Below are 127202 nucleotides of genomic sequence, written 5' to 3'. Positions count from 1 at the left end.
TCATGGTTTGTGAGATCAAGCCCTGTGTTGGGCTCTGTGCTGACAGTGCAGAGCCTGCTTGGGATTCCCCCCACCCCCACCCCCACCCCTCTCTGCCTCTCCCCTACTTGCTTGCTCTCTCTCTCTCAAAAACAAAACAAAACAAAACAAAACAAAACAAAAACGCTTCCCTAATCTAAAGGCTTGAAGATGATCTCTTGCTTTTTTTCTTCTAAATAAGTTAAAATTTTAGATTTACATGTAAGTTTTGGGAGTGCCTGGGTGGCTTAGACAGATGAGGGTCTGACTTTTGATTTTGGCTCAGGTCGTGATCTCAAAGTTCATGAGATAGAGCCCCTCATCAGGCTCTTCACTGACAGCACAGACCCTGCTTGGGATTCTGTCTCTCCCTCTCTCTCTGCCTCTCTCTCAAAATAAATAAATATTTTAAAAAAGGATTTACACATAAGTTTTCTATGTAAGGAGTAAGGTGGGAATCCAGTTTTATTTTCTTTTTCCATTCTTTTTCCCTTGATTTTCAATGCTACCACTCTAATATATCAAGTATCTATAATGTGTAAGTCTGTTTGAGGGCTTTGTATTTTGTTCCATTGCTAAATTTGCATATCCCTGACCTAATATCACATTTTTGTCTTATTTTATAAAAAGTCTTGCTCTCTGGTAAGAAAAATTCCCTTGCAATATTTCTTTCTTTAAACGGTTCTTAACTAGTTTTAGGTCTTTGCTCTTTCATATATATTTTAGAAACAATTTGTCTATTCCTCAAAAAAAAAAAAAAAAGCAACCTCTAAAGATTTTCCATGGAATTACTTTGAATCTCTAAATTAATTTGAGGAGAATTGGCATCTTTAAGATACTGAGTCTTCCTATCTATGGATATGGTATATATCTTCATTTATTTAGGTCTTCTTTAATGTTGTTTAGTAAAATTTTATAATTTTCTCCATATATGACTTGCACATCTTATGTAAGATTATTCCTAGGTACATTGAATTTTTACTGTTGTAGATGATTATCATTCTTTTTCATCATTGTCAAATGGATAGAGAAAATACAAAACTCCTTTTAGTTTGCATTTCTTTGCTCATTAATATAGATGAACATTTTTTTCATGTTTCAATGCATATGATTTGCCCATTTTTCTAATATGATACATGACAGACATTCTGGTTGTCTACCTGACATCCATTTCTTTCTTCTTCTTTGTTAAAAGGCCTGATTTTCTTTGGTTTCTACCCACAGGGAAAGTGGTTTTAGCTTATGAGTAAATCCTGATTGGCCTAAGCCAATCATGGCAATTCCATTCTTTTTCTCTTTCTTTCTTTCTTTCTTTCTTTCTTTCTTTCTTTCTTTCTTTCTTTCTTTCCTTTCTTTCTTTCTTTCTTTCTTTCTTTCTTTCTTTCTTTCTTTCTTTCGGTTGGTGCTGGGTAACCCATTTTCTAGCCAGCAGAATATGAGGGAGATCTGTTTGGGACTCCCTGGAAAGGTTTCTTTGTTTTTAAGTAACGGAGAAGACTCCTTAGTCTCTTTAGTCTCTGATTGTCTGAAATATGATGCCTAGAATTACTGCAGCTATCTTAAATGACCATGAAGTCTCAAGAATGAGGATTAAGTTAACATGCCAAGATGTCAGAACAGAAAAACAGGAAGAACCTAAGGTCTTGAAAATATCAACACTTAATGGATAATTTACATATATAAACTCTTGTCATCCTTCAGCAGTCCTATGAGATAGATACTACTAATATAACCATTTCCAAAACAGGAATCTGAGGCATAAATAGGATAAGTAACTTGCTTAGTGTCACACACCCAGTAAGTGGAAGAGTTGAGATGTTAATCCAACAGTATAGCTTCAGTGCTTATCCTGTTAGTCTATGTACTATGGTGCCTTTTATTAAAGTTGTTGTGTGAAATCGACAAAGCCAGAAGTTGCCCTAACTTTAGACTTCTTATTATATGAAATGGTACATTTCTCTATAAAATTTTGAATGGAGTTTTCTGTCACTTACAGCCCAAAGCATCTTGATATTGGGTATTTAATCTTTTTCTGGTTAATTTGTAAGGTGTGTTTATATATTAAAGATTCCAATCATTTGTAATTTGTGTTGCAATATTAGTAGTTTTAAAAACTTTGCCCAATTCTCACATATTTCTGTGGGATTTTATTTTATTTAATTAATTAATTTATTTATTTATTTTTTAACATTTATTTATTTTTGAGACAGAGAGAGACAGTGCATGAATGAGAGAGGGTCAGAGAGAGAGAGGGAGACACAGAATCTGAAACAGGCTCTAGGCTCTGAGCAGTCAGCACAGAGCCCGACACGGGGCTCGAACTCACGGACTGCGAGATCATGACCTGAGCCAAAGTCAGACGCTTAACCGACTGAGCCACCCAGGCGCCCCTATTTCTGTGGGACTTTAAATTGAAACAGCTTTCAGTAGGACAATTTGGAGAAAAAAAAACCGTAGCAAAAGACTTTAAAATGTTCATTCATGCTTTTTAAATTGGTATGTTTAAGTCTAGAAATTTATCCTAGGGAGGTAATCAGAAATAGGCCCAAAGATTTATCCACAATAACACTTTTTACTTTATTATTTTTAACATAAAATCAGAAATATTCCTAAATAGCCAAAATTTAAAAATTGGTTTGGAAATTATGTATTGCCATACATGTTTTAGAAGAATATTTAATGACATAAGAAATACTTAATGATAAGAATTATTGACAACATATTGTTAAGTTTAAAAAGTAGGGTTCCTACAGTCACTCTGTTAGATAGTTTGGCAATTCCTTTCAAAACTAAAAATGGATTTATAATACAACCCAGCCATTGCACTCTTGGTCATTCATCCCAGAGAAATGAGCACTTGTATCTAAATAGCATGAATGTTCATAATAGCTTTATTCATAATAGCCAAAAACTAGAAACTTCCTAAATGTCCTTCCATTAGTTAGTGTTTAAACAAACTGGGGCAAATCCATAGCATGGGATATGGTTTGGCAATAAAAAGGAATAAACTATTGATATCTCCAACAACTTAAACGAAACTCAAGGAACTTATGCTGAGTGAAAAAAGCCAATCTCAAAAGTATACATAAAGCATAATTCCGTTTATGTAGCACTCGTGGAATAACCTATATAGAGAGATGAAGGATGGATTAGTAATTGCCAGGGGTTAGAGTTGGGTGGGGCATGGGATGGGGGGTAGCTATGAAGGAGTGACACAAAGGATAGTACAGTTGAGTCTCTTCATCTTGTGGGGATGATTATGCAAGGCTACACATGATAACATTTCATAGAGCTACACACACACACACACACACACACACGAGTGCGTGTGTAACTGGTGAAATCTAAAACTATGGATTATATCAATGTCAATATTTTGGTTTTGATCCAGTACCATAGTTGTGTGAGTTGTTACCATCAGAGGAGGCAGGGGGAAGGGTGCATGGGACTTTGGTGTACATTCCTTTCAGTCTCCTATGAAATCTCCAATTATCTTGAAATAAATAGTTTAACAAAAACTTTACACACCAGGATTTATAAAATAAAAATATCTGTTTAAAAGAAGATTATGGGGGCGCCTGGGTGGCTCAGTCGGTTAAGCGGCCGACTTCGGCTCAGGGCGTGATCTCACGGTCCGTGAGTTCGAGCCCCGCGTCGGGCTCTGTGCTGACAGCTCGGAGCCTGGAGCCTGCTTTGGATTCTGTGTCTCCCTCTCTCTCTGCCCCTTGCCCTGTTCGTGCTCTGTCTCTCTCTGCCTTTCAAAAATGAATAAATGTTAAAAAATTAAAAAAAAAAAAAGAAGATTATAATGGGGTTCTTGGGTGGCTCAGTCGGTTGAATGTCTGATTTCAGCTCAGGTTCATGATCTCCCCATTCGTGGGTTTGAGCCCCGCATCTGACTCTGTGCTGACAGCTCAGAGCCTGGAGCCTGCTTCAGATTCTGTGTCTCCCTCTCTCTCTCTCTCTCTCTCTCTGCCCCACCCCTGCTCACATTCTGTCTCTGTCTCTCTCAAAAATAAACATTAAAAAAGAATTTTTTTTAAGAAAATTATAATAATGGGGCACCTGGGTGGCTCAGTTGAGCATCCAACTCTTGATTTCAGTTCAGGTCATGATTTCACGGTTTGTGGGTGGGAGCTCCACATGGGGCTCCACGCTGACAGTGCAGGACCTGCTTGGGACTGGCTCACTCTCTCTCTCTCTCTCTCTCTCTCTCTCTCTCTTCCTCTGTCTCTGCCCCTCCCCTGCTCATGCTCCTCTCTCTTTCTGTCAAAATAAATAAATAAACTTAAAAAAAAGAAAAAATTATAATAAAAAATTATCAAAAACTAAATAAAAGTGGTGCCTGGCTGACTCATTTGGTACAGCATGTGACTCTTGATCTCAGGGTCGTAAGTTCAAGGCCCACATTGGGCATGGAGCCTATTTTAAGATAAATAAATAAAAATAAATTTGAAAAAAAAGAAAAGAAAATTATAAGGGCACCTGGCTGACTCAGTGGAGCACACGACTCTTCATCTTGGGGTTGTGAGTTCTAGCCCTACATTGGGTGTAGAGATTGTTTAAAAATAAAATCTTTAAAAGAAAATTATAATGGATTATGTTACGTTGCTCTAATTATTAAATGACTCAGTGCTAAAATATAATTTTTCAAAAAAAACAAGACGCAAAAGTAGTGTATTTGGTAGGCTCTCAATCTCACTTAAAAATATTTATATGTTAGGGGTGCCTGGGTGGCTGACCAGCTCAGGTCATGATCTCATGGTTCACGAGTTTGAGCCCCACAAGGCGCTCTGTGCTGACAGCTCAGAGCCTGGAGTTTGCTTCGGATTCTTTGTGTGTGTGTCTCTCTCTCTGCCCCTCCCCCGCTAGCGCTCTGTCTCTGTCTCTCTGTCTCTCAAAATTAATAACCGTTAAAAATTTTTTTAAATATTTGTATGTTATTCATATATATATATATATATATACACACACACATACACACATACGCACACCTATATTTACACACATATGTACATCATATATTTGTGTATATACTTGTATGTTTGTGTATACATACATACAGGTATGGGTGTGTGTGTGGATATATGTGTGACATATACCAAGATATTAACTGTGGCTCTCTCTGGATAGTATGACTACAGGTTTATTAGAGACCCCTAATTGCCTCACAAACCACCAATCTATAGTGTAGAGTTTTGGCTGTGCAAATAGCTACCCAGAATAAAAACTACATCTCCTAGTCTCCCCAGCAGGTAGATGCGGCCATGTGACCGCATTCTTACTGATGAGGGAGCATAAGGCAAGCTGAGGACAAAGCACAAGCTAAGAACACCCCCCACCCCCCACCCCAGGTGGGATACGTGTGATATTCCTCGGACACTCCCGGCTGCCCAATGAAAGGGAAAGAAAACCAATGGTTAACTGATAAAAGTCACAGTCATCCAGGACAGGAGTCTCCATCAGTTTACAAATATCTTAGTAAATTACAAAAAAAAACAAAAACAAAAACAAAAGGCAATCTTATCAATAGCCTAATCTCCAGAACTCCCTACTATCTTCATATTAATGCTTTGCTACTTTACTGGAGGGAAAAACAACTTCAGTTTGACAATAGCTAGGCCTTCAGTAATCTGTGAGTCTTCTTTAGCATATGAAAATCCCTTTAAGAAACTTTCCCTTGACTTTACCTCTCCTAACCCCATAGTATACAACCAGTCACTCTTTACAACCCCAGTGCAGCTCTTTCTGCCCACAGGTCCTGTCCCCACGCTTTAATAAGATCACCTTCTTGCACCAAAGACGTCTCCAAGAATTCTTTCTTGGCCATTGGCTCTGAACCCCACCATCACCCCCAAACCCGGTCATTACCGTGGGGCTGGTGGGGAAACGTTGTGTTGCTGCTTCTGAGAACCTTGCCTGGGACATAGCTGGCATGTGTCCCTTGGCCTCTTTATCCCTTTCTCTTTCTGGCTACTTTTCTGCTCGGTCAGCCTAGATAATGAGGATTCAGGCCACGCTGCAGGCATGGCAGAGTAGTGAGCTGGAAGGGGCCTGGGCACCCTGAGGCCTCTGTGGAGCAAAACTATCATACCAGCCTGGACTTTTGAACTTCATGTAGCAGCAAGCAAAATAAACTTCAGTCTTATTTGAGCCACTGTTATCTTGAGGTTTCCATCATTCGTAGTCACACCCAATCCTAACAAACACAAGAGTGGTTTTCATGTTCATTTGTGTTCTGTATTTTCCAAAATTTCTACAGTAAACACCTCCCATTTGTAATCAGAAAAAAAGTTATTTGTAAGAAAAATAAATCATCAGGCCCATTCTCTCAACCAGGAATATGATTGTGTTCACCAGATCTTCTAGATTTTCCCAAAGTGTCCCAATTTCAAATATTCTGGCTAATTGCCTACAGAATTATCAAATCATAGTTTCTGAGCTTAATTTGGAGAATAGGGTGATTATGATGATAATTCTCAACTGTAGGGAGGGAGGCTGACCAAAATATTTGTGTCTTTCTCCTGTTCTAAAGAATCTCCTTTAGGCCATCAGATCACTTCCTTTTCCTGAAGGGCTTTGACTCAACACTTCGGCATGCGAGTGCACTACTGTTTTTATCCTTTTCTGATTGTTCTGGTGGATAAGTCATGTCTCTACGCAACCTGAGAACAAGTGCTATTGTCAGGGGCACCTGTTGTTTTTGTCTGCCCTGCACCCCCTTTCCTTTGGGAACTCTCCCTCATCTCGTGTCATTCAGGTGGAACTGTCAATCTCAGGGCCTCCTGGCCGCAGAGAAGGCACACCACCCAGGTCTGTGCAGTCACCCCAATTCCATGTCGTCTATTTGCACAAAGCCGTTGAGCCCTTCCCTGTGATTTGCTATATGGACCCCAGAGGAAAGCAGGTTTCTGTCCTTTAGATCATCCGCTATGAGGAGATTGGCTGAGGACTGTTGGTGTCCAACTTTCCTGTTTCATGGAGGAGGACTGTCTGCAGGAGAAAGTCAGGCAACTGCTCCAAGAGAAGAAGTGAACAGAGGCAAGTCCTAGAGTGAGAGAGAAAGGGCAAAAGAGCTGACGATTTGAAATGAACCGATGGAGGCCCGTAGGCCTAGCCATGCTTTAAGGTAGAGCCATCCTTGGACTTCTCAGCGAGTCCCCCTTTGGTTTAACTTTTTGAGTTGCCGGAGGCTTGACTAAGCTTCTCTTTTGTTCTCCAAGGAGCCCAACCCAATTCTCAGACATTATTTGATTGATGCCGCTAAACTAGAAGCTGTTCTGGGTGTAAATGTAGATTTATATTTTAGTGGAATCCGGCTGTGTTCATGAGATTCCCTCCCACTTGAACTGGTCAGTTGCTAGGAATTTAGAGGAAAATTCTAATGACAAACACAGATAATGGTACCAGGACATGTGATTAGAAAAAAAATGGTACCCTATTGTTATTAGGACCGTGTATTAACACTTGGTCTTCATGGGGCAACATATACAGTATATGACGAATATTTGTTGAACATCTTTTCATACCAAACACCAGACTGCATATTGGAAGATAGCCCCTGTACTAGGGGAAACTCAATAATAAAACAGCATCATCCTTTAAACTTAGAGGATTGTGCCTTTTATTTATTTTTTTAAGTTTATTTATTTTGAGAGAGAGAGAGCGCGAGTGGGGAAGGGGCGGAGAGAGAAAGAATCCCAAGCAGGCTCTGTCCTGTGAGCTTGGTGCCAGATGTGGGACTCCATCCCATAAACAGTGAGATAATGATCTGAGCCAAAGACAAGAGTCAGACACTTAACTGAGTCACCCAGGCGCCCCAGAAGGAGGGTTTTGCCTGTTAAGATTTTCATATTCCTGGGGTACCTGGGTGGCTCAGTCGGTTAAGTGCCTGACTTCAGATCAAGTCATGATCTCAGGGTTCGTGGGTTCGAGCCCCGTGTCTGGCTCTGTGCTGTCAGCCCAGAGCCTGAAGCCTGCTTCAGATTCTGTGTCTCCTTCACTTTCTGCCCCCTCCCCTGCTCGTGCTCAAAATAAATAAACATTTTTAAAAATTTAAAGATTTTCGTACTCCTTCTCCCCTTTGGTCTCTAAAGAGCCCTGTGAAGTGAGCTGGTTCTGATCAAGCGACCAGTTATACCACAATCGATAGGTCCGTCATTAGTGAGAATAGTACCAAGCACATAGGTAGACAAAACAAATAGTCTGTGATTCCAGAAAAAAAATGTGGAGACTAATGCCCACTGGCTAGTTGTCCTTTCATGTTATGTTAAACCATTTAGAAGCTTGGGCTTGGGGACGCCTGGTGGCTCAGTTGGTTGAGCATCCAACTCTTGATTTTGGCTCAGGTCATGATCTCACAGTCATGAGATCGAACTCCAAGTTGGGCTCTGTGCTGGGTGTGGAATTTGCTTAAGATTCTCTCTCTCTCCCTCTCTCAGCTCTTCCCCCACCCTCCCTGAATGAATGAATGAATGAATGCATGCACATTTGGGCTTGGAAGTCATATGAATCTCAGTTCAGATCACAGGTCCGCCCCTCCCAAGCTGGGTTATCGTGTCTGTCAGTGGAGATGATAAGAACAATGACATCTGATGAATGGTAGTGATCTTAAAGATTTAGAGACACTTTGCCACTACTGATCTTTAAAGTAGTAGGTCTGAATTACCATTACCTAAAAATTTTGAGAGAATTTTTTAAAATCTCCCTAAAAGGTGATTCTAATGTACTTAATACAGATCTGGTTGTATTTTAAAGGCCAGATAATCCAAATAAAAATAACACCAGCTTTTATTTCTTTTTAAAAAAAAATTTTTTTTAATGTTTATTTATTTTTGAGACAGAGAGAGACAGAGCATGAACGAGGAAAGGGCAGAGAGAGAGGGAGACACAGAATCGGAAGCAGGCTCCAGGCTCTGAGCCATCAGCCCAGAGCCCAACGCGGGGCTCGAACTCACGGACCGTGAGATCGTGACCTGAGCTCAAGTCTGACACTTAACCGACTGAGCCACCCAGGCGCCCCGAACCAGCTTTTATTTCTATAACTCCTCTCTTTCAAGAGTAAATGAGTTATTGTAACTACCTGAGAGCATTTCAGAACAGCAACAGACCTTATATGAGGCTACATCCCAGTCAGGAAGCCTGGACCCTCAATCTGACAGCTTCCTGCCGCTTCTTGGTGCATAAGTGACACTCAGTGACTAACCTACAGACAGAGGATGCTGGTGGCTTTGAGAAGCCAGAGGCTCACCCTCTTCCATCTGGATCCTCCCTTGCCTGAAATAGTTTCTATCCCTGGTTTGATGCCTGTGGCCCACAACATCCTTAACAACAGACAGTCATTGTCTAACTTCAGAGGGTAGTTTGCTTAACTGGTTCCTAACCAGAGTGGAAAAAGAAAAGGGGACTCCTCAAGTGTGCCGTCTACGTTGGGCAGAGTGCCATGGGTCAGAAGAACTAAGTCGACCATTGAGATCAGAAAGTTCTTTCCAGTCTCAGCTAATTTCATTTTTGGGGGCTTGTGTATAGAGCATTACAGTGTCTTCCCCTTAATAAGCATTTACATTGTGCCAGAAACTATATATGTTGCATCTAAACCTTCCACCACTACAGTGGAGGAAGCCAAGGCTTGGAGAGGTTAAGGAACATGTCCAGTCATACAGCTAGTGGGACAGAGCTGAGGTTCTAGCCTGGGTTTATCTGTCTCTGGAGACCTCCCAGTGCTTCCTAATGCCACACCGTCCACACCCCTCATATTAGAGTGGCAGGAGTGGCCTTTAGGGGTCAAAAAGGCGCTGGGCTTCCGACAGCCTCTGAGGCCCCTTAGGTTCTTAGGGATATGAGCCCTGTGTCATTGCTCTGTCACGTGAGTAAGGAGCCAATGGATGAGGCTGGAGTGGGTGCTGAGAAAGCTGAGTAGCAGGCCCCTGAGAGCTGTACCCCAGCCTTGCTGGGGTGCCCAGCCCATACCTGAAAGAGCCCTGATAAGTTCCAGATATGCCCACCAGTCCCTCTGCCCTGAAGGGAAGACTGCATGGAAAACTCCCAGGGCTCCCAGTCCCTAGCCTGGGTGGATGGCTCCGTAGAGCCCAGTGGCCAGTTGTACCCCGTGGGAAAGCCTTGGCCCTGGCCTGCCTGGGAGCCACGGTGGTGCCGCCTCCTGCCCACGGCTTGGCTCGGCTTGGTTCAGCGGGTTCCCAAGTGGCTTGACTTCCTCCCCCCTACCTCTCCCCACCCCGCAGTCCCCAAGGAGCCAGGGAGGCCACTGGCAGAGTTGGCTCTCAGGCCCTCAGGCCTCCCCAAGCCCCTTCTCCTCACACCTGGGAGTCAGGTTTCCCCAGGGATCAGGAGGGGACCCTCCAACCTCCCGAGAGCACCCCTGCCCCAAGGTCTCTTTGGGACTGGCAGGCCCCATCCCCACTCCTTCCGCTGCACACTGAGGCTCCACTCTGGGCTGCAATAACAGGGCTTGGGGTATGGGCTGTTGTTTTTGCAGCTGGGCTGGGGCGGAGCGGCAGCGGGAAGGCGGCAAGGGTACTGACCGTCTGAGAAAGCCCCGAGCCCGAATTCCCACTAGAGCTGGGACGGCCCCTTCAGGCTAGTCAGTGCGCCATGCCTGAGGAGAGGCCCCGAGGCAAGGCTGGAGGGGTGGGGGTTGGGGGGGGGCGGGAGGCAGAGAATTAGGCCAGCCAGCAGGGGAGCGAGAACTTGGGCGGACCCCAAGCCTTCTCTGAGCCAGCCCTCCCCCCAGCACGCTGTGCTTCTCCCCTGTGTCCAGCTGCAGCTGGACCGAACCTCTCCCCCTCCCCACCCCCGCACATCTGGGAGATGCTGAAGCAAGCTTCCTTAAAACAAACAACAAACAAAACAAAATATCTCATTTACTAGGGGCAAATGTTGGAAACTAAAAAGAACAAAGGTCACCCATAATCCCTTCACTCAAAAATACTCATTAAGAACATTTGATGTATTTCTCTATGACCTCTTTTTTTTATTGTGATAAAATGTACATAACATAACATTTATCATTTTTATCATTTTTAAGTGTACAGTTCAGTAGTGTTAAGTACATTCTCATTCTTGCACAACCATCACCATGTCCAGAACTTTTTATCTTCCCAAACTGAAACTTTGTGCCCATTAAAAAATCACTGTCCATCCTCCCCAGGCCCTGGCAAGCACCCTTCTACTTTCTGTCTCTAGGTGTTTGACTCTTTTCTAGGGGCCTCATGTAAGGTGGAACCATACAATCTTTGTACATTTCTGTCTGGCATATTTCACTTAACATAATGTCTTCAGGGCTTGTCCATGTTGTAGCAGGTGCCAGAATTCATCCCTTTTTAAGGCAGCATAATATGCCCTTTTATATTATATATATATATAATTTATATATATATATATGTATAAGTAATTATTATATATTATACATATATATGTTATATATGTATATATATATCAAATTTTGTGTATGTACTCAGAACATATTTTTTCACATAATTAAGATTATACTTTGTCAGCAGTTAGATATCCTGATTTTTTTTACATAATTAAGATTATACTTTGTCAGCAGTTAGATATCCTGATTTTTTTTACTCAGATGTTGCCATGTCATTAAAAATTTTCCCTAAACCTAATCTTTAGTGCTTACTCTTTAATTCCCTGTGTGCATAGGTATAGCATAATAGATTTATCCAGTCTCCAACCATTGGCTACTGAAGTATCTTCTTTGTTTGTTTGCTATTATAAGTGACCCTGAGAGGGGTTCCTGGGTGTCTCAGTCAGTTGTAGGCGTCCAACTTCGGCTCAGGTCATGATCTCATGGTTCATGAGTTCGAGCCCCCTGTCAGTGTCTGTGCTGACAGCTGGGAGCATGGAGCCTGCTTTGGATTGTGTGTCTGTCTCTCTCTCTGCCGCTCACGCTGTCTCTGTCTCTCTCTCTCTCTCAAAAATAAGTGAACATTAAAAAAAAATCTAAAAGAATAAAAAATAAAAATAAATGACGCTGAGAAAAACCACCTCTGTAGAGATTTTTATAGACCCTCCTGCAGCTCTGAGTTCTGGCATTTCAGATTAGTTCCCAAGGGAGAGTCCCAGACGTGGAATTGCTCATCAAGGTGATCAACACTCCCCTGTCTTCTTGACAACTCTCACCCCAGACTTGTCAGAAAAACGCCTGTCGCTACTCCCACAAACAATGTAGGAAATCCAGAGCCTTTTCCTTCGTTCACCACACGTTCAGATTTCTGAGCGTTCTGGTACCTGGCACTGAGCAACCAAGATGCGTGTGCTATGCCTCCGTGTTCCCTGGGGAAAGGTGAGGACCTCCAAACAGGGGTTCTAGGTACCCAACCACCTTCAGATGCCTTCTGAGACTGCTCTGCCCTGGCAGGCTGGCCTGTGCCGTTGAGGCGGCAAGTTCTTGATGGCCACGGGCAGAGTGGCTCAGGAGAGAGCCAGCCTGGGCTTCAGTCTCCTCAGGGAGATGGTAGCACAGAACCAGCCTGGGAGCAAAGAAGTGACTAGTGGGGTAGGGGGGCAGAGTCTCTATCCTAGGTGTGGTCTAGGCTGGCCCTGGACAACTCTGCAGACTCCTGAGTGACTGCTCAGCCGACCCCATGCAGACAGATAGCTGCATTTATGGTCGCTTTACCGGGGCTTACTGCAGGCTAGCCCCAAAGGCCCTAGTAAGGTTCCAGTAAAGCTAGGTTCCTCTATTGTCGCCACTTTACTGGCAAGGCAACTGAGTTCCACAGCCATTTGGTACCTTGCTCGAGGCATACAGCTGTGTGTAGTAGAGCTGGGATTTGTAGTCGGACATCTCGAACCCTAGGCTATTCCTATTTCTTGCTTCTCCTTCCTCACAGGGGCTATGCTGGCATCCCAGGGCTGGGGAGGAGAAAGGAAAGAGCTGTAGACCAGTGACGGATGGTCTGTGGGGAGGGGTTTGGCTCCCCTCTCTGCTCAGCCTCGCTAAATCCTAAGCCAGAGACCCCTGGCCACTGGGATTGAGGAGTGCTTCATGCCCCCAAGGGGACCTGGCTGGGGCAGAGACGGGGGCAACCAGAGAGTGGGTGGCTGGAGACTGCACTGCACACAAAGAGCCTGATTGTGTTACAGACTCTGCTCTTTGGGAAAGTAAGTATCACGGAGTCGTCTTGTTTTGGACAATCTGGTGTCCCAGAAATCCGAGCCAAAGAAAACATGGACAGAGGAACAGGAGCCAGCAATGCCGAAGCCCACAGGTGAAGCCGGCCCTTCCGGGGTCGAGGACGGGAGCTCCCATGGGTTCCCAAGCTGGTGCCAATGTCTGGAGCAACCTCCTTGCTCATGGCTCCCTGGGGGCCAGGCCCTGGACTGGGGAAATTCTTCCACAGACAGATGGGAAGAAGAGATCAGGGGAGATCAGAGCCCCCTGCGGACCGTCAGGCTTGGGAGCCTGGATGCAGAGGCGCCTCACCACATCCAGGAAGCCCTGGGAGCCTCGGAGATCCACAAATTCTGTGGGCTCTGTGCCCGAGCCTGAGGAACATGCATTGAGATGAGCCAGGTTGGGGGCTGGCCAGGCCTCTGGTGTCAGAGCACCCTACAAGGCAAGGGAAGGCAGCTCAGTGGGAACCCAGGCAGGGAGGGGTGATCTTTTTTTTCCGGAACAGGATTCCCTGTGGGGCACAGAGCAGAAGTCTGTGGGCTGCAGAGTCTGGGACGTGCCTGTTGGACTGGGCTGGGGTCAAGAGGGCTGCCCACTGGCCTGGCCTCGTCAGCCAAAGCCAACACAGGAAATGCCAAGCAGACCTCAACGTCCGGGCACCTAATTTGCTCTGGCTGGCAGGGAGCGCCGCCTCCCCAGCTCGGGCCGCGCGGGCAGCACCGGCGGCGGGGAGGGAGCGGTGGCCTCGGGTGCTCAGGGGATGCGCTGTCCCCGCGCCGTCCTCGCCGGCCCTCGGCGGCGGCCGCGGGGCAAGAGGAGCCGGGCAAACACTCAGGAGGCCAGCCAGCAGCGCGAGGAGCCAGGCGTTACCCTGGACGGCGGCCACCGGCTTGTTGCTGGGATCCAGTTTCCCGCTCCTGCTCCTCCGAGAGGAGAGCTGCAAGGGGTCAGCCCCTCCGCCAAGCCCCAGGAAGGAGCCTGGTGGGCAGACGGTTGTTAACGCCGCCGCCGCCGCCCGGGTGATTAGCTGCTGTAATGGGCCCGCGGAGGAGCCGGGGAGGGAACAGCGTGTGCGGCAGCCGCTCGCCCTGATCCGATTAGTTGGTGAATTGACACTCAATCCTCCTTAGTGATTTCCTTTCTGCGCCCCCGCCGGCCAGGGCCAGAACCGTGGGGGTGGCGTGGGTGGTGGGCAGAGAGGAGACTCCGGCCTTCTCCAGACACCAGCTGGGGGTGGGGGTTGGGGGGGGGGCGGAGCGGAGGGTCTGCACTCCGGATGGATGCCGCCTGCGCGCCGCTAAGAACCACTCATCAGCCTCTCAGTGACTGATGGGCCAGCCTCGGGTGAAGGGATGGGCTCTGCTCTTGCCAGTAGGGACCCTCTCTCCCATATGCCCAGTGGCTCTGGTGCAGTGGAGCCTGGGAGGTGCAGTCTGTTCTCTGGGGCCCAGCATGGGGCCTGGCACAGAGCAGGTTCGCCAAGGAGATTGGCAGCGTGAGTGGATCAGTCTTCCCCAGTTGGCCTGACAGCCTTGTGGGAGAATCTCTGTGATTCCTTCCAAGGCCTGGGTGGCCCTTGTGGGAGCATTTTTCCAGACAGTCTCGGGAATGGCGAGCTCTCCAAAGGCCATCCGGTCCATTCCCCTGCCTCTAAGCCTTCTCCGAGGGGCAGCTGTGCTACACTTCGGCCAAGTTCCCCTTTTCGGCATTAGTGTGTGTGCATGCACGTGGGTGTGCACATGCATGCGTGTGCCCAGGTGTAAAGAACCCATGTCTGCCCAGAAGGAACACTAGATGTTTTCTTCCTTTGCCCATCCTCTGTGTTCTCTCAGCTTCCAGTGTTCCCTCCCTTGGAGGTCCCAGGCAGGGGGGAGGAAGGCTAGGTGTCTGGTGTGGAGGCTTCTGGGTCACAACATTTTCAGAGCTGGTCTTATTTATACTTCAGGCTGAGCCACAGGCTGGACTGGCCTCCCACCTGCCTGTCCCCTCAGCTGTCTTCCTAGAGGGTCCCTAAGCCCTGTGACTATGAGCCGGTTCTGGTTGCTCAGGGTCTGGGCTGCGGAAAGGGGTGCCTCCCTCCCTGCACTGGTGAACATGCTGGAATGGTAGCCGGTGGCAGCAGGGGAATATAGGATGGTAGTCCTGGAGGGAGAACACAGGCCTGTCTGGTCAGCATCAGCAGGCAGGGGCAGTGGCCAGCACCCACCAGTGGTGTTAGGCAAGAAATGCCCCTTGAGGCCAGGGGAGGAATGTGTCGCAGGCACTTTAGGGGCTGAAATGCCATCTTTCCTTCCCTCTTGATAGGTTTGGTTTGAAAACCCCTCCACTACCTGCTAACCAGCCCTGTCCAGCCCAGGCCTCTAGGGCCCCAGAGCCACAGAAGACCCCGAGGGATCCTGGGAGACACTGGAGGAGGGGTGCCACTGCATCCAAGCAGAGCCTGTGCCCACTCCTAGCCCACTGCTTCCTTCTCATTCCCAGGCTCTCTCTCCCACCCCAACCCTCACTTAGGGGTTTTCCAGCCTCTCTGCTCCATCATATCCACCCGCTGCAGGGAAGAGGCTGGAAGCTATGACAGAATGAGAACAAGGCCTGGCTCTGCAGTCTGGGACAGCCATTAAACCTTTCTGAACCTCAGTGTTCTCATCTTTAAAATGGGAGTGAGGAATACCCACATTCTACTTACTGCCTTGGAAGGATATCAATGATGCATTGTTGAGTGAAAACAGCAGGATGTGGTGCAGAATGCCGTGAAGATGGTCTGGAAGGAGATCCAATAAATTGTTGACAGAAGGTACCCCTGGAGTATGAGAGTAGCCAGGGAGAGGGCAGATAATGGGTGGGGGGGGGGGGGGAGAATTTTCACTTTTACTTAATATACTGTGATACCGCTTGAATCTTATTTCAGCAAGTGTGGGCCTCTTTTGTAATTAAAAAAAAAAACAAAGTAAGGGTTCTGTCTTAAAGGGCTATTGCCAGTTTTCAATGTGAATTTGTTGAGTGAGTGAATGAATGAATGAATGAATGAGTGTACATCTAGCTCAGGACATGCTTCTCTTTTCCCCTCTGAGCCGAGACTCAGGCTCTCCCTCCCCGCTTAGCCACGTTCTTACCCTGAAGGAGTTAAAACAGCAGCACTTCCAAAGCAGTGTAGAGGGGATCCAGAAGCCCCATGAGGCCTGGGTGGGATGTGCTGAGGGGAGGGAGGCAGCAACCCTTGCTCCTCCTCAGTCCCCAGCCCCCACAGGCCACTAGGGCCAGCCCACTCTGCTCGGCTCAGGACCTGCTTCCAATTACCCATGAAATCTGAGCTGGAAGAGACCTATTAAAGTCCCATTTAGTTTGATCCCTCTAGGGGCCAGGGATCTTTTCCGGCGACATTCCCCTCCTTGTCCGACTGGGACTCCAAGCCCTTTGGATGTTATCTCCTCCTGGGTCAGTATGTTGACAACTCCAGCTGTGACCCAGGCCACCCTGGAGCCTGAGCTGATCTAGGCCTGTTGTGGTTGAGGGGCCCCCAAACCCAGCTCTCTTCCTACCTTAGGGCCCTGTGAGATAGCAGGGCAGCACAGCAGGACCGGCCTACCTGCAGCCAGAGCCTGGGCCAGCCTGCACCCCTCTTTCCAGGCCGTTCTGCAGGTGGCCCTATGGCTCCTGGGCCTACCTGTTCAGCCCACAGGAAGCCCTTACTAGTAGGGCCATCTTTCACATGTTCCCAGTTGTGCCTGGTACAAGGTCCCATGTTTCATAACACGGGTTACATAAGAAACAATAAATAACGGTGATTAATGATCTCCTCCCCTCATCCCTGGGCTCGCCTTGGCCAGACCTCCCAGGGAAGGCACAGGAGCTCCAGGAGGAGGAGGAGGAGGGGAGCCCAGGGTGTGTCGGGGGGAGTCATTCACCCTCCCCGCCCCATTCTCCCTAAGCACCTCTACATGTCCTCTTCCATGACCACTCCCTGGGAGCCAGAGGAGGCCACCAGGAAAAGCAAGGCTGGGACCCCAAAGCCCCTGAAGAAGGGGGGCCTCCAGCCCTGAGGCAGCGGCCCCAGAGCTCCTCTGACCTCAGCCAGGGAACACTGTCACATCCAGTTGGCCTTGGCTCCCTGAGGACCACCCGGTGAGGGATCGTGCCCACCGAGGCCTGCTGTCTCCCTGCACCCACCTCAGCACCCCTCCCAGTTTGAGCCTCTAATTGCCTTTCCACTGGGTGGGAGGCCCAGGGCTGCACTCCAAAGACTGGGCGGGACTGGGCTGAGCCTTTGGGGGTGGTCTGCTGGGAGAATTCTGGAGCAGCAGGGAGGGAGTGAGGAAGCCACTTTGGGGCCAGGGCTGGGGCAGCCACTTGGAGGTGAGAGGAGAGCAGCAGGAAATGAGGGATAAGAAGGTTCCGGAGGAGGGAAGGATCTTGGGAGCAGTGCACGGAAGTACGCCTGACTAATTTGTCTCCCCAGATGCCCCTCTGGGCCCCCTCAGAGCTACAGAGGACAGAGCCACGACAGTGGGGAGGGGCACTTCTAAAGGTCATCCAGGCCAGTCTCTCACCTCTGACCCCCTCCACCAGCCCTGTGGGTGGATGTGGATCCTGTTGTGGGATCCATCTGTTTGAGGACACAGATTTTGTGGTCTTTGTCAGTGAAGGACACTCCTTCCTTGGGTCTAGCCTAAGCTTCCTCGCTGCACTTTAAGCCTTTATATCCTTGTTCGGTCTAAAGTGAGTTCACATTAACCTGTTGCTTTGTTTTTTCAAAGTTTAGTCCCCTGAGGAAGGAGGACCATAGACCTGGCATTCTGTGGGTACTCTGGCCTTGTCACCATCCCCTCTGCCAGGGCCCAGCGTAGGCAGCCCCTCACAGGCCTAGGGTGTAGGGTCTTGTTGCCTGGGGACCAGAACAGAACGATTATCTCTTGCTGGACACCTCCTGAGCCCTCCTAGTTCCGGTTACCAGCTCAGTGGGGGACAGGGGATACTGAGGCCTGGGGGCCAGGGGCCAGGTCACCACGGAGCCAGACCCCCGACACTCACAGCTGCTCACTGCCACAGCCTAGTGACCTTACAGGAATTCTGCATTTATCTCCGTCAAAAGTTAGGATGTCACATACAGCCCCTCCTCATGCCCCTGGAGGTTGGGAGGTGCATGGAAGGGAGACTGACCGGCCTTGGCCTTCCCCAGTAACCTGGGCTGGGCAGAAGAAAGTGTAGCAGGACACGTACACCCAGTGCACAGACAGATTTGCCTGCATGTGCAAGCACACACCTTCAACATACACAACCCCCCCGTATAGGTTCACGTGTGCTCACGTGCTTTGGCACACGGGGCCCATGTGCATTCACAAGTTCACTCAGACATGACGCACCTGCTCCCACACATGGAGAGGCACATTCGTTCCCACACATTTCTTAGCACACACACAGCTCCCTGTGCATATGCTTGCTGATATCTTCCCATGAACATACATGTATTCATCCACACACAATGACGTACTCATTTGCACTAACACAGACATTAATGGGAGGTTGTCAGCCGCTGCTTGGTTCAAATTATAGAACATATGATGCAGGTTGTTCAAAAGCCATTGGCTCTGGAGATCGGGGAGGGGCGGAAGACGAACCCTGGGCCCCCCTTATGCCCTTTCAAGAGCCACCAGCCTCCCAGGGCCATGAGACGCAAGGGTGGGTAGAATTTCAGTATGTGAGTGGTGGTGTGTGTTCTAAAGAAAGGAGATGGCCTGAGCAGGGGGAGTGGAGAGGGGCGGGTTCAGACCAAGTTTGGGGAAGGCTAGGGAACCACTTGACTAGAGTAGAGGGTTCTCTGGCACAGGCTAGGGGATTGATGAAGCCCAAAAGGGCAAAAGGCCTTTTCACAGTGGGGAGCCATGGAAAATGTTTGAGCAGGACACCATCAAGACCAGAAGCTTTTTTTTTTTTTTTTTTTTTCTTTCCTTTGGGAAGTGTCATTCACTCAGTGCTCTGTGCCTCATTAGCAGGAGACACAGGAAACAGTGATTCTGCCTGGAACAGATGGGGAGGAGCACGAGCTTCACATCTGACATGGGCCTCAAAGGATGGATAGGAATTGTTTAGACAAGGAGGGACAGAAAGAAGGACCAAAGCTGAACCTGGCAGCTAGGGGAAGGAGGACTGAGTTACTACTCACGTGTGCCCTGTCGAGCCGAACAAAGGTTGTCTCAAGGAGCTGAACACAGTGTCTATGCCAGAATCAGGAGCACAGGCAGCTATGACCAGGTCCACCAGGACGATCAAAAAGAGGCGAGCAAACAGTGCCAGATGCTTCCTGGGACGGGCTGACCTGACCCTGGCAAGCAGGGGACCTGGTCTGAAGAAGTGAGGGCCGTTAGGGTGAGGAGAAAGAAGGAAGTTTCAGAGTCAGCTGGCTGGCCTTCCAGAGGGACCCATGCAGGGCTCAGAGGCACCCAGATAAAGAAGGGGTGGAGGTATGGAGACCACCTGGCTCTAATCCCTGTCACATCCCCTTACTGGGAAACCTAACTAAAGACTGCCTGTCCAGCCTCCACCCACCCACGACCCCACCATCCTGCTGAGATTTGTCACTGAAGGACCCAGCATTCCAGATTCCAGCCCCGCCACGGTCCCATTGCCAACCTCCATCTCTTCGGAGCGGGAAACACCACATCCCAGCTGTCTGTCCCAAATCCACCTGGAGGCCAGCCAGCTTGGCTGAAGCCCAACTTAGGCCAGACCCTGGAGACGCTGCCGGGAAGAGGCCAGGACTAGAAGGAAGCGGCTGAGCCAAAGTCGGACCCCTTTCTGGGCCCTACCCTGTAGGATTCCCCCCGGCACACCCATGGGCTTGCCTATTGCCACATACTGAGTGACTGGTCGCCTGGACTGCAGACTCTAGGCCTTTCTGTGCAGTTCCGAAGAGGTACAGGTTGCCATGACAGCCAGTGGTTGGATTCCACCCTGATTGCCAAAGGCCTGGAGCCCTGGCTTTGGGCCCCACTCGGGATAGAAGTGAATCTGTTAAGAACCCAGAATCCTATCGTGCAGACTTGAAAGCTTGTCAACAGGCTTGCGCAGAGACCCTCACTCTGAAAACAACTTCCTCCTTCTTCCCCCACCCTCCCATCCTCAGCAGCCCAAGGCTACCAACAGCAGCAGCGGCTCTCAGTGCGGGGTTGGGGGGGGGGGCACCATCACCACTGCAGAAGAAGAAAGGTGTGGGGGGGGTCCCACGGCTGCTGCCCCCTCCCTGGTTCGCCCTCTCATCCTCCAGACACCAGCCCCACTGGCCCCCCAGCCTCCCAAACTGGCTCCTTTCTCCCTTCCCTTCTGCTTTATTCTCTACTCACTCAGCTCCCACCCAGAAGACACTTTTCTGCTGCCCATGGCAACTGGGTGCCACGATTTGTTTGCCACGTTCCATGCAAATTCCCTCTTTGTCCCTTTTGCGGACCAGAGAGAGGAGACAGAGAAACCCAGAGTCAGGGCAGGATAGAGAGAGTCAGAGGACACAGCATCTGAGAAACAGTCCCCAAGGACACCTGGGGGCTGGGGGCGGGATGGAGACACAGAAGAGGATGATGAGACAGAGGCCCAGGGGACTCTGAGCAGTGCCACACGAGGAACAGCTCAGGTGCTCCTGCAGGGACCGAGATCCTGGAAGGGTCACCTGGTAGGCCCTGTCAGGGGCGAGTTAAGGGTGTGATTTTGCAGTCAGAGACGTGGGGGTGCCTCTTACATGCTGTGTGACCTAAAGCAAGTGCCTTCACGTCTCTGTGTTTGGGTTTCCTCAGGGAAAATGGGCCTACGGCTGTACCTGCTATTCTTGTGAGACACAAATAAGAGCTCCTGGCACCTAATAAGCAAACTCTAGATTAGGCTATTATTACTCTTATTTTCAGAGCTTTGGTTTCCCTTTTTGTCAGAGGGAGATAATAATACAGATACACCCCAGCGGCGGTGGGGAGTGAGTGGTGCATTCGGTAGATATCGTCGACGAGGGGGTCCCACTCCTGGCTCGCCTGCCCCAGGCCGGGGTCCACCCCAGATCCCAGCCCTGCACCTCGCTGTGCCGCCGAGGCCCCTGGGGCAGGCCCCGTGCCCAATCAGGCAACAGGTGGCAGGGCCGGCAGAGCACAGGTGCAGCCTTGCAGGGGATGTGGGGGGGTGGTCCCGCCTGTTTCCTCCCCACGCACCGCTTCCCCCAGCTGCTGGCTGGGCAGGCCGTGCCTGGGAGGAAAGCTGGGTGGAGGGAGGTAGCAAACACAGCCACGTGCAGCCCTGCAGCCGGGGCTGAGTAAGCCTAGCTTCCTGCAGCCACCGTCAGCAGCTTTAGCAACAGTGGCCAGTGGGCGGCTCACAATGCCTGCTGGGGCAGGAGCTCTGCTACCGGGCAGGGTCACTTCCCTGAATTGTCCTCACCACCGGCTCCCCCCACCCCCAGCACATCTGGCCAGCCTGCCCGCTTGCCTGCTTGGGGAACCATGGAATGCCCAGCTGGAACCTGACTCCACCATCCTGGGTGGCAGCCAGCATCCAGGCCTCGCTAGGCCTGGTGGGGGGGCTTGGCCGGGCACTTGCTCTGGGGCTCGGACACAGCATGAGGCTGGGGCCCGCAGAAGAGCCAGGCTGGGTCCGAATTGGGCCCACGCCCACTGTACCCTCCAACAGGCAGCAAACATGAGTGTCCACCCTGTGCAGGGCTCTGCACAAGGACCGGGCTCAGGCCACCCTCTCTGCAGCCCTCAGTGGCAATGTCTCTCCCTATCTTGGTGGGAGTAACCCGCTGTATGACCTTGCGCAGGCCCTGCGACCCCTACCTGAGCTTTCTCAGCCAGCTGACGTCCAGCCGGCAGAAATGCAAATGGCCAGGACTCGTATGGAAAAATGTTCAAATTGACGGCCTAGTAACAAGGAAACATATCCGGAGCCAACCCTGAAATACTACTTTCACAGAACTGATGGCAGAGGTAAAAGACCGGTAATACGGAAGTTGCCAGGGGGTAGAGATCTCTTCACTCTTGGGCATTGCAGGGAACAGTGTGAGCTGGAACAGTCCTTCTGTAGGACAACTTGATGACAATAAGCATCAAAAGTCCTTGACCTAGAAATTCTACTCCTAGGAATTTAAGAGACCTGACCAACAGATATGTATAAAGATGCTCACTGTAGCATTGTTAATAACAGAGCAAACATTACATATAACCTAAATGCCCGATCATAGGTAGATTTGAAAAGAAAATTTTAGCCACGTGGTTGCATGGGGATACGATCATTAAAAATGACACCAAGTAGCAGCACTCTCAAACTTGACACATTTTTTTTTTTTTTTTTTGACAGAGAGAGAGTGTGAGCACACATGGGGAAGGGGCACAGGGGGAGAGAGAGAGAGGGAAAGACAGAGAGAGAGAGAGAGGGAGGGAGAAAGGGAATCCCAAGCAGGCTCCACGCTCAGTGCAGAGCCCCACAGGGGCCGGATCCCACAACCGTGAGATCATGACCTGAGCCAAAATCAAGAGTCAGACACTTAGCTGACGGAGCCACCCAGGTGTCCCCGGCACTCTCAAACTTTAAGAGACATAAGAATTGCCTGGGGATCTTGTTAAAATGAAGATTCTGATTCAACAAGTCTAACATCAGATCTAAAACCCCCCATTTCTAGCAAGCTCCCAGGTGATGCTAATGCTGCTGGACCCATAGAATTTTCACTGCTGATAGGAAAAGCCATCACTAAAATATGATAGAATGGAGAAAAGCATGCTACCAAACAATAAGATGCCATTTTTATAAGAAAAAAAGATATATGAGGGGCACCTGAGTGGTTCTGTCAGTTAAGTGTCCAACTTCAGCTCAGGTCATGATCTCAGTTTATGAGTTCGAGTCCCACATCAGGCTCTGTGCTGACAAGCGCAGGGCCTGCTTGGGATTCTGTCTCCCTCTCTCTCTGCCCTTCCCCCCACTTGTGCACACACATGCTCTCTCTCTCTCTCTCTCAAAATAAATAAACTTAAAATATGTGTGCCTTGAAAAAACCTAGAGGGATATACAACAAAATATTAATAGGGGTTTTTATGAATGATGAGGTTGGGTGATTTTTATTTTAATCTTTATGCTAATTCATACTTTCTACAATGAATTTATATTATTTAATGAAAACAAAGTGACTGTGCAGCTTAGGCCACACCCCGAACCTGAGAGGTGAGTCTCGCGGGAAGGGGAAGCATTGCTGAGACCAGTTAGAAGTGTTTCCCTTGGTGCAAGAACCAGCCCTGAACCGGAAAGGCCTGGCCAGGCAGCCTGGGAGAGGGAGTTCTTTGGACTCGGCCAGGAAGAGGGGGCAAAGTTAGGGGGACCCCAGGTGGTAGGCTAGCAGATGAGCCCTACATGTGGAAGCAGGCACAGGCCTGGAACCGAGGCCACCAGGACCCTGACACTGGAACACAAACGTCTCAGGCTCTTGCACTGACCAATTCCTGTTCCCTCGGTGTTTGTGGCCCTTTTGTCCTCCCTTCCTCGGAGCACCCGCTGGAACCAACAGGGTGGGAGCAGTGGGAGTCAGGAAGTGAGACACCCCAAGGGAAGGTGAACCTCGTTTCGAGGGCCGAAATCAGAATCCCAAGATGGCTCCTCAGAAGCTCTTCTCCCAGGACCAACCTCCACGGAACTGGGTTTTCTTTGATGGGGAACAGGTTTTCTGCACAAAGGATGCTGCATTCACCTATCGAGGGACGGAGAATGCTCTAGAGAGGACTGTTACGGGTCTGCTCAGTATTTTGTGCGGTAACCTGCTGGATGTGCTTAGGTAGGCCCTGCAACTTAGTCTACTGAGCTTTCTCAACCATAACAGAGAGGAAAGTTACCTGGGGTCTTGTGGGCCTCCCAAGACAGCAAGCTTCAAAGACTTAAAAAAAAAAAAAATTCTCTTTTCACGTTGTAAAAGGATATACCAAAGCTGAGAAGCCCACCTATCCTTTGTCCTCTTTTAGAGAGAAGATGACACAACCCTTCCGTATTGCCCCGTGGGGTCCACCCCCCCAGACATCATACCTGCCCCGACCACAGGCACTAGAAGTTTCGTTTTTCTATGCCACTAGTTCTTAAAGTATGAACAGCATATGAGATGACTTGGGCATGTTTTTTGTTTTTTTTTTAACTTTTCACGTATGTATTTATTTTGAGAGAGAGAGAGTGCGCGTGCAGGGGAGGGGCAGAGAGAGAAGGAGAGAGAGAATCCCAAGCAGGCTCCATGCTGCCAGCGCAGAGCCCGACACGGGGCTCGAACCCACGAACTGTGAGATCATGACCTGAGCCGACATCAAGAGTTGGACACCTAACCGACTGAGCCACCCAGGTGCCCCAATTTGGGGCATGTTTGTGATCATTTCGGCTAGTCTTTAATAACATTGAAATCATGGAGTGAGAAAACTATCTGCCTTCCAATCCTCTTTCCATCCTCCTGATGAGTCAAGGAGAAAGCCTCAGTTAGGGGCTAATGTGTCTCTCATACCTCATAAACAAAAAGAGAGCAGGCCCCAGGCTCAGAATCCTCACCGGCAACAACCACCTAGAGTTTAATTGATTTTTACAGTTACCTTCCTAAGGTAGGGCTATGACGTTTCCTTTAAAGTTAGTTCCTTTTTAAGATGAATCAGTATACACAAACAAATAAACAACAGTGTAGGTGATATTTGGATATGGCGAGCATCAGGAATGTGCCGTCTTCCCCCTGGAGAGAGGCGGGGAGGGGTCCCTCAGATGGACTCTTCTGAGGAACCCCCCAACCCCGACCCCCAGCTGCAACTTACATCAGCTCTGGGTCTCAGGGGCGACGCCTTAGCTTTTCTTCCTAATCTTGCTGGTTTTGAGTGTGTCAGGGGCCAAGCGTGTGCCTCAGGCCCCGGTACCCAGCAGGGGGCCTGGAACAGGGTAGGTGGCATTCAAAAAGTGCTGAAAGGCCTGAGGTCAGAGGTCAGGGCTGAGAAACCGAGTTTGGTCCAGGTCCCTTTCCAGCTGCGTGGCCCCAGACAGCTCAGTTCCATCTCCTCACTGGATGCCTCACAGGGGTGTTTTCAGCCCACTAAGTATATGAAAGGGGGTTGGAATCACCAAATCTCTATAAGGGATCCTGAATTTTATTACTGGTCGAAGTACAAATCCAGTGTCCCTGAAAACTGAGTGCAGACACTGAGAAGTGAAGACAAGGTAGGACGAAAAGAAGGGGCGGTGAGACGGGGTGGGACGCAGGGGAGCTGGGAGGCGGGATGCCCAGGACCATGCTCCTCCTTCACAAACTGATCTAGGTTTGGGAGGACCTGGAAACCACCCCCTGTGACTTCAGGCATAGCACCACGCCCCCTAGCCTGCCCCCGAGACTCCCCAGCAACGTCTAGCACAGAAAGCCTGGTCTTTGGAGTCACGTAACTAGTGTTCAAGTTCCAGCCCAGCCACTCGCTAGCTGGGTAACCTGAGATAAGTTAATCTGTTTGTGGCTTATCATTCTCCTCCACTAAAAAGGGGCCGGTGCTAACTCAGGGCTGTTGTGAGGATGGAATGAGGACAGACGTGTGCATGTGAGATTGCCACATAGTAACTGCTCAGTAAGTGTAGGTTCTCAGGCGCTCCTGCAGGTTCCCGGCAGAGAGATAAGCAAGTGATTCAAGGTATGTGAGGTCATCTTGGAGCATTTGATTAGCACTTGAGGAGAAGTGGACTCCCTGAAGGTTTCCTGACCTAAAGCTAGAGCTGGCAAGGTGGAGAGTGCAGTTGTAGATGTCTGCCTCTAGCCCAACTGCCCCTCTGCTCCTGCCCCTTACATTTTACCCAAGGCAGGAGGCAGTGCTGGCCCTTAGGGCCTCCAGGGCTATAGACTCAAAGCCCCTGTTCTTCTCCAAGACGAGGGGAGCTGGGGGCAGAGGAGGATCTTTGGAGAAGCAGCCAAATGTTCTTTGACTCACAGAAGAGCCTGGGGCCCAAAGGGCCAGCTGGAGGTCCACTGTCTGTCTGTTGAAGGCTCTGCTAGACTTTCTGTCTCCTCCACTCCTGGGAATCCAACCATAAGAGGAACTAATCTGGCTCCCCTCTGCACCCCTCGCCCCCAACAGTTTCCTTCCTGTGCTCTCTGGGGGAAGATGAGCGCTGGGAAGGGAGGGATGTGGCTGGTGAGGCGGGTCCAGCTCAGCTGGGCCACATCTGTATCCTTAACAGTGGCCTCCCCATTCCTGCTTCAAACTGCAGGGGAATAGGAGAGCCCCAGTTCTCCCCAGGAAACAGTGATATGACTCACTCCCCAGGATAAGCCATGGAAGAATGCAGCCTTTTTTCTATAAAACTCATGTAGAACTGTAGAACTCATTTTTTTCCCACCTTTATAAGGCAAACTGTGGAGCAGCACATATGTTAACAGAAAACTCCAAAAATAACTGTGACTTGAGTGAGACAGAAGTTTATTCACCTCTTTCATAAAATAATTCTGAATATAAGCAAGCCGGGGCTGGTATAGTGACCCTGAAAATTTTTAGGGATCCAGTGTCCTTCTAACTCATCTTCCTGGTCCAAGATGACTGCACATGCTCCTACCATCATAGTTGAGTCCCAGGCAAAAACTTGGCAGATAGAAATGCTTCTCTCTTTAAAGAGACTTCCCAGAGGTCAAACCCAATGCTTCCACTTATTCCCAGAACCCTAAGATGCCCTGAGGGGCAGAGATTGGCTAGAACTAAGTCATCAGGCCATAGCCTGCTGTAAAGAAAGCTTGGAAGTGAACTTTTATCTGGGTAGCACTGTCCTGTCCCATCTTCTCCCATAGCCACAACCCAGTTCAGGCTACTTTCCGTTCTGTGATGACCACAGACCTAGTCTTCCTGCCTCCAGGCCAAACCCACCACCTGCCCAGAGTTTTTCTATAAAACACACATCTGGCCATTTCACTCTCCTGCTCAAGAACCTTCAATGGCTCCCTGGAGCCCTTGGAATAAACTACGAACTCTGCCTTCAAAACACTTCACAATCTGATCTCAGTCTTCCCTTCCAGATCTTGCTGATCTCCAGACACAGTCCCTCCCCTCCCTTGCACACAGTCCAGCATCCCCCCCCCAGATTCCTCGATGGCCCTCAAATAGTTCATACCTCAGCAAATAATCCATACCTCCCCTTGACTGCAATGCTCCTTTGGCCTTTCGATTCCTGATAAATTTCCATCTATCCTGTAAGACGCTGAATAAGCATTACCTTCTCTATGCAAAGCCTTTCTTGCCCCTCTGTGGACCTCCTGGGAATTTTCTGGGACATTCTCTTTCAGAAGTCTGAAAGTCCTCGAGAGGATAGGCCATCTAAGATTTAGAGCTGCTCACCTGCCTATGACCGTGAGTCATGGCAGACACTTTGTAGGGTTTTGTTTGCACAGACTTGGTATGGTTTAAGACAACATTAAACCCTTCCTGCTGGATTAGAAGCCCCTCAAGGGCCACCACCTTGGTGGCCCCACCACTGAGCCCAGGGACTGGCACTGAGTAGGGCTGAATGCGCAAAGAACCCAAAGAAGACGCAGCTCCTTCTCTCCCCCGTCGTTAGCTTGAGTCCTGCTGCTTCACCGGCTGGCCCCCACGACAACCTGACCGGTGGCTAACACTCCCAGAGATGACATTACAAGGGAACAGATATGAGCCATCACAGGGATCCTCACCCACATCCACGCTGTTCCGATTATGAGACGTTTAGTCTGTACTGTCTCCCCTGGCCTTTTTTTTTTTTTTTTTAATTTTTTTTTTTAATGTTTCTTTATTTTTGAGACAGGGAGAGACAGCATGAACGGGGGAGGGTCAGAGAGAGAGGGAGACACAGAATCAGAAACAGGCTCCAGGCTCTGAGCTGTCAGCACAGAGCGTGATGCGGGGCTTGAACTCACGGACCGCGAGATCACGACCTGAGCTGAAGTCGGATGCTTAACCGACTGAGCCACCCAGGCGCCCCTCCCCTGGCCTTTTGACCCACAACAGAGACGGCGTGATTCCTGACAGAAACAGAACCGCTCCTCCACCCCGGGGTCCTCCGCATCAGTGTGAGCACCGAGCAGAGACTCCAGGCCTCTCGTCTCCCTGCCAGTTCTGGGATGTTGAGTGACAGCCTTCAGACCAGAACGGCTCTCTCCCTAGACTTGGCAGCCTCTGGACACGGTGTCATGAGGTTGAGGAGCTGGGGACGGGTCTTTGGGTTGCTGTTTTCCTCAACCTCCCCAGACACAGGTGCCCGGGGAAGTCCCTCAGTGACTACCTGGAAGGCAGGCTTTTTTTTTTTTTTTTTTTCCTTTGGGGGAGTGCCTACAGAACGTTGTCGTCGCACTGCCACCTTGAAGACACGCCTGGGGCATGAAGACCTTCTTCCCCAAGAAGCCCCAGGGCCCTGGTTCTAGGCTCCATATCCCTTCCCCTTTCACAGAACCTTCCAGTTTCCGGGGTGAATCCCCCAGTTCCCTGGGGGAAAGGATGGCCAGGATTCTCAGGCCAGGGAGATCCAATATTTATCTCGATTCTCCACCGCCAGCCCACACACACACCACACACGCCAGCATCGTCTTCCCCACCCTTTATGTTCCCAGAGCACTTTGCACCTTGATTCTGGTTTTTCAGATGCTCATTCATAATTATCTGTGATTGTCTATGAACGAGACTCACCTCCGCCTCCTAATATTAAGTGACACAGAGAAGGGGCCCGATGGTGGTGGATGCCCTCTTCTCTCCCATCCTCTCCCAGGATTCCCACTCAATGGAGAAGGAGGACCCTGAGGTTAGCTCCATCCCTTGGAGGGCAGAAGAATAATCTAGAAGACTTATCTCAATCTAGAAGAATAATCTAAAAGCCTCCTCTGGGAGGTTTTCCTGCTATCTATGGTGACCGTATCCTGGTGATCATGGTGAGGTCAGCTTGCAACTTGGTGGGGGGTGATCTGGCTTCCCTCTTTCCCCTTTCTGCAGGAAATGATCAGAGCTGAATTTGTTGAGCACATACGGTGTCCCAGGCCCTGTGCTACGTGACGGACTTCCACTTTCTCATTTAAACCACACAATCAGCCTTTGAGTTGGAGTTAGCAAGCTGAAAAGACTAGCCTAAGGTCACGTAGTGAGGGAGAAGCAGACTCTGTCCCCCGCACAACACCGCCTTCTTGGACAGCCTCAGCTGATCCTCGTCCATCCCTCTCCCTTCTGGGGCTTGCCTGCTGAAAGAATTCACTCTCTCAAAGTTCACGTCCTCGCCTGAAACGTGAGAGCCGCAATACTTCCCTCAAAGGTGCCTGTGAGATTCCCTTATATTCAGCATGTCAGGCACAGAGCCCGGTGCACAGGAGGTACCCCCACCCCCCCCCGCCCGCCATCGTCCCGCAGGCCTCTCCGTTGGGGTGGGGGAGGAGAAGGGTGACCCGCCATCGCCATCGCCAACCACCCAGCTGTCGCAGAGGCGGGACAGCCCCGAGCTGTCGGCTCCCTGAGCTCCTGTTCCACATCACAGCCGATTAGTTACAAATAGCTTCCTCTCCTCCCGTATCACTTACACAACAGAGAGAAAGAGGCGATTGTTCCTGAGGAGGAAGGTCTCCCAGGCTCCTCTCACCAGGGCAACTGAGAGACGCATGGTGGGGGGAAGAAGAGGGGCAGGAGGAGAAGCAGGGCGTAGTCACAGGAGAGGAGGACGTGGAGGGTCCCCGCAGTTGGGGAGGGACTGCTGGACATCTACCCTGGTGGACAGTGTGCAGGCAGGGGACCAAGGCTTAGCAAGGCTCCTGAGCTGGGAGGGCAGGCGAGGGAGGCAGCTCTGGCAGCCGCTCGTGAGCCCGATTCCTCGACATCAGCCTGCCCAGTGGCTCCAGTTGGGGAGGGGCTGCCCCCCTCGTTGGGTAGCCGCAGCACAGCAGGTGCCTGGCCTCTGGATTTCTCAAGAGCTTTGGACACCACCGGGATCTGAACAAATGCCCTCCCTCAAAGCAGCCGTGACTGGCCAGCCCTCCAGCCCCTCTGGTTTCAATAAAGCTCAATCTGGGACTCAGCGTCAGAGAGGCTGCTGAACACGAGGTGCTGGCTGTGGCCCCAGAGCCTCCCTTTGCCCTTGGTGGTCCTTGACTCTGCTGTCACCGCTAAGCTAGGTCCCTCCGTTAAAGGCGAAGGCCGAGCACGCACAGAGGACCCCTTTGTCATCCTCTTAGCGCAGCTGAGACCAGCTGGCATTTTCACAAAGGGCTTTACTAAATACTAAGGGAGAACAAAAGGGAAATAATTACAGAAAACACGAAAAACCCAGCCCTGGCTGCCAAGTGCCCAAAGTACAGGTTTCCGATCCTTTGGTGACGACGCGTCGCCCCAAAGGCCTGGGACGAGGCGGCGGGCACCTTGCCTGGCTTCCCTTGTTCGCAGCCCTCGTGGCGGGTGCCATCTTGTTTCCCACCCCTGGGAACCGCTGGATCACCCGTGGGCTCTGCTTTGGTCTCCTTTCCAACTTGACCCCACCCCAGGCCCCCCACTGGGTTCTGGTCTCTGGCCAGAAGCATGAGCCTTGTCCCCCGGGGGCTGGCGGGGCTGTGGTGACCAACCCAGGGCGTGATTACATAGTAATGGGAGGTTGTCCTCCCACACTTAACCCCTACAGAGAGGCCCACCCAAGTTGTATGGAGCATGGGGTCTCGGAGGGCTGCCTCTGAAGACTGAAGGACAATTGGGTAAGGAATGGGCAGACTTGGGACGTCTTCCCTGTAGGGAGAGGAGAGAGTGCTTGGAGGATTGATCCAACTCAACAAACATTACGTGTGCCAGGCACTGGACAAGGTGCTGGCAATCCAAGGGTGAACAGGTGTCTGCCTTCTCAGACCTACAGTCTGAGGGAAGACGGACAAGCAGCTGGGCAGTGATGAGACTATGAGCCGGGTGCTGTGATGGAGAGGCAATTCAAGGTGCTGGGGGGACCTGGATGAGGAGGGCCTCACCCAGTGGCCGGCAAGGCTATCAAGCCTGCCTGAAGAAGTTCATGGAGATGGGGTGCCTGGGTGGCTTAGTCAGTTAAGCATCTGACTCTTGGCTTCGGCTCGGGTCACGATCTCATGGTGCGTGAGTTCAAGCCCCACGCGGGGCTCCGTGCTGCTGATGCAGAGCCTGCTTGGGATTCTCTCTCCCTCTCTTTCTACCCCTCCCTCCCACTCTCTCTCTCTCTTAAAATAAATAAATAAACTTAAGAAGAAAAAGTGCATGGAGAGAAGGAAAGGGGCTCAGTGTTAAGGCTGAGGTGGGCCCACAGGAGACCCTAGCCCAGGGGGTAGGAGGAGAAGGCAGATGAAACTGACCAAGCAGCTTCCTGCTGGTGACCTTGGCTAGTTGGTGGCTACAGCTTGTCCGGCCTATAAAGTAGAAAGGCCCTCGGCCCAAGCTGTCGGCTGCTGCTGTCCCTGCCAGCCAGGAAAGGAGAGATTCTAGTCCTTGGAGATGCTACTTCTCACCCACCTATGCCACAGCCAGGTCTGGGGCTCAGGGACAAGGTCACAGGGAGTGTGCTTACCTCGTGCCACCTGAGACAGATGCTGAATTGTCATCAAGGGAGTAGGAAAAGTCACAGTTGGGAAATAGTTCAGAGGATCAACACAATGAAAAGGCTAGGCCAAAATGGGAAAATGAGTCAGGAAGCTGAAAGGCAGGAAATTGGGATGGGTCGAGGCAGGTGTTTTCAGGCTAAAACCATGACTAATGCAAGGTGTGGGAAGCCCGGTGTGCTGGGACGGCCTTGGGAGGAAGGGGCCTGCCTGGCAGCCTGGTGTGCAGGACTAGAACCCACAGCTTCTCAGGGTGACTATTGTCATGGCCCAGACCCTGTGTTTACCTATATTTGTCCGACTCCCTGCGACAGGGTCGGCTCCAGGCCTGGGTGAGGGCTGCTCCCTGCCACACATCGTCAACCTTGCAGAGTCTGTCAAGCACCCACTCTGCTCCAGCAAGGGGAAGCCTCCGAAAAACGTTCAAGACACGGGCCCTACCTTCTAGGTAGGTAATCTGGTTGGCACAGAAAGCTTATGCCCGCTGGACAGAACTTGGAGAAAGACTTAGGCTGACCCTCACCTTGCTGCTCTCTTAGTAGCTAAATGACTATGGGGAAATCACTTCGGCTCTCGCCTCTCCATCTTCCCATATTCTAAATGGGAATCACGAAAACGAGCTCCCAGTGTTATGGTGGCATTCAGCCGAGCTGAAGTGGCTCAAGCGCCAGGCACAGCGCTTGGCCCATAGTAAGTGCTCACTGAACACCATTTCTTTCCCGGCAACGACGCGTGATTGCGGTGATAACCAGTTCCCTGTGGAGTTTCGAGCATTGGTTCTGCCGGTGGATCTACTCAAAAGGCCTTGATGACAGCTGGGGCCCGATCGCCTGGATGGTGATGGGGAGAATACAGGGCACGGGAGGCGGAGGAAGGAGTGTGCACGCATTCACTCGGACAAGCCAGTCCCTCCATCGTCCTGCTCCTCTGCAATTGGCAGAAGCAGAAAATTCTTTATTTTCTATCTGTCTCATGTCCGTGATGGCAAAGACCCTGCCCTGTAACAGGAGTGTTTTTGTATCTCTAATAAGAATCCAAAGTTGAATCAGAAGTCAGGCTGTTAGTCCTGACTTGCGACAGGAGCATTATTCCCACTTGGGACGGAGGAGGCAGTGGGGGGGGGGGCGGGAGGGGGCTCTGAGAAGTACCAGAAGTCACTTTAGGTTATGCGGCTGGTAAGGACTGGGGCCATGATCCAGGGGAGCAGAGCCACCAGCACGCCCGCCTGGACTGGATGTGAGCAAGAGTGAGCTCCTGTCTAACCCATGAAAATGTTGGGTCTTGCTGCTTTCGGCCCCCAGCCTACCGTAGCTAATTCATCTCACAACCCAAGAAGCCAGGTTTAGAAGGGTGCAGTCCCCAGTTTAGTGACAAAAACAAAAAACAAAAAACAAAACACAGGCACACTTGTGGGAACCACAGACATGGTCCAGGCATTCCGTTCGCTCAAGAGTGTAGAAGGAGGGTACAGCATCCCCAGCTGTCTGTACCTGTCCCTCATGAACCGAAGCCTTGAGGGAACCCCTGCGCCACACCCCCAGCACCTGGGCCAGTGACTAAAGTATAGTAGGACTGAAGCAATATGGGTCAAATTAAAGAATGAATACAAACACATGCACATAAATAACATATGCATCCCTATACACACATTTACAGGCAAATATGCCCAATGCATAAGTGTTGAAAACATTCAGTTATAGACAGCCATATACAATACAGATATTTAAATAAACACACTCGTGCACAGCACATGCTTGTGCCCACGTACACAAATCCAAATCCAAAATAAGAAACACACATAAACACATGTGCTATGCCCACACAGACATTATGGACAAACATATATGATCCAGGCATGCAAGGATCTGCTCACCCCCATACACATGCATAGCAATGCCCAGACACCCTCCACCATGACCCTGGGCCCAGGAAGGAATCTGTCAGCTCCATGAGTCCTACCTAACATGCTGGAGCTCGTCAGAAAGTTCCTTGCAGCCCCCGCTTAGCTGGTGGATGACTGGCCCCTGGCTCTTGGACCTCCGGGCTTGGCCAGGCAGGGAGGCAATATCTCCGGCAGCCCCGCGTGGGTGGGCAGGCAGGCAATGGACACAGAGGTCACTGGGGTGAGAGCTGGGGCTGCCCTGGCCTCTCTGCTCCTGGCTGGAATGTGAGCAGTAGGGGCTGCCCCCCAGGCCTCTTCCCTCCCACAGTGCCCACCAGCCCCAGGCCCAGGCCAGTCCCTGAATCCCGTCGGGTTCTTGCAGCCAGGGAGCTGTGCATGGAGAGTGGTGGGGTGATGAACGCTCAAGGACCATGGCAGGGCCCACACAAATGCACAGAGATGCACAGTCATACACAGAAGCCGGTCTGGATATTTATCCACACGCAAAGACACAGGCAGGCATACAAATTCCCAATCCTACTGAAAGGCACATTCAGACGCTTCCAAACACACCTGGAGACACAGAAGAGACACGTACACACACGTAATCACTCAAGCATGCAGAGATATGAGAGACCAGACCCACATACAAGCCGCACTCGGACATACATACGGCAGACAGACGCACGCAGACCACATGGACCCAAAGCACATGTGGATCTCCACAGTCACGCACCAGTGCCCACGCGTGCACACACAGACGCACACAGATCCCTAGAGGCAGACCCCTGCTGAGTCGGAGATTTCCGTCTCCTGGGATCGGGAGGAAATGCTGCACTAGGCCACTCTCAAACCACATGTAGCGGCCTGAGAAAACTGCCTTCCCACAGGAGGAAACAGTGCTGGACCCTCAGCCAGGTGCCCGCAGCTGGGCGGCCCTACTGTCTGAGTGCCTGACCGGGAGGATGGTGCCTGGGGTGCAGACACAGTTCTGGAGTCACGTGGCTTGCATTTTGTTTCCGTCAATTCCTCAAAAACACACGCGCGCACACTTTTCAAGAGCGCATGTACATGCGCGACGTATACCGGCAGGGGCACTCTGGGAACCTCAGTTTCTTCATCTACAAAATGAAGTTAACAAGCCTTTCGCCCCAGGGGATTGTGGGGACGGCATAGGTGGCACTGTAAAAGGCCAGACCAAACTGCTGCCTTCCTAGGGGTCTGGAGTTGCAGTTTCTTCCGGGGCCGCGACAGTCAGGAGCCTCCCTGGCAAATGTTGCGCTCCACTACCTGGATGCCCGCACCCACGCCAGCCCAGAGGAGCGGGAGCGCAGCCGCCGGCCCCTCTCGGGGTCGGCCCTGGGTGCCGCCTGGGTCGCGGGCGTCCCGCGGGAAGCTGCGGGTTGGGCGGCGGCGGGGCGGGAGCGGCCGCCGCGGGGGCGCCCCTTCCGCGCACTGCGGGCCGGGCGCTCCCGGGTCCGCGCGGCCGCAGCGGCAGCCACCCGAGGGGGCCGCTCCCAGGCCTCGTCGACGGTGGGCGGGGCTGGCCTGTGGCCCCGCCCCCCTCACGGCCCTTGAAACCCAGTCGCCAACAGGCTGCAGTCCCAGAAGGGAGCTGCTGTCTGAGGAGGAGGCTGCCTCTCCACTGGCCTCCACGAGAGGCCCTGGGGTCGCGCTGGGCGCCCGAAGGGACCTCCCCAGGGACCCGCCTGCCCCACACCGCCCCGCCCCGCCCGGCGCTCCGCATCAGGTGCCCCAGCCCCAGCCCTACCTGCGGACTTCAGGCTCCCGGGGCTTCCAGAGGATGCTCGGGCCACCTGCGGTGACCTCGGAGCAGCAGTGAGGTCCTCTCCTCCTGTGCCAGGGGCTCCCCCAGGGGGCCGAGCATGGTGGTTTTCCCTTGGAACCTCCTGGCTTGGGACGTCTGAGAAGATGCCTGCCATGAGGCTGTTCACTTGCTTCCTGCAGCTCCTGGCTGGGCTGGCACTGCCCGCTGTGCCCCCCCAGGTAAGACCTATCCCAGCCCCGGCCTGCCCCCCCCCCCCCCCTTATCTTCCCAGCTGCCAGCACTGGGGGCAGGGGCTCTGAAATCACAGACCCACTCCTGGGAGCGGCACCTCCATGGATGTCCACACACTTCCCAGGAGCCAGGCTGGACCACATCTTCTGGGAGAAGACCTCAGGCTGGGCTGTCCCAGACTCAAGCTCCGGGGTCTGTCTTGGCGGGGGCAGGGAAGCCACAGGGAAGGGAGGGAGGTTTCCTGTCTGGCCCCTGGAGCCCTGGTGGCTTTGCTAAAAGCATCTCTCCACTAATCCCAGGCGGGTCCCTGGCCTTGTGGTCAGGGTCGAGGCCCCATGACCAGGCAGGCGCCCCCAGGACCTCTGACCTGGCCTGGTGGAGGGGAAGCCAGCGGAACAGGCCATTGGTGGGGAGGCTGGACCCTGCCCCCACCAGGGTTCTGGGTGAGCCCAGGGCTCCTGGGTGGGCTGAGGGTGAGACAAGAGGTCCTGCTGTGCCCTCTTTCCCGGGTGGGCAGTCAGAGTTCCTGAGTGCAGGGCCTGGGGAAGCGAACAGGGCCCTTTTCCCAGGAGCTGGGTGAGTCTGGCTGGGAGCCAGCTTGGGCAGTGAAATCCTGACAAAGCCAATGAGATCCCTTCCCACTGCACTGTCCTGCTGCCCCAGGAGTCCCCAGCCCCAACCCAGGAGTGGGTGGGCTGGGCAGTCCTGCAGGGGCGGAAGAGCCCCACTACCGGCCACTGCCTGCCTGCTGCAGGGCTGGCCAGAGGTGTAACGTTACCGGCAGCACCAGTTCATGGCGCCACCCGCTCCAGCCCCTCGGCTCCCACCAGCTGATCACCTCCTCCCGCCCCCCACCCCCACCCCGGGGTTTTGGCACCCAGCCAAGGCGGGCTGCACAGGGCCCAGCAGGGCTGGCCTGGGGCTGGGGAGAAGGGAGACCCCTAAGGGTTGCAGGATCTTTGAGACATAGAAGGCAAGGGTCTGCAAAAGCCTGTAGCCTTCCACCCTATCCAAATGAGGAAACTGAGGCCAGAGAAAAGGGTGGGATCCACTCAGGGTCCAGTGAGATCTTAGTTGCACTGGGAAAGAGGCGGCTCTGAGACAGGGCAGAGCGTGTGCAGCGGGTGGCAAGGAGCTTAGAGGGGCCTCTATGCTCTTGTCAATTCGGCCCCAGAGCACAGAAGCCCAAGGTGGACCCCTCATCTCTGCCCTTTTCTGTCCACAGCAGTGGGCCTTGTCTGCTGGGAATGGCTCATCAGAGGTGGAAGGTAAGCACGCTGGGCTGGGGGTACACGTGCTCACCAAGCCCGCCCCTCCCAGTCCTCTGCAGAGGATACTAAGGCGCTGGCATGAAGGATGGGTACAGGCTGGTATGAAGTTGGGGAGAGTCTGCAAGCTGGCTGACATCCTAGCTGACAAAGTGGGCAGGGCTTGAGAGATCCTCCTCTTGTGACCCAGGAGCCCAGGGAGGTGTATTCCTGGGCCAGGGTCACCCAGCACGCAGACAGTGAGGCTGGGGCCAGTATATCCAGGGTTTGTTCAGTTGGCTCGGAGCCCCTTCCCAATATAATGTAAGGAGGCAGATGGGGTCTTGGAGGGCAGTGTAGGCGGTGAGTGCCAGGAGCCATACTAGGGATCCAGGAGCTGGTTGCCGTGGGCAAGCCATCAAGAGGATTAGGGAGGGGTGAGGGGACCTTCCCAGAAGCCCAGCCCTGGCGGAGCTGCAGGGATCTGACCAGGCCTTTCCATTGATTACAAACAGACAGAACATGAGTCGTGCCCTCCCTGGCCCCTCCGCTCCTCACCCCCGGGGTTGCATCAAGAGGGAATGTTCAAAGGGTGTGTCTTTTGCCAAAGGGACATACGTGCAGAAAGCAGGAGGCCCATGCCAGGCCCCCTGTCTCGCTCCTCCCTCCCAGCCTCTCTGAGACGTGCAGCAAAGCCACACATCGCTACTGAGGCTTCCCCTCGTGCTGTGGGAGAGGGAGCGTGTAGGGACGTGCACACGCACACTCGTGGTAGCCTCTGAGAGCTGGGAACACCCTCCCCCTGGGCCCTGTCTGCCTGGTGGCCAGCCTCTCCTGGGCACTGAAAAGGTGGGGGGAGGTAGCAGCCCTTAACTTCACTGACACTCTCCCTGTCACCCCGCTGTGCCCGCTGGCTCTGGCACAATATTATTATTCTCTTGGGACTTGGGGAGGGACCCATCAGCCGTCTCCACCCCATGACCTTTTTGATGCTTTTAGTGTATTTCGGCAACAGGTACCAAAGAAGTCTGAATTTCCTTTTCCTCGTCTGTAAAATAGGAACATTAGATTACATGATATCCGACGTTCTTTTTCCCAGACTAATCAGCCTAATCAGCCAGGGAGCGTGGACTGTGGCCAGGTGAAACACCATGAGTTTTGGACCCCAGTTACCACAATCTGAAAATGCCATCCCTCTCCTGCTAACATCAGACAAGAGACAGAAGGGTCCGTACTTTGCAACTGTAGACGTTGATTTTTGCTACTACTATTCATGGCACTCGTGTTGGGCAGTCCCTCTAATTCTGCGCTGGCCACGGGCTGTGAACTGGGAAGGCATTCATTTTCTCCCCATTTTATAGATGGAGAACCTGAGGCTCAGAGAGGTCCTTGGGGCCACCTAAAGCCTCAGACGCGCCCCCGTAGATGTGGCAAAGTCGGGGTGCGTAGCATCGGCCTTCCCCGTGGCTCATGACCGTGCAGGCATGAGCAGCGTGTCCCTTTTCGGCAGGCTGGCTGTGTGCCCTGCCAGTGCCATGGAGAGGACACCTGCCGAATTCAGGCTGGTGGCTGGCGGCTCAGCCCAGCTCTGCGGCCCCTCCCCAGGAGCTTGCTGTCAGGATTAAACACTTCCCTTCCTGTGTCTCCTGCATCCCAGGTCATAGGCAGATGGAACCAGATTGGAGGCTTGCCGCCAGGGCTGGCGAGAGATCGCCGAGAGCCCAGTTGCGGCCCTGGCCGCAGCCTCATGGAACCGCCCAGCCCTGGCCAGGTGACTGACCGAGCCACAGCCTCGAGTTCCTCTCACCCCCACCCCGCCTCCGGAGCAGGTCAGGGGGCCAGAGGAAGTGCTCGCAGGAGCAGCTGAGCAGAGCTCTTTCCTGAGGGGCTCAGCCCACATCTGGGAGCGGTCACCACACACCTGGAGCCAGCCCCTCGCCCACCCCCCTCACATAGCCCCCTCTGTTTCTCCCACGTGCCCAGACAGTGGCCTCCAGGGACGAATTGCCCTTTTTCCTGGTGGCTGCCAGGTAAACCAGACAAAGCCCGCCTCCTTCTTAGCCACCGCCCCCCCCCCCCCCCCCCGCCCCTTCCCTTACACAGTCTGGTCATGTGGCCCGTGGAGCCTGGGTCCTGATGACGTAGTCTGCATGGTGGGGTGTGGGGGCGAGGAAAGGAAATCCCTTCTGCCGCCAAGGCCCAGGCAGCTCTGCTTAACCTGGCCGTGGCCCTGGCCGCCCGGCGGGGTGGGAGCCTGTTCGTAGAACGGTAGGGGCTGAGGTGCCCCTTCTCTGCTGCTGTCCCCCTCCCTGATGGCCGGTGCCAGAGCAGGAGACTGAGCTGTCTGTGGCGCTTTGGCAGCCGGCTGTCCCTCTGCTGTTATTTATGTTGTCCACGGCTGAGGTGAAACATTCAGAGTTACATAGTGCTCGTGGATTTTAGACTAAACATGTGCTCATGGAGTTACAATAGGGAGGTGCTCCTCTGACCTTGCACTGCAAAGGCTGGCGCTTACAGGGAGAGGGGCTTGTGTCCCACTTGTGTCCAGGGAGAGTATTCCCGTGGCTGGAGGGGTAGGATCAGGGCAGGCATCTGGTCCCCCTCCTATCCCCGGGCCCAGCCCCTAGTGCTCCCTAAGCAGACAGGGCAGAATGCAGCAACAGACGCCCAGATAAGCACGGTTTATTGCCTCTGTGGCCGCCTTGGCCAGCTCCACGTGGATACACTGCCTCGGGTATTTTCCACCAGCTTGCAGCCTTTCCCGAGGGCCCCTGCTAGGGCTGAAGTTTATTTTTCCTCTGAGATTACCCTGAGACTCACGGCCTTCCAGGCTCAGTGGAATGGACTTCGGCCCCTTCTGCCTCCTAGGAAAGGCCATGGAAGGAAGTGAGGGGCTGCTAGGAGCGGCCGTTGCTCTAGGGCAGAGGCTGCAGGGTCCCCCAGGTGATCCAGCTTCCCTGTCCTTCCCCATCAGCTGAGGACAACCATCAGGTATAGGGCAGGATGACCCAGAGTTAGAGATGTTTCTCTGCCCACAGTCTCAAGGCTGGGCTGGGTTGCAAGCACAGAATCCCAAACCATGTGTCAGAGCCGAGAGAGACCTTAGCAACCATCTATTCCCAGCCTTCTCATTTTTCCCCAGCTGAGGAAACTGATATACCCAGAAAGTTTAAGTGACCTCCCCCAGGTCACACAGCCAGTATAGGACCAGGACTAGAAGCCAGGTCTCCTAACTCTGGCTACTCACTTTCTGGGAGCCTCTGTTTGGGACCAGGCCCCAGGCCTTCGCCTGAAGGAGCATCTTTTGAGAGATTCCAGATGAGCTGACAAAAGATCCTGGTCACAACCACTAGGATGTGGTGGGGGTCAGGGATGTCCCTGATAATCCTCAGTGAACTGTCATCTAATCAATCAATAATTACCTAGCCTATTTTTACTGGGTGCTTGGGTCCCTGTCCTCATGGAGCCTCGACTTGGTTGTAAAGGAGATAAGAGCCACTAGTGGCCAAGATAAGGTAAAACCTCGGGGCCAAATTATGCTCAAAGGAGGAACATCTGTTCATACTGGGAAAGTTGGAGAAGGCTCCGGAGAGGAGGTGGGATAGTGGGCTTTATTTGGTTAGGAACAGGAAGGGGACAAAGAGCACATCCCAAAGGTGGGAATAATGGTGATACAGCCGAGCTTGATGTGAGGGCTGGTCCCACTGAAATGGAGAGTGATGTGGACAGCGCACGTTGCTGGCCGTGGCCTTGGCTGCCGAGTAGAGGAGCTGGCTCAGAGAGGGGCAGAAAATAAGGACTAAGGGGAGGCTAACCCTCCCTGTGGGACTCTACAAGCCAGTCATGCAGAACTGACTGTTCTCTGCAAATTCCCCAAGATCAAGGAAGCAGTCGATCAGGCCTGAGAAAGGCCCAGAGGGCCTGAGGAGCCCCCAAGACACACGCTCCTCAAAGTTCCAAGGGCGCCACGGCAGATGTGGGTGCCTGCGTTGAGAACAGAGCAGAGAGGCCAGACCCTGAGAAACTCCATTCCACTGTGGTTTCTGTCCAGCTAAGGGTCCAGCAGTCCTCCCAGAGGCATCATGTCAGGAGTTCAGAGCACAGAGCTCATACAGGCTGGGGGCTTCCTGGAGGAGGGAGTGCGGGCTGAACCTGGAAGGCCCAGCGGGGCTTGGGGAGCTGGCACTGGGCCTTTGAGGGGCAGGCTCCTCCTGATTTGACCCAGCTGTCTGTGCCTCCTTGTAGTGGTGCCCTTCCAGGAAGTGTGGGGCCGCAGCTACTGCCGGGCGCTAGAGAGGCTGGTGGACATCGTGTCGGAGTACCCCAGTGAGGTGCAGCACATGTTCAGCCCCTCCTGCATCTCCCTGCTGCGCTGCACCGGCTGCTGTGGTGATGAGAACCTGCACTGCGTGCCCGTAGAGACGGTCAATGTCACCATGCAGGTAGGGAGGGGAGGAGAGCAGGCCAAGGTCCCGGGACCGGAACTGACTCCGAGGCCCCGGCACTCCCCACCCCAGCACGGTGCTCCCCCCCTTCCCGAGCCCCGTCCCAGCTTGGAGCCCACTCCAAGGGCTCTAGCCTGGTCCTACCCCATGACCCAAGGACGTCTGGTGGAGCTTGGAAAGGAAACCTGTTCAGATGCAAGCAGTCCTCGTGTATACCAGGGGCATTCGGTGCCCTGAGCTTTGCGTGTGTGCACATGGGCACGCGTACACACACACACACACACACACACACACACACACACACCCCTTGTTAATTAAGCACTTGCTAGTAAGGCCAAGCCCTGTGCTAGGTGCTCCTAAATGTTACTTCTGTTACCTCAACACGTGATCCTTCAAGGCAAGTGTTATTTACATTTCACAGATGAAGGGCTTGAGGTTCAGAGCTGGCATTTCACTGGCTCAGCAGGTAGAAGAACCAAGACTGTACGTAGGTCGCTCCGACTCCACAGCAGAGTCTCCCTTCCTACACTATTGCCATGCTGGTGGCCCCGGGGAAGGAGGGACAGGGGCCTCCCTCAGATCCACATGCAGGCGGGAGGGCTGTTTGCCCCCGACTCAAAGCACAATGAGAGTATGTGATCCCAAGGCTGGTGGCAAACAAGGAGTCAGGTCCCGCTCCCGGGGAGGGGGTGGAGAGACTATTGGAAACCCAGGGGCCATCCTCCAATCCCGGCCTCAAACCTTTCTCTCCTGGAAGCTCCTGAAGATCCACTCTGAGGACCGGCCCTCCTACGTGGAGCTGACATTCTCTCAGCACGTCCGTTGCGAGTGCAGGTAGGTCCTCGGGGAGCGGCAGGGACAGGCCCTTCTCATTTGGGAGCCTCAGCCCAGTGGCTGCCCATCCCTCCCGCGCTGTCTTCCTGGCTGAGGGAGACGAAGGAAATAAGGGACCAGTGGCAGCTGCCTTCTATGCTCCACATCAGCCAGTTTTGCCCGGGGAAGTGGTCCCATCAGCTGGAACACAGTTGCCTGAGAAGCCACAGGGGCAGAGGAAGCCAGGGTCCATCCCAGACTTGGAGGGGCTGGGGGTGCGCTCTCCCCCTCCCTGAGGTGGGAGGGGGCCGCCACAGCCCTGGAAGAGGTGCCTGGGGCTAAGACATTGCTAGCCTGGACTTAGTCCTAGGCCAGGCTGGCGCCCAGGGAAGGGGCGACTGGACTGAGGGGCACAGAGAGGGATACGCTCTGGCAGGAGAAAAGTGGCAGAAAGAAGGAGTCAGTGGCTTTCTTTAAAGCCAACCTCCGCCTGGCAGAGCCTCTAACCAGCAGTCTTGCTGCCTTTGCCCAGAGCACCCTGAACATTAGTTACCAGGAGCAGCAGGCCTGGCACTTTAACCAGGCTCAGGGAGGAGAGAAATGGGCTGGAACCCATTCTCCTGGTGCCCTGGGCCATACATAGATGGAGGCACCAGACTAGAGGTCCCGAGCCCTGACCTGAGGCCAGAAGACAGGGGGAGAGGCACCATTTATTGTGTGCACCTCTTTTGTGCCCCACACTAGGCACTTGAATGTTTTCTCATTCATTCAACAAACATTTATTGAGTGCCTGCTGTATGCCAGGCACTGCCCTAGATGCTTGGGATACAGTGGTGAGCAAGACAGACAAGGTCCCTCCTCTCATAACAACCCTAGGAGGCAGGTACTATTGTCATCCCCATTTTACAAATGAGGTAAACTGAGTCTAGTCAGGGAACCCCAGCCTATATAATCCCTAAGCCTTCCATTTCTCATGCTGCCTCTCATGGCCATAACCACATTCTTCAGGAGCCTCACTGCTGCCCTGGGCTGGGCCCTGCCTCCTGTCCAGGACTCGGGCCACCCCTTTTGGACCAGAGCCCAGGCTCTAGGCCCTCTTCACTCTACCTCTATTGGAGGCCCTGCTTCAATCCATTTCCTCCTTTCCGTCCTGGCCAGGGCTTAGTCATGTAACAATAGCTCAGTAATGAACACTCCTGGGCACAGTGCCAGATGGTGACATTTCACCTTCTACGTCACCTCTGCCCTCACAGCCAATCTTTTGGGGCAGGCAGACCGAGGAGACGAAGGCTCACAGACCGTCTCTGACTGGCCCAAGATGGCAGAGACATGACCAGGCAGTCCCTGGTACCAAGATGCCCTGGTACCCTGCACTGGCTCCTAAGGACGACAGCCAGCCTGGGGCAGCATTGCCCTGGCCCCAAAGCCGACTGTTACCATACTGCCCACGCCCCCACCCCTGTTCCCAGGAAAGACGGAGGCCCTGTTCCCTTCCAATGGGTTGGGCAACAGGGACACCTTTCTTCTCACTTCTGGGCGAACAGCCACAGCCCTGGAGGCAGAACTAGGACATGCCTGGTGACTGTGGGGCTCGTGCTCACCTCCCTTCGCGTCACCCCCTCACGCACTCCCCCTGCTGTCGCCCGCAGTGTCATACATCCCCAGGGTGGGGGTGGCCGTTGTGCCCCAACAGGCATCCTGAGCTGGTGGCAACCATCCTCCAGTCCATGGCTTTGCCCCTCATTCGCTGTCCTTGCAGAAACTCCCAGCATGCACTCTGGGAGGAAGGGCAGGTACCAGGGAAGGAACTGAACAGAGAAAATCAGCAGAGAACAAACCCGCAAGTCCACAGACTTGATGCCAAGAGGCTGAAGAGTGCACAAGGCTGTGGGAAGGGGCCCCAAGAGGAGGTTCCTAATTCTAGCGGTGGGGTCACAAGAGCTTTGAGTGGAAGCTGAAGTCCAGAGACCTCTGGCCGTCCCTCCCTCACTGGCTCCATTCTGCCCCCTGGTGGTCTCAACACTAACTGCAGGACCAGGGCTGGATGTCTGAGAGGTGCCTGGGTGGCGGGGAGCCCCCTACTTACTGGCTTCCTGATTGTCCCCTGGTCTCTCTGTCTGTTTTCCCAGGCCTCTGCGGGAGAAGATGAAGCCAGAAAGGTAAGTGGCCTGGCTGGGGCTCCGGGCTATTCTCGGGCCTGCCAGCCTCTGTCCTAGCATGGGGGCCCCCAGCCACTTTGTCTTGACGCTTTTGGCTTATTGCAGGAGGAGACCCAAGGGCAGGGGGAAGAGGAAGAGAGAGAAGCAGAGACCCAGAGACTGCCACCTGTGAGTGCGCGGAGGGGGGGACCAGGGATGGCAAGGAGTCTGGGCCAGAGGGGGCCCCTGCCCTGCCAGCAGGGATCAGTGGTCGGGAAGGGGAAAGGCAAGGCCAGGGCAGTCTTGGGGCAGAACAGGCAAGTGTCTCCTAGGGAATCTAGCGCCCAGGAAGCATCAGGGGAACTTGGTTCTTCATCAGGCTTAGCCCTGAGTCTCTTCATGGCCTTTAGAGAGTCACGTGACGTCTCTGACCCTCATTTTCCTCTGTGTGTAGAAGGAGGGGAACATTCAGTCATTCTACACACATCTCCCAAGCACTTACTGTGTGCCAGGTACCTCCATGAACAAACCAACATGATTCTTGCTCCTGTAGTGCTTCCATTCTAGTGAAAAATATTCTCACAACTGAAAACACATCTGGGGCTACTTCCTAGTGGCCCTGTGAAGACAGGGGTGCTGGGGATGCCGGTCTCCTGAATGTGTGCAGCCCTCGCTTCCCCCTTGGGCCCAGGCATGGACTTGGGGAAAGAGCCGGCAGTGTGGTCCATGTGCACCACCCCTGCCCCCGGCCCCTGCCCGGCAGCCCCACATAGAAAGTGTCCCGTTCCTCCATCTGCCAGGACAGTGGTCCTCAAACATCTCATTTGGGAATCTCCTGAGAGAATTTCAAAAGCCCACGTGCTCCCTCACTTCTTTTTAAGTTGACATTGAACTTGAAAAATCAGAAGTTCATCAAAAGTATAAATAGGTACATAGGATATCGTTTCTGGCATGGTATAAATATTAATGTTTTAATAAAGTCATTATAGAAATCTTTGGGTACACCCTATAGAATCAGCCACCCTAAGAGTTCCCATCACGCACTTAAAAACAAATGTGAACGCTTTGCTTTAATAGCTGCATGTTTACGTTGCTTCTTTTTAACTTGAACCTGTGTTTCCATTCTGCTTCCCCCATAGAATTTCAGCCCAATTTTTTTGTTGTTGTTTTTTTGTTTTTTTAATGTTAATTTATTTTTGAGAGAGAGAGAAAGACAGAGTGTGAGCAGGGGAGGGGCAGAGAGAGAGGGAGACACAGAATCTGAAACAGGCTCCAGGCTCTGAGCTGTCAGCACAGAGCCCGACGCGGGGCTCGAACTCCCGGAGTGTGAGATCATGACCTGAGCCGAAGTCGGACGCTTAACCGACCGAGCCACCCAGGCGCCCCTAGTTTAATATTTTTTTTAATGTTCAAAAGTCCATTATGTGTCCCCTTGTCACATTTATCTGCCATAACAATGGTGTATAAATTTGAATTGTTTTCATTTTCCTGTGAACAGAAAACTCTAAACTAAGTCCTTTCCTGGAATAAGTTATCACGGTAATTATTAGTAGTACCAGTTGATCAAAACAGCACAGATATGTCATATTTTAATAAATGTTAAACATAAAAGTATAATCAATCTTACAGGGAATGCATCTCAATGAGATGATGGTGGCTACCTCTTTTTAATTAGTTAATGAATCCACTAACGAATGTTACCTCCTGCCAGACTGAGACAGGATTCAGCATTAATTCCATTTTCATTTTTTAATAGAGGGAAAGGTTGAGAAACCATGCTCCCAGAAAGAAGTAAATGGGACTAGATGTCATACAATCATTTGAACTCCTTCCAAGTTATTTGCCAAAAGCCTCAAGGTGATCTGCTAACAAAAATTACTTCTCTTGGCTTATGAGCTGACAGTTCGGTTAAATTGTTCAATTTTGTTGAAAGCGAAGACTTGGAAACCACTTGACTTGCGAAAGCCTTGGTTACCTGGTCATTGGCCATATCTCCTTTTTCAGCACCTACATGGATATCTCAGGTTGTTCTTTTGGTCACTGTCCCCACCCCACTAGTTTTACCCTGGGGCAAAGTACTGAGCTGGATTTGGAAAGGACAAGATGCTTCTTTCCTTCCTAAAGGGAGCGGGGCAGTTGTGACCAAGGTGGTGGGGAAACAGACCTCAGGCAATTTCTCATGCAGTTTTCAGGCAGAGGACGTGTGGAGGCTGAAAACTGATTCTCTTAACACTATCAATACTCACATACCCCTTGGACAATCTTCATGCACATCTAGGGTTGCCCGTACCCCCGTTAGAAGACTGTGGTCCTCGAGTAACCGGAGGCATTATTGCATGAAGCCAGGCTGGGTTCAAAGTTGGCTCTGTCACTGACTAGCTGTGTGACCTCGGGCAAGTTTCTTAACCTTTCTGGGCCTTAGTTGTTTTTTGTTTTTGTTTTGTCTTCTAAAGTGTCATGATAGCAGGGCCTTCCTCATGGGATGTTGTTAAAGGGCAATGAAAGAGGGCTTAGCACAGGGCTGGGCACGTGGGTAAGTGCTTGGTGAAGGGTAACTCCTAGCGTCTTGGCCTCGGTGCAAGCAGAGACCCAGGAGTGCTGCAATCTCCCTGTGCTCCCTGTCCAAGCTTTCCCTCCAGGCCTGTCCCCCCTCCCATAGGAGGGACCCTGCCCTCACAGGGTGCTGATACCCCCTTTCTGTGTTTGGTCTCTGGCAGGTGCGGCAATACTGTTCCCCGGAGGTAACCAGCCCCTCAGAAGAGAGACAACCCCCACCCGGCTCCTGTATTTATTACCGTCACACTCTCAGTTACCTCCCTGCTGACACCTGCCCTCTATTTATTAGCCAATTGTATCCCTGCTGAATGATTTGCTTCCTCCAGGATGAGGGGCAGGGAGGGACAGGACCCTCAGGAATTCAGTGCCTTAAACAGAACGTGAGAGAAAGAAAGAAGGCAGCCACGGACCCATGTGTGTTTCAGCTGCGGGAGAAGCGCGCAGACGCGGCTTTGTGAGGGGCACGCCAGGGCCCGGTGGGCTTCCCCGGAGCAGGAGACAGAATGGGACCTGCCTCCTGTTCCGACCCTGGACCGCGTGGACCAACAGCGCTGGCTTTGGGAGCCCCTCGCCCCCGCAGGAGCGGAGGAGCCTGTTCTGTCGCCCGGGCCCAGGCTGGAGGGGAAGGCACGCCGGGGATGGAGGGGTCCTTCTGCGTCCTCCTCCTCCTCCTCTGGGCAGCAGCTCCACACCCTGGAGATCCGCCGAGTTCAGCCCCAGAGAAGGATGCTTGCCTGGGGGCCTTTGCCACTCCTCGAGCCCTAGTCTGTCCTGACGTCTTGCACTGCTTCGTGCTGGGACATTGTTCTTTACGGTCAAGGCATCACCACCTGCCCCTCTCAGGGACACAAGCAAAGAGGCGGCCCTAGGCCGGATGTGGAGCAAGCCGCCCCTCGGTGGCTGTCCGGCTGCCAAGCCAGATTCTCTTGAATAAAGTATTCTAGTCTGGAGACAGCTTTCCCAGGGGAGTGTGTCTGCCGCAGCAGTGGGCCTCAACGGCAAAAACGTGGAAGCAGGACAGAAAGAGGGAGGCTGCGCTCAGGGCAGCCCTGGGGCCAGCTCCGGCCTCTCCTGCCGCACCCTGGAGTGTCTTCTCCCCCACTGCTTCAGGCAAAACCCTGGGGTCCACTCCTCCCGTCGCAACGGGTTCCCAAGATGTAATCTTGGCCTCAAAGTTGGGGGCCCTGGCCCCAGCCACCCCGAACACCCTCATCTTCAAGAGCACACTCCCTTTCCCCTTCCCCCAGGGCCGTCCCACTCTCAGTCCGGTGCTGGCCCCCTGGTCCCTGAGGAATGGGGTCTCCCAGTCTTCTCCCAGCCCTTTGGGACAGACGTCCCGGCTGCAGCATCCCAAGCCTGCTCGGGCTGCTGGCGCGGGCGGGGATTCCCAGATGCTGCCCGATTTCTTCTTCCTTTTACCTCCCATCTTCCTCTGCCTTCTCCTGAACACCTTGGCATGAAACGAGAAAAATTTTCTTTTTTCTTTTTTCAGTCCAAACCACGTACTACCAGATTCCCACCTGCCCGCGACCTGCAAGGCGTGTGTGTGTTTATGGTGTGTGGCGTTGTGGGAGGGGGAATTCCCCACTTCTGTCACTTGAGGCGGCTCAGGACAAAACCACAGGGACCCAGTGGGCAGGGGCCGGCCTCAGGCTTTGGAGGGAAGCCATGGACAGGCCGGTCGGGGTGGGGTGGGGTGGGGTGGAACAGCCCTGCTGAGGCAGCTGCCCTTGGCAGTGTGTTCCCTGAGGCCTGGGCCCCCCTGGAGGACAGTCTGGTCAGAATGTGCTTCTGGCATGGTCACGGGGAGGGGGCGGGGTGCGTTGTGGGCCAGCCTCAGGGGACACACTTTACAGGAGAGATGCACTTCTCTCCTACTTCTCCACTCTTGGGCTGCAGCCATCCTGAGCCACTGCCTTTGACAGACTGAAAACTCAGAAGAGCACCCCTTCCCCTCGGCCAGGCCTTTGGCTCCGCGCCAGGGACCCCCCACAGGGCCGCTCACGTGGAGTTCAGCTTCCCCACCCCAGTGACCCCTGTAGAGAGCCAGAGACCAGGGAAGCTCCCAGAGGCCGGAAGTGAAAATCTGCATCCGGGGCGGGAGGCTCAGGAACGAGTAGGAAAGGAAGTGGCTGGTCCATTTGACCATACTGGCAGCCCCACAGGTCTTAGAGGGCCCTCTTCATTCGCTCGTTACATGTTTGTAGAGCACCCCCTGTGCTCCTGACACGGTCCGTCCGAGGCACCAAGGATTCAGTGGGGACTAACGTGCAAGGACCTGCTCTCGCGGAGCTTATATTTGAGGGGAGAGACCGACTATATGTTGCAAAATATTGGATGGACTTTTCTGTTGCTCAAATTGATGACTAGACTCAGAGCTAAGGAAAAAGGGGTCTTGAGTACGTCACACTCTAAAACGAAGAGAAACAATTTGGGGCTGGACACATCTCCTACAGGATTTACTATGAGATGACTGGTGGCCCCAAACACCATCCAGCACCCCCTTCCTCAGTCTTCACAAGCAGAGGCCAGGGAAGGGGAGGGGGAGAGAGGAGGAGGCGAGGTCCCTGGAGACCTGGGTTGTCGACCCCTTTGCATCTTCTCCCCGGAGCTGGATTTGCTCTGTGCAGATTAGCCCACGTGCTATCTGGATGGCACCTCGGGGGAGTGGAGAACTGAAGGGTGACAGAGGAGAGAGAGGAGCATCCAGCAGGAATTTCCCATGGGCTGGGGGGACATGGTGGGAGGTGAATGGCCCTGAGCTGCCTTGCACATGTTCTCCTGAGAGGAAAAGCTGCAGGTAAGGAGACCCCATGGGCTGTGGGCTGTATGGGTGTGGGGTTGGGGCAAGCGCTGAGTGGGGGTGTCAGATATAGAGCTGGAAGGGGAATGCATCAGGGAACAGTGCTGTGGGGTGCCCTGCGGTGTGCCCCACAAGAGAGTTGGCCTCCAGATGCCCATCATGCCAGATGCATTCACCGCAGAGAAGACGCGGCCACAGCTAAGCATGCCTTTGCCCCAGTCACTCCTTCCTGACCGCGTGTAAAAGAGGAGAGAGGAGCTGTGGAGAGGGCAGGGCAGGTACAAGGGCAGACTGTGCCCATGACCTCCCCATTCCCTTGGGACAAATTCATACCCTGCCTGAGGGAGGAAAATGAGTTGGTCTTAAATTGGATAGACCAGCCTAGATGGGGCTGGGCCTTTCCTAAATTAAAGTGACAGGAACATTAGAAGATTTCCCTGGGGTGCCTGGGTGACTCAGTCGGTTAAGCGTCTGACTCTTGGTTTTGGCTCAGGTCATGATCTCATGGTTCGTGGGTTTGAGCCCCTCACTGGGCTCCACGCTGACCACACAGAGCCTGGTTGGAATTCTCTTTCTCTCCCTCTCTCTCTCTCTGCCCCTCCCCTGCTTGTGCTCTCTCTCTCTCTCAAAATAAATAAATAAACTTAAAAAAAAAAAAAAGATCTCCCCAAAATGCTATTAAGAGACAGGAAAAGGACGATCAACATAGTTCGTCTAGAAACAATGATAAGGGAAGGAAGCTAGTTTGTTTTATACCCACTGTTTGCTCAATAAGCAAGTTACACATGTAAACAAAAAAAATTAATAAGGAAATGTCTTCTTGCCAAAATGGGGTTCTGGCATATTAGAGATGGCCTTGAATTCTTTGACATTACTTCCCTCAAGAGGTGAGGTCTCTGTTCCCCACCCCCATGAATCTGAGTTGACCCGGGTCTTCTCCCTACGGCAGAAGGGACCCAAAATGTTTCCTTTTGAGCTAACTGGAAGCTTCTACTTTGGTCTCTTGGAAGACTGAGCTGCCACGTGAGAAGTCTAATTATCATGAGGCCACCATGCTGGAAGGAAGCCCAAGCCAGCCATATAAAGGGAGAGAGAGAGCACGGGAGCAAGAGTGAGAGAGCTCGATCAGTTTCCAGCTGTTCCAGCTCCCAGCCATTACAGCCATCGCCCCAGACCCATGGAGCAGAGATGAGAGGTACCCAGTGTCCACTGTTTGATTTCCTGGCCCTCAGAATTGTGAGATACATTCATAATTAATTGTTTGGGGCCAGTTTTGTCATGCAGCAATAGAGGCTAAGTAGAATATAAGGAAAATAAGGAAAGGTGATGAGATTGTGTTTGGAGGAAGCTACTTTATTTATTTATTTATTTATTTATTTATTTATGTATTTATTTATTTTAATGAAATTTATTGTCAGATTGGTTTCCATACAACACCCAGTGCTCATCCCAACAGGTGCCCTCAATACCTATCACCCACCCACCCCTCCCTCCCACCCCCCATAAACCCTCAGTTTGTTCTCAGTTTTTAGGAGTTTCTTATGTTTTGGCTCCCTCCCTCTCTAACCATTTTTTTTTCTTCCCCTCCCCCATGGTCTTCTGTTAAGTTTCTCAGGATCCACATAGGAGTGAAAACATATGGAATCTGTCCTTCTCTGTATGACTTATTTCACTTAGCATCACACTCTCCAGTTCCATCCATGTTGCTACAAAAGGCCATATTTCATTCTTTCTCATTGCCACGTAGTATTCCATTGTGTATATAAACCACAACTTCTTTATCCATTCATCAGTTGATGGAGGGGGAAGCTACTTTAGAACCAGGAGGTCATGGATGGCCTCTGTGGAGATGACATTTACGGTGAAATCTGAAGGACAAGAAGGAGTTGGTCACGTGAAGATCACAAGTAGGAGCACTCAACCAGAGGACACAGCGGTGCAAAGGCATGGAAGGAATCCCGTGACGAGCAAGGAAGGAAGGGTACAAGATGTGATGTCAGGTAGGCAGGGGTCGGGTTATGAAGGGCTTTACAAGATGGGGAGGAGGCGGAATTCTATTATAATGTGGAGGGAAACCATTGGAGGGTTTCAAGCAGGGGGGTGAAGTGATATTAGGTACATTTTTGAAAGATCCCTCTGCCTCCTGTGTGGAGAATGGACCCTAGGGACACCAGACCAGAGGTATTAGAGTTTGGTCCTAATTATGCGTGTGAACTGGCTATCCTGATCATTCATTCGTTCATTCATGAGCATTCTTTGAGGCTACCAGGAGCGGGCATTTTGTAGTAGATACGTGTGTGGGGGGCAAAATATATTACCAAGTGAAAACCTTCCCAGTTTCCTGCTTAATAAGGAAAATCCCACTCTGCAAGAAGTAAGGAGGATAAGGAGAGAGGCCTTAGCTGGAGAGGCTGTTGATCTACCTAAGAACTAAGAGAAAGGAGGGAAATAAAAGGGCTCAGGGCTAGATCTAGACAAAGAGCTCTAGATTTTGTTTTGTTGTAGAGCTCCTGATGACTTAAAGTAATTTGGGAATGAGGGAAGGGCTTGGGAGAGCGCTACAATATTTCCCTCATGTTGAAGGCCCTAATGTTCTTTGAGAGATGCTCACTCAGAGAGACACCAGGCAGAGATCGAGCCCCGTGGAACACCAGATTAGCCAGGGTTTCAGAGATGGGTAAGACATTGATCTTAAAAACTTAGTCAAAGGAATCAGACATGCGCTATGTGCAGGCAATTAGAATAAATGGAAAGAAGGCCCCGCGGCTTAAGCAAATGCAGATGAAGTGCTACCAAAGAAATCTGAGGTATCTGGGATGATTGGCACATGGGGGAAACCAGGGCCGGCTTTGCAAAGTTGGTGGCACTCGAGCCATGACTTGAGGAAAGGCAAGGTTGAGTGGGGGGAGGTGACCAGGGAAGGCGTTCTAGTGGGAGCGCCCTGCCCCCCTGCCATTAACAAAGAACCCAGAGGTGGACGACCCACCACTGTATAGGGATTTTCAAGTGGTTCAGTTTGGCTGATGCTTGAGGTCTGTCAAACAGAAGAGTGATGGAAAAGGCCAGAAGGTAGCCCGGGCCCTGGATGCCATCCTAGGGAGTCAGGGCTTTGCTAGACAGTGGGAAGCGCTGAAATTTTTTAAGCAGGAGAGTGACATGATTTGGGGATTCCAGGCCGAAAGAAAACTTACAAATAATCTACTTCTACCTTCACTTTTTGCAAATGAAGAAGCTGAAGCCTGGGCTTGTCCACAGCCATGAAAGTTAAGTGAGCCAGAATTTAAAAATTTATCAGTGAGTGGGATGGAGGAGAGAGGAAGAGGGGAGGAGAACTGTGTCTACTCCCAGCCTGAGAAGCAGGCCAGACATCTGCGAGGTGGGCTGGGTGGGTCGACGGAATAGGGCCCCTCCACAAACTCTGGTGGGAAATCAAGGCTCCAGACAGGGCAGTAACAGGACAGGGCCTTGGTGTGGAAAGATGGCTGTCTGTCAGCACCAGAGTCCAGCAGCTGTTTTCCAACAGAAGGCTGACCCTTCCCTTTCCTGAGGGAAGCGTGGAGTGCCCCTCCTCCCCCTGACATTGGCTGTGACGGAGGCAGATGAGGGCCTGGCCCCCGCTAGCCGTCTGTGGGCCCCACCTCAGAGGCCATGGGGCTCCGGGCCAAAAAGATGTATGTTTCTAGTCCCTGAGGTGACTTTGTTACCATGGAGACCACCAGGCAGGCCCGTCAGGCAGGGAGGTGGTTGGGAGCTTCCTCACAGAGTTGGCCACCCCCCCTCCCCGTTCCTCCCACCGAGAGGGTGTTACCTGGGTGATGGGGAAAGGGTGCCACCCTACTGACCTCTCATGGAGGCCCTCTGCGAATCAGGCCTGGTCTCGGTCAGACTCTCAGACCCCCATGCTGCAAGCCTTCCCCTTCTCCTCTCTCCTCTGGGGCCCCTGCCCCACCCACCCCTGCAAGTCGGCTGGGCCACCCATGTGGGCAACTCGGTAACAGGAGCCTCTGTGCTCACACAGCGCTGGTTGTTTACAGACATGTGACCGCCTGCCGCCCAGCTGGGGTCTGAGGTTTAGACTGTAATGGTGATATCCTCCCCTCGTTGAGCTCTTTATCCCTTTCAAAGCAGTCTCTGCCACCGTCCTCTTCCGAAGCCTGTGAAGTCTTCTCACTTGCCAGATGAGCTGGAAGGAAGTACTGAGAGGGTGAGAAATCTGCCCCAAGAATTTCAGCCCCGGGAGTCTCGGGAGGGTCAGGGGCTGACAGCTGGCTGCGGCTGGGCCACCTCACCTCAGGCTAGAGGCAGGAAAGGCAGAAGCTGAGGCCTCGCAGGCTCCGATTCACTGATTCACTTGTGGTCGCAGGGCCAGCCTTGTGGGGGTCGTGGAGGCCATCACCTGGTGGGGAGGGCTCAGTCAGAACCTGGGCCTGCATTCTGGAACTGTCCTCCCAGATCAACTGGAGCTACAGCTGCTCACCAGTCCCAGCCCTGGGGGAGGCCGAGGGGAGGGGGGGCCTCTTCTCTCACAGCCAAGTTCTGAGTCCAAATCCAGGAGGCTCCCGGTGTCTTTGGGATTCTCTAGAAACCAGTCCTAGCCAATCAAGATTAGCTCCAGCAACAAAGGCTCCACATGGTCTGTTTCACTGAGACCCATTCTCTGGAGAATCCTAATACACTATGATATAGTGATAATATGTGGTCTTGTTTTGTGTGGAGGTTTAAAAAATATAAATATAAAAGGCATCACGTTGGAGGCAGCATTTGGGAACTGTTTTTTACTCAACATGTTTTGAGATCTTTATGTAGGTGTAGACTTCCCTGCCATCCCCTCCCCTTTCCCCCAGAAGAAAACATTCCCATCCTCTTAGGAAAAGCCTAATTGTTCTGTGGCTATAACAAGCAACACTTAGAACCAGTTATAAACCCGGTTTATACGACCACTCGTTTCAGTAACCTAAAACCGTGCGCTTAACCAGTAATAAGCACACCCCGAAAATAACCGGTCAGCGACAGCCTCACTCCACTCACCATGCTTCTAGGGCCAGAGGTCAACCAATTCCCGTACACTCTGAAAGCTGACCCACCCCTGAACTCCATGGTCCCCTGGAACCGATAGGAAATTAACCTTGCTCAGACCCAGTGCCTTACAAGCACAGCTCTCCCTTGCTTAAGCAAGCAGTAAACTCAGCCTCTTGTTTCAGATTTTGAGTGGTTGCATCTTCCTTCAATACTTCCCCCAACCGAAGACTTTCTTGCGATCTAGCGCAGATTGAAATGAAGAGTTTCAGGGAAATGAATGTCTTGCAAAATCCAGAGAATGGACAATATATTTTTTTCCAGCTTTCGTTTAAATTTGCTCTAAGCTGAGGCCAGAAGCCCCTTCCTTCTTTTCCCTCTCCCCTCCTCCAATATCCCAGTTCGATCGTGGTGCATCCTACGTGGTGCATCTGCAAGACAAATAAACCTCTCTTTTTGTATTATGTCCTGTGATGTCAAAAGACCCCTTTTCCCACGTCAGACATGAAGACAGAGAGAAAGGAATAGCAAAGGAGTCATCCTGCTACAATACTTAATTTCTGATATCAAAATGAGATTGTAATATACTCGTTATTTTATAACTTGCTTTGTTTTAGGTTTATTTATTTTGAGAGAGAGAGAGAGAGAGAGAGCATGCGCGCAAATGGAGAAGGGGCAGAGAGGGAGAGAGAGAGAGAATCCCAAGCAGGCTCAGCACTGTCAGTGTAGAACCCACAGTGAGATCATGACCTGAGCCAAAGTCAGACACTTAGACAACTGAGCCACTCAGGCACCCAAACTTGCATTTTTAACTCAATATCTCATAGACACTTCCCCATGACATTAGATATTCTTCAACAATGTGAGTTTTTAAGGGCTGAATTGCACTGCATCATTTGGATATCCCATAATCTGATTCATTGATCTATTGCTAGATAGTTTCTCTTTTTCTGTTGTTGCTATAAGAAACAATGCTATGGTGAACATCCTGTGGGGTTGTCTTTGTGTGTAGATCTTTCTCATCGTAAAAATAAAAACAGCAGCAAAAATCAAACCCATCCTTCGATTGTGCATTCTGCTTCCAGGTGCCTCCCGATTCCGGCCTGTGCTTCAGATCCGCATGTTTGATAGTTGCCTACCCTTTCAGTCTCTCTCTTGGCATTTCCACTCCCTTCCATAACTCAGCCCTGAGAGAGTGACCCCAGGGATTTCCATGGTGTCAGTCAGCATTTCCGGTTTTTATCGTACTCAACAGCACATGTTGTTCTTAAACTCCCAGTCCTTTCCTCAGCCTGGAAGCCTCCATGAGATCTGGTATCTGCCCGCCTCTCGCTTTATCCCATGTGAGACGCTTCCCAAAGGTCCAACACACTTGTCTTTTCTTACTTCTTGGAATTTGTGGTGCCCCCTCAGGGCCTTTGCTCATGCTGTTTCCTCTGCCAGGAAATCCCTTCCCCCCCTCCCACACCCAACCTTGCTGACTAATACACATGCATCAACCATAGCTCAGCGCAAAGGCACTTCCTCAGGAAAGTCTCCCAAATACTCCTCCCCATCAAACTGGGTCTACTCCACCATCAGAGCTTTATGGAGCCCTGTCTACTTCCTTGCAGCACTAATCACTATATCCTGAAAAATAATTCTACAATTTCATGTGTCTATTTACTATATAATTTTAAAAATATTAATCTTGGGGCGCCTGGGTGGCTCAGTCGGTTAAGCGTCCGACTTCGGCTCGGGTCACGATCTCACAGTTCGTGAGTTCGAGCCCCGCGTCGGGCTCTGTGCTGACAGCTCGGAGCCTGGAGCCTGCTTCACATTCTGTGTCTCCCTCTCTCTCTGCCCCTTCCCTGCTCGTGCTCTGTCTCTCTCTGTCTCAAAAATAAATAAACATTAAAAAATATTTTTTTTTAAATATTAATCTTAACATCACAAATAATAAACCGATTTACTTTGTTCCTTAACAACAGAACATTACAGGTATTACAGAGGCTGCTTGCTCCCTCCCCCGAGTTCATCCCTGGCTCTACTTCCTGGATAACGGCACTGTCACTGTCGGGAGCTTAGTGTGATCAGCACAGGGGTCCAGGGCTTGGGCTCTGGAGCCAAACTGCTAAGGTTTGATTCCTACTGCTCCTACTTCCTAACTGTGTGAGCGTAAGCAAATCACCTAGCCGCTTGTTGCGTATTAAATTACTCAAATAAAAGCGCCTCAGTTTTATCATCTGTAGGGTGAAGATTAATGATAGTAGCTAATGGTGCTGTTTTAAAATTCATGTATGATGTTTTATGTTAGGTGATTAGAATAAGTGCCAGGCTCCTAGTGAGTGCTGAATAGATGTTAGCTCTCACTATTTGTAATCGCTAATTTTATGTGTCAACTTAACTGGTTCCTGGGGTGTCCCGAGATTCGGTGAAACATTATTTCTGGAGAAACAATGTCAGTGAGAGTCTCTCCAGATGAGATTAGCATCTGAATTGGTAGACTCAGTAAAGGGGATGAACTTCCCCGGTGTGGGCGGTCATCATCCAATCCACTGGGAGCTTGACCGGAACAAATCGGTAGAGGAAGGGAGAACAGCTCTCTGCTAACTGCGCTGGGACATTGATCTTCTCCTGCCCTTGGCCTGGGACTTCCACCATCGGTGCTCCTGGTTCCCAAGCTTTGGACTTGGACTGGAACTTATACTCTCGGGTCTCCTGGTTCTCAGGCCTTTTAGATTCAGACTGGAACTATGCCCCAGACATTTCTAGGTCTCTAGCTTGCAGAGGGCAGATTGTGTGTCTTCTCCGCCTCCATAATTGCGTGAATCAATTTCTTATAATAAGAAATCTATCCACCTGCCTATCTATCCTATTGGTTCTGTTTCTCCGGAGAATCCTAATACACATAATATATCGATAATATACAGTATTGTTTTGGGTGGGTGTTAAAATCATATAAATATAAAAGGCATCGCATTGGAGGCAGCATTTGGAACTGTTTCTACTCAATATGTTTTGAGATCTTGTATGTCCATACAAATGGATTTAGTTCTGGTTCATTCTTTTAAAAGGCTGAATAACAATAACAATAATAATAATTCGACATATGAAAAGTCACATTTATGAATTCATTTCTATATTGATATTCCATAAAATATTGACTTTGAAGTTTTTTCCCAATTTTTTGATAGTGCAAGCAATGCTGTAATGAATATTCATATACATCCTCATGCACATGGGCAAATGTTTTCCTGCGTTAAATATCTACAAGTGGAACTTATAGGTCACAGATTATGGTTATTTCTACTTCAAATGGCTCTGGTAAATCATCCTCCAAAACGTATAATTACATATCCCTCCCCACCAGGAATATTTAAAAGGCACTTTCTGCCCGAAGATCATGCTGACATTCTTTGATGCTTTCTTCTAAAAATTTGAGGTTGTTCTGGGTTTTTTTGATCTAGTGTTTTAAACTTGAATTTATTCATGTATTTTTTAAATATTTATTTATTTTTGAGAGTATGAGCAGGGTAGGAGCAGAGAAAGAAGGAGACACAGAATCTGAAGCGGGCTCCAGGCTCTGAGCGGTCAGCACAGAGCCTGATGCGGGGATCGAACTCACGAACTGCGAGATCATGACCTGAGCCAAAGTGGGATGCTTAGCTGACTGAGCCACTCAGGTGCCCCTAAACTTGGATTTATTTTTGTATGTGAATAGGAATTAATCATGTGATTATCTACCTGGAAAACCCAGAGCACCAATTGATGAGTTCAGCAAAGTGGCTGGACACCAGATCAATATTTACAAATCAATATATTAGTAATAATGATCTGAAAACATAATAATTTTAAAATCCCATTCACCATAGTAACAAAAACTACAAAATACTTATGAATAAACTAATTCGAAATATAGAAGACCTTCATGGAGAAAGCAATAAAATTGTATCGAAAGACACAAAAAAGACCCAGATAAATGGAGAGATGTGCTATGTTCAGTAATAAGATGACTACCACTATAAAGATGTTGATTCTCCTGGATTAGTTTAAAACTCCAATGCAATTCCAGTCAAAATGCCAAAAAGACTCTTTGTAGAACTTGAAAGGATGCTTCTAAAATTTGTATGTTTTTTTAAAAGAGTAATAAAATAAATCATAAGTTAATTCAGTTGTGCCAATACCTCTCATGAAGAATCCATCCTGTCCCACTGGTTTGAAATTGCTTCTTTATCCTAAGTCAGATCCCTCTAGATGCCTGAGTTGGGTTTCGGATTCTTCATTTCTCACTTACACCTCTCATCCAACACAAGTCATGGAGCAAGGAGGAGTTCCTTGTTGTTTCTCAAAGACTCAGGCTAAAAGAGGCCCTGTGCCTCCACAGACATGTGCTTTCAAGATCACTATGGTAGGAGGGAAGGGGCAGGGCGAATTACACACTGGCTTTTGAAACTTCCATCGTGAAGTAACATGTTCTGTCCTTTCGCACCTCAAAGCGAGTCCTGCGGCCCAGCATAACTTCCGAAGGGGCAGAGGAGTGTGATCTGACCACGTGCCAGAAGGACGACCGGACCGTGGGAATGCTTCTAATGTGCTACCATTACATATGGTGTTTGCTGTAAGTTTCTCGTAGATAACCCTTTATCGCGTTAAGAAATGCGTTCCTAAGTTTGTTTAGCGTTTAAGTAAAGAGTGTGTTCTTATCATGAATGAGAATTAAATTTTATCAAACGACTTTACGCCATTTGTTTGAGGTACACATGTTATTTCTCTCCCTTAATTTGTTAAGGCATTTATATACACTGTTTCCCTGCCCAGAACATTCTTCTCCGCTGCCTTCTCCAAACACTTTTTCTGGTTAATTCTTTCTCATCCTTCAGAGCTCATTCATTTATTCAGCAAGTATTTATTGAGCAATACTGTGTACCAGATATAGTTCTCGCCACTTGGGATAAGTCGGTGAACAAAGCAGATAATGGCCCTTGCCTGTGTGGATCGTATTGGGGGTAAGGGAAGAAAATAAACATAGAAGAATGAGTAAGTAAATGATATTGCAAGCTCACGGGGTTGAGTACAATGGAAAAGAAGCAGAGATGGGTAAGAGAGATGGGGTGTTAGGAGGGTGTAGTCAGAGCAGGTCTCTCAAGAAAGTGACCATCAGGGCAATGACTGGAAGCAAGTCTAGGGTTTACCAGCCAGATATCTAGAGGCCGACTATTCCAGGAAGAGGGCAGCTTCAAGGCGAAGTCTCCGGGATGGGAGCTGCCAGGGGTGTTCCAGAAGCAGTGAGGAAGCTTGAGTGGCTGGTATTGAGTGAGGCTGGAAGGAGGCGAAGCTGGAGAAAAAATGGAGAAGGGTGACCGTGAGAGCCTTGGAGGTCATGGTAGAGACTTTGAGTTTTTCTCAGTATACGGATGGGAGCCCTCGCAGACTTTTAAGCAGAAGAGGGACAGAATCTGACTTGTGCTTTGAAAGGAGCCCCTGACACAGAGATGGTAAGAACTGCCTTCAGGGTGGCAAAGGTAGAAACAGGAAGACAGGAGGCACCTCCAAGAGTAGATCAGGTATGAAATGAAGATGCCCCTACGGAAAGTCGTACGAGTGGAGGTGGAGGTGAGAAGTGGAGGGGGTGAGAAGAGCTCAGAGGCTGGATATATTTTATGGGAAACACCAGTATGATATTCTAGTGGATTGTATGTAGAGTGTGAGAAAATAGGAGAAGCCAGGATGGCTCCAAAATTTTTGGCCTGAGCATTTGGAAGGATGGAGCTGGAAGACACTTTAGATGGAGGTTTCAGGTTGGGGCGGATCAAGCGTTCAGGTTTTTTGTGTTGTTTTTTTTCCATGATAACTTTTTATTGAGATATAATTCACATACCATAAAATTCACCTCTTAAAATTTGGTTTTAACATTTATTTCTTTATTTACTTTTGAGAGAGAAAGAGAAAGAGAGCCTGCAGGAGCCAGTGCAAAAGAGGGAGGGGTAGAGAGAGAGCAAGAGAGAGAATCCCCAGCAGACACCGTCAGTATAGAGCCCGATGCAGAGTTGGAACCCAGGACCTGTGAGGTCATGACCTGAGCCGAACTCAAGAGTCAGACACTTAACCAACTGGGCCACTCTAAAATTCTCTTCTCTAAAATGTGAATTTGGCAGGTTTTAGTATATTTACAAGTTGTGCAACCATCACATTATCTAATTCCAGAACATTTGTTGATCCTGAAAAGAATCCATATTCTTTAGCTACTTCCCAATCCCCGTTCCCTGAACTGTGCCTTTGGATTTGCCTATTCCGGAAATTTATGCAAACGGAATCATATAATTTGTGGTCTTTTGGGCCTGCTTTCTTTTACTCAGTGTAATGTTTTCATGGTTCACCCACCTATCAGCACTTCATTATTTTTTATGGCTGAACAGTACTCCATTATATGGATATATCATGTTTTGTTTATTTATTCATCAGTTGATGGATGTTTGGATTATTTCCACTTTTTGCCTATTATGAACGATGCCACTATAAACATTCATGTGTAAATTTCCATGTGGTCATATGTGTTTAATTTTCTTGAGTATAGGTAGGTCTATGAGTAGATTGCTCAGTCATAGGGTAACTCTTTTTTTTTTTAATTTTTTTTTTTAACGTTTATTTACTTTTGAGACAGAGACAGAGCATGAATGGGGGAGGGGCAGAGAGAGAGGGAGACACAGAGTCGGAAGCAGGCTCCAGGCTCCGAGCCATCAGCCCAGAGCCCGACGCGGGGCTCGAACTCACAGACCGTGAGATCGTGACCTGAGCTGAAGTTGGACGCTTAACCGACTGAGCCACCCAGGCGCCCCAGGGTAACTCTTTTTAAAGAACTATCAAATTGCTTGCCATAGGAACTGCACTGCACTCTGACCAGCAATGTTATGATAGTTCCAACTTCCCCAGATCCTTGCCAACACTTGTTATCATCCATATTTTTTATTATAGCCATCCTTGTGGGTGTGAAATAGTATCTCACTGTGGTTTTAATTTGTATCCCCCTAATGGCTAATGATATTGAGGATCCTCTCAAGTGCTTACTGGCCGTTTGTATATCTTCTCTGAAGAAGAGTCTGCTCAAACCCTTTGTGCGTTTTAAATCGGATTATTTGTCTTTTTACTGTTGAAGAGTAAGCGTTCTTTATATATTCTGGATGCTAGACCCTTATCAAATAAATGATTTGCAAACGGTGTCTCCAAAATGTGGGCTCTGTTTTAAGGCTTTAGTTCTGGACTTGTTGAATTTGAGAGGTTTTATTAGACTATGAACTATGTAAGTCTGTTAGAAAGGTGAAGGCTAAGAGATACAGAAGAGATATACAGAATCATCAGCATGTGGAAGGATACTATTTAAAACCGTGAGACTAAGTGCAATCCTCATCAAGAGAGTAAGGATAGAGGGAAGGAAGACATTAAGGACTGAACCCTGGGCTGCTATAACATCAGAAGCTGGAGAGGAGGAGAAGAGCCATCAAAGGAGACTGGGAACTGAGACAGGAGCAACCAAGAGAGTGTGGGTCCAGAAGCCTGGGGAAAAAGGGATGATCACCTGGGTCAAGGAGCTCTGCTGCAAACCTGGGGTGGTAGATAGAGGGAGAAGTGAGGCCAAGAGTGGTTTTATTTTGTTGTGTTTTCTCACCTTGCTCTTAAAATGGGAGACTCAGCATTATGCTTGTATCCGATGGGAATGATTCAATGGGAGTCAAAAATTGATGCAGGACAGAGAGGGGAGCATTGCTGCAGCCGTGTCCTTGAGTAGGTGATGGGACAGGGTTGATCCCAGGGGGAAGGCTGGCTTTTGATAGGGCACAGACAGGTCATCTGTGGGAAGAGGTCGGGAGGCAGTATGTGGGTGCAGACCTGGCAGGTGGGCAGATAGCAAGCAAGAGAAGAGAACCCCAGTGTTTTCAAGGGAAGGAAGAAGCATGTCTCTGGCTGAGAGTGAGGATAGGGGAGGAGGTGTGGGGATTCAGGAAAGGGGAACTGTATGGTAAGGTATGTGGGGGAGAGCAAGTGCCCTAAGTAAGGACAGTATGAGTCCAGGCAGCATTGGGGTGCAGGCGAGGTCTGTATGCCCACTTCAGATATAACTTCCTCCAGAAAGCCTTCTCACCCCCAGACCAGGTTATTCCTCTTGTTATAAGTCTCATAGGCCCTGTGGTGCTTCTTTCATACAGCTCTGATCACAACTGGAATGAAATATCAACTGTATTCTTTAGTTCTTTAATCTGTGTCCCTCCCTAGACTGTAAATCCCTTGAAGACGTGAGCAGAGACTGACTATTCCAGCGCTGTATCTCAGCATCCCTTTCCTCCCGCATAGTAGTGGCTCAATACAAAAGTATCGAATAGTTGAATGAATGAAATCAAGAGAAAAGTCCCGGAAGTGGCATGCGCGTTTTCTAGCCCGCCTAGAGTTTTCAAGCAGGCCCTCCCACAACCCTGGGTGATTATGAACCCCCTCCCCCGCAACACTCTCTTAAATCGCCTCCCCGCCCCCCACCTCCGTCCCCTATCTTCACTCCCTCTCCCAGCGCCCCTCTTCACCAGACACTGGGGCTTTAAGAGCCGGCAGAAACGGAGCCAGGTGCTGATTGGTGGTTTATTCTAACACGCTAGAGGATGAGCTCATCTGCAGCCAATGGCCAGGCTGCACCCGGCCAGACCCCTGCACCTGGCTGGAGGGCGCAAGGCGGCCGCGGGTGGTTCACGGTCGCCCGCCGGAGTGAAGGGGCGGTGGCGGCAGGGCTAGGTCTGTCCGCGCGGACCGAGCTCCTGGCTCGGGCAGGTACGGGGTTTGTCCGGCTCCTCCTCCATCCCCCGGTCCTCCAGGCGACGGTGTCCCCTCCTCTCACTCCCCCGGCCCGCTTTCCTCTGCCCGACCGCGCGGCGCGGCGCACCTTGCGCGCCGGGACTCGCAGGCTGGGCGCGCCGCTTCCCGTGTCCAGGCGCGGCCCCGCACCCCTGCCCCGCAGGACAGAGCCCGGCAGGGTGGCCCCCTGAGGCCGGGGCCCGACTCGAGCAGCCCAGCCCATCGGCCTCGGTACCCCCGAAGACAGGCCTCAGGGCTGTATGTTCTCGGTGGCAGGGCGGAGCAAGGAGAGTGCGGCTTCCCTCCCTCCTTCTCTCCACCGCCCCCCTTCCCCCCCCCCCCCCCCCCCCCGGGGCTGCGGCCTGGCCTTGGTTCAGGCCCCTCTGGCTTGAGGGTGTGGGTTTCCCTCCCCGCCCCACTCCCCGTCCTGTTCTATCTGTTCCCTCACTCTACAGAGGCACAAGTGGCCTAGATTTGGAAGTGCAGGCCCTTCCCAATGGGCCCTGAGAGAGCACAGGTGCCGCTGAGGCTGCAGTAGGGGGCAGAGGCATCCCTGCTGGCTTCTCTCTGAGCCCTTTCCTTTCCTGAAGCCACTGCTCCTATCTCTTTGGCCACTCGTGTCACACACTGCTCAGGGAGGAGCTGCTGTCAGGTACTTGGAGGCCACGTGGCCTCCCTGTCCTACTCAGAGCCTGGAGGACAGGGCCACCCCCTCCCTAGGGCTGGGTTGATCCTATCCTCCTTCCTCTAACTCCATCCAGAATCTGCCACTCAGTCATTTCATTGGCCCACAGGCTTTAAGGCCAGGCCTTGTGCCTAACTCTGTGTGTGTGTAGGTGGGGAGTTTTCACTTGGCTGACCTTGGCACCAAAGGAAATAAATAAAGCGGGGGCCATTTATTCTGTTCAGAGAAGTGCCACCACCGAACCCTGAAGGATAAATGAGATTCCTGTAGGCGGAGTGTGAGCAGGAGAACAGGCAGGATGGAGGGAACAGTGTGAGGAACAGCCTCAGTGTGCGGCCATCATATGTTTACCGTGTAGTAGATGCTAGTTTGTCTGTGGAGACAACTCTGAGGGCAACTCTGGATCACAAGTGCCCTCAGTTCTCTCAGTCCTCAAAAAATATCTGCTGATCTGAATGTGAATGGAAAGGAAGAGCCCTGCGCAGGTTATTATTCTATTATTATTACCGTTTACAAAAGGTCTGGCTCGGTGGAGGGATGTTACCCACATTAGCTCTGATCCCTCCAGCCCTTAGTCGCCCAATTTTCAGTGGAGGAAATCAGGAGGCAGATGGGGTGTTGTTCCCAGCTGGGGCCTCCCTAAAGCATCTGTTTATTTCAGGTCACCGCTGCAGGACAACAGCCATGAGCCTGGTGGCCTGCGAGTGCCCTCCTGGCCCAGGCCTGGAGCCTGAGCCTTGCTCCCGCGCACGGTCCCAGGCCCGTGTGTACCTGGAGCAGATTCGCAGCCTGGTGGCTCCCGGGGCCCCGGACGTGACCAAACGTGACTACCTAGTAGATGCAGCCACGCAGATCCGGCTGGCCCTGGAGCGTGACGTCAGCGAGGACTACGAGGCCGCCTTCAACCACTACCAGAACGGCGTGGACGTCCTGCTGCGAGGCGTGCACGGTGAGGGCTGGGCTGGGCAGGGACGAGGGCCAGTGGGGAAGGGCCAGCCTAGGGCTTGCCCCGAGCTCTGTCCATCTGTGCTGAGTGAACAGGGCTCTAGGCTGGCCCTGCTGGGAAGGACAGTCTTTTTTTAAATTTTTTTTTTAACGTTTATTTATTTTTGAGAGAGAGAGAGAGAGACAGAACATGAACGGGGGAGGAGCAGAGAGAGAGGGAGACACAGAATCGGAAGCAGGCTCCAGGCTCTGAGCCATCAGCCCAGAGCCCGACGCGGGGCTTGAATCCACGGACCGCGAGATCGTGACCTGAGCCGAAGTTGGCCGCTCAACCGACTGAGCCACCCAGGCGCCCCAAGGGAAGGACAGTATTAACAGCTGGCGTTTATTGAGCAGTTCCTATATACCAGACACTGGTCTAAGGGCTTTCCCTGTATTAATTCATTTGAGCCTCACGGTAACAGAAATTACTATATATGTTGTTGTAGTTCCAAGTATATAGGAACTATTTTTTTTATTAATTAAAAAATATTTTTTAAAGTTTTGGGGCATCTGGGTGGCTCAGTTGGCTAAGCGGCCGACTTCAGCTCAGGTTATGATCTCACGGTTCGTGGGTTTGAGCCCCGAGTCGGGCTCTGTGCTGACAGCTCGCAGCCTGGAGCCTGCTTCGGATTCTGAGTCTCCCTCTCTCTCTGCCCCTCCCCTGCTCGCACTCTGTCTCTGTCTCAAAAATAAATAAACATTAAAAGAGAAAAACTTAAAATTTTTTGTTAAGGTTTCTTTTGTTTTGTTTTTTGAGAACGTGAGTGGAGGAGGGGCAGAGAGAGAGAGAGAGAGAGAGAGAGAGAGAGAGAGAGAGAGAGAATCCCAAGCAGGTCCTGCACTGTCAGTGCAGAGCCCAATGCGGGGCTCCAACTCAGGAACCATGAGATCATGACCTGAGCCAAAATCAAGGGTCGGATGCTTAACCGGCACCCCTATAGGAACTATTTTTATTCCTATTTTCTTTTTTTTTTAATTTTTTTTAAATGTTTACTTATTTTTGAGACAAGGAGAGACAGAGCATGAACAGGGGAGGGTCAGAGAGAGAGGGAGACACAGAATCCGAAGCAGGCTCCAGGCTCTGAGCTGTCAGCACAGAGCCCGACGCGGGGCTTGAACTCACAGACCGCGAGATCATGACCTGAGCCAAAGTCTGAAGCTCAACCGACCGAGCCCTCTTTCCTATTTTCCAGATGAGAAAACTGAGGCATCAGGCAGTGAAATAATTTGCCTAAGGTTCCATAGCTATCAAGTGGCAAGCTGAGGTTTGAAGAGTCTGGGCTCCAGAGGCTGGGTGCTTGACCCAGCGCCTGTCCCTGGAGTAGTGTCGGGCTCCTGCCCTCTGGGGGAGGAGGATACATATGACAATTAATAATTATGATCTCAGGTGGGAAAAGCAATGAGGAGGAAGTGAGGGGAGAGAAGAGAGAAATTGAGGCCAGGCTGGGCTAGCATAGGGTATTTTCTAGAAGTCAAAACTTTCATCTGAGCACTGAAGAACAGTAGGTATGTTGTCCAGCCGAACCCAGGTGGTCCTCCAGAGAGAGCAACCTGTTTGGGGCGAAGTGAGGCATTTTCAAGCCGGGGGGAGAGGCTGGCCCTGTGGCCAGGTTGAGATCCCTGAGGGTGGTCAGGCTGGGGGTGGGAGTCGGGCCCTGCTTCAGGCTTCCTACCCCGCCCCCTGCCAAAGAGACCCCCAGTTCCTGAGCTTCAGACTGCCCAGTGAATTAGTTTGTCCTCCAATCCCAGTCCCCACTCTGGCCTTTTCACACTGGGCACCAGAGGTGACAGAGGGACGTTCTCTGGGAGCTTCTGTCTCCTTTCTCTGAAAACGGATGCGGAAATCCCCAGTCTGTTCTTTCCGGGGGTGTGACAGCAGGCCAGCGAGGTGGTGGGTGCCAACTGTGAAGTGCAGTAGGCTGAGGGTGACCACGGTTCCCAGCCTCTCCCCCCATCTTCCGCTCCCCACCTGCCCGTCTCCCACCCGGACGAGGGCTGGGGAACAGTCTGCGGCCGGCCTCCCAAGTAGGCACTCTGTCCTGTGGAGGGCAGGGGGTGGGCAGAGGGAGCCAGAACCCCAGCCCTCCAAGGCCGGGGTGGGTCCCGGTGACCCCATTGTCCCACAGTCGACCCCAACAAGGAGCGACGCGAGGCTGTGAAGCTGAAAATTACCAAGTATCTGCGGCGGGCCGAGGAGATCTTCAACTGCCACCTGCAGAGGACTCTGGGAGGAGGAGCAAGCCCTGGCACGGTGAGGGGGACTGCTCCCCAAAGGCCTGAGGGCCCTGGAGAGAGAGAGCTGAGCCACGCCCCCGGCCCCCTCCGGCCAGGGCCAGATGGCTGTCACCTCACATCCCCGGCTGCAGGGCAGGGCAGGGCAGGTGGCTGTGCGTGCCAGGTTCTCCCCAGGCTTCCTCTGTCTCCCACACACTCCTAGCTCCCTTCAAACACTTAGTGAATCATCTCCAGGCCAGTCTCACCCCCACACGGGGTAAACACACACACACACACACACACACACACACACACACACACACACACACACTCAAAGTCTCCCACATCTGTTTGAGCTTGAACTGAGCTCTGTTTGAGCTGCAGTGAGTGCAGCTGACCCTTGAACGAAACAGGTTTGAACTGCGTGGGTCCACTTATATACTTGGATTTTCTTCGATAAATACACTGCAGTATTGTAAACGTATTTTCTCTTCTGCGTCTTATTCGGCTGCTTTTCCCCAGCGCAGGTGCCTGGGCCGCATGCCTTGGTCCTCGAGGCGTGTTCCCTGAGACCCACACGGTCCCAGGCTTTCTCCCCCTCCCTGGGAGCGCCTGCCTCCTATGGATGGGGCTTCCTTCCTACACAGGGTTTCTGAAGCCTGAGAACCCCCTGGGTCTTGGAGGAAGGCTGCCTGGGGGCCGAGTGTCGAGGATGGGGTGACCACCCTGGGCAGGTGTGGGCCTCTGCCAGTCGGGGCCGGCTTCTCCGCTCCCTGTGAGGTGGGCGGGGGGGGGGGGGGGACGCTGCTTGTACCCTGGTTCTGCCCCTTGTGCCCGCAGCTGTCCTGGCAGCTGGAGGAGGGCCTGGTGAGAAGGCAGTGCCTGAGGGGGGCTGGGCCCTGAGGCTGTGTGGTCTGTCTCCCTCCTCCGCAGGGTTTCAGCAGCCTGAGGCTCCGGCCCATCCGCACACTGAGCTCTGCCCTGGAGCAGCTGAGGGGCTGCAGGGTGGTCGGGGTCATCGAGAAGGTGAGTGAGGGGACAGCCACAGTGGGGTGCTGCGGGTGGGGAGGAGGCGGTGTATGCAGATGGGGGTGGTGGGTGGGGAGAGAGAACAGCTACCCCCACTCTTCCAGAAGGGGCCCGAAAGGGGTCAGAGGGTCCGAGGGGAGGAGAGCAGCTGTGTCCAGTGGTTCCCCACCCTTCTCCCACCCCGGCACACATCAGTCAGGTCCTGGAGAGAAAATTGGGAACAGAAGAGGCAGACAGTCCCTTTTCTACAGCCCTTGGCTCAGACTGAAAGCCACACCCTCAGAGATTCAAGACAGAAGCCCCAGGACAAGCAGCCGGCAGGGAGCCCTCCCAGCATGCACAGCCCTGCTCACTCCCCTTCCTCCTCACTCTGCGCCCCAGGCCGAGGCCAGGGTCTCCCCATCAGGGGTAGCTGAGGGGTTCCTGTGGTGGATGCACTCCAATCCAGAAGCCTGCCCTGCAGAGGGTCCCAGCTCCCAGAGGGGCCTCGGCAGCTCTGCCCTTTCCCTCCTGGAACCCCCCACCCTCGTGCTGACCCCATCTGAGGCCCTTTGCCTTAACTGGGAGGCAGGTAGGAAGGTAGGAGCTGACATCCCAGCCTGTACGCGGGACAGTCATTAGAGTGGGGGACTCGGAAGGACAGACAGTGGGGTCACATGAGATCTGAACCAATATTCAACTGCCCTCTGCCGGACCCAGGCAACACCTGAGTAGTTGCTAAAGGGCTTGTTCTCAACACCACCCTTCATCGGAATCACCTGAGAAGCTTCCTGAAAAGAGATGCCTGGGCCCCACCCCAAGCCTATTGAGTCAGAATCTCCAGGGTTGAGCCCAGGAATCTGGAGTTGAAATACTCCTCCGGGGATTTGGGGATTTTGCCGGGCCTGGGAGCCCACAAAGGACATCTGCTCAGTGCACGGCATGGCCACAGCGAACCCCTTCCCCTCCCGTTGGTTTCGTCATGTGTAAGTGGGGTAAGATTCCAGCCCTCAAGGGGGCATGTGGGAACTAAAATGAAATAATTTTTGGGAAAGGCCTGGCACACACTAAAATTTTTGATACGTGTTTGATGGCTGTAAATGCTAGTGACAAGAGCGAGGGGGATGGGGCGTGCAGGCTTCCCGTCCCCCAGCCGTCCCCCAGCTGCTCCTCCCAGGTCCCTGGAACAGGCCCCAGTCTGTCAGCCAAGGCCCGGCCAGCTTCCATATGCCTTCCCTCCAACAGCACTAGTCTGTGTGGCCCCAGCCAAGCACAGCCGCTCCCACAGAGGGGCTGGGAGGTGACTGCCACCACCTTTTCCCCCTGTGGGATCCTACTGAACTACAGGTGTTGTGGACAGAGGGGTTCCAGGTCAAACAAGTTAGTTTGGTTGTGAGTTAAAGTTACATGACTTTGTTTTTTTTTTGTTTTTTTTTTGTTTGTTTGTTTTTAATTTTAGGAGTTTGCAGAGCTTTTAGGATGCTAATGTGTATACCATGAGTTTCCAAGAAGGAGGTCTATGATAGAATTTCCCGAATTTGTTTAACCCCCGGACACGCATATGCAAAGCATTTTCAGAATCCAGTGTTCTGAGGCCCGTGTCTGGGTGGATGGAAAGCACAAACTAAGGCCAAGCCCAACCATTCTGCCTTGAGGCTGAGTTTCTTTCTTTTTTTTACCCTTTCTTGGGCACCTGGCTTACCTACTCCACCTCCCTCCTGAGATCCTGCTTCCTTTCCCGGTTTCATTTCCAAGTCAGGAACACCATCTTCCCCAAATTAGGAGAGATGTTAGGGCCACTGGGCCCAGGTCCCTGCAGCCGGGCCCGGATGTGCTATCAATGCGTTCCATTCTGCAACGCTGCCCAGGCACATCCGGGCGGGAGGGCAGCGCGGGCCAGCAGTCCACAGAGCCAGGGGGTGGCAAAGGGCTTGCTCACGAAGCCTGGAGGGCCAGTTGTTAGGTTAACTGGGCTGGGGGTCCCTAGGGACCCCTGGGGGCTAAAGAGGTACTGGCAGGGGTAGAGGGTTTGCTGGGAACGTCTAGGCAGGTGGGTCAGGGACTAGATAGGCCTCTGATAAGAATACCTGGGGGTTTGCTCTCAGGGAGCACGGGGGGCCTGAGAGACCTCACCACACAATTGCTGAGCCTCCACTAGGAGCCAGGGATGGGGAAGAAAAAGAAGGCCATCCAAGTCACTTCTTGTTTTTTTGGCTCAAACACAGGGGTGTTTTTTAGAGTTATCATTAGTTACCAACATTTAAAAATTGGCAGGTTTCGTATAGAAGTCCAGATTTCCTGCTTCTCCTGCAAAATTGGAAGATTTGGAAACGCTGGCTCACAATCTCGCGTGGCAGCCAGGAGTGGTGGGGGAGGCTGCCTGTGTTTGTTTTGTTTTGAGAGAGAGGAAGGAGCCATGAACGAGTGGGAGAGGGGGACAGAGGGAGAGGGAGAGAGAGAGAATCTTAGGCAGACTCCACGCCATCCTTCACGGAGCCCCATCTCACAACCGTGAGATCATGACCTGAGCCGAAATCAAGAGTCAGACGCTTAAGCGGCTGAGCCACCCAGGCGCCCCAGGGGCTGCCTCTTTGGGACACCAGTCCCCTGGTTTGCTCCTGTCCCTGCTCTGTCCCCTTGGTTCACAGGCCAGCCCCTGTGGGCCTTGGAGTTTGAGAATCTGCTTGAAACTTTTGGACTTGTTTGCCCCATGAGAGATTCTTCCTGGGATTTTGATACTTTGGGCATTTTGAAAAAAAGGGTTAATGTGTTTCACCAGAGCTTTAATTGTTCCAGGTCCCAAGAACTCCGTGGGTATCTGGAAAAAAAAAAAATTCTCTTTATAGAAAGGTGAAAAGGGCACCCAGAACTGCCCTCCACCTTCCAAATAGCAATAGTCGCCTGACATTAATTAGTACGGCACGTTCTTATTTGCAAAACTGTTGCGTTAAACCCCTTCAGTCACCCTGGGGGAAAAAAAGCACTATACTGGACAGCCTCATACAGTAGTCCTTAGCCACATAACACTATTTAAGTTAAAATTAAATATTCTCCTTCTTATTCATACCAACCACACCTCAAGGGCTTGATAGCCTTACATATGTTCACTGGTTTCTGTATTGGGCAGTGCAGATATATATTTCCTTCACGTTCTATTAGACGGTGCTGCCTTTTAATAATTGTCTTACAGGGGCACCTGGGTGGCTCAGTAGGTTAAGCGTCCGACTTCGACTCAGGCCATGACCTCACAGCTCGTGAGTTCGAGCCCCACGTTGGGCCCCCTGCTATCAGCACAGAGTCCACTTCGGATCCTCTGTCTCCTCTCTCTGCCCCTCCCCAGCTCATTCTGTTTCTCTCTCAAAATAAATAAATAAACTTAAAATAGTTGTCTTGCAATTATGAGAATGAAACAGAGGCTCGTAGAAGTCGAGCGACTAGTGCTCTGGTCCCCCTATAGCCCTGAGCACAAGAGGAAGGGGGTGTTTTTGTTTGCTGGCTTTAATGGGAAAATGCCCCTGCTACTTTTGAGCTATTTTATTTTATTTTATTATTTTTTTAAGTTGTTAATGTTTTTATTTATTTTTGAGACAGAGAGAGACAGAGCATGAGCAGGGGAGGGGCAGAGAGAGGGGGAGACACAGAATCCGAAGCAGGCTCCAGGCTTTGAACCGTCAGCACAGAGCCCGACGTGGGGCTCGAACTCACGAGCCGTGAGATCATGACCTGAGCCGAAGTCGGACGCTTAACTGACTGAGCCACCCAGGCGCCCCTGAGCTATTTTAAACTAAGGCAATATACGTATATATTCCTCATCATCCTGCCTAGCTCCGAGATAATTGCTATTAATATTTCGGTCTAATTCTTTCTAGATAGGTAGGTGTGTGTGTGTGTGTGTGTGTGTGTGTGTGTGTGTGCGTAATACATACATACATATATATGAGGGGCAGAGGGTAAGAGAGAGCGAAGCCCAAGTAGGCTCCGTGCTTGGCACAGAGCCTGATGCAGGGCTCAATCCCACGGCCCTGGGATCATGATCTGAGCCAAAGTCAAGAGTTGGACTCTCAACCGACTGAGCCCCCTAGGCGCCCCTGATCAAGTTTTATATCTGGCTTCCCCAGCCTTCACTGCTGCCTTTTTGGACTCTGTGTGAGAGGACCTTAGCCAGGACAAGGTGGTAGGGAATCCCACTTGGCAAGGGACGGTGGGGAATTATCCAGGGTGTCAGTACTTGTGGGAAACTCGATTCTCTAAATGACCCCAGGGTTTTCTTGCTTGCTTTTTCAAACACTGCACCAGTTTGGTTAAGGAGCTGGGGCCAGGCTGGGTTCCACCTCTGGCTGTTGGAGGAGAGACCTCTGGTGGTCAGAAAGCATGTGTCACTGCTGCCTCAGGAAGGGCACTGATGATGGGGGAGCTGAGGCCCAGAGGGGAGGGCAGGTGCCATGGTCATCTGGCTGTGCCCCATTGCAGTTAAGTCTCTGGGGCTCTGGGATCAGCCCTGCCTGCATTCAAATCCTGGCTCTACTACTGTTTAGCGGTGGGACTATAGGTAACAAAACCTCTCTGAACCTCAACTTGTTCATCAATAAACTGGGTCACTAATAACGCTGACCTGGTAGGACTGTGGAAATAAAATTAAATAACCTATAGAAAGCCCTTAGCACAGAAGAAGTGCTCTATAGCCAGTGTGGGGTTTCCCTACAACCTTATCAGTGACAATTACTACAGATTATTGAGGGCACGTTATGTGGCAGGTGCGGGCTGCCGTTATGCTTGAGTCGTCCCGCTGACTAAAGGAGGTACTTCTGAGGTTCAGCGAGGCAGGGTGATGTGGCAAATGTGCTAACTGGCATTCTCCTGGCTTTATATTCACAGAGGGCCTTTCTGTTTATGGCTTCGACCCACCAGGGATGAGGGAAGGCGGGCATTTGTAATTCCCTTTTGGTAGATGAGAAAATCAGTGTAGTTGCCCAGGATCTAAACCCACCCGGTCCTAGGCTGCGGCCTTTGTGACTGCCCAGTGGCCTGGCCTTCCTCGGGGTGGGGCTGGGGGACGCCCACCTGCCACCAGGGGGAGTGGCTGCCGGGCACAGACAGCCAAGGAGTCACAGCATCTGGGTACTGGTCTTACTCCCCTGTGCCCGTCATCCGGCTGTGTCTTCTGCCTTCCTGCTGTCTCCTCCGGCTGGGACCCACTCCTGCCCATCACAGAAATGAGTCAAGGGCCCAGCTCCAAACAAGACCTTGACCCAACAATTGACATATTACTGCCTAGACCAAAAGCAACAGAAGGAGAGGGCTGCTCTCCAAAGATAGCCTCCAGGGAAGGCTATCTTGAAGTTTCAAGGCTATTTTTTTTTTTTTTTGAGGGGAGTAGATTTTTAACAGTTTTTTTTTAATGTCTATTTATTTTTAAGAGAGAGAGAAAGCACGTGTGCCTGTACGCGGGGGAGGGGCCAAGAGAGAGGGGGACGGAAGATCCCCAGCAGGCTCAGCACTGACAGCAGAGAGCCAGACGTGGGGCTCGAACCCCCGAACCGCGAGATCATTACGCTGGCCACTTAACCGACTGAGCCACCCAGGCGCCCCGAGAAAGACTGTTTTTAAAAAGGGGACTGGGGGCAGGTGGGGGAAGGGACCCAAAGGAGCATGCCAAATATGCGTGCCCCCCCCCCCAACCCAGGTCCGGCTTGGCTCTTGGGTGACCTTGGGCTATGTTCTCGGCCTCAGCTGTTTCACCTGTAAAATAAGAGATCAGAAGAGGTGACTGGCTCTGAGGTCCTGCCCCGCTGTGACACCCTCAAGCCCTGCAGGACGGATCACTCCCTGTGCACGTGGGGGGTGCTTACCGTCCCCCTGCGCTGCGTAGGACTCTGGGCACACAGAGCCGGGCAGTGTGTGCTCCCTGCCCTCACGTTGCGCACAGCCCAGTGGGGAGACAGGAAATTAGACCCTGTTGATAGAGCTCCCTGAGGGTGGGCCCGGAGAGCTCTGGAGAGGAGATCCGGGGTCCCGGCCTGACCCGAGGGCTGGCACCTGGAGGAGGTGGCAGGTGCGTTAATGCCACAGGAAACAAAGGTGGAAAAGCAGGACAGGACTGATGTCCGCTTGGGGGTGGGGGCGTGGCCAGGAGCACACCCCACCACAAAAACCTACCTTCCCTGTCTGCCCTAGAGTGAGTCAGCCTTGGTGGAGGCACCTGGGAGGCTGGGGCTCGGGCCACGGAGCCCCAGGAACTACCATGTGCCTTGACCGGTGCCTCCTGGACTTTGGCAGGTGCAGCTGGTCCAGGACCCAGTGACTGGAGGGACCTTCGTGGTAAAGGCAGGTGCTCCTTTGGCCCCTGCTGTTCGGTATTCCCCTTGGGACTTCCTCACCTACCCTCTGGGGAGCCGCCTACCCAGAACCTGTATCTGAGGACCATGCTCCCTCCAAATCTACAAGCTGCTTGTTCTGTCCCTGAGCACGGCCCCCGCCTCCCAGACAAACACACATACTACCCCATCCTTGTTCCGGAGGGTGGAGGGCCTGGATTCCATGGTGGAGAGAGAGAGGGGTGAGGGCCGGGTCGGGAACTGGGGGGAGGCAGCTGCTACTCAGGGTGGCTCGTATCCCTTACGTGTTTGCCCCTGAAGCCAGGCTAGGATGTCCCCTAGCTGAGCACCCTCTGGTCTGTCCCTCGCCGACCTGCCTGCTCTCTCCCCAGAGCCTGTCCAGGTGTCCCGTGGCGAACCGGGAGCGGCTGACCATCATCCCGCACGGTGTGCCCTACATGACTAAGCTGCTTCGGTACTTTGTGAGTGAGGATTCCATCTTCCTGCACCTGGAGCATGTGCAAGGTGAGGGGGCCTGAGGGGTCCCCGTCAGCTGCCCAGGCCTTCGGCGTGGCCTCTTTATCCCCTTAAATTTTAACGTTTATTTATTTTTGAGACAGAGACACAGCATGAACGGGGGAGGGGCAGAGAGAGAGAGGGAGACACAGAATCGGAAGCAAGCTCCAGGCTCTGAGCCATCAGCCCAGAGCCCGACGCGGGGCTCGAACTCGCGGACCGCGAGATCGTGACCTGAGCTGAAGTCGGACGCTTAACCGACTGAGCCACTCAGGCGCCCCCCTCTTTATCCCCTTAAAACGCCAAGTACGAGAAGGGGGCGCCAAGCACCAGACGTGTGGCACAGACCACGGGTCCCAGCCTTCCCCGGGGGGAGGATGGCAGAATCAGGTTGTGGTGGGTCTGTGCGCGGTGCCAGGGGGACAGGGGATGGCTTGAGGAGGTCACATCCTGGGCGGGGAGAGGGCACTTATGCAGATGTCCCCTTTTGTCACCATTTCCTCCAGTCTTGGCCTCTTTTCATTTTTCTAGTCTGCGCCCATTCCTTTGGCGTGGCCACGTGGGAGGGTGGTTACTGAAGCTATAAGGACAGCAGTTGGTTCACGGAGCAGATATTTTTGGGTCACCTATTGCCGTGATGATTTTTTTTTTAATAAGGGACCCGGATGGGTCATGGCATGTAGTATAGCAGAGGGCATTCTGGGCAGAGGTGAGGGTGTGGAAGGCAGAGGGTTCATGCTGGATGCGGGGGGAGGCAGGAGTTGGGGACCTGGTGTCCACACTCTTCTTCTCCCCTGTCCCCGTGCTCGCTGCTCCTCTGCACGGCCCAGGAGGCACACTCTGGTCCCACTTGCTCTCCAAGGAGCATCCCCAACCGTCTGGGCTCAAGTCTGGCTCCGGCCCAGAGAGGATGAAGGCTTCGCTCAACTCGCCCCTCAGCCTCCAGACCCCAGCACTGCTCCCCCTGGGACCCGCCCGCCTGCAGGACAGAATCCTGCTGGAGCCTCCACGGACTTCTCAGAGCCTCCCCCAAGCCAGGGGGCCCCCAGCCATCGATCCCCAGAGAGAGGCTGCAGGTAGCCCTTCAGCCAGGACCCAAACTTTCTGCCCCCCGGACCTTCTGAGGGCCCCAAGTGGCCGCCTGCACCTCCAAGCCAGACGGGGACCCGGCCGGAGCTCGGACGCGAGGCCCTCGTGGGGGCTCCCTTGGGTTCATCAGGGAGCTGTCCGGGTGCTGGGGGCCTGCAGACGAGGCAAAAGTCCGAGCCACCCCTTAGCAGACAGGGCCCACCCCGGGTTCAGCAGGGGCGCCTGGCACGTGAACGAAGAGCAGGTGAGGCAGTGGGCCGCGGAGACACTGGTGGCTCTGGAGGCCCTGCACGAGCAAGGGGTGCTGTGCCGAGATCTCAATCCCCGGAACCTGCTTCTGGACCAGACAGGTAGGTGCCCGGCCTGGGGAGGAGGAGACCTACCCCGCCTCTCAGAGGGGGCCCCCGGAGCCTCCAGACAGAGAAGGGGAGTTCCCCAAAGTCGAGGGGACCTCAGAGGTTATCTGCTTCCTCTGCCTCCCCCTGGCCTTTTCACACAGGATTCTGACCGGGTCTGGTTGGCCGATGTTGAGCCTGGGAAACGAGCCCTCGCCCAACCCAGACTCCGGGGCGGCAGCTCCTAGGAGCACCTGGTTGTCTCTGGGCCTTCTGGGGCCAGGCCCTAGGGAGTCTCTGCCCAGGGCAGCCCCTGGCTCCTGCTTTGTGACTGGTGGGGGAAGCCCCGGAGTCCCCTCCCCCATGCCAACTGCTCAATGATGACTAACCACAATTTTTGTCCACCGTTATTCCTACGTGCACTGGACGAGAAGGTCACATCCGGCTCACGTATTTTGGCCAGTGGTCGGAGGTAGAGCCCCACTGCTGCAGGGAGGCTTTGGACAATCTCTACAGTGCGCCAGGCAAGAAGGGAGGGAGGGGCCGGGGGCCCTAGATCTCCGGTGCCTGTGCGGGTTGAGCCGGGGCGGCTGAGGATGAGAGGGAAGGGGCCGTGTCCGGGTAGGACACGAGCCGAGTGGGGACCGGCCCTTTAGGGTGAGGCTGGGACATGTGTGTTCTTATCCCCACAGAGGTGGGTGGGATTTCTGAGCCGACGGAAGCCTGTGACTGGTGGAGCTTTGGGTCTCTGCTGTATGAACTGCTGACTGGAACTGTGAGTAGCTACGCAGGGTGGGGAACCCTGGTGGGTGTCACTGAGCACAGGACGGGCTGGGCTTGGTCCAACGGGCCCTTGCTGGGGTGGAGGCCACCTGGTTCTCTAAGACCTGGCCCTTGGGTCAATGTCCTGCCCCCACAGGCCACGAGAGACCTAGGAAGTCACTCCCACCCAGGTCACAGACACACTGAGCACCCCTGCCACGCTAGTGGCTAGAAATAGACTGTCAACTTAGGCACATGAGGGTTGAGTTGGGATGGCCAGGGAAGGTTTCTGGAGAACGCCTGGGTGTAGGTCTGGAGGGAGGATAGGATTGGGCACAACTCTTTTTTCCTGGAGGGCTGCTGAATCATCCCCCCAGCTTCTCTGTTCCCCGCGGCCCATTCCCCCCACTTGCACCCTTCTGAGCTGTAATCCCCAGATCTTGGCTGAAGGACAGGAGAGCGGGCCCGCTTCGTCCAGGCCAGCAGCTGTCCTGTCCAGCCTGGGTCAGCCAGAGGCTCAGAGACCCCCCTGCAGGCGTCTTTGCTCAGGATGGCAGCCTCTGCCCTCCCCCATGAGCTCAGCATCACACTGGGGCTGGTTAGGGCAGGCAGCAAGGGAGCAGCCAGACCGCAGTTTGAGCAGGGAATGACAGGAGCGAATGGAGTGTGGCCTGAGGTCCATCCTGGTGCCCTCTTTTGTCCCACAGCCAGGGCCTCTGACTGTCCTGGCTGCAGGTATCCCCAGAGTGGGGTGGTCTCTGCCTGTCCTGGCTGCAGGTATCCCCAGAGTGGGGTGGTCTCTGCCTCCCGATGCTTCTCTAGCCCAGGGCCCCTGGCCTTCCTCCTGGTTGCTTCTTGCAGCAATTTCTGACCCCTGAAAGACCGCTCCGCTCTCCAGAGCCGCACCGTTCTGGAACGCAGAGAGGTCCTGCCTCGGCCCTGACGGCAGCATACCGTGGCCGGCTCTGGAGGTCTTTCTTCTGTAAGGAGACCGGTTCCAGTGCCGCTCCTGATAGAGTGCCTACCCTGAAGGCAACCCAGGATTGAGAACTTCTGGCAAGCTTGGTGCCAGAAGGAGCTGGGTTCAAAGCCTGAATCCAGCAGAAGTCCCTTCACCCCCCTGAGCCTGCTCCTTGTCTTTACAATGAGGATTCTAGTACTTACTTTGAAGGTTGCTGTAGAAATCGTGCATAAGGGATGTCCGGCATCTTCCGCAGCCTGGCACTGGGTAGCTCTAAAGCAGAAGGCGATCACTACCATCCCCATCCCCGTGGGACATGGCCCAGGGGAAAGTAAAATCCTGGCTGCCACCGGGATGTATAGACGTTCCTGGGGTCGTCTCCTCAGAGCGCCCCTCCCTGTGTCTTCCCAGGCACTGTCACAGAGCCACCCCTCGGGAATCCAGCCCCATACCCAGCTCCAGCTGCCTGAGTGGCTCAGTCGCCCAGCGGCCTCCTTGCTGACTGAGGTGAGCCACAGCCAGCCTAGAGGAGGCAGCTTCCTGGCCCCAGGGTGGGTGCTGGGAGGGCAGAGTCCTGGCATGACTGGTGGGTGTCTGATGTGGGTGCAGGAGGGTGAATGGGGACAACAAATTGGCGTATGCCGGTGGCCAGACACCGCTAGTGTCCCCGGGGTACCACTGGGGGTTCCGTGGGCCTGGCAGCTGGGAGTGGTGACCGACCACCTCACCCCCGCTGAGGTCAACCCATGCCTCAGCGACAAGGGTCTGCCAAGCCGGCTGGGCTTTCTCCGCAGCTGCTGCAGTTTGATCCTGCGCGACGCCTGGGCGCTGGAGGAGGCGGTGTCAACAGGCTCAAGGCCCACCCCTTCTTCAGTACTACCCAGTGGAGCAAACTGGTGGGGTAAGAGGGGCAGAGCGGGCCACGGAAGCTGCTGGACTGGTCTGGATCGCCTCCCTTTGCCTGTCACCTGGAGCTGGCCCACGTAATCAGCGGCCCCCGGGCAAAGAAGACAGGGCGGCTGCTTTTCCTGCATAAGCCCCTCTTGGGCACCAGAAGTGACCATCGCCACTGCCCAGATGGGCCTGGGCATCCCCCGGCCAGCCCCGGAGACACTTTCTGGTCATTACTGAAGGGGAAGGACAGGGAGCTCTCACCCCACCAGGCAGATCGGACCCCTCCACCCATCCACCGTCCAGCCTTCGGCAGACACCTGTACCTTGACTGCAGACCTGCAAAGGGTGTCTCCTGCCGCGTTAGCTCGGAGCCCCGATCACCTGCCGAACTGACCGCAAGGTCTTGGGACTATCTGCCATGTGCCCCTCTTGGGACGCCTCTGGAGACTCAGGATACTGGCTCGGTGGACCCAAACCAGGGCTGCCCTGCCTGGTCATCTTAGGCGTGCAACTAGTGGGCCTCTTCCCCCCTCCCAGGCTATTCCTGCAGGGTGTGGGGAGGCTGGGGAAGCAGGGAAAAGTCTGTAGTGGGCATGGAGTGAGGTGGGGGACAGAATGATCTGTGATTCCAGACTCTGGAGAACAGAAGGAAGGCGGGAGAGGAAAATAAGGATGAGCATAATAAAAGGGAGGAATGCACAGCTCTGCCACTTAAGAGTAATTCTGAAAGCAAAACAGAGCTCCCTACCCTAGCAAGCCCGCCCGGGTGCAAAAGGGAGCAGACTCCGTGGGTCTGAGCGGGGGTCACCGTGCAGCTGCCAGGCTGAAGCCACTACCACACATTGTACCCGTCAGGATTCCCTTCTTGGGCACTTGTCCTGTTTCCCAGTTTGCATTTTCATTGAGGGTCCGCTCAAGTCACCGCTCCCTGTGACTTCATCCCCTTTTGAGGTGAGAAACGACAAAACACACGGATTGTCTGCGCTTTTAGCCAGAGGCACAATGTTTCTGGTCCCTGAAGAGCTGGCGTAAGTAGTTACCCCAAAGACTATCGCCTCCCCAGGTTTGGGGGCCCTCTTATTCTTCTGGTTCATCCTGTTACGGGGGTGTGGCACCCAAGACGGAAATGGCCACTAGACCTCTGCCCCCAACTCCTTCCTTCCAGGGGTGTCTCACACCACCAGGTGGCGCCCTGACACTTCTCCAGTCTGGCTGTGAAGGTCCAACCTTCACTCTAGAGGTGGGGATGCCAGGGAGGGCAGCCTGTTTGTGCTTTCCCTGGGCCTTGCCCATACCTCCCCCTGCAATAAAGCCTGCCGGTACCCATGGTGTCCTCGCCTCCTGAACGCAACGAGAGCAGCCCTGCCATAAGGAGAGATTGGAAGGCCCCCCCCCCCCCCCCCCCCCCGGAGAAAACTCCGTACTTAGTCAAGAGTGAGCCTGGAGTCTACTAGAAGGTAGGAAGCAGGGCTGGTGGTGAAGGGCATGCTAGCCTGTGCCCTGCAGAGCAGCTCTGAGCCGAGAGGAAGTGCTGGCACATAGGGGACACTGGAACCTGGGAAATAAAGTAAGAAGAGAAGTCTTAGAAGAGGGTCCGGGAAGGGGGGTGGGAACACTGGTCTAATCCCGTGACCCGAGATGGATGGTGGCTCCCATTTCAAAGACGTTAATGATGTGAACAGGCTCCCCCAGGCCCTAAGTCTCTGTTCCTTTTGCTACACTACGTTAGGCTAGACTGCTTCCAACCACTGCTGCATGGAAGCGTGAGTTGCTTTTGGAACTTCTGGGCCTCATCCGTGCAACAAACACTTGCACACCTGATGCTCTGCTGGGCCTGGAGTTTTGAGTACTGTTGTCCCTTATGGGACTTCAAGTCTACCTCGTTTTGACCTCCTTTGTAGGTTTATTAGAGAAAGCTTCCAGCACCATGCTCGGGATACATTCATCCCCAAATTCTTCCTTTTGTTGAACCCATTCTCTCCCCACCTAGAACTCTAGTTCTACCCCTGGAGCACTTCGTTCCTAGGACAGACCCTCACGTAGAGACAGCATCACAGTGAGACCAGCAGGTGGGGACTGTGTGTAGAAAGAGCTGGGCGGGCTGCGTTTAAGCTTAGACACCATATGCCCCTCACCTGTAGCCTAGGTTGTCCGCTTACCCTCCCAGTGATCTACCTTCATTTGTTCTTACTGACCTTAACACCTTTGTATACATGTGGCAATCAAGTCCAAAATGCAAAATTATAAAGTTCTACACCCCCGCCAAACCTCCTCAGTCCCTTCCAGAAATGCTGCAAGCCCCCACAAAAATGCAAATGTCTGTTGGTGTTTGCAGTGGTTTCACAAAGGTGGGAACCAACTTCCAGAGTGTGGCCTGTCAGGCTGGAGGGGCTCACCGGGAGGAGGCCAGGCACTTTCCTGGCTGGCAGACTGCTAGGGTTCCCTCTGCTGTTAGTACTGTGCTAACTTAAGTCTGGGAGGTCACAGGATAACCTAGAGGACATGCTGTGGCTTCCAGCGCCAATGACAATCATGGTGCTGGAGATTTGTATCTTGGTACCTAAAAGGAATGCAGAAGCAGGAACCTTTTGAGAACATTTGCCCTTTAATTTGCATTTAAAATCAGTTTCTTTAAATATTTTAGTTACAAGTTCTGAATAGTGAAGACATAGATGCTGCAGGCACTCAGTATTGGCTCCTGTCCCTTCCCCCCACCCCCCACCCCACCCTCCAGGCCTTGCTTCTCTGCTCCAGATCCACACGGGCACTCTGCACTAAGTAAGTGGTTCCTGGTCTCAACCGTCAGCAACCTCAGGCCTGGATGCAGTTGGATACAAAGCGATGAAGCCCAGTGGCTTTCATGACAGGAAGTATGTATTTAAACTAGCTCCAAGCAATTCCAATGATTGCGTCCAGACCCAACAGGCAACACCACCTCACAGGTGACACTGCCTGTCTCCCCACCGTGTATTAGCATCTTGGGGCTGGTTTCCACACAGTCCAACCTCCTCCAGACCTGTGTTCTGCAGAAAAAGAGCTAAGGCCCTGCTCCCCAAGGGCCATGATACAGAGAAACAGCTGCCTCTTCAGGCCAAGTGCTTACACCAATGGCATTTACAAGCTCAAATCAATCTGAGCCAGTACACAGGAAGCCCCCTCACCCCAGTCTCACCTGGCTCCAGCCCTGTGACCATGCCTCGTCCCACTGCCATGATGTGCTAGAATCTGTTCTAAATGACAATGTGTTAGAATGGTTCCGAGCAGCCTGGAAAGGTTGGCACAATCACAGCTGTGTGTTACTGTGCCAAAACGGGGCTACGATGGAGGGTGACGGCAAGCCTGTCTCTTCTACAACATACACCTCGGGGGGGGGGGGGGGGGAGTCTGCCCTCTCCCCGCTCCTACCCAGATCCCGTGGCCTGCGCTTCCTGAACGAGGTAGAAGAGGCATCTTGAAGTCAATGAGAGTGGAGAATAAAGGTGTCATTTAAGCAGCAAAGCAGCACCTCTTGGCCTGTGGTTGATGCCTCCACACAGGTGGAATCGAGTGAGAATGTGCACAGCCAGGACAGAGGCCGCTCTGAGCTTGGGAGACACCATCCCCTCCTAGCCCAGAACAGACTTTCAAAAGATACAAACTTGATCACATGGTCCCCAGTGGTTTCCCTATTGTAGTACACTGGCACAGGGGAGAAGCAAAATCATCTCTGCACAAGACTAATGGGAGAAAGGCAGGAAATGTTAATGAGCATCCATTAAGGCGCTCTCTCCCGCAAGCCTAAAGAAGATATTCGAGTGTAAGAGAAGGGTGCACAGAAGGGGAGAGCCTGGCAGAATACCAAGAAGAGACCTGTGGCTGCTGGTTACATAGTGCCCTGGTTTCCTTGCTTGAGGCCAACAACATGTGCCTGACACCAGGCCAACCTGGGACCCGTGAGGGGACAGGGAGAAGACTGGTTTTCAGTTCCTGCATGGTTGGTGCGTAGGGTACGTGGCTTCCTCCTAAAGGTCCAGGAGGAGGACTCTAGGATCTTCTACCGCTGCCTTGATTTTGCGGAGAAAAGTTACCGCCTCTCTGCCATCGATCAGCCGATGATCATAGGTCAGTGCCACATACATCATGGGCCGCACCTCCACCTGCAGGGAGGAGAAGTTGACAGGTTTGTCTGTAGCAGAGGAGGCCCCACTGGAAGTGGGGTGATGAGAAAGCATGGTCCACAGAGAAGTTTCTGGTTCCAGAGCTTTTCCCGTTGTTGTTGCCTCTGGACACTTAGAATATATTCAAAGACCAAGGCCCACCCTTAGTGCAAAGCTCCCCCACTCAAGAAAGTTTAACCAAGAAAACAAGTGCCTTTTAAAAAATATGCTCTGCCCTTTCATTCATCTGTCATCTAAAGAAAAAGTTTGTCCTTAAATTCTAGCAGCCTGAAGTTTCTTCTTTAGGGTTACAATTTTAAAAAGTAACCAGAGATCCTTAAATGCTCTGAAATTGTATGCCAAGTTGCGTGTGTGAGCATTTTCAAGGGAGAAGACCTAGGATTTTTGGATTCACAAAAGGGAGTTAGTGACCCAGAAAGGTACTAAACACAGGAATCCCAGGAAGTATTTTCCTACCAATGTATCTTCTAGGCCAGCTCAAGACCTTTGACTTCATTCCCTGAACTCCCAGAGAACCACTAAACCTTCATATAACCCGGCAGCTCACAGACTCTCCATTGCTGTTCTCTGGTTCCCGGGGCAGGGACCATGCTTCCAACTGTACCCTTACTCCCCACAGCACCTAGAGAATGGAGCTTGCTGACCATTCCAGATGAAGGGGCAAGCCTTCTTCAGCACCATGGTCCTCACACTTTAATGCACGTCAGAATCACCTGCAGCTTCTGCTTCATCACGTCTGGGAAAGGGTCCAAGAATTTGCATTTCTAACAAGTTCCCAAATGCTGCTGATGCACACACCACAATTTGAGGATCAGTGCTCTAGCTGTTAATCAGAAACTAAGAATGGAACTTACGTCTGAAACTGCAGTGAATCTTTTATAATGAGCAGTTAGATTTCCCTCTCCTCATCATCTAGCTGCTAGGGCATTATTAGCAGGGATGGTTCCTACCTTGCCTCCCACAGCCACTGGCCTATCAAAGATGCCATGCATGCCCAGGATGGCCGACTGAGGGGGGTTGATGATGGGCGTTCCGAAGAGTGAGCCGAAAACACCTCCGTTGCTAATGGTGAAAGTACCACCATCCATATCTTCAATAGCAAGTTCATTCTTTCGCGCCTAAAAAATGAAGATTTAATAATTGAAATGTAAGTGCGACCCAGCTTTCTTTACCTAAAGGGAGTCCAGAAGGCTCCCATCTGAGATCAACAGTCCAAATTCTAGCTATTGTTCAGCTGAGACGCCTGTGGCCAGGGTTCCACCAGAGGAAAGGTACGATGCCTCGAGGACCTTTTCCTTCTTCAGCAGGCCTCCTCCTCTGATAAGGATACCTTCTGATACAAGAGCACGCTGAGCTCTGCCAGATGGCTATACATAAGCTCCTCGGACGACTGCCATTCTCGGGCTCGGCACTCCTTATGGAGCAAAGTGAGGCTCCACCTCCCCGAGCACTGCCCACTGGGGAGCCCGGCCTTCTCCAGTCCTTCCTCCCTGACCTGCCCAGCAGCTGGCACACATGCTGCTTTTCACTGTACCTTCTCTCCCAGTTCACTGATGGCTCGCTCAATATCTGCATAATTCATAGCTTCCACGTTCCTGATGACAGGAACCACCAGACCCTGATGAGAGTGAAAAGCTGTTTTCAGTTGCAAATTAATAGTACCCTTTATAACTCCTTTGATTCAAGTTTATGGTCTCCCTTCCCACTGGGTATCTTAATTACTCCATGTGATTGAGTGTCTTAAAATATTTAGGCTTCACATCAAGAGAAAAGGATGTGGTGTGGTCAAAGTAGGTTAGTCTTTCACTAACTCCCTTCCGAAAAGACAGGATTATAAAAATGTTCTCTCCCGAAGGGCCTGTTTCATACAGACAGAGTCCAAGACCAGAGCCTCCCCCCTCTTTCCCCAACATACCCGTGGGGTGGCTACCGCAACACTGATGTCAATATAATCCCTATACACCACCTCTTTGGCTGCGTCGTCAATCACTACGAGAGAGAACACACGTTACATACAACTCCCCAAGCCTAGGCTAATATGGAAATAACTCCATTAATAGGGTAAAAATCCACACTGCTTGGTACACTGTTGGCTGAGCCTCCTGAAAACCACACCACAGGCAGCAGACTCCTCTTACTCCAGCTGTAACCAATGTGCCAACCCATTGATCGCAACATCTCCCAAGTGACCCTGACTGAGCCTGACCACACGAGTGTCCGTTTTGGGGGGAGCCCTCAGAAGGGCTCAATACACCGGCTCACAAGGGATAGGTATGCACTGGCTTCTTTTTCACCAGCTCTGCCCAAGCCCTCCCTTAACAGACAAGGGGCTGGGGTTTACAAAGTGCTCCCAGAAAGGCAAATTAGCAAAAGGAGGGGTGGGTGGGCCGCTGGTTCCACCGCCTACTCTCACAAGAGGTGAGGGAGGCCTCTTTCTAGGAGGCTCGGGAGGAAGCAGGGTAGTGGAAAATAGCAAACTGGCAGCTGAAAAAATCTAGGTCTAGGGCTGAGAAAACACAAGCTTGGGAATCTTTTCCATAGCAAGTCTACGGTTGTGTTGTTAGAAAACCACCAAGGAAAAGCATGTAACGTGAGAAAGAGGCCAAGAGAACTCTGAGAATTGCCTACATGTCCGGGCAGGCAGAAGAAAGGGATGGAGAGCCAATCAGGAAAGCATGAGAGGAATGGAACACACAAGGAGGGACACATCTGGGCAAAGCAAGGACGCCCCTCTACCTACCTAAAAGTACACCACTCAATGAAAGGGACTAGGGTTTCTGTTTCTAGATCTTTAGGGACCCTTGGCACTGCTGAGGATTGCAAAAGTGTCACTATCCCCTCTCCAATCTTCCAGGGAACAGAGAAGCATCTCAATAGGAAAGAACTGCTTGTTAGATCAACATTGCAATGACGTAGGTGAGCAGAAAGTAAGGAAAACGAGCACCAAGTCCATGAAAGAAGGGCCAAGCCTACCAGTGAGGTTCAGTGACCAGAAACCAAAGGTCACCCTGGAACCTATGCCAAGTGTGATAGGCCACAAGATGCCAGGGTCCGTGGGAAGGCTGGTGCTAGACAGAACATAAGCTTCCACCCTGACATGAGAAGCCTGGAAAACTGGGCTTGCTCAGAACTGCCTGATGGCAGAGCAATTGCCAAACTATGAACTGGGAGGAGAAACCATTCTGTCCAGCTTGGGGGAGCGGGGGAGGCGTAAATAATCATGACACCATTTCAGGAGGGTGAACCAAGAAGTCTCTGGGGAAAGACACTCATGTTTTCACAGGTATGAAAGAGTCTTGGTCTGTTGGCCCCCAACTTTCTGTGTGTGTGGGAGCAGTCTGTGTTCCTGCACACATCTCCTAGGACCTCTTGGGGTCCGGCCACCACAAACTCACCTGCATTTACAACAGGCTGCTCCTGCAAGGCAAAGGCTGAGGCCTTCACAAATGCCGACATGAAGCCTAGTTTGAGGTTATGTTTCTTCAGAAAAGCATCTTTGTGCCGAGCCCTCATCTCCTGGATGTTACTGCAAAAACACATCACAAAACAAAGTGACCACAAAGCCTTTATTTTGATTTCATACCAGCTTCTAACTCCGTGTACACAACTGGGTAAACATTTTTCCCTTACTCTGGACCATCTACCTAAGTTCAAGTTTTGAAATAGTCCAGCGGAGGTCAATATAATAACCTTGTTCCTTTACAAAACCTGGAATCAAAAGAATCAGTCCAGTCTTTAAGGTAGGTTAAGTCCCTTATAGGGCTCCTTCCTGTTCCAGAAATCACAAATTTCAGTGACAGGTAATATGATCAAGAGATCACACAGCATACCAACATCCTTGACTGGATAAGAACGTGATTTCTAGCTACACTAAAATCATGAGCTCTCTACTCTGAGGAAAAATTGTTTTAAGCATAAACACAGTCTATAAAATAAATAGTATTCTTTTTGTTACAATTATGTCCCCAAAATCCACAGCAAACTTGATTATGACTTCCTTGTGACCCTCTTCCAGTCTCCTAAATAATGAAAACAAAAAACAAAACAAAAACAAAAACCTCCACAGGTGTTTGGGCTCTATGTGAGCAAAAGCATCCATGACTATATACGGTCAGGTAGAGTCCAGTGTCCTCTTAGGCTCACGGGAAAGTCAATAGATTTCTTCTTCACCCCCCAGAGTTAGCAGTTCCATATACCGTTCCTTCAAACAGGTGCTAACACCCACCACATGAAAGGGACAAGGCTGGACATCAAGATACAAATATAATAAAGACGTAGCCCTTGCCCTTAATATCAGTTTAATGGATGTGGTTTCCTTGGTATTTAGAAAACTGGAGATGTGTGGACCTAAGTTTTTAGAGTACAAGCAGCAGGGCCTTCTGAGAAGCCTTTACAACGTAAACAGCCTTTGTTCATTTAGGACTCATTTCTCCACAGATGTGTACCACATACATACCGCAGTTAGTGGGAAATGATTTTCCCATTATTTTGTTGCAGAAACCTCAATATTTATCGGAATACAGTTCCATGATGGAAATTGAATTGAACTTTATCTCAAGCCTAAACGCTCAGTTTTCCCTTTCTCCCTATAATGGCCTAATTTGACATTAGCACCAAAGAAGATGGTATAACTTTAACTCCCTCTTCAGACCGTTTGCCTTTGAAAAAGGAAGTTTTCCTAGGGGGCCTGATTGGGTTTAAATGTTTGTTTTCCTGAGTCTAACCTTATTTAGTGCTAGGATTACCACCCTAAAGACATTACTGGTTCCCAAGACACAAGAGCTGCAGAAGAGGGAAAGAGATGTGATAAACATCTCTGCTCTCAAACCTGCCCAAATGCTATTGTCTGGTCATTAAGCAGTTTCTATTTCAGAGCTCTGCCCTTGGAGGCAGGGGCTGGGACAACAGGGTAGAGGAGAAGGCCTCAGAAAGGCCCCTCATGGGTAGCCGATCAGCACAAGACCCAAAGGGCACTCGATCTAAACCACATTACTGACTGCAGTGAGACCCCAGGCCACTGTTAAGTGACACCTCGATTAGCTGCTGAAAGGTGATCCAGCTACTGCACTTACCTTTCCATCAAAGCTGTTGGGCCAACTGCATCTTTCAAGGCCACAAATATTTACATGTTTTGTCTTAAGGAATTAGGTAGAATTTCAAAGTCCAATTCAATTTGTGTACAATCTGGCCCTAATGCACTGAAACATAAGCTGCAGCCTTTGTGATTCATTAGTTAAGGCCCTTCCTTGTGTCCTACGGATAGGAAGGAGAGAAATCTTTTGCTTGAATGATATCCAGTCTTTGTAGGAAGCTTCACGACAAAATGGAAAACATCTAGTGAAATAAGCCACAGAGCCCTACTCTGGGAACAATGCCACAGCGCACTGTCAATACATCACTCCCTTCTCTATGTTTTTCAGATCCCTTCAAAAGAAAACAACTTCCCCTAATGAAAAGTAGGTTAGTAAACCCTTAGAATAAAAAGCAGCAAAGACATGACCTGAAGACTTCATGGTCTTCCTCCTGAATTAAATATAAACTTTTACCCCTGGCATTCAAAACATTCCAAAGTATGGATCCGACTTCCTTTCCCATTCTTTCCCACACATTCCTGACATCAGGTATTTCTCAAATGTATCCTGTACTTCCTGTGTGTGTCAGGTCCATATTGTTTGTTTACAACATCTGGAATGACCCTCCCCCCAATATTACTTGTGTCAAAATGCTAGCTGATCTTAAAACCTATTAAAAATCTCTTTCCTGGGGCGCCTGGCTGGCTCAGGTGGTGGAGTATGCAACTCTTGATCTCAGGGTTGTGAATTCAAGCCCCACACGGGGTAGAGATTAAAATTATATATATATTTATATATATATAAAAAATATATATAAATATATATAATATATAATATATAAATATAAATATATATATAAAATATATATATATAAAGTTTACTTATTTTGAGAGAGCTAGCAAGAGCGAGCACACGGGAGGGAGGGGCAGAGAGACAGAGAGACACAAAGAATCCCAAACAGGCTCTTCACTGTCAGCACAGAGCCTGATGCAGGGCTTGAACTCACAAACCATGAGGTTGTGACCTGAGCCGAAATCAAGAGTCAAGTGCTCAACTGACTGAGCTCCAGGCGCCCCCACCAAAAATAAAACCTTAAAAAAAAAATCTCAGGGCCACCTGGGTGGCTCAGTCAGTTAAATGTTTGACTTCGGCTCAAGTCACGATCTCATGGTTTGTGGGTTTGAGCCCTGCATCAGGCTCTGTGCTGATAGCTCAGAGCCTGGAGCCTGCTTTGGATTCTGTCTCCCTCTCTCTCTCTCTCTGCCCCTCCCCTGTTCACGCTCCGTCTCAAAAATAAACATTAAAAAAAAAAAAAAATCTTTCCTCCGAGTATTGCCTGACCCTCCCCACCCCATCTCTGCCCTATACCTCAAAAACAAATACTCTCATTCTCTCCACCTCATAGTTTTTGTACTCTTCTGATGCTTTTTCTAGATTTTACTTTGTGTTTATCTAAACCACCTGGTAAGCTCTAAAAGGGTAGGGCTCTTTTTCCCTTATCCTTGTATGCCCCTCAAATACAGTATAGCATCTTGTACACAGTAAGTGCTCAAATGCTGCAAAACTTAACTACATTGTCTTCCCCACAGTGCTGACACTTGTATACATCAAAACCTTGAAGAAAATGGGTGAGTCAACAGCTCACCATACAAATGGTTATATTAAATTGTCCCTTTGGTTATCATTCTTAGGTTTTTACTTTAAAAACAAAACAAAACAAAAACTCGCTTTTCATTTCTTTATCAAAGCTGGTAAAGGTGAAAGCAAAGACAAGCCTATGCCTTTCTATCAACCAGTCTGAGTTGCCTAGAAGTGCACTTAAGGAGCGGTCGCTGTGAGAAAGAAGCAGGGTGCAGCGCCCTGGCTCTGAGCGTGAGTCAAGTGGCTCTTTGTCTCCAGGGTAGGGCCAGACATAAGCCTCACTGGCGTGGCTGCCCTATCTCTACTTGGCAACTCAACACCAGTTATCAGGTCATCAGAGTTTAACACCATCATCAGCCTCATTTATCAGACGTCACAAGATTCAGGTATAAAAGGCCCAGTTTTTTAAGTCACAGAGGCAGGCAATTAGAGAATGAAACTGATGGGTTACTTCTTGTGTCAGTCAACAAACAGTGCAAAGGCATCCCTCTTCTTGCTGTTAGTTTTGGAATCAGCACTAGGTAGGGGCTGGGGCAAGTTCAAGTGTTCTCCAAGGAAAAGGAGATAGGGACCAGAGCGCTCACCTCATGTCGATCTCATTGAACGTAGTCAGCATCGCACACGTATTCTGGGCCTCCTTCAGACGCTGTGCGATGCGCTGCCGCATCCTATTCATTTTCTCCTGAAAGTGGGACAAGTATTGACAACTTGGTCTCTCTGGATCAAGCCCTCCCCGCTCGGTCCAAGGGAGCACTCAGCTTACAAGGACTGGATGGTCAAGGACTATAGTAATAAAGCACAAGAGCTCCAGGCTTTCTCTTGCCTGTGGTGGCTTTGTTCCTCTGAGCAAGAATGAGAGGAGACCCAGAGAAAAACTACTCACTCAGATGTGCCTGCATTTGACCAAGAATGGAGGGTCAGGAAATGGTTTGATTTAAAAACCAAAACCAATTTATGGTTTTGTCTTGGGACAGCCCAAGAATCACGACAGAATGGGCAATTTCTGGTGATAAAGACTTGCATGAGAATAGCTACCGTGGAATGGAAACTCACAAGCAACAAACTTTGAGGCGACAGTATTTTTAGGAGGTACTCTCAGGCAGGGGAACCCACACACTTGACCATACTTCCTTGAGGTTTTATGTCCCCCCCCGGTAGCTACTATTACTATGTAGCCTTCAGCTAAGTGTCCCTGAGGGGCAGGAACAGAGCTCACCAAACCACCTCTCTACAGTGTGTGTTACTGTGGGAGGGAGGGCGCACGTCAGTAAGCTCCCATCTCCTGCAAATATTTCACTCAACCAAGGCGTTTCAGCGGTAGCACAACACAGTGGGGAAAAAAACCACTGGACAAGTAAACGTTCAGAAGACTTTAGGTTCTATCTAGTCCTATCAATTGACTGTTATGTGACTGTGAATACATCACTTCCTAAACTCAGTTTCCATGAGCTGCTGGCCATTCAAAGGTAGGCACCACAGGGCCTGCACTCCACTAATCTCAACGCTGCCCCCTGCCTCTTCCTGGAAGTGGTCCCCAGAGGCTTACCCGATGTTCTGAACGCAGACCTTTGCCAGCTCCTGGCTCAGCTACTGGAGGGGCAGCAGTGGGTTTTACTGCAGACACTGAAAATGAAGGGAAGGTACAGCTGCATCAGAAAATCAGAATAACATTTACTAAGTGGCAGTGCTCTCATACTGTATTGTCCCTTAATCCTGAAGATATTCTGAGGTGTACTAGGACCATTCCCACTTCACAAGTGAATGATCTGCTCAGAGAAGTTAAGTAACTACCCTAAGGTCACACAGCTGTAAACAAAAAGCTGGGATCCAAATCCAGGTCTTCTGATACAAAGTCTACAGTTCCTTCTACAAAGCCGTCAACAGAGCCTGTTCAGAGCCATGATTAGTCTCAGATTCTGCCCTATGAGGGAACATGACATTAGATGAGATGTTCTTCTCCCACACAGAGACACGTGGGAGGTGAAGGCTTACCCGGTTTGCTAGCGAGAGGTTGTGAGGGTGAGGGCACTGGTGGCATCTGAGTGGGTATGGATGCTGCAGGGGGAGGAGGAACTGCCGATGCTGTAGGCTCTGCTTTTGGGGCTGCAGCAGCAGGAGCTTCTGGTGGCTTGGCCTTAGCAGGAGCAGCTGAAAAACAAAAACAGAGGCCATTGGCGTTGTCTGGAACGAAAAGCAACCAAATCAGACACTAAGCAAGGTTGAGCAGCGAAAGCTCTATCTCGAATCATTGACACATTCTACCTGGGCATCTGCCATATATACAAGGCAGTATGAAATGCACACAATGATATGAGGCCCTATCCTTCCATTTCCCAGCGCTCCTGGATGTCCTACATTACATAACTGACTTAATTCAGCTGCCTTCCTGATTTCACATGTATTGACTGCTGGTCAAATTTAGCGAGTACTTTCACAGCACCTACTAAGCCTATGGCAATATAAACTTCCAAGCAAAAGAAATCCAGGCAATTGAAGATGCTAGCTAATACAAATACATGAAAGCAACACATTTCTAGTTACAGGAATACTGACAGTCTCATCTTCTACTTTAACATCACGTGTGGAAGAATACTCCGAACTATTAAAAAAGAAAGGTCTAAAATAAAGGCTCACTCAGACTTAGAGTTCAGAGCGTTTCATCTAGCATAATGCTCATAAATCAATGAGGTGGCCAAACCCTAAACTCACAACTTTAAATTAAATGTGTATTTTGAGTTTATCCAGCTGTACATATCTGGTTTCATATGTAAATTAGAAGAACATTCTTTTCCAGGAATGATAAAGAGATAGAATTCTTCAACTGGAAGAATCGATCTTATTCCCTAGCCTTCTACCACACATTATCTCAGCCTGGTCTCAGCCTGATTAATCTCTCTACTTAACTATATTGTTAACGAGAAAGAAAGAGACGTTAGCAGTCACAGCATTTAACAAAGAATCAGAAAACCAGTTATTTTCTTTTCTAGCCCCTCATACTGACTGTAAGGTCCCATATAATTCCTTTTCTTGTTTCTTATTTCTTCCCAAGGGAAAGAGCAACCCTCCCTACAAATGTTATGAGAAAACACGAGTGGAAAAAACACACTGACTTCTCCAGAATGGACACCATGAAATATTATTTCTTCTCACTTTAGTAGAACAGTGGCTCTCAGCCCTGGCTTTGTATCAGAATCACTTGGAGAGCATTAAAAACACCCAAAAACAAACTATAATAGCCAGGATCTGTTAACACCAGATTTCATATATCAGAATCCCTGGACCATGGAGTCTAGGCATTTGTCTTATTTTAAAACCCCCATGTGATTCTGGTGCCAGGGCTGGGGAGGAGGAAAAAAAAAAAAAAAAAAAAAAAAAAAAAAAATCACTATCTTTAGAATCTTCTTCATTCTATTATATGTTTAAGAAAAGGTCCAGCATAAGAAAATACACGGAAAGAAGAGTTATTACAAGTTTTTTTTTAAAATACCCCTTTCTTCTAGAACTTGATATTTAAAGTGCCCACTATATAAATATCACCTTAGTCCCTCAACTAACAGCAGCCGGAATGCCAAATAGTCTTTGAGGTATCAAGGAATTAGTACATTATGCTCAGGCCCAATTCCAAGGGGGAACACTGGAGACCTTGACAACCAGGAGAACTTCTTTACCGCCAGTTTTCCTGAGCGTGAAAAGAGGAGTGCCTCCTTCTACTTTTCCCCCATCAGGTACCAAAAGCGCTTCAATCACGCCATTTGCTGGTGATGGGACCTGCACAGATGTCTGGAAAACAAGGACAGATGGGGAAAGAGTTCAAATTTTTACTCAGCATTAGAAATTTAATTGTCTAGAATCTCCAATATGAGTCACAACAGTTGCAAAACAGATATACAAGACTCTGCACATAGAAACACCAAGGCCACACTCTCAGAGTAATGAAGAGTCAATGCTATTGTGAAGATTCACCCTTTGTCCTTTCACAGAAACATTAAAGCAATGTTCAGTTAATGTGTTTCCAAGTGATACCAAAAAAAAAAAAAAAAAAAAAAAAAAATCCAAACATCTCATGCCCAAGCACAAGTGCAGGAACACACAAGTGCAGGAACACGTGTGTGCACCACCACCCCCTCCCCCCACCACACACAAAACTAAAGCCACTAAAGTACATAATACATATACTGAGAACAATCCAAAAATAAACTTTTAAGACTTGTTTTCTTTTTAATGAGCTATTCCAACAATTTAACAATGGAGGTTAAAGCAAGTTAAAAATTATCTTTAAACAACAATTAAGTCCCTGTTTTTTTTTTTTTTTTAATTAGGTTAATAAACCAAGGGGGAGAGCATGAAAGATTACATAAATATAGGACAAGCCTACCTTGTCAGTTTCAATCTCACAAACCACTTCATCTTCTGCAACAGTGTCTCCAACAGCTGAAAAGACAGTCAAAGGCTGCCTGTTAAGTGGGAAGGACTCTAATAGCCACAAAATCCCTTTTGACAGGTGTGTTAAAACACCCTTTTCCTGTAGGGTCAGGAAAAATTACACTGCACGTAATAAGAAGAAAGGAGCCCAATTACTGAGGCAGGGAGAGGGGGAGGGCAATGACAACTTTATAAAGCATTTAAACTTAAGAAACGAGTAAGGCCTGAAATCTTACCTTTCTCCCACCTAACATCTCCCTCTGTGACAGATTCTGCAAACGCTGGGGTTTTGACTGTAATCACATCATCCTCTAGGAAAAGAGCAAAAAAGAAAAATCACATGGAGTCCATATATTTCCGTTTTAATTAAACTCCATTGTTGCTCTTCCCATTAAAACGCCATTCCCAAGCAGGCAGGGAATTGAAGGCTGGTACTTACTGCACACAGCTGTAGTTCTGAAGAAGCGAACACTGAAGACACTACTGTTGTTAATACTACAGAAAAAACATAAGAAAAGTAAGCTCCTTTAGCAGGTGAACCACTCACATCTTAGTCTAGATAAGGCACCATGGATCACTTTCCCTTTAAATCAGTGATTCTCAGCCAGGGGTGTCCATCAGTGTCACCTAGGGGAACTTTTTCAAAGCATACGTGTCCAGGTCCCATCCCCAGAGATTATGACTCAGCAGGTCTATGGCAGAGCCCAGATGATTTGGGTGCCCTAAGAAGTAAGCTCCTCGGGTGAGTCCAGAACCCTGTGCTGAAGTGAAACGTCAGGTCTCACAAAATAGAGCCTTACATTTGGTTCAGTGAAGGAAAAGATAAGCATCTTGGTCCTTTGCACACCCACCAAAAGGAACTGGCTTCCTGATTAGGTTTTTTCTTAACCAAATCCACCTAAGATAAAGTACGTGCCATTGCGCCACAAACAATGAAATTTTTGTCTGCACGATTACAGACCGAGATCAGATAAGGCAGCAAGATGACACAGTTAACTCTGTATTAAAACAAGATGTTATGGGCCAAGGGTGGGGGCAGGGGCAGAACCACCAAAAAAGTCCTAAGATATCTCTTAGTCTGTTCTCCTGCTAGGAGGCAGCACACTGGTCCATTCTGGACCCACTCAAGAAGAACCTCAAAAGACCAAGGTATTTTCCAATATGGCACTAACTTCATATAATGTAAACTAGAGAATGAGATCACCTTATATGCACGAAAGCAATAAGAGTGGTTAACTTTAGAGAGTGGGACATGTAGATATATATGGTATCCATGGTTATCTGTTAACACACATATACATTTGGGGAGAATGACTAGGACCGATGGGGACTTTCACTTTCTACACTTCAGGACTGTTTGAATATTCTACAACAAGCACCTTTAGGATACGAAAAACAGATTTAAGTTGCCTTTTGTTTTTATTTACTTATTTTAATATTTATCATTGAGAGAGAGAGAGAGAGAGAGAGAGAGAGAGAGAGTGAGTGAGAGAGTCAGAGCACAAATAGGGGAGGGGCAGAGAGAGAGGGAGACACAGAATCTGAAGCAGGCTCCAGGCTGAGCTGTCAGCACAGAGCCTGACATGGGGCTCGAACTCACAGACCATGAGATGACCTGGACCGAAGCTGGACACTTAACCAACTGAGCCACCCAGGCGCCCCTAAGTTGCCTTTTGACATTTCTACTTTTGTAATGTCAAAATAACTATAAGATCTATGTGGAATCAAGGGGAAAATGTATGTTATTTTTTGAAAAAGCACAGAACACAAAGTAATCTGCATAAAGTCTATAACCATGTGTAAGCACACGTTCGTGGGACAGAACTGGTGGGTAATGTGCAACTGCAGAGACTGCTCCGTGAGAACACTCAAGAACCTGGAGCACTGGCTGTCTCCAGGAAAAGGAACTTGGTGGCACTGCAAGACCACTTCTGAATCATGAAAAATCAAAATGTTTTATGATGAAAGGATTTTTAAGATAAAGTGGGTACCTTATTCACAGAAAACAGACAAAAGACAACACAAAAACAGTTATAAGATAAGGTGATCTCACCCCTGAAATTTTAGTGTTTTTTTGAAAAACAATTTACTTTCAGATGGTAATTTGTTGTATATATTGCATAGAAATTTGTGGTTGTTCCAATTTTCATTTAAATTGTAGATGAAGGGCATCTAGGTGGCTTAGTTGGTTAAGTGTCTGACTCTTGGTTTCGGCTCAGGTCATGATCTCACGGTTTGTAAGAATAAGTCCCATGTCGGGCTCTCAGCTTATGGTATGGAGCCTGCTTGGGATTCCCTCTCTCTCCACCTCTCCATCCCTCCCCTGCTCATGCTCTCTTAAAAAAAAGAAACAAAATGTATTATATGTTCACTGTAGAATATTTGGAAACAGCAAAAAAAAGTACAGTAAAAATACAGAACCATTTTATAACCTGCGTTCTCCCACTTATCATAGTGTGAACGTGTTAACATGACATAGCTTAACCAACCCCGTGTTGTTTCCCCATTTTGAGAGAAATCTGGGTATACCAGGAGTTCTTCAGTATAGATTCTTAGAAATGGAATTGCTAGATCAAAAAATACACAGTTCAAAGACTCATGAATGTCAACTGCCCTCCAAAAAAACCTCAGAAATTCATTCCTTTAGTACTAAGTGCATCATTTTCTCAATTGAAAAGAAAATCCCATTGTGATGCATGGTGAAGAAGGAACTAATCTGCTGACCCTTCATTTTAAAGACTCTCCCTAGACAGAAAGTAGCTTGACAGCTGTTTAACCGATAACTAGAGAGCATCCTCTTACCACCACCCTGAAAATACTTGGAATGAAAAGTGGCATTAAGCAACATTCATAAGCAGAAGTTAATCTGAAACACACATGGGTGGCCTTTCTCAAACTGCATTATGCAATAATAGCATTCCCTCCAAAGCAGTCAAAGTCCCAGGACTCAACTGACTAGTCTTTTGCTTTTACTGTTTCAAAAATGAATACTATGCTACCAAGAGGATGCTCTAAATCTCCACAATAAATGTTAACCTCCAGCCCTTCGGCAGCATCCGTATCCAACCAGAATACTTATGGGTACCCTTGTATATTTATTCCCATAAAGAGAGGGTTCCAATTTCACTTTCTTTATAATCTAAACACCTGAGGACAACCACACTCTCGGGCCAGCACTGGACATGAGGCTGAAGCTCAAGGTATATCACACATCATAAATCAACAACAAGATTAGGTCTAGAGACTCAACATAACCACCTTGATAGCTAGGCTTCGAAGCCAGTGAAGAAAGCAGATGGTCAAATTCAGAACTAGAGTCTTAAATACCCTGTGGTCACACATTTGTGCTCCCCAGTGATACTTACACAATCTTCCTGCTGTCAGGGTAACCTGGTCCCTGACATAAGGAGACCCCTGCAAGAAACAAAACAACTCTTAACCAACAACTCTTATCTTATACAGGTTACCTGCTGGGAATGGAAAAGTCTGTTCACCTCCTAATGCTGAGATAGAGCAAGATCAAATGTAGGCACCAATATAATCTTTATCAAAAGAGTCCTGCTTCTCAATGGCAGAGAGCAACAGGTATGTGGGGATGAGACTGGGTATATGTTTGAAGAGGAAAGGGGAGAATTCTAAGGGCAAAGCTGGAAGTAGTTTTATCATCTTATTTACCTTAAAATTCATAAACTTCCATTATCCTTACATATTTTCACAATAAAACCTCCCTACTCCCCAAGTGTTCAAATATAACTGAAACTTGAGAAAGACACATAATGGCTTCTCTTGTGACTACACACAGCCTCATCTGAGAAGCAGTGGGAATGTTTGGTCTGGGTTTCTGTTTCCCTGGTTACTTAAAATGCATGAAGCTGGAAATCTTACTACCCAAACTCTAGTAGCAAAGACTGGGCTACTTTAGGTTCAGGGTCTCCAGTTTGCCCCAGTACCAAGCAAATCACGGTCCCTCATTTCAGTTTATTGTCTTCCTGTGATCTCCCTGAGGTCTTCCCCTCTGGTCAGACTCAACAAGGTTGGAGCCCCTTTCTGCTCCACCAGTTGTCCTTATCACAGATAACGGCACTTCCCCAAGTGACAACTAGTTACTACAGTACAGCTGCCTCCCCTAACAAATTCTTTCATAGCTCTTATTTCCTTCAGATCTATTAACAATTCTTTCCAAACCATGGGCTCAGGAGACACCAAATGGGAAACAGCACTCTCTTGTGCCCCCTCCTCCCCCAAATCTCCAAGGTTTCAGAGTCAAGTAAGTCACTTCTCTGTTCAGCAGTCAATGCCTCTGCGGTACAAATCCCAAGTACAGCATGTCTTTGAGCCAGAACAACCAACAGCTCATACAGAGTTTTGGAACCCTGAGTCCAATTTAGAGTTCATCCTATAGCAAGTCTCATTTATACAGTGCTTTAGGGTTTACCAAAAGCTTTCACAGGGGCACCTGGATGGCTCAGTTGGTTGAGCCATCAGAGCAATCTGACTCTTGATTTTGACTCAGATCATAATCCCAGGGTCATGGGATTGAGCCCCGCATCTGGCTCCTCACTATGCACGGAGGCTGCTTAACATTCTCTTGCTTTCTGCCCCCTCCCCTTCTCATGCTAATTTAAAAAAAAAAAAAAAAAAAAAAGCTTTCACATAAATGACCTCATTTTGATTTTCATGTCTCACACCTCCCTGAAGTAGAACGACCATCTGTCATTATTCCCATTTCATACATAAGTAGGGTTTCTGGAGGTTTAAGTAACTAGCCCAAGGTGAAGCCTTGGGACACAACGCAAACCCCAAGTACAAACCCCAAGTTCTTTCCGTTGTCCTGCCAGTCTATAAATGGGGAAAATGTTTACTTTTGGGATTCCTAGTTTAAAAGAATATTTATTGTTGAGAGTCCACTACAAGCTCACTCTGCTAGGTGCCTATGTTCTCAGGACTCTTAGGATGAAGTCCAAAAACTTTACACATCCCTGAACTGTACAGCCCTCCCTATCTTTGCAGCCAGACAGACTTCCTTTCCATTTCTGTGACCGGTTAAGTCCCTTCCTGCCTGAAAACGTTTGCACAAGCAATTCCCTTTGCCTGTAATATTGTTCTCTTGGCCAACTGCTATGTATTCTTTAAGACTTGGCCTAAATGTCACTTCTTCTGGGAAGCCTTTAGTGACATTCTCACCACACTCTCCACCTTCCCAAGCTGGGCTACATCCCACCCTTTCATTACACCCTGGACTTCTCGCTCATAGTCATCACAATGTAATTGTGTCCTTACGTGTGCATAAATGCATATTTGCTGTCTCTCCAGCTAGCCTTAAGATTCTGGAGGGTATCCCTGTCACTTAGCACAGTGCCTGGCATGTAGTAAGAACTCAATAATTCATCTGTTGAGCACAGGAGTAAGCGACAACATGGTGGGTTAAGAGTTGAGGCTGAGGAGTCAGGTAGACCTGGCTTGACCGATAGTTGGCCGAGTGACCTTGGTGAAGGCACTTACCCCTTCTTGGGTTATGCATTTGTAAAAGAGAATACCTCTTTTATTGTTTCTTGATGATTAACTGCAAAATGTGCAGAAAGCACTCAGAACAATGCCTGGCACACAGAAAGCTCACAATAGGATCAACTCATTCAACAAACATTTATGCCAGGCATATAAAAAATTATTGGGATAAAACCTAAATTCCTTCCAATAGTCCACACACCATCTTCTATCTCAGACCATTCCCTCCCTTAACCAAAATTCTCTGGCTAAATCACCTTTTTTTTCCCAGTGCCAAAACACTGCCAAGCTCTTCCCTTCCTCGTGGTCTCTGTACATGCTATTCCCTTTCCTTCTCCTCGTCTTCACTGAACTGGCCTCTGTCACACCCTCTGGGTTGCAGCTTTAATGTCCCCTACTAAAGGGGGCCCTTCTGTCCACCTTCATTTGTTTCCTTCTCGGCGCTTGACCAAAATTCATGATCCCTCATTTGCTTAGCAATTTACACTGTCTTTTCTCCTAGATTGGAAGTTCCAGAAGGGCAAGAACTGTCAGCTGCTGCATCCCTAGGGAGCACCTAGTACAGGCAGGAGAAACTCAGTGACTATGTGCTAAATGAATAAACGATAGCTGTTCTTATTAAATAGTACTTTGTTTCACTCCTATATATCTGAACATCATGTGGAGAAACATTAGCACCCCGGTTTCCTCACTTACTGCTCTGCCCAGGAGAAAAGCATGTTAGGTGAAGACAAGGGCACAACTTACCAGGCAGGGAACGTCTCCCTAGAGGGCAGTTCCCCTGTTGAGAAAGAAGACATTATCGACGTCACCCAAGATGAAAGGAGGGAAGAAACAGCTTTTTCTTTTAAGTACAGACTCAAAGCTGCCCGGGTGCTAGTGACAGGTGAATCTCATGACTCCAAAAGGCAAATGCAACAACCAGGGCTCTCAGTCCCAGCCGGGCCTGACAAACTATCTCAACTTCCCACCGGGGCTGAACACCCACTGACTAACGGGAGAGAGGGGGCGGGCCCCGGATCCCGTCTGGACTCCGCCGCGCCTCCTCCCAAACTCTGAGTCTCGTGTCGGGACGGGCGCGGCTCTGGGAGGCTCCTCAGCCCCGGCGCGGAGGGTGGGGCGCAGCCGGGGACGGGGCGCCGGCTGCCTCGGGAAAGCTGGGGGCCGCGGGGCTCTGCAAGACGCCCCAGAGAGCAGCCGCGGCCCCGGGCCGCCCAGTCCGCGGCCTCCGCGTCCCGGTGCCCTTGGTGCCCGGCTTGACCGGCGCGCCGCGCCCCAGCTCCCCAGGCTGCCCCTCGGCCCGCCGGCGCGTTTCTCATCCGCCGGGGCCCCGGCCCGGCCGGACCGTACCTTCTGAAAAGCAGACAACGAGCGGCTGAACGCCCGAGACACGCAGCGTGACCGGGACAGCATCGCGGCGGCGGCAGCGGCGGAGCCGAGGGCGGGCGGACACCGGATATAGGGCCCGGCAACAGCCGGAAGCGGGGCGGGCCACGGTACCTGCCGCCCGGGGAGGGGTGTTCGGAGCGAACCACTGGCGGGTGGGGGGAACCGACGGGCCGCTCGGAACAGCCCCGGCCTCAGCCCACCTGTCAGCGCCAGGGAGCCTACGGCGGTGGGGCGCTCTTGGAGCCCGCTGCACTGCCTGCCGGCCTGGGTCGGTCCTCCCGGGGCACCTACGACTGTCCGGAGACCAGGCCGCTCCCGGAGTCCCGCCCTCCCCGACCTTTCCTCAGAGCTGGCCGTGAGTTTGGCGCCAGTCTCTCCTGGGACCCCGGGACACCGCGCCTTTCCACCTCTGCACTACCGGCAAAGAGAAGGAGGCTGGCATGGGCTTTGAACTCGGACCTTGGCAGACACGCCTGCCCTATCTTACACTTGAGTGGCCTTGGGCAGGTGACATTGCTTCCTGAGCCTCGGGTTCCTCAGATATATATAAAAAAAGCAAGAGTCACTTCCTGGCCTCCCTAACCCCAGAACAAAGAAGCAGCCCCAAGGAACCTCTAAAGGTTCCCACTGCCCTTTTACCAGCGAAGATCAGCAAGTAGCCTTACTTCTGCAACGTCTCCTGATCTTCCCTCGTCCTGCTCAAATTCTCTCCAAGCTAATTGTAACCCCATACATCCTATGCATTTTGGAGGTGGTTCCTTAGTCACTCTATCCCTAGAATACAAACCACGAAATGAGGGACCTTGTCTGTCTTGTTCACTGCTGTATCTCAGCACTTGGAACAGAGATTGGCATAGGTAGGTGTGTATTAACCATCCTGCGTGAAACCTTCAAAGTGAAAGCACATAGCACCACCACCCCTCTTTAGTTTTCCCTCCCCTTCAATGCCCAAGCCCCTGAATGTTCAACCGTATAGCTCACCTTCCTAATAGAAAAGGTTTCCTATAAGCTTTGGTGGAATTAAGAATGAATGAATGAATGAGCCACTAATGCCTGTTCATGTTGGTTGCTTCAGCTGAGTCATCTTGCCAGGTCCGCAGGCACCTTTATGGTGCCTTCACTCACCTAAACTCTGGAAGCTTCCACCTCAATCCTACAAGGATTGGCAGAAGCCCTAACGAGAAATAGAGAAAACCTTCTTGCTCAGCTGCTGCCCCTGATCAAGTCTTCAGCATCCGTCACCTGGATTCTTTTAAAAGCTTCCAAAAGGGACCACCTGGCTCCACTCACACTTTCTCTAACCCATCCTCCATGTCAAAGATCCTTTAGAAACACACATCTAATCCTGTCACTCTTATGATTGAAGTTTTTCAATTGCTTCAACCTATCAGTAGGATGAAGTCCAAACTCCTCAGTTTGACCAGGCACCTGATAACCTGGCCTTTGGCTATGCTGTGATCCCCGCCCCCCTGATTTTCACTGATGTTGAGCTCTCGTCCTTACCACACCACTGGCAATAGCCCCGGTGTGCTATTTCACTCCTTCCCATCTTGGCGTGGGCTGATCCTACCTCTTAGTTGCCTAGGGACTTCTAATCATCATGTGAGTCTCTTTTGAATCCCTTTCCTAATAATCAGAGTTAACAGATACCTTTTCTGTGCTTCCAAAGCATTGTGCCTGTGTCTCTCCTTTGCATTATAATGTCCTTTTTTTCCTGTCTCCTCTCCTGGACAGAGCAGAAGGAGGAGAGATGACTCTAGTCTTCTGAATCCTGTGCACAGAACACAGTGCCTGCTATGCTGTAGGTACTCAGTAAATACAAATGGAATTACTAAATACTGCCATGCTTATAAGACTTCTGGATGCAGCTAAAGAGTCCCAAAACAGTAATCACTTGCAGGGTTTGCTGTTAGTATTTCTTCGATAGCTATGGGGTGCCTGGGTGGCTCAGTCAGGTTAAGCGTCCGGTTTGGCTCAGCTCATGGTTTCATGGTTTGTGGGTTTGAGTCCTGTGTCAGGCTCTGTGCCGGCAGTTCAGAGCCTGAAGCCTGCTTCAGATTCTGTGTCTCCCTCTATCTCTGCCCCTCTCTCGCTTGTGCTCTCTCTCTCTCAAAAATCAGCAAACATTAAAAAAAAAAAAAGAGTGGAGGAATCTCAAATGCTGCTTCACTTTGTTTTAATGTTTCTTAGACAGCTACTTAATTTTTTCCACTTTAAGTAATTCGTTTGAGAGGTTCCTATCTAAAGTTTAGAAGTTCAGGCATAGATGATGTGTGGCAAAGCATTTCTCCTGGAGTTTCAGTGATCACCCAAGTTAATCTCAGATGTTACGGTTTTAGACACCCACATATACGTGCTGGTGCGCGCACACACGTACAGCAGAATGCAAAGTCTGTCTCAGAGGATAAAGGTTGAAATCGATTTCCTTCAGACTCATAAATGAGCTTCTGTGAAGTCCAAGTTCCAACCCAATAAGCTCTCACCCTCTTCTGTATTTAGAGCCTCCTAGGACATAGCATCATCTATTAGGACAGGAGTTATGTATGTAAGTTCATAAACTTGTGTTTGTGGCAGAGTTCAAAAGGGAATTTATTTATTTTTTTACATTAAAAAAATCTTAATTCCAATATAGTTAACATACAGTGTTACATTAGTTTCGAGTGTACAATATAATGATTCAACAAGTCTGTATATCACTCAGTGCTCATTAAGATAAGTGCACTCTTTTTTTTTTTTTAATGTTTATTTCCGAAGGAGAGAGACAGAGCGTGAGTGGAGGAGGGGCAGAGAGAGAGAGACACACACACACACAGAATTCAAAGCCGAAGTCTGACGCTCAACCGACTGAGCCACCCAGGCGCCCCTAAGTGCACTCGTTTTTTTAAAAAAACTTTTATTTATTTTAGAAAGAGAGAGAGAAAGAGAGAACGAGTGGGGGAGGGGCAGAGAGAGAGGGGGACAGAGGATCTGAAGTGGGCTCCGTGCTCACAGCAGAGAGGTCAATGCGGGGCTTGACCTCACAAACTATGAGATCATGACCTGAGCCAAGGTTGGATGCTTAACAGACTGAGCCACCTGGATAAGCGCACTCTTAATCCCCTTCACCTGTTTCACCCATCCTCCCACCCACCTCCCCCCTGGTAACCATCAGTTTGTTTTCTGTAGCTACAAGTCTGTTTTTTTGTTTGTCTCTTTCCTTTGTTTTGTTTCTTCAATTCCACACATGGGTGAAATCATATGGTATTTATCTTTCTCTGATTGGTTTTATTTTACTTAGTATTATACTCTCTAGATCCACCCATGTTGTTGCAAATGGCAAGATTTTGTTCTTTTTTATGGCCGAGTAATATTCCACTATGTATACATATATATTTTCCACTATATATATATATGTATATTTTCCACTATATATACCATTTATCCATTCATCTATTGATGACACTTGCACTGCTTCCCTAATTTGGCTATTGTAAGGTTTTTTTCAAAAATATTTTTAGGGGCGCCTGGGTGGCTCAGTCGGTTGAGCGACCGACTTCGGCTCAGGTCATGATCTCACCGTTTGTGAGTTCAAGCCCCACGTCGGGCTCTGTGCTGACAGCTCAGAGCCTGGAGCCTGCTTCCGATTCTGTGTCTCCCTCTCTCTCTCTGCCCCTCCCCCGCTCATGCTCTGTCTCTCTCTGTCTCAGAAATAAATAAACATTAAAAAATTTAAAAAATATATTTTTATTTATTTTTGAGACAGAGAGAGACAGAGCATGAGCAGGGGAGGGCAGAGAGAGAGGGAGACACAGAATCCGAAGCAGGCTCCAGGCTCCTGAGCTGTCAGCACAGAGCCGGATGTGGGGCTCGAACTCACAGACCTTGAGATCATGACCTGAGCCGAAGTTGGACACTTAACCGGCTGAGCCACCCAGGCGCCCTTAATTTGGCTATTGTAAGTAATGTTGCAATAAACATAGGGGTGCATATATCCTTTTGAATTAGTGTTTTCATATTCTTTGGGTAAATACCCAGTGGTGTGATTACTGGATCATCTGTTTTGTTTTTAATTTCAAAAGGGAATTTAAAAACATTTTTTTAATTTTTTTTTTAACGTTTATTTATTTTTGAGACAGAGAGAGACAGAGCATGAACGGGGGAGGGTCAGAGAGAGGGAGACACAGAATCCGAAACAGGCTCCAGGCTCTGAGCTGTCAGCACAGAGCCCGACGCGGGGCTCGAACTCACAGACCGTGAGATCATGACCTGAGCTGAAGTCGGACGCTTAACCGACTGAGCCACCCAGGTGCCCCTAAAAAACATTTTAATTGTAAAATATATATTCAAAAGGGTATATAAATATATGTGTATTATTTAAAAAAAATTTTTTTTCAACGTTTTTTATTTATTTTTGGGACAGAGAGAGACAGAGCATGAACGGGGGAGGGGCAGAGAGAGAGGGAGACACAGAATCGGAAACAGGCTCCAGGCTCCGAGCCATCAGCCCAGAGCCTGACGCGGGGCTCGAACTCACGGACCACGAGATCGTGACCTGGCTGAAGTTGGACGCTTAACCGACTGCGCCACCCAGGCGCCCCTTTTAAAAAATAGTAAAAGGAATACCCACATTCACCATCCAGCTTAAAATAGAAAAGCCCTATGTGTCTTTCCCTGCTGGTCCCCCTAGAGTTAACCACTGCCAGGCTCAACTATATATTAACCCATGCCCTCCCTTCCATTATAGTTTCTATACGCATGTGTCTTAAACTTTAAATTTATTTTGCCTATGTTTTAAATTGAGGAAAATATGTATTTACTTTCAAATTATATAAGAAAAAATTTTTGCTTCTAGAAAGGATAAATAGCTCAGTTAATGAAAAACACAATGGAGGAGGCAGCCTACTTTAAATAACACACACAATATTCTTTTCTCTTACCTGAAATCCCCCAATATTCATACGTGTGGTCTGAACTACACACTCACATCCTTGTTTACATATTTTTTAATATTATTGACCAGATGGTAGATGGCTGGGCTATAGCCTATCTTTCCATCTTCTGGACTTCTTAAAATAGAGACTATATCCTATATTCACTTAGTATTATTCATAATACCTAGATTCCATCTATCTGTCCATCTCTCCATTAAGTTTTTTTAATGTTTATTTATTTATTTATTTATTTATTTATTTATTTATTGTTTATTTATTTTTGAGAGAGAGAGAGAGAGAGAGCAAGCGGGGGAGGGGCAGAGAGAGAGGGGAGACACAGAATCTGAAGCAGGCTCCAGGCTCTGAGCTGTCAGCACAGCTGGAGAGGTCTTGACATTTTTCTTACAGGTAAGAGCCCCCCAAACTAAGTATACAAGACTCGAATCTACGAACCACAAGATCATGACCTGAGCTGAAGTCACACACTTAACCAACGGAGCCACCCAGATACCCTTCTGTTCAATTGTAATTAACGATAACGGATGGATGGAACGCGATAAAAATCTCGACATTGTTGGGCCTATTTTTAAACGTAATATAACTGGAATCACAGCATCTGTGTCATTCTGTGACTTACTTCTTTCCCTCAACAGTGCGTTTTGAGGATTTACCCATGTTGAGTTGAGCTGTAGTTCATTGATTCTCATTGCCGTGTATCATAACATACACTCCACTTCCCAAACTGAAGGAGGAGAAGATGGCAAAATTCAAGGGATGTCTGGGGGTAGGTGGATTTGGCCAGTGAGTTCTCCCCAGCTCTGTCACAGATGGAGGCTTTTGGCCCAGCAAACAGCCTCCCCAACAGTGTTTAGACCTCTGCTAAAAGGAGAAGCCACACAGCCACTCCTTCCCGCACGGCCAAGATGCCATATTTTGGTGCCGAGCGGTTTTAGTATCCTCAGGATGCTTGAGGCACAGGGAGAACGATGTTCGCTTTGGAGCAGCCTCGCTGGGGAATTTGGAAGCAGAGGTCAGGAGCTCCCCAAAGGCCAGTGCAATGGGAGAAGCTGGGTAATTAAGTCCCCCAATTTTTAAGCAAAGGCAGAAGAGATGGCATTTCAGGAAGGGTTAGCTTTTCTGGGCATCTAAGTTGGGGCGGGGGTAGGAGATGGCATGGGGGGGTGGCAGCCAACCAGCTCTGGCCTCTATCTGCATATTCATAAACCCCCCCACAGCGGTTGGCTGCGCTAGGCAGCCCCCAAGGTCCCCACTGCCGGTGGCCGCTGCAGGGCTGTGTCTGTCAGATGGTGCCTTGCGCTGAGAAGGGGTGGGCGGGAGGCTTCCCTCACCCGGCCACAGGCACCAGGCCTGCCTGGGGAGGAAGCCAATCACTTCCTGACCATGGCTCTTTGTGCCCCGGGCTGGTGAAGAGTGGACTGCTCCATCTCCTGGGGTGGTAGACCCCACCTGGCCGCAGAGCCCAGGACTTGGATCTCCCCGAGGGCGTCTTCTCTGTGAGTAATACCGTCCCCTTCCATTTACCTGGCCAGAGCACTTTAAAAAAAAAAAAAAAATGATGGAATGCTTCTTAAGAAAATTTTCAAGTATGTAGAAAAGTGGAGAGGCTAGCCTGGCAATACCCACCGCGTAGATTTAATCGTGGTTAATATGGTGCCATATTTGCTCCACCTGTTTTTGTTGGCTGAAGTATTTTCGAGCAAGTCACAGGCAGGACGGCAGGCCTTTTCGCTCCTAATACCTCACTCTCATACCCTGATACACATCTCCAGAGCACTTTTAAAACGCTTCTTTCATCAGGTTCTCACACCAGTCTTGAGTGACGGGATGATTTCATCCCCATTTTAGACAAGTGGAAAAGGCAGAAAGTGTGGCTTGAGGACAGATGGCTGTAGAAGAGCCCAGACCTCCTAACTCCCAGCCCAGGGCACCTGTCTCGGCCACAGGAGGGGATCTCACGTCCACAAGTGTTTCGCTAGATAGAATGAGACATTGCAGCCACTTTGTGACCTTGGGCATGTCACTTCACCTTGCTACGCTTCGGTTGCCTCATCCAACGCATGAAGATCTGAGGTTCCCTAGTACTGGTCTGTGATGTTTTCATTGGTTTTCTCTGCTGTCAGCCTAGAGCTGCTTCAGATCCTCTGTCCCCCTCTCTCTTTCTGCCCCTCCCTCACTCTCTCGCTCTCTCTCTCTCTCTCTCTCTCTCGCAAAAATAAATTTAAAAAAAAATTTTTTTAAAAAGAAAAGACATTGTGAAGAGTTTTTTTTACAAAGCTAAACTTATTTGGGTATTATGCCCTTCCTCCTTTTTTTCTTAAAAAAAAAAAAGGATGGTTAAGATTCTTTTATGAAATAAAAATGATAGTGGATTGTAGTCTTATACATTTATTTTGGGGGGCTCTTACCTGCAAGTAAAATGTCAAGACCTCTCTGGCTGGTCCAATTTTTTGTTTGTTTTCCTTTTTATTAATGGTTGAAATCTAAAAGTCTGGAAACCGTGCACTGTGCCAGATGATCCCCAAGTCCCCTGCAGGGCTAAATAAAGTTCCAGGGCTGTGGGGCCTCCCAGACCCGTCCTAGAGGAATTAAGGAGTGCCTATTGTCAGTGCTGGAGACAGCAGGCACGAGGATCTGGGAGACCGCACTGTGGTCAATTCCCTTTTACAGATGAAGAAACTGAGAGGAGAAAGAGGCAAAGCTAACTTAGGTAAGAGCTAGTGAGTCTGATCCAGGTCCGACACCCAGTGGATCATCCTCACAGCCACCAATGACGCAGACCCACAGGGTTCTGACTTGGTTGTATTTATGCCTGTCTATGACGGGGTTGTGTGGACTGAGCTGTCACACTGACCTCCTCTACCCATTTCCACCATCAGCCAATGCAGGGAGAACTGCTCAGGGCTGGACCAGAGACGGATAGGGTCATTCCCAACCCACACCCGCATGGGGATGATTCAGGGGGCTCCCAGAGAATGAAACAGAGATGAGGTTGGACATGAAAACACCTTAGTAAAGTGTGAAAATGCTATATGACCTTGAAATGTGCCCCCACCCCCACCCCTCGAACAAGTTTACATTGACCGCTAGAGTTTGCTAGGCCTGGTAAGTACCTGGATGAGAGGCTGTTCAGGAATACTGTATCATATATAATGTGTGATCACAGCATGAATCCCGGTGGTGGACCCCGAGACCCTGTGACGTCTGCATGGGAGAGGCTGTTTCAGGATAAGGCTTTTCCTCCATGTTTCTCCAATCATCTTATTGGTGGTTATCTGCTAGGCACAAGGCTGGTCCCATTGGAATCCAGCGGGGTCTAGGAAATGAACGAAAGAAATTCTGCGAAGAGAAATGCTAAGTGTTCTCAACAAAAACCTGGCAGAAACTTTAACAAGGAAACAACAATAAACCTTCTTTCACAAATCTGGATTTAGCGTCAGTGGCAGCCATGAGAATGAACTGGCATCTCTCGGACTTTGCGTGGTGCGTTTTATCTAAGGCCCTCATAGTCTGCCTTGCTTTACTGATTGGTTCTCTGGTGGCCCTGCTGGAGTGTATCAGAGGCGTTCGCTGTTCCCTAAACGTGGGCACAGCACAGAAGGAAAGATACAGCCTGCACACTGCTGGTCTTACTTTAGCTGGCTCTGTGGGCTGCCCTTTCCCTCTGCCTCCTTGGGCAGAACTTTGGGAGATCTCAAGGAAGGTTTCTTGGAAGGGTATGGACTCTCAGGGAGAAGGGCTTCCCTGCTACGAAGCGATCTGTGCGGCTGAAAATTCCACGGACATGGGCTGTCTTTTCAGCCGGTACCACCCCCCACCTCCACCCCGGCCTCTTACCACTTCGGACACACAGTTTCTTTCTTAGGCCTATCATTTACTTGAAATTCCACTTAACTCTTATTTTACGCTTCCTAGCTGTAAAATCCTACATAACTTTATAGTTACCTCACGAGCCCTGTGGTCTGTGCTCGTTTGTAGCTCAATTTGCTTCTCTAGTGGAGTTTTGTATGTCTGGTGTCCAGGAATGTATACCCAAGAAAGAGTCAATGAGAGAAAATCCAGGCTTTGTTCGTTTGTTTTGTTAATTTAGTTAGTTAATTTAATTAGTTTTGTTAATTTTGTTAATTTTTAGAGTAGTTTTAGGTTTACAGCCAAACTGAGCAGGCAGTACAGAAATTTCCCATACATCCCCTGTCCCCACACATACATAGCCTTTCCCATAAAGGCAAGTTTTAAATACCAAGGGCAGGGTGCCTGGGTGGCTCAGTCGGTTAAGCAACTGATTTCGGCTCAGGTCATGATCTCATGGCTTGTGGGGCTAATGAGTTTGAGCCTGGCATCGGGCTCTGTCCTGACAGCTCGGAGCCTGGAGCCTACTTTGGATTCTGTGTCTCCTTCTCTCTCTGCCCCTCCCCTACTCATGCTCTGTTTCTCTCTCAAAAATAAATATTTAAAAAAATTAAAAAATTAAATTAGCAAGGGCAAAGATTGCTTTTTTTAAATTACAAAGTGAAAACATACCCATTGAAAATATGGAAAATACTGAAAAGTAAAAAGAAAAAAATAGAGAAAAAAATTACCCATTAAAAAATTACAGTTCCATCATCTGTAAACAATTATTGCTAACATTTTAATATATTCCTTTCGCATTTTTTTTCCTTTGTATTTTCAAAAGCATTTTTCTCTCTCCCTACTTACTATATACTATAAAATAATGTTCTATAACCTCTTCTTAAACATGATTTTTTGAAAAATGATTACATAATATAGCATCACATAGATAATACCATACTTTATATTTAATCAGTTTCTATTCTAATGCTGGGATGATCATTTTTGACATAAATCTGTGGGTATGGCATCATTTTCTTGATTTCACTTCTTAGACATAGAATCATTGACTCAAATGGTATAAACATGTTTAAGTTTCATAATACATAGCACATAAGTATTTCCTCCAATAGATGAGAAAAATAAGCCAGATTGCTGAGAATCAGAGGTTCAAATGTTGAGGTAATATTTTCACCCACCATATTGGCAAAGATTTAAAAGGCTGGCAATGCCCAGTGTTGGTGAGGATGAGGGCATATGTGTTCTTTTATAGATATATTGATAAGAAAGAAAATTGGCTATTTAGAAGTATATATACAAACAACGCATGAATACATCCTTATAAAATTTCAGTTAATGCAGAAATATACAGAGTAAAAATCGAAAGTTCTCCTTCAGTCTCTCAACTCCACTACCAATCAGTTGGTACATTTCTGGAGGGCAGTTGAGAAATGAGTATAAAAGTTTGGGGCACCTGGGTGGCTCAGACGGTTAAGTGTCTGACTTTCGCTCAGGTCATGATCTCACGGTTCGTTTTGAGGCTTGCGTTGGGCTCTGTATGTCAGCTCAGAGCCTGGAGCCTGCCTCAGATTCTGTGTCTCTCCCCTCTTGCGCCCTCTCTCTCTCTCTCTCTCTCTCTCTCAAAAATAAAGAAACATTAAAAAAAAATTTTTTTTAAGTTTAACACGTGCCCAGTCTTTGATCCAGAATTTCTACTTCTAGAAATGCATTCTAAGGAAAAAATAGTGTAAGTTCTAAGAGATATAGACAAGACTGTTCATCCCAATATTATTCATAATAACAATAGCTAACACTTACCAGTAATTTATGATATGCCAGGAACTGGTCTAAAAATGGGTTAACTCATTGGATCCTTACAACAACCTTATGATAACAGCAGGTATTGTGGTTATTTCCCTGTTATTGATGAGAAAGCTGAGGTACAGAGAGGTCACAAAGCTAAGTAAGTGGCCCTAGGGATTTAAATCGAGGCAGTCCGGCTCTGCAGTCCGCGCTCTCCACCTCCATACTATCTTGTCTATATTGCTACACCAGTGACAACATAAGAAAAAAATCTGTCTAATCAAAAAGGAATTTGTTAAATAAATTATGATATATACATACAGTGGAATATCATCAGCTTTTACAATGTTGTTACAGATGGGTATTCATTAACATGAGAGACCAAAAAAAAAAAAAAAAGGAAGTTATAGGACTATGTATTTATAATTCCATTTCAAAAACTGATATAATTAGGGGAAATCATGTAAGTTTTCTGTACACAGAGAAAAAAGTGTGGAAAAAATGACAAGCACCAAAATGTTAACCGTGAATTTCCTTTTCTTTCTTTCTTTCTTTCTTTCTTTCTTTCTTTCTTTCTTTCTTTTCTTTTCTTTTCTTTTCTTTCTCTCTTTTCTTTCTTTCTTTTCCTTCTTTTCTTTCTTTCTCTCTCTCTTTCTTTCTTTCTTTTCTTTCTTTCTTTTCCTTCTTTTCTTTCTCTCTCTCTTTCTTTCTTTCTTTTCCTCTCAATACATTTCTATATTTGGGAAGTAAAATGACTCTTTATTGCTTTCATCATCTACGAAAAGCAGTAAAGCTATTTTTAAAGGGCTGTGGCAATCGCTACTCTGTCTGTAAATGTGAGTGCGCTGCTAGTTGATTTTTAAACAGAAAGTGTTGCTGCTTCATATGCCACACCCCGGTGAAGGGCTCCGAGTGGCTTGCTGGCCCAGCACAGAGGTTTCCTGTTTCTCAGCTGCCCAGATGCAGAGTTTCCATGATTGTCCTAGAGAGATGGGCGTAAACATCTCTGGGTGTCCAACCGCAGTGGTGTTTGGCTAGATTTCTAGTTTCTGGCCTCAAGACATTCCCGCTGATTGTTGCTTCATTAAGCACACAGAGCTCCATATCTTACCTATCTATCTATCATCTATCTGTATTGATTTTGTTCCATTTAGATGCTAGAAAGATCTGAAATAATGTACCTCTAATGAAGAGATGAAAATCAGTCTAAATGAAGTGCATACAGAACAATTTATTCAACCGAGTCAGCAAACACCTATTTGGTGACAATTGGCAATCAGGCACTACTTGGAGACACAAGGAGCGAGCTCACAGTCTAAAGGGGAAGATTGATTACTTCAGAGAGGGGGTGACATTTCAGTTGGATTTTGGAAAAGGAATAGGGGTGTGTCGGGTAGAAAAAGGAGGGCAGGGCTTTCCGGGGAGAGGGAAGAGTAAGGAGTAAGGGCAGAGACCTGACACAGCACCCAGGACAGCTCAGTGGCAATGGTGAGTATTGAGGACAGTGGCTCCAGAGGAGGGGAGGCAGCTGCACCTTATATTCAACAGGCAGCTAGCAAAGACTGATTCCACGGAGGGGCATAAGCAGACCCACGTTTTGGAATATTAATGCCGATGTCAATGTCACTGAGGAAATGGAGACAACCAAAAGGGAACTTGCACTCACTCTCATCACCGGGGCACCCACCTGCCAGCACCTGTCCACGGACACTGCCTTCCTCCACCACCATGGATGAACCAAGGGTTCTCGTCTCTAAAATCGATCCCTTCCCATGTATGAAATCTTGCCCCCACTTTCCTACCTAAGGACCAGCTCCAGAAATTCTCCCCCTGTGGCCTACATTAACAAACTTTATCTTTTCTTAAAAATGTTTATTTTAGTTTTGAGAGAGAGAGAGAGAGTGCGCAAGCAGGGAAGGGGCAGAGAGAGAGGGAGACACAGAATCCGAACAGGCTCCAGGCTCTGAGCTGTCAGCACAGAGCCCGATGTGGGGCTCAGACTCACAAGCCATGAGATCATGAGCTGAGCCGAAGTTGGCACTTAACTCGCTGAGCCACCCAGGCGCCCCAACAAACTTTATCTTTATACGGCATCATTGCCATTAACCTATAGATATGCTGTTATTCTTTCTATCTTGAGAAACCCTCTCTTGACCCCATCTCTCCTTCCAGCCACTGTCCTATTTCTCTCCTCTCTGCAAAACTCCTTGAAAGAGGTGTCATAGTTAATGTCACCAATTCCTTCTCTTGTCCTCTGCCTTAAATCCACTCCAACCAGGCTTTTTCTCCCCGGGCTCCACCGAAACGGCTCTGATCAAGATCTTGAAAGCCTCTGTGTTACTAATAGTTGCTGTGTGACCTGACCTCTCCCGGCTCCTAGAAACACTTTCTTCCCTTGACTCCCAGGAACTCACACACCCCTAGATTTCTTCCTATCTCACTGCTTGCTCCTTTTGCGCCCTTTATTTAAAAAAAATTTTAACGTTTATTTATTATTGAGAGGCAGACACAGAGTGTGAGCAGGGGAGGGGGCGACACAGAATCCAAAACAGGCTGAGCTGTCAGCACAGAGCCCGACGCAGGGCTCGAACTCACAAACTGCGAGATCATGACCTGAGCCGAAGTCAGTCGCTTAACCAACTAAGCCACCCAGGTGCCCCTCCTTTTGCTCCCTTTATTGATTCCCCTCTTACCCCCAGGCTCTTCATGCTGCTATGTCCCAGGACTCGGATCTTGGCCCCCTCCTCCTCTCTGTCTACACTCACTCCTCGGAGCTCATCCATTTACATACTGACAGCCATCAACTTTCTATTTCTAGTCCAGATCTCTCTCCACTGAGGCCCCAGGCTTATTTACCCCACTGCTTTGTCAATATCTTCATTTAGTTGTCTCATAATTGTCTCAGATTTAGCATGCAAAACTGAGCTCCTGATATCTCTCACCAAACCCGTTCCTCTATGGTCCTTCTGACTCAGCTCGTGCCATTTCATCCTTCAACTCACTCAGGCCAAACACATTGGAGTCATCGTCAGTGATACTTTATTTCTCTTTGCGCTCCACATCCAGTCTGTTAGCAAATTCCACTGGCTCCACGTTCAACGTCTATACAGGATCTGATGCTTTGCTACCGTCCTGGTCCAAGACACCTCATTTCTGTGATTACCATCTAGGTCACTGCCTGGAGGCCTAGATGCCTAGAGCCTCCTAGGGCTGTTTCAACCCATGCTCCCCCACCCCCGGCCTATTCTCCATCCAGTAAAGAATGATCCTTTTAAAACTAAGTCAGTTCGTACTGCTTAAAACCTTCCAGTGGCCCTTCATTTATCTCAGAGTAAGGGCTAATGTTTTCACAGTGGCCTTCCATTACTAACTTCGTATGTTATGCCATCTGGCTCCCTCTGCATGAATGTGAGCTCCACGTGGGCAGAGGATTTTGTCCGTTGCCAGCATTTGAGCCACGTTTGTTGAATGAATGAATGAATGAATGAATGAGTGTAGAAGGACCAGAGTGAGGAAAGGCTAGAAGCCGGGGGACCAGTCATGAGGTATTGGAATTGTCTAGGTAAAAAGTTGAAACCCTGAATCCAGAAACGGTAATGGGAAAGCAGTGGACTGTGGTTCAGAGCCATTTTTTGACCATAAGTGACCAGACCTGATAACCAAGTCGGTGTTGAGAATGAGGAGCTGGGGAGGAGTCAGAGAGACTCCCAGCTTCCAGCTTAAACAAGATAGGTAGTGTGAGGGTTGAAGCAGAGGGGCAGTTACAGAGTTTGTGTTTGAAAATGTTGAATTGGGGCACCTGGCTGGCTCAGTCAGTTAAGGGTCTAACTTCAGCTCAGGTCATGATCTCGCGGTTTGTGAGTTCGAGCCCCGAGTCGGACTCTGTGCTGACACAGCTCAGAGCCTGGAACCTGCTTCAGATTCCGTGTCTCCTTCTCTCTCTGCCCCTCCCGTTCACACTCTTTCTCTCTCTCTCAAAAATAAATAGATGTTAAAAAAAATTAGAAAATGTCGAATTTAAGCAGGAGATGTTCACTCAGCAATTAGGATAACCATAACCAATCCCCTCTTCTTTTTGGAAGGTACTTAACTGAAAAAATACACAGCTTGTATTATTGTGAGTTTCTGTGGTTCAAATATCAATTCTGCCAGTTCAGTGGTCATCATTAGTTAGAAAACAGCCAACAGATGCTTAATGAGTGATCCAGTTATGCTTAGCAGATGGTAAGAGCTAATGTAAAAATAATTTTTCCTATTATACAAATAATATATATTCCTCGTCAAATGATCACAGGAAGTTAAAAAATGTTTCTCTCTCCAAGAGGTGGTAAACCATCCAAACGGTTGGGATACATTTTTTTTTTTTCCAACGTTTATTTATTTTTGGGACAGAGAGAGACAGAGCATAAACGGGGGAGGGACAGAGAGAGAGGGAGACACAGAATCGGAAACAGGCTCCAGGCTCTGAGCCATCAGCCCAGAGCCTGACGCGGGGCTCGAACTCACGGACCGTGAGATCGTGACCTGGCTGAAGTCAGATGCTTAACCGACTGCGCCACCCAGGCGCCCCTACATTTTTAAAGTTAACGTGAATTAGGCAAGTTAGCTGTTTTGTTTTAGTAATTTATAAGTGTCTTACTCAAGGCAAAATCCTTCTACGTACTCCGACCCACGAACCCGGCTTTCTTCCAGTGGCATTTTCCTTGTGACGGACTGGAGCCACCGCCACCTCCCACCCTCGGCCCCAGGCACCAGGAGGGACATTGCTCAGGGCGGGCTTGTGCCAGCTGTGTCTGCTGGTCTGGCAGCTCCAGGTGGAGGAGCCACATCCAGCGGCTACAGAAGAGCCACGTTTTGCCTCAGGTAGAGAATTCCAGGTAAATTTTAGATCAAAAGTAGGACGAAGCAAGTGGACCCTTTCCTGAAAGGATTTGCGCAAGAGAAGCAAAAGGACGGGGTGCCTGGGTGGCTCCGTCGGTTAAGCGTCCGACTTAGGCTCAGGTCATGATCTCACAGTTCGTGAGTTCGAGCCCCGCGTCGGGCTCTGTGCTGACAGCTCAGAGCCTGGAGCCTGTTCAGATTCTGTGTCTCCCTCTCTCTCTGCCCCTCCCCTGCTCATGCTCTGTCTCTCTCTGTCTCAAAAATAAATAAAAATTAAAAAAAAAAAGAGAGAGAGAGAAGCAAAAGGATAGTGGGAATTTGTAGAGGAGAAACATGAATGTACCTCTTTGAGGAAAGGAAGCATCCCCTTGGCAGACAGAGGAGTCAGTCTCTTATACGGGTCTTTCCATCCGCAGGGAGGCAGCTGAAGTGTGGTCGTGTCAAAGGATTTGGAATCTCAGCAACTGAGAGCCACTCTGCGGCCTCGCTGACCCTTGGTTTCCTCATCTGTAAAATGGGAGAATTACACTGATTCTCAAGTTTGGTGCGAGGTGCAATGAGGTAACGTGTGAATGTTTTGTAAACTTGAAGGGCCTTAAACTTGCCATCTGAGGCCTCCTAGTTAAAGTACAGTGTATTTTGATACTTTGTGGGGGAAAAATAGCTTTAGGCAGCCTTTTCTAAACTAGCTGCCTCCTTCTTCCCACACCCTCATCCCAATTTACAACCCCTTATTGTGCTTTTTCTTCCTAGCAGATCTCACGACGACCTGAAAATATACTCGTTAGTTCTCTCTCCCCGGGGGAGACGGCCAGCAACATGAGAGCAGGATCCTGCTGGTCTTGTCCTCCACTGTCTCTCCAAGTGCTCAGAAGACGGCCTGATGCACAGGAGCTAAGGAACTAGTTGTTGAATGTGAGCAATGAATACCTGATCTGATTCTTCCAGGAACAGGGCAGTGTAGTGGTCAAACAGCTGGTTCTCGAACTTCGGTTTGCTTGTTTCAAATGCAGGTTCTCCCCTGCCCCCCAGTATGGAGGGATTCTGATTTTGCAGGGCTGGTGAGGGCTACTGAATTTGCTATTTTTAACAAGTGCCCTGGGTGATTCTGTTGTGGCAGAGGCACTAAGAAGGTTACTCTGAATCAGACAGATCTTGTTTTGACTCCAGCCTGCCTCTGACTAGTTGTGTGACCTTCCGGAGGTCACTTAACCTCTCTGGGCCTAATTCCTCCCTGCAGGATCCCTCTTGGGAATCTCCTCAGAGTAGGGTCCCACCCAGCAGCACAGTATCTCATGGGAGCTGGTGAGAGATCCAGAATCTCTGCCCCGGCCCCGACCTGCTAAATCTGGATCTTCATTTTAACAAGATCCCTAGGTTATTTGTGCACGCAAGTTTGAAAAGCACGGCTCAAAATCACATATACTGTTTTCTCCCTGTCTCTAATTCAGAGTCTACTCAGATTTGTGAGTTCTGGCATCTCAGAGTCTGAATCCTTGACAGCTGCTTCTCATCCTCCTGAGTGTGGAGGAGGAACCCCCAGCTCCCTCGAGGTACCCGTCTCGTTGAGGACATCGGGAGAAAGAATTCCCTCACAGAGCCACAACCGACCTTCTGAGCAAGAGCCTTGTGAGCCAGAGGATGGATCCAAACTCTGGCTTGCTTTCTCCTCTGTCCCGGGCCTGTTCCCACCTGGCAGAACCCTGTATGGAAGGTGAAAGAAGCCCAGCCCCCCGAGAGCAAGGCGGAGACCCCCACTTTCCCTGGAGCCCTGTCCCCAGCTCTAGCTTTGCTGACCCTGACTGGTTTTGCGATGAGAACATCCAAGCAAAGAGGGCCAGAGTGGAGACCATTGTCCAAGGCATGTGCCTCTCTCTTAATGCTCTGGTGCCAGGCAATGCCCAAGCCAGGGACAGTCCGTATTGCCCAGAGAAGGCCCAGGAGCGGAAGAGGAAGCAGAGCCTTCCCACGCAGCAAGGCCCTCTGAAGCCAGGCCCTGTCGGAGACCATGGCAGCAGGAAAGGGGGCCCTCGGGTAAGAGAACAGCTCTATCAGCTGAAGCAACAGCTAAGGCATTTGCAAAAGCACATCTTGCAGGCTGCTGAGCCCAGGGACGCAGCTCAGGATCCAGGAGGCTCTGAGATGGACAAGGGCCCTCTAAGCGTAAAGCAGAGGAAGGGCTATGGATCTAGGCCCTGGGCTGTGGACAGTGATCACCACCATCAGGGTTCCCGTGGGGACCTCTCCCAGAAAGAAAAACACAGAGCGTCTGAAGTCGAATACCAGTCTGAGGAGCCCAGGGTCCTTCCTTGTGGAGCACAGGATTTGCTGGAGATTCTGAGGAAAGAATTGACCGGGGCCGTGTCCCAAGCTGTGGACTCAGTATTACAAAAGGTACTCTTGGATCCACCGGGCCACCTGACCCAGCTGGGTAGAAGCTTCCAGGGGCTTGTGCCAGAGGGTAGCAGTGAGCCCTCGCCTCCTGAGAGAGGTATCTGTAAAGATCTGTTTCCTTTTGCCACCTTGCCCAGGAGGGCCCAGCCACAGACTGGGGTCCTGTTGCGAAACTTATCATTGGCCAACCCTCTAGATCCTCCTAGGTACCCTGTCTCTTCAAGAATGATCCCCAGACCCTATCAGGGTCGGCCAGCAAACTGTCCTCTGACTGTGCCTTCCCACATCCAAGAAAATCAGATTCTTAGCCAGCTACTGAGTCATGGACCCAGTGACCACTGGGATAGCAGTCTTCCCCAAGATTCATCTTCCCAAAGTCACTCCTCCCCAGAGTCTGCCCTGCGACCTTGGGGAGCAGTCAAATTGCGACCGTCGGTTCTGAGCCAACAGCAGTACCCCTTGCCCTTCACTTCCCCTGGTTTGGAAAGACTGCCCCTTCTTCCCTCGGTGAAGGTGGAACAGGGCGGCCTGCAGTGTGCCCCGGATGTGCTTCCATTTTCTTCAGTCCACATATCCTTTACTAGTAACTGAGGTTCTCAGTGCCACAGCTCAGAGAAATGGGAAATCTGGAAGATGGAGGGAGGTGGGGACAAATAACTCCATGGCGTTTAAATAGCTTTGCTTCCCTGGCGGTCTTGTTACTGTAGCTTCCAGGCCTTCCTTCCCTGGGGCTCATAGTTTTTAGGTTCTGAGAAAGTGGTAGCCACATTTTGGGATTTAAGGATGCTGGGAAGATTCATTTACTTTCTTCTGGGACACATTGGATTCTACCACTACTGACTCTTTCCTTTGGGTCTAAAAGAGTTTTGTTTTTAAACTCAAATGGGCTTCCAAAATACGGGCTTCCTTCTATGGAAGGAAAAAACCCATAATTCGGTTGTCAGCAGCCTGTACAGCTAAACAGAGAGAGGGAATGACCTCATCTGAAGCATGGCTCCCCCAATCCCTTGGTTGCACAGGCAGAAAAGCCTGCATTGTCTAGGTAATTCACAGGGAAGCTATGAGGGACTAGAAACTTCTGAGGCAGATGGAAAAGGGGATGCTTTCCTGAGGGACTAGACCCAAGAGGCAGCTGGAAGGGGTAAGAAGACTTTAGTTTAAGGAACAGCTTCTAAGCTGCAGCTGAGAGAACCAGAGCTTGGGGGCTGGGCATGTAGAGGGAAGGGGGGCCCCTGAGGGGAGGACTGAGGGGCCCAGGCTGGGCTGTAGGGGTCTGGATCTTATTGCAAAAACTTTGCAACCCTTAGGCAGACTCCACTCTTTCAAATAGTGTTGCCCAGAGTAACCCTCCCTCAGGATATTAATAGTTGTTAAATTAGGAAGAAAGCAGCTTGGGTAAATAGTAGGTTATTTCTACTGGTTACTTAAATACTGGTTATTAAACACTGGTTATTTCTACTACTGGGTAGTTCGTGGGACTTCTTAGAGGCTTTAACGTGCTGATGTCCTATGTGAAGCTCTAAGAGGAGAATGTATGCAGCCTCAGACTCACATGACCAAAGATCCTCTTCCAGCAAGCATCTCGTGGGAGTGAAGTTCCTGACGACATTATTTTGGATACTGCATTTTTAGCGAGCTGAGCTCAACACCGCTGCCTCTCATAAGCGGACTGTAATTCGGCCTCCTGAGGTCAACGCATCTGTGGAGCTGCATATCCAGGCGCAAAATATGCCCAAGAGGGTTGTGTCCTCTTGGCAGAGGGCGTGGGGGGGGGGCGGGTAGGTGGATTGTGTTAATGGCCGCAGGATGGGGTGGGACCAGCTCACTGCCACAAGAGGGTGGGCTCTTGTGTCCTAAATGCCACGAGCGCCCTCTGCCTGTCACGGGTGTTGGCAACACCCCTAATGCTTGGGCACCGCTGCGTGCTTCCCAGGCAGGCCAGACCGACTATAAAACCAAGGCTAAGGACACCTCACCGGCCACTGCTGCCTCTTCAGGCAGTAGGAAATCTTCTTGGAGGTGTAGAGATTGCCAGGAAATCGCCCCGGCTGACAAAGGCTACCTGTCTGGGCCTTTGGTAAGAGGCCACTGGTTAAGACTCCCTGTTAAAGTCAGGCGGTGGCGGAAGAGCCTGAAGGACTCAGCGCCCAAAGATTCTCTGCTGTACTTCCCTTGGCAGGGGCATGCTGGTATTTCTGGGGGCACCTACTGCGTGCCTAGCCCCGCTCTGTAAAATGAGGAGTGGACTCAGAGTCTGGGGAGGCTGGGGAGGCCATCGACCGGGCCTGGCTGCCTGGAAAGATTTGGGGCTCCCAGACAGCTTCCTGGTTCCCCAACTATCCCCTCATCCCTGTTGCCTATGTGCCAGCATTAGAGATGTGTTCCCGTCGGCCGGGAAAGCCACCGAGCGCCAGCACCCATTCACATTCCCACAACAACCCACGAGACAGGTAGAGCGGGAGTGATGAGACAGTAGGGGGCGGCGTTTGCTGTGCGCGTTCCCTGAGGTTGGCCAACAGTTCACAAGTGAGGGTCCACCGGCACTTAGCCACCATTCTGAAACTCCGAGCTCTGAACATCCCTGTGATTTCTCTCCCCTAAGGTGGATGGGAACATGTTTGGTGGCAAAACCCGACCTGCACTGGTTGGAGGCTATTTATAGACTATCCCACTTAGTGCAAATAGTCCTCCAATTTGCCCTGGCAATGTTAATGTATTGGATTGCAGACTGCTGCCACAGCCCCTGCTCTGGCCGTTAACTGACGTATGGTCTATGCACCATATTACCGTTGTAAAATAGTAACTTCTGAAATCCGAACCCCATTTGGCCTGGCGTTTTGGATAAGAGGTTGTGGGCCTGTGTTACGTCACAATCCTCAAGCGGCCACTCTAGATCAGGTATCTGGGAGGCGGGGACAGAGAAGCAAACTAACTTGCCCAAGGTCACAAGACAGACACATGCAGAGCCAGGATTCAAACCCAAGCACAAGTTTTAACTACTATACTCACATTTTAGAAATGAGGCCCGGAAAAGATAAGTGGCTTGCTCAAGATCACACAGCTAATAGGTGGCGAAATCAGTATCTGAAACTGGGTCTTTGGACTCTTAAATCCAGGATTCTTTCCACAGCATTTATAAGCCTTTAAGAAGGATAAGAAGTTGGTCCAGTGAGGCAAGGGCAGGGGTCTTCTGGGCAGCAGCCTGGATGCCAGGGCCAGTTGTAACTGAAAATCAGTTGGTTTAGTCTCCTTTGGCTAAACTGGCATGTCCTACTGAGAAGCCTTAGTCGTCCTAAAGGTACGGATCTCCGACCTGAGCGCCAAGGTTACTCTGTATAATGCTTCTCACCCAGCCCCAGGACTGTCCCTGGGAATGCTATGTGTTCTCGTGCAAGAACCTTTATTTCCTTCCCATGCTGGTGCCAGGCAGTCACAACACAGCTCCCTCCTCTTGTTAGAGGGGAAGCAATCTGTTCTCAGAGTGACGTATGGGTTGGAATATCATTTCCATATTTCTGTACGGATTAAGGCTGACCATATAATCACTCATTCATTCCTTCATCCAACCAACATTTATTGAGCACCTACTATGTTCCTAGCACCGGGCTAGGCATGTGGAATACAAAGATGAAAAGATAAGGTCCTTGCCCTCAAGGAGCTCACAATCTAAATGGGGAGACAAACATGCAGTAAAAATTCCAGGGAGGTCATTGCTACAACGGAGGTTTGTACAAAACGCCTTGAGAGCCCAGGGTAAGGAAGGCCTCATTCAGCAAGGAAATATTTCACAGAGGAAGGGTGTCTGGGCTGAACTGGGAAGCGTGAGGGAAGCTCTGCCAGGCAAATGAGGAGCAGACACAGCCGAGAAGTTCAAGCTTCCTGAGCCGGAGCAAACGGTGCTCTTGTACTCAGGCAGGTTAGGTGTGTATTGGCTTCAACACTGCAAAGGGAGCTCTGAGAATAGAATGGGGACCATCTAGTGGGCTTGTCTCATTTTACAGATGAAGAAACTGAGGCCCAGAAGGGGAATGAAATCTCTATGTGGGGCTTTGAAATCTGGGACAGACCTGCCGTCTTTCCCCATCCTGTTCTGAGAGCACACACACAAAGTACAACAAACTGTATTTGATATCATAAAGGCTGTAGAACTTTCACACATCAAAATGTTTTTTAAATTCTGCAAATTTACTGTACATATATGGTATTGAGCATCTGGAAAGCAAAAGCTTCTTTCTTAGTTTTTAAGTAAGCTCTAGGTCCAGTGTGGGACTTGAATTCACAACCCCAAGATCAAGAGTCACTGGTTTTGCCGACTGATCCAGCCAGGCGCCCTAAGAAAGAGCTTATCTGATCAGACAGAAGAATGGAACGAATACACCATTCGCCCAGAAAAAATGAAACAAAAGAAAAAAAGAAACCGTCAGGAACAGGACAAGTCATTATTTGGATTAACTGATAAAAATCACGTGATAAAGCGGTGTTAGTTTTCCTTGACGCTGAGATAAATCCAGGAGGGCCTAAATCCTGGTCACTTGAAGAAGGCCAAACTCATGTTTTTCTTCACACGCTACCCCAGCTCCAACCTGCTGAAGGCTTATTTCCCTGATGTCCAGGTAAAGTCATTCTTCACCTCCAAAAGCCTCTGAAAAACTCCCAAGAGGGAATGGTTTTGCCCAGTGGGAGGCAAGTCCTAGGTCATCTTATGTGCTCCTCAGGTCCCCTTCATGTTGCTGATGGGATCGGTACAATTTCCAGTTCTGGGCTGAGACTCTGTATGAATAACTTTGGGCCACAAAGGTTGGGTATCTGAATTTTAAGCTTTTGACCTGTAGATATACAAACCCATGGGGAGGAAGGGTGGAGGCGAGAGAGAAACATTAGTAAATGGCATTTTTGGCCTAGTGTTTTTTCTCTGCTGGGGAAGACTATGAAAAAGATAGAATACGTAAAGGGTTGGACATTGTCACATTTATATTCAAATTGCTGTATTTCAACACTGAATGAAGGTATGTAGACATCAAGCATGACGATAAGGAAAATCAAGCTCTGACAGCTGGAACCAGACTATGCCTGTTCCCTTACCCTGGGTGTTGGGAGAGGGCAGCTAATACTTTGGATCTACTTCTTTGTGTTTTCCAGATCTTTCCCTCACATTCGGTTGCTTGGTTGACTCCTGCACCAAGCTCTGATTTCGATTCATTCTGCAACTCCAAGGTTGCAATGGCCTGCTCTCTGCTCTATACCCTTATCGCTTCCTTTTGCCCTTGACTCGGCAGAGAGCTCTGGGGCTGCTGTGCCACCTGCCCAGGTGCAGCAGAAACTGGTACCACACTGGCTTTGACGCGAAACCCTCCCAAAGTCACAGTAGACACCATGGAAATCTTTTCATGGGTAAAAAAGTCATAGATACAGTACGTCAAAACAGTATTTTCTAATCGGCATTATAGCTAATTCGGGTTTTTCTGTGTACAAGTGAAAAGGCTAGGAAAACGGCTGTGACTTCTTTTTTAAAGAAAGCCCTTTCTCATGGTGGCTGAAGCCATCCTTATTAAGCCCTATGTTGAAATGGAGGCTGAGAGTTCTGGCTCTGAGCACCTCATGGCAAACATCCGACCTGATGGGCCCTGTTGTTTGTACAGTTCAACCGCTGCATTACCTCCCAGATGATCAAGTGGTTCAGCAACTTTCGTGAGTTTTATTACATCCAAATGGAAAAATTTGCCCGGCAAGCGATTTCAGATGGTGTCACAAATCCCAAAATGCTGGTGGTACTCCGAGACTCAGAACTTTTTCGAGCTCTCAATATGCACTATAACAAAGGAAATGACTTTGAGGTAAGGAAAATCAAGCTCTGACAGTTGGAACCAGACTATGGGCCCCCTGAGGTCTGATGAATGCCTTCCCTTTGTGATTGAGTTTTCGAGAAGACCTCCTTCCGTGTCTGTCCGCAAATCACCGAGAGCCAGGGCAGCCTAGGGCCAATCTCTGTATCACCCACACAGATGAGATTCAACATCTTGTAGGCAACAGGTAGATATCACAAGCTGAATGTACAGCCAGTTTTCATCTGAAACGGAAGCAGAAGCCAGCCGGGTGTTGTGCCATTTAAGAGTTAATACTCTGTAACTACAACTTGCCGTAACTTGCGGAACTTCTCCCCGTAGTGTCAGGAGGCATCCGACTACATGCTACGCTGTTGCCGCACCCAGACTTGGCCTCTGTTATCTTTACAACAATTTTTGTTCATTTCATCATTTCGTTCTTTATTCTCACTTGATCAGTTTTATTTGTGGGCCTTTCACGACAAGTCACCTCAGATCCTCTCTCTCTCTGGAAATAATGAATAAGCAGTACTCCAGCTTCTGGGTCCTTTGGGGACCTCTGTGAAGGCACACTGGTGGCACCTTAGAGGGTAAGGTGTAAAGGGTGAGCAAGTGGCCTAGATGTCACCGGTGAGTACTCCTAATCTAGACACGCATTTCCTCGTGTGCGGCGAACAGCTCTGCTGGGGGGCATTCTGTTCTGCAGGTCACGGACCACCCTTCCCTCGCCTTACCCCTCTCACGTGACTCTGATACTTCCAACGAAGGGGAGGAACGCTGGTATCCACCAGACGTTCTGTCAGAACCTGAGCCTCCTTTCTGAGGCTCGTGGGGTCAGGGTGTGTGGACAGGGTGGTGCTGCCACATCTTTGCGTGTGGGGTGGCCATCTGGCATGCGGTGGTGGCAAGCCCTGGGCCAGACTGGGTTTGGAGGACTTGTGGGACTCCCCATCATTTACGATGCCAGTCTGTGTCAGGGCCTGGAACATACTGAGTCCCCCTCAACCTGGTGCTTGACTTGGGAAGCAGGAATGGTTCCAAGTCTTTTGGATCCAACCCCAAAAGATGGTGGGATGAGGAAAACAGTTGTAAACTTGGGCGCATGCCTTTCCACATTAGGCACTAAGGAACAGAATACTAAAAACCTTCGTTGAACCACAGATTTAATTTTGATCAGAGTCCGTTTCTCATTTACTGAAAACGCACCATTAGTAGAATCAGCTTCTCCTCCATAAGGTGTGTCCCTAATATGCTTTTTCCCAGGGCTGTCTCATGGGTACCATCGTTTTAAAGTTTGTATTTGATGAGACAGCAGGGGATTCTGAGGGCTGCAGAAGTCGAGGGCCGGGGGAGCAGGGATGTTCTTATCAGCCCACCACCCCAGGAACAGGCAGCACTGAGATCTGCATGGTGTCGGTGCTTCAGAGCCTCATGTCTTTTCTTTCTTGCGGGTCTCTTTGGGAATGCAGGTCCCGGATTGCTTCTTGGAAATCGCCAGCTTGACGTTACAGGAGTTCTTCAGGGCTGTCTCCGCAGGGAAAGACTCAGATCCTTCCTGGAAGAAACCCATTTATAAAATTATTTCGAAACTGGACAGTGACATCCCAGAGATATTCAAATCTTCCAGCTACCCCCAGGAGCTGTTTCGGAATTAAGATCTCACAAAGTGAGGTGCAACTGATCAGGTCTTCCTGGGTTTGTCTTAAATGGCAAGTCAGTACAGCTGTAGTCATATAAAAAGGGCATAGGGAGAACCCCCCCCCCCCCGCCCCCGCCCACACACACACATAGGCACTAGTACCATTTCTGATCATTTATTTCCCTTTTCAGAATCATCAGAGGTTTAATCTCAACTATAAAATATATCAACCACATGTGGTAGCATACTGTAAAAGGAACACAACAGTTTGGAAGCAGAACTTAAATCTCCACTTCATTGTTTCTGGGTGTTGTGACCCTGGGAACTTGCTGGGATCACTGCGTCTGTAAAACCAGATTGTGAGGATTAAAAGATAGTAAGTCCTGAAGTACTCTGTGAAACGTTACTCACTACACAAAGGCTAGTGTTTCCCCCAACTTGGCTTTCAGATAAAGTTACCTTTTGTGGGGTTTTTACAAATTGCTGGTTTTAGTTACCTAT

General features: G+C 50.1%; 4 protein-coding genes and 4 long non-coding RNA genes across 11 annotated transcripts; 6 read left to right on the top strand and 2 right to left on the bottom strand.

The window, feature by feature from the left end:
• Positions 1-21752: 21752 nt before the first annotated feature.
• Positions 21753-32766, top strand: LOC128773037 (uncharacterized). Its single transcript, XR_008417261.1, has 3 exons — positions 21753-22122; positions 24139-24254; positions 32030-32766. It is a non-coding gene; the product is annotated as an uncharacterized LOC128773037 (long non-coding RNA).
• A 2275-nt stretch (positions 32767-35041) lies between these two features.
• PGF (placental growth factor) lies at positions 35042-47766 on the top strand. 3 transcript variants are annotated; one of them, XM_019427177.2, is made up of 7 exons: positions 35042-35604; positions 36843-36885; positions 41110-41306; positions 42067-42143; positions 44252-44281; positions 44354-44449; positions 46978-47766. In XM_019427177.2, exons 1-7 carry the CDS (start codon positions 35530-35532, stop codon positions 47003-47005), a joined length of 546 nt encoding a protein of 181 aa, XP_019282722.1. In that variant the 5' UTR covers positions 35042-35529; the 3' UTR covers positions 47006-47766. The 3 variants fall into 3 exon arrangements, with proteins under 3 accessions (XP_019282722.1, XP_053745591.1, XP_053745592.1); XM_053889616.1 differs by having other exon boundaries at positions 35060-35604; positions 44387-44449; XM_053889617.1 differs by lacking the exon at positions 44354-44449 and having other exon boundaries at positions 35102-35604.
• Positions 47767-53393: 5627 nt separating this feature from the next.
• LOC109253843 (uncharacterized) lies at positions 53394-61155 on the top strand. The gene is made up of 3 exons (XR_002074551.2): positions 53394-53823; positions 56606-56753; positions 59114-61155. It is a non-coding gene; the product is annotated as an uncharacterized LOC109253843 (long non-coding RNA).
• Positions 61156-63291: 2136 nt separating this feature from the next.
• Positions 63292-80543, top strand: RPS6KL1 (ribosomal protein S6 kinase like 1). 2 transcript variants are annotated; one of them, XM_019427169.2, is made up of 11 exons: positions 63292-63428; positions 64799-65086; positions 67251-67375; positions 68272-68364; positions 74623-74670; positions 75053-75185; positions 76007-76615; positions 77035-77124; positions 77293-77375; positions 78735-78830; positions 79079-80543. In XM_019427169.2, the coding sequence occupies exons 2-11, from the start codon at positions 64822-64824 to the stop codon at positions 79226-79228; spliced, it is 1692 nt and encodes a 563-aa protein (XP_019282714.2). In that variant the 5' UTR covers positions 63292-63428; positions 64799-64821; the 3' UTR covers positions 79229-80543. The 2 variants fall into 2 exon arrangements, with proteins under 2 accessions (XP_019282714.2, XP_019282716.2); XM_019427171.2 differs by having other exon boundaries at positions 63294-63428; positions 79118-80543.
• Positions 80544-80619: 76 nt separating this feature from the next.
• On the top strand, positions 80620-82715 carry LOC109253844 (uncharacterized). The gene is made up of 2 exons (XR_002074552.2): positions 80620-80674; positions 81216-82715. It is a non-coding gene; the product is annotated as an uncharacterized LOC109253844 (long non-coding RNA).
• Positions 82716-82859: 144 nt separating this feature from the next.
• On the bottom strand, positions 82860-101501 carry DLST (dihydrolipoamide S-succinyltransferase). The gene is made up of 15 exons (XM_019427172.2): positions 101365-101501; positions 100762-100795; positions 97875-97923; positions 94949-95004; positions 94746-94820; positions 94463-94518; positions 93756-93867; positions 92080-92235; positions 91634-91710; positions 90672-90769; positions 86770-86900; positions 85290-85363; positions 84909-84992; positions 84325-84492; positions 82860-83353 (listed from the first exon to the last, which is right to left on the bottom strand). Exons 1-15 carry the CDS (start codon positions 101425-101427, stop codon positions 83219-83221), a joined length of 1368 nt encoding a protein of 455 aa, XP_019282717.1. The 5' UTR covers positions 101428-101501; the 3' UTR covers positions 82860-83218.
• A 7151-nt stretch (positions 101502-108652) lies between these two features.
• Positions 108653-120956, bottom strand: LOC128773036 (uncharacterized). Its single transcript, XR_008417260.1, has 3 exons — positions 120793-120956; positions 117190-117353; positions 108653-109647 (listed from the first exon to the last, which is right to left on the bottom strand). It is a non-coding gene; the product is annotated as an uncharacterized LOC128773036 (long non-coding RNA).
• On the top strand, positions 118078-126818 carry PROX2 (prospero homeobox 2). Its single transcript, XM_019427173.2, has 5 exons — positions 118078-119804; positions 120948-120959; positions 123752-123853; positions 124880-125074; positions 126532-126818. Exons 1-5 carry the CDS (start codon positions 118488-118490, stop codon positions 126715-126717), a joined length of 1812 nt encoding a protein of 603 aa, XP_019282718.2. The 5' UTR covers positions 118078-118487; the 3' UTR covers positions 126718-126818.
• Positions 126819-127202: the final 384 nt, after the last annotated feature.

The sequence above is a fragment of the Panthera pardus genome, unplaced genomic scaffold (assembly GCF_024362965.1).
Source record: "Panthera pardus isolate Hobbes unplaced genomic scaffold, ASM2436296v1 HiC_scaffold_24, whole genome shotgun sequence".
Lineage (NCBI taxonomy): Eukaryota > Metazoa > Chordata > Mammalia > Carnivora > Felidae > Panthera > Panthera pardus.
This window is presented reverse-complemented; position numbering and strand designations above follow the sequence as displayed.

Coding starts and splice junctions, on each gene's coding strand:
- PROX2 (XM_019427173.2), top strand. CDS start 118,488: ATGGATCCAAACTCTGGCTTGCTTTCTCCTCTGTCCCGGGCCTGTTCC. Junction 123,854..124,879: donor CTTATTTCCCTGATGTCCAG/GTAAAGTCATTC, acceptor TTGTTTGTACAG/TTCAACCGCTGCATTACCTC. Junction 125,075..126,531: donor ACAAAGGAAATGACTTTGAG/GTAAGGAAAATC, acceptor TTGGGAATGCAG/GTCCCGGATTGCTTCTTGGA.
- RPS6KL1 (XM_019427169.2), top strand. CDS start 64,822: ATGAGCCTGGTGGCCTGCGAGTGCCCTCCTGGCCCAGGCCTGGAGCCT. Junction 65,087..67,250: donor CCTGCTGCGAGGCGTGCACG/GTGAGGGCTGGG, acceptor ATTGTCCCACAG/TCGACCCCAACAAGGAGCGA. Junction 67,376..68,271: donor GAGGAGCAAGCCCTGGCACG/GTGAGGGGGACT, acceptor CCTCCTCCGCAG/GGTTTCAGCAGCCTGAGGCT.
- DLST (XM_019427172.2), bottom strand. CDS start 101,427: ATGCTGTCCCGGTCACGCTGCGTGTCTCGGGCGTTCAGCCGCTCGTTG. Junction 100,796..101,364: donor CGTTGTCTGCTTTTCAGAAG/GTACGGTCCGGC, acceptor CTTTCTCAACAG/GGGAACTGCCCTCTAGGGAG. Junction 83,354..84,324: donor CAGTGGCTGTGGGAGGCAAG/GTAGGAACCATC, acceptor TCCTCCCTGCAG/GTGGAGGTGCGGCCCATGAT.
- PGF (XM_019427177.2), top strand. CDS start 35,530: ATGCCTGCCATGAGGCTGTTCACTTGCTTCCTGCAGCTCCTGGCTGGG. Junction 42,144..44,251: donor CACGTCCGTTGCGAGTGCAG/GTAGGTCCTCGG, acceptor CTGTTTTCCCAG/GCCTCTGCGGGAGAAGATGA. Junction 44,450..46,977: donor AGACCCAGAGACTGCCACCT/GTGAGTGCGCGG, acceptor GGTCTCTGGCAG/GTGCGGCAATACTGTTCCCC.